General features: G+C 42.0%; 1 long non-coding RNA gene across 1 annotated transcript; it reads right to left on the bottom strand.

The window, feature by feature from the left end:
- Window positions 1-24,394: 24,394 nt before the first annotated feature.
- On the bottom strand, window positions 24,395-122,707 carry LOC308587174. Its single transcript, XR_014008262.1, has 4 exons — window positions 122,439-122,707; window positions 75,089-75,247; window positions 37,273-37,372; window positions 24,395-26,037 (listed from the first exon to the last, which is right to left on the bottom strand). It is a non-coding gene; the product is annotated as an uncharacterized lncRNA (long non-coding RNA).
- Window positions 122,708-129,970: the final 7,263 nt, after the last annotated feature.

The following is a 129,970-nucleotide window of genomic DNA, read 5'->3' as shown; positions in this document are numbered from 1 at the left end:
GACAGAGAGCAGTGGTGAGGTGTTGGAAGATGGAATTGTGTGTGCGTGTGGCGGGATTTGTGCCCTCTAAACTAGCCATCAGGTATCTGGATTGGTGGAGGATGGTGGCCAGTGCCAATTCCCAGATTCAATTGCCAGTCCAGTTGGCTTCTGTAAATGGAATGGGGGGGGGGATGTGGAATGTTGTTGTTTAGTCGTTTAGTCGTGTCTAACTCTTCGTGACCCCATGGACCAGAACACGCCAGGCACTCCAGTCTTCTACTGCCTCCCGCAGTTTGATCAAACTCATGCTGGTAGCTTCAAAAACACTGTCCAACCATCTTGTCCTCTGTCGTCTCCTTCTCCTTGTGCCCTCCATCTTTCCCAACATCAGGGTCTTTTCCAGGGAGTCTTCTCTTCTCATGAGGTGGCCAAAGTATTGGAGCCTCAGCTTCGGGATCTGTCCTTCCAGTGAGCACTCAGGGCTGATTTCCTTCAGAATGGAGGGGTTTGATCTTCTTGCAGTCCATGGGACTCTCAAGAGTCTCCTCCAGCACTAGAATTCAAAAGCATCAATTCTTTGGCAATCAGCCTTCTTTATGGTCCAGCTCTCACTTCCATGGATGTGGAATAGTGGGGCCTATTTCCATCTGAATAAACATGGACAGGATTGTGCTGTGCAGCCCACACCTTAAAATGTTAAGCGCAGATGCAACAAAATAGATTTGCAAATGTACATCGTGAGTACACCCTTCAGGGAGCTGCGATCAGCGTATTTTCCATGGAAAACCTAGATTTGCCACTGTGCAATGTGTGAATCATGGGATGGGACTCGATCTGTCAAAACAGGCACTTCTGTGCTCAAATAGAAAATCAAATGCCAACAAATCCAAGGTAAACAGTTGTAACGAACCAAAACTGAAATTAAAACCATACTCCAAAAAAGTAAAGCAAACAGGAAGGTGGATATTTTTTATATATTAAAAAAAAGTATTTGAAATGTTTATTCACCCCTATTGGCAACATTCTGAAACTGAACCATAAACTACACCGATACCCATGCGCTGCAACGCAATACTTTTCCACCCAGAAAGAAGAATGCAACAAAGAAATGTGCAATGATTTCAGGCTTTGAAATAATCCAGTGCAAATTAAGGCCTGTTGCAAGTGGTTTCAGGATAAAGACCACACAGGCAGGAAATGCTTTTTTTAAAAAAGGAACCTGGGCTAAATAAAAACAGAAACGTAAGAACAGGATATAGTTCGAGCTGGGCCAAAAAAAGAAAAAGGAAAAAGAAACTCTGTCTTTGCAGGTGTTCATCTGTTAGGCTGCTGGACGTCTTTGGGGGGAAGTGGGCATGCCAGATTAAACAACAGACGTTGCTGCCAACTGTATGTTTGCACAGCCTCATTTCAGCAGAAACTTATATAAGGTTTTGCCATCACAAGTGCAAAGCTGATAGTTTTAAGTCATGCATTTGTGCACAAAAGCTTGCTTGGACCAGTTCACATAGAGTAATTTCACTCTCTCCATTGGCATGTCTTTTATTTTAATTAACAAATAAGAATAATAATTTTAACCACAACAACAAACCGCTGCCAGTTGACTTGAACAGCAACAATATCCCACCAGTCTTGTTTTAAATGTACAAAACTAATTCAGGCAGTCCAAATAGGTGTCTCAACAAAACTGAGCAATGATAAGTCCTGCATTCATAGAAAGGGTAGTGAGATCTTGAAACCTCTAAGTGAGAGTGAACAAATATTTGCCCTTCCAACCTTACAGCGTGAGCTACTATCAGGGTTCCCAGAATCCATTTTTGTTGTCCCTCTGTTAGTTCTCACACCAAAGAAATATAATTTAAGAGTGCGCGAACATCCACAAATGCAAAGGATTTCTATCAAAGTTGGCATCTGCAGTAATCTCTGACCAGAGAGAAAACACTACAGGGCATTTCAGCACAACTTCTCCAACATTTATCTATCTAAACTAACCAATTCTTTCCCATAAAGCGCTATTAGTTTTGGCCCAGTTCTCCAATCTGTTAAGGTCATTCTGAACCCTGATTCTGTCTTTGGCAGCACTGGCTACCCCTCCCAGTTTGGTGTCATCTTTCAAACTGGATGAGCATCCAGACATTTGTGAGCACTCTGGGTTTGGTCAGTCAACCAGCTCCAAATCCACCTAACATGTTACCAGCTTCTCCACAAGAATACCATGCTTAAAATGTATATAGGAAGTGCAGTGTAAGTGATGGAAGTCAATCAATGAAATTTTATTATTATTTTCATATTGAGATACAGTGGTACCTCAGGTTACATACGCTTCAGGTTACATACGCTTCAGGTTACAGACTCCGCTAATCCAGAAATAGTGCTTCAGGTTAAGAACTTTGCTTCAGGATGAGAACAGAAATCGTGCTCTGGCAGCACGGCAGCAGCAGGAGGCCCCATTAGCTAAAGTGGTGCTTCAGGTTAAGAACAGTTTCAGGTTAAGTACGGACCTCTGGAACAAATTAAGTACTTAACCCGAGGTACCACTGTATTTGTAGAATAAATTTGGAAGAAATTCTTCCAACTTTTCTTCTTCTTCTTCTCTCTTTATTTTTTCTTCTTCTTTTTTCTTTTCTTTTGTTCCTTTTTTATGTATATGTGCTTATTTGAAGTGTATATGTGTGTATGTATTTGCAGTGTTTTGCTTATATTGTGTAACAATTATGTTAAATGAAATTTAAATAAATAAATAGCTTGCCCTCAAAATAAATAAATAAAGAATACCATGTCAAAAGAATACATTGTCAAAAACCTTACTGAAATCTAGTTGTTTGCTCGCCCTCCCACACACACACACACACACACACACACACACACACACACACACGGACACTGCAAGCAGCCTTGACACTCTTTGCTTGACATAGGACCAGTCTTGGGAAGTCAGCCAAAAGTTGCCAGTGCTCTTGACACAGAGTAGCACCGACAAAGGTGGGGAGGGGGGTTTACATAGCCCATTTACCTTCTGTACCCAAGATTAATTTCTCAATTATATGAGTGATGAGGTGCACTTTAGCCCCCCCTTTCCACTGCCCAAAATTACAGAATTCTATTACTAAATCAAATAGACCTTGCTTTTGCATGTGTGTGCTTAAGGGCAAAGGAAAACCGAGTCAGACTAATATTTGGGGTGCTGCGTTCATTTTATATGTTATTGCTTTAATAATAACTAGCTGTGGTGTCAGTTCAACAAAACATTCCCTCTTAAGGCCTGGCAGAAGCCCTGTTTGGGTGTTCAAGCAACAGCTGGGGGGCAAGTGTGTAAGGAGAGAAGTGTGTGTGTGTGTGTGTGTGTGTGTGTGTGTGTGTGTGTGTGTGTGCCAGCCCTCTCCCCAGCAGCTCCAGCCCACATGTGTCTCCCAAGCCATTCTGTGATGGGCAGAAAGCTCTGAAAGGAAGCTTTTAAGCCTGTGTGGATGGGCACGCTAAATTCTCTGCGCGTTCCTGTGGGGGTTAGAACATGGTTAGAAGTTCCCTACCTCCTCAGTGTAAGAAGCCCTGTGGTTTGGGATTGGGTCTTGGACACTGTGCCCCTTTCACACAAACACTTTGAACACTGGTATGGGACTTCTCTTATTTTACTGGTTACATTCTATATTGCTACCTCCAAAGGGTAGTTTCATCACACAATCCCGTACTGCACATTATACCATCTCATCTATTTAGACTCAGCACTATGCATCAGCACAGCATAAGATACTTTTCTTATGCGCAGGCTGCTTTGTGTTCAGACCACTGTTCCATTTTGTGTAGCTTCTAAAGTTCATAAAAAAGCCCTTTACACATGAGCTGCCCCCCCCCAAGGCTTAGTAAAGTTGTCCCTTACTGAAACTGGAATCTGTTTGCTGTTGCCTATCAAGGAATCCTGCACAATCACTTTCCATCATCTGTTCCAATGTCCTTCCCACCACCAGCGCGCCCACAAATGCACACACTTTGTATATAGTGCTTCATTATAAGTCTGATGCAACAGCTGTTTGTGACCATGTGACTGATATGGTTTTCCAACAGATGAACAAATGATAACCCATCTATGAGAATATCTGCTGACCTGCCCAGCTCGCCACCCTCACCCTCTCTCTCACCTCAGGGTTCTTTAGAAACCAAAGGACATGCTTTCCAGCTCAACACTAACTTGCCAAATGGGAAGGAGCCGGGCTGCTCCTATAGGCTAGGAAAATGTGGCACTGCCTAAGGGCAGAATTATGGAGGCAGAGGCGGATAAGGCTGGGCATTTCTGAATCATCAGGCATATTAGCTATGAATACACAGGGAAAGCAGGCTGATACTGGTCTGCCTTCACTGTAGTCATGTGGCCAGCAAAGGGATGCATGTCCCTGGTCTGGCTGATGAAGTTGGGCTGGCTCGCCCTTCCCTCTGTGAGGGTTTCAAACCTCCCCACGCCTCCACCCCAGCTGCCCAGTCCAGCAGGGAGCACAATACTTGCCCCACCCTGGACACCAGCAACCTGCCCTGCGCCACTCTATGTGTACACCCAGAACGTGCACCTAGAGTTAAATCAGGAATGATAGACTGGGCAAGAGATGTAGGACATAATATATTGTTTGAAGATTGTGGAAGAAAGGGGTTAAGTTCACTGCATGTACGATATTAAATGAAAATATTATGAAAATGATGTATAGATGGTACTTAACTCCTGTAAAATTAGCAAAGAGTTTGGATTTGATATCCCGCTTTATCACTCCCCTGAAGGAGTCTCAAAGCGGCTAACATTCTCCTTTCCCTTCCTCCCCCACAACAAACACTCTGTGAGGTGAGTGAGGCTGAGAGACTTCAGAGAAGTGTGACTAGCCTAAGGTCACCCAGCAGCTGCATGTGGAGGAACGGGGAAGTGAACCCAGTTCACCAGATTACGAGTCCACCACTCTTAACCACTACACCACACTGTTGGAAATGTAAAGAAAAAGAAGGTACCTTTTTTCATATGTGGTGGACCTGCCCCGAAAAGACTTCTGGGAGAAGATTTATAATGAGCTGAAAAAAATGTTGAAATATACATTTATTAAGAAACCAGAGGCCTTTCTTCTTGGAATAACAGGATTGGAATTGCCCAAGAAAGATGTTAAATTATTTTTGTATGCCACAACTGCTACTAGAATTTTATTAGCCAAGAATTGGAAAACACAAGAAGTACCAACAGTGGAATGTTTAAAGTTGAATTGTTTAGAAAGAAATATGATAAGAGATTAAGTTAATCTTTTAAGAATTTAGGTGTTGGAAAAATGATACACACTGAAATCCAACCAGGGGGATACGAGGAAGTCACTTTACAATGTTATGAAGTTTGATTCAACTATGGTGGAATTTTATGTTTGTTTATTTGTTTGTTTTGAAAAAAAAATTCTGTGGAAAATCAATAAAAAAATTTGGGGGGAAAAACAGAATGTGCACCTTAAGGCCCTGAAGAAGGCTGGCCTAAGAAATTGCAGACAGGTCCAGCCAGGTAGGGTCCAGGTGACTAGGCTATGAAAGCAACCAGTTGCTAGAACACTACAGTCCTTAGCTCTCTGCAATCCAGCATCTTGTTCTTACACCCTGATTGACCCCTGGGCCATTAGAGTAGATTTCCCCAACCAGCTTCTTTCCAGATGTTTTAGACTTCAACTCCCACCAGCTCTTTAGCTATGCTGGTGGAGCCGATGGGAGTTGTAGTTCAAAATATATGGAGATTAAGCAAGAGGTAGGGGAAACCAAGTGTAGATAATAGTGGGTTAAGATGGGCATGCAACCTCACCTGCTATGAGGCTGCTTCCTGTGGTCTTGGCTTCAATGGTCGTAAGATTTTTTACTTAACTCACTATCTGTAACATGGTGGATTAAAATATTTTACTACAGTGGTACCTCAGGTTACATACGCTTCAGCTTACATATGCTTCAGGTTACAGACTCCGCTAACCCAGAAATATTACCTTGGGTTAAGAACTTTGCTTCAGGATGAGAACAGAAATTGTGCTCCAGCGGCGCAGCGGCAGCAGGAGGTCCCCATTAGCTAAAGTGGTGCTTCAGGTTAAGTACAGTTTAAGGTTAAGAACGGACCTCCAGAACGAATTAAGTACTTAACCCAAGGTACCACTGTATATCCATAATTCTTTTTTAATTAAAACATTTAATACAATGGCCACAGAAAGAATAAAAGACATATATTTAAGATTATAATTTTATTTTACATCATCTTAGTTGACGGTCAATATAAGGAACTAGGTAGCAAATTTCTCCCTCCAATCTCACAAACATGTCTGTGGAGAGCCTATATGCATAACTTTTTGAAGTGTCAACTCTGTTTTGCATTATGTGGATCATTATGTCGTTATGACACTTGCCATGTTTGAAGTTCCTTGGGGCAGGGGAATAGGACTACAATTCCAATTATTTCCACTAATACCCCCCCCCCAGCTTGGCTGTGTTTGTGGGCTTCTGCAAGCGTCCACTTTCTCTTTCTCTCTTACAAATTTCCTCATGTGAAATATTACTCGGGCGATGTTTGCCAGCAGTCTCTGGCACTTGCGTCATGAGGGAATTCGCCTGCAGCAGGGCTCTCCCCACACAATGGAAGACCAATGTTCCAAGAAGTCAGCGCCTCTCATTATGAGCTTATCTGGGGTGAGTGAAGGCAGCTGCTGAATTTCACTGGCTACCCTCATTAGGCGTGTGAGAGGGTTTGTCTGCAGGAGGGAAATGGGGGAGGACCTGAGGGGAAAAGCTTTGCATAATTTCATGCTTCCTTTAAGGAAGCATAGACTTCGCAAGCAGGAAGGTAGGAACTGAAGGGCAGATAAAGCCAACCGCCCCTTCTTCACACACACCCGCCCCCCCAAAAAACCTGCAAAAGGAGGGAAGCAAAATACAGACAGCTGTAAGAAATACAGGGAAAAAAGAACCCTTTCTGGGGGAACAATGATATCAGTAGTGATGGTCAAAAGGGCTGGCTCAGTATTTTGAATCCTATACAGATGATGCGTGATGATGATCGCTGGTTATAACTAGGAAATGGTTCATTCGGAGCAGAACAGACTTGTTGGAATAGGTTTGTTATGTGAAATTGTTTATTGAAATGAGTTTTTGATTGTGGCGATGGTGAAGATTGAAAGAAATAAGCCTTTCAGTTTTCCCTCACTCACCACATCGTTTGTGTGTGTGTGAGAGAGATTGTGTATTCTGATTATTTCTGACAGAGCCATTAATCGATGAAAATTATAGGATTACAATCTCTGTAAGATTGTAGCCTTGGCGCATTGTTCACCACCACAAATTTCATCACTGCCCCCATCCATTGTTTGTTTCCATTGCATGAGGACTGCTATGTAGTCATAGCCACATCCTCATGCAAACAGCTCAAGTCACATATCTGATTAATTTGAAATTTACAACATGGAAAAGACACACTGTAAACCAAGGGGTACATATATATATTCTGTGCATATTCTTTTCCCAGGTATCAGAAATTACAACCTGGCTTTTTAAAAAACACAAACGTTATTCCAAGCTTGTATGTGTAATTCTTACAATAGGGGACTTTTTTGGGGGGGGGGGGGAAACAGACCAAAACAGAACTTGCTGACTTCTTCTTAAGTAAACATATCCCAATGGAGACACAAGACTGCTGATAGGCTTCATAGTTAAATCTCTGGTAATTTTAGACATATGTTTCTGTCTTTAATTGCATTCCTTATAAAATATATACTTTGTACAGTTATTACTAACAAGCAGGCAATTTCTAATTTATGGCCTGGAATCTATGCCTTTAATAGTATTTCATGCTGTGTTCAAGTAATTTATAAAGATACCCGGGTTGGTGTGTAAACTTAGATATTTAGAGATGAAAGTGTTGAAATAAAGCAAGCCCCCAGCCCCGCTTTGTTTTTTAGCAGTCATACTGTCTACAAATGTGCAGCGTATAAGCAGTTTTTGAGACACCCAGGCACCATTCTTGGGAGCTTGACTGCTTGCTATTTTTTGGAACAGGCAGTGAGGGAGGGTAAGTCTAGTGGAAATGTGTGAAAGATTGCTTCAAGGGCTGAGGTCTCTGGTTTCGTGATTTGAAATGCAACAACAGCAGTGCCAGATTGTATTATCGGGAGAGCTGATCCGGACATGGTAGCCACAGTTTCAGTGCAGTGCTGCAATCACTATGTGGGAGCTTTTGCCCATTTGGTGAAGTTGTAGAAGAAAGAGATCCAGGAACTTTAGTACATCTTTTCAACATAACCAGGTTCCAATGCTGTTTAAACTCTGGGTGAGCAACTCAGACCTTGTTGATTGGTTGCTCAACAGATGTTCCAAATGAATAAATAAATATGTGAATGAGCCATCATAGAAATGTGGGGAAAAATATCTTCATTAAGTATACTTTTAGCTTTTCTCAAGTTCCTCAGGCGTTCTGCCTAAGCACGAGTTTGTACATTGTAGGAAGAAAGTGACATGAGAAGTCACTTGAGAATGTCCCATGATTCTCCTTTCCTGTTTCTAGAAATTTCTTCTTCTGTTTCTTATTCCTCTCACCATTTCCCTCTCTCCTGCTCACCTCTCTATTGCTGCAATCCCCCTTGAATAATCATGGCTGGCCTTACGGTTTTAGCTCTCTCGTTGACAACAAATTCTGAAGAGGCAAAAGGCTTGGAAATGTGGGTACTGCAACTCATTAAAAGCTGAGTAATAACAGCTTGGGGGCCCAAAGTATCTCAAGGAACAGTTTCCCCCTCTTTTATTTATTTTCAATGTTCCATCTTTTGGGGGTAATCTGAGGTAAATAAATGGTTAAATCTCACCTGGGATGTGCCCAAGTACACTGTGTATGTGTATGGTTCCAGATTTAGTCCCAAGAATTCCCTTTCAAAGTACTTCAGGTAGCAAGACTGCCTGAAAACTTTTGTTTTGTGTTTTGTTGCATTACGAGGAAAACGGGCAAGGATTAGCAAAAAATCGAAGTGGAGGGGTCTGCTCAGATTCCAAAATGGAGGCCTTATTTGGACTAAAGTTGAGGTCCCTTCCAACTCAGCAAGACTGCTTACCATAATACTTGACAACACATTCACACTGCCTGTTGGTTACTCAGCTCTCACTGCCAGAAAAGTATTGTGTTTGGGCAGTGCTAATTCTCTGGAAAAAGAGGTTCTGGAACTCACAATGAACACCTCCCTTGTTCTCTTATAATGGCAATGGTGCCCACCTGAGAGGTGCCAGAACTGAGTTCCAGTGAATTCTGGGTGAAAAAAGCCCTGTGTTCAGGTAGCATCAAAACAGGCAACATAACGCCATGCAAAGCTCCAAAAAGCACTAACATTGGATCACAGCACTCCCTTATATACACAGGAAGTTTCCCTGCACGAACATTTGTGAAATGAATGGTTATTCTCTTGTGTAGTGTCCGCTTCAATGGAGTTCCTACATGAGGAGTTCCCACTGAACTGAACTGCTTGTTATATTCGTACCCATAGCACCCACCATAATCTGAAGTGGTATATTCCACCTAGTGGGTTTCATCATCTCATTCTAAGGTTTGCATAGAAAGCCAGGACTGGACCAAGCTAGAAGGGAGGTGCATCCTAGTATTGCAAACAGGTTCGCAATAAGAAGCTCTGCAAAGCACAATTGCCCAATGGTTGCAGTAGCCTCTTCTTCACATATGTGAGTACATATCTAAGTAGAACTGGCGAGTTAAGTTTCCCCCCCTTCCCCTTGTGTGTGCCCCCAATAAAAAAAGCAATAAAAAACAAAACACAGCTGCTTTTGCTGATCTATGATTCGGAAAGGACTACAAAATTGATTTATTGTGTATCAGTGCTTGAAGTGCTAATGTATAGGTATCAGCACCAATATTTGTCCCAGTAGGGTTATACTTTGCATCCCCTACTAATGCCAGTTGGGACCATTAATCACACATATGCAAAATTGGCATTAATTAGGCTAACAGAATAAACATTCTGGACGAACATTTGGGGAAAAAAGCTTTTTCTTCTTCAGAAAAGTAAACTAGTTCCCTACAGAGAGTGATAACCACTTAAGGGAGCAGAGTATTTTTTTTAAAAAAATACTCTGATGTGCTGAACATCTCATATTTATATAAATATTTCTTTTGAAAAAACAATTCCCACCTTTTAGCCTGCAACCTCTTGACATAGATAAAAGCAGAATAAGGCATTTTACAAGGTAGAAATAACCCCTCCCCCAGAGCGAAAAAACCCACAGAGCAGATAAAACAGGCATAGGCAAACTCGGCCCTCCAAATGTTTTGGGACTACAATTCCCATCATCCCTGACCACTGGTCCTGTTAGCTAGGGGTGATGGGAGTTGTAGTCCCAAAACATCTGAAGGGCCGAGTTTGCTTATGCCTGAGATAAAACCAAACAATTGTGTGGCAGGGGCGGGGGTCACATCTCAAAGGTCCATAATAATAAGATAATCTTTGCCTTCCTATGGATGTTTACTTTCATTTTTTCTTTGTCTCTCTCTCAGTGATCTCAATGGTGGACAAGATAACAACAACAAGCTTTTTATTTTTTATTTTTTGATAGCTGGGGGCTGCACCTGTGTGCTGCTGTTAAAAATGGCTTGACATTTCTCTCTCTCTCTCTCTCTCTCTCTCTCTCTCTCTCTCTCTCTCTCTCTCTCCCCCCCCCCCCCCCCCCAAGCAGAGTATTAACAAAGGCAAGGTTATTGGAGCAGAAAATATCCTTCTGTGGACAACTTTCCCCTCTTTTCTGTGATCTGCACAGCTTGAAACACATAGCTGAGGTCAGGGCTTTTAAGGTTAGTATAACGACCTCTCTGTTTTCTCCTGTTTTCCTTCTCATAAGGGTACGTAATGGGAGCGGGAAACTGTACTGAATGGGACCTTTGCACTGATAGCAGCAACAGCACCTGTTGGAAGCTGGGAATGTCAGTGCAGAAAGCCTTCCCTTCCTGTGGTGCAGAAACGGACACAATATATATCTTTGTTCTGGATAGCTTTTATTAGGGCAACAAATGGCCTTGTTATATATTACCCACTGATTTCTTCAGGGCATATTCTTCATGGTGCAGAATACTTTCCGGCTATCCCACATTAGTGCTTTGCAAACTTTGCCCCTTTCAACGGAAGAGCCCCATGTGTTACCGGCATAGAACCCTGGCATGTTGCAGAGGATTCTGGGAAATATCCCAGGATGCCAAGTCAGTTCACTTGCAAAACGGTAATATTGCCAGGACTCACATTTAACCCTAGCCCTCCCAACAACAGACCCATATTTCTACTGTGTTTGCCTGTCCTTACCCTTGTTTTTAACAACTGAGAGAGCAGGATCAGTGTCCCTTAATAACAGTATATTTTTAAGAGGATTTTTGACAGGCACAGCTTGTCAGATAAGAATAATAAATGAGAATCTGTATCTGTCAAATTCCCCCCTTATTTGCAACTCTGTTTACACAGGTGGCGCTGTAGGTTAAACCACAGAGCCTAGGACTTGCTGATCAGAAGGTCAGCGGTTCGAATCCCCACGATGGGGTGAGCTCCCATTGTTCGGTCCCTGCTCCTGCCAACCTACCAGTTCGAAAGCACATCAAAGTGCAAGTAGATAAATAGGTACCGCTCTGGCGGGAAGGTAAACGGCGTTTCTGTGCGCTGCTCTGGTTTGCCAGAAGTGGCTTAGTCATGCTGGCCACATGACCCGGAAGCTGTACGCCGGTTCCCTCGGCCAATAAAGCGAGATGAGCGCCGCAACCCCAGAGTCGGTCATGACTGGACCTAATGGTCAGGGGTCCATTTACCTTTACTGTTCTGTCTGTGTGTTGTTTTCTCCGTTTGGCTCTCTTTTATAATGCTGTTTTATAGTGATGTGGACATGCCATCATGACCAGGGAGAAGAGGTGGTGGAAGAGGACTGGAAGAAATTTAAAGACTACTTGCAGAAATACTGTAAAGTTAATGAATATTAAAGGGATGTTGGACTGAAAATAAGTGGTGTCAGTTAAAAGATTAATAAGAATATGTAAATATGGATGACAATGGTGGAAAATATATTATTATAGCTTAAGATGCTGAGTAAGGATGAATGATAGAGGGTAAGGACTTGCTGAACTAAATATCTGAACTGGAATACAAAAAGGGAAGTGTGAGGAGGTCAAGAAACTAGTGAATGAGATATAAGATATGGAAACACTAATCTTTCTTTATCTGTTCTCTTTTTTGGTTTTTCTTTTTCTTCTTTTTTTCCCTATTCTGTTAACTGTTTTTTTTATTGTGTATTTTTATGTGTTTGGTTTTGTATTTTGTAGTGTTTTTTGGTTTTTGTATTTTATGTCTAAATTTTTGAAGTTTTTGAATGTTTAATAAATATTATTTTTAAAAAAATATATAGTGATGTGGACATGCCACTGGTGCAGCAATTGGGAGCTCTCTGCACAGTGGTGATCAGCTTTCACCCCCCTCCTTTTTTCACACTAGCATGCCCAGACTTTTAAGGCCCACAACAAAAAAGGTTCCCTCTCGTATCTGAAATAAGTGTAGCTGCAGAGCTATATAATGCTGGAGCAGTGGAAGTAAGGAGAGGAATGCACTGCACAAAAGTCAACAACTAGCTTATATGATTCAGGACGGGCTGTGTGGAAGACACAGCGGTGCCCTCCAACACTTCCTTGCCCCTCCCTGCCCTGCAAGATCCAGTTCATTCTGAGAATCCTCCGGAAAAACAATCTCTCAAAGGACCTGTTGATGGCATTTTACCATTGCACTGTGGAGAGTGTATTAACTTATGGTCTCTGTGTGTGGTTTGGGAGCTGCAAGCCAGGGAAAAAACAATGCTGTCCAGGGTTGTAAAGACTGCAAAGAGAATAATTGGGTGCACTCTTCCCACCTTAGATCAAATCTATGCTTCCAGGTGCCATAAGAAAGCTGCAGAGATAGTGCAGGATAGTGCGCACCCCGGAAATGATCTCTTTCAGCTTCTGCCTTCTGGAAGAAGGTATAGGGTTATAAAGTCCAGGACTAGCCGCCTGAGAAACAGTTTCTACGCAAATGCAATTCTGGTTCTAAACGCAGCATAAGGAGTCTCTATAGTATACTGTATTTTAAAATGGGGTTTCAGAGTTTTTAGGGGTTTTTGAATGTTTTATGTAGTTTTTCAGTTTCATTGTTCTGTATGGAACAATGACAATAAAGATATCGTATATTGTATATATCCTATCGTATATCGTGAAGTGACCACCCTGCTCTTCCTATTGGCAGGACCAGCTGTGGTACTTGCTAGAAATGTAAAATTTATGGTGCTTGATTTGCATAGTTAGTAAGCAACAGAGCTGTCTTTCCCATTGGGTTTACGGGTGCATTGCACCAGGGCGCCGGCCTCTCAGGGGTGCCCCAGCGAGTGGTGTGGCTGCGCGGCTTTGCCGGCAGCCTCCCCTTTCCCTCCTGCACACCCGCCAGCTCCGTCAACCATATGGCTGACGGGCGTGCAACTTGCCTCCCAAGCCCCCGCAGCAGGAGAGTGATCCCTGCAGAGGCTTGGGAAAAGGTCGACAGCTCTGGGAAACAGGGGGTGGGGCGCCGGAGGGATCTTTGCACCATGGTGCTGGATATGCTTAAGATGGCCCTGGTAAGCAAATTGCATACTGCATTAATCAGTCCGCCCAAAATTACGTAAATTGTGATATAGTGACTTTAAGCTGGAATGGACCTAAATTTGTGTCTTGGAACTGACCCTGGAAGCACTGGTTCTGACATGTAGGCTACTTCTTCTACAGGAATAACCGTGATGCTTGGATAAAATATATTATGGCCGAAATCTTTCAGTGTGCCACACATCTTTGGCTATTTTGCCTCTGCTTCACAATGTTATTTAAATGCTTCTGGTTTAATTATCAAAATACACAAGAGGCAAAAGCTACTGACCTAGAATGTTGCCTTCCAGCTTCTGAGCCTGGCTGATCATGGAATGATGTAAAAAATGACATGAAAGACAAAGACATAATTGCTCATTGTGGATCTCTTGTTTTTCTCTCTCATGTTAACTCTAAAAGATGAAAAAGACAGTTGTTTATTTTTGGCATCGTTTCCCTTTAGCCAAAGAAAGAAAGAAAGAAAAAGGAAAAAATCTCACACAGTCTACCCCCCCCCCCCCGACCTCACATTTGTGGAAGTAAATTTCAATTAAATTCCTAGGGATTTTTTAAATGTCCTTGTAGAACAAAATGTAAAAATGACTTCTGCCTGAGAGCTAATTCAGAGCTTTCAGACAGTTAGCCCATTCTGTGTAAAATGTTCTGTAAGTGGGGAAGCCAATTAGCCAGACAGAAAGAGAGTTTATGTTAGCCCAGTTAGCCTAAGCTAAAGGCAAAAGCTGTAGGCATACTAGGCTAAATAAATTTACCTACTGGTAGAGTTTTAATTGTTAATTTATATTTAAAACAACAGCAATAGCCAACCCCCAAATGCCACCATATATTGTTTTTAGGAAAACAAAGCTGTAGCTTCCAAACACTGGATGTTTTGAAGGCAATCTTCTCATCTTCTTTCTTTTTAGCAAATGGTGGAGAAAAATCATTTTTTTTAAGTTTGGAAACAGCTGGTTTGCAAAGATTTGTGTATAGGCTTCCACCAGTATGGGAGAAGGAGAAGCCCTTTGGGCAAGGCTAGGAGTGGTCCGACTACCACAGCTGACATTCTCGGCTGATCCAGCTCTTTAGGGGAGCAGCTGCTAATTTCAGCTGCAAGTGCCACCAGCTGCAGTTTGACAGGATGCTGTCCCCGGCCTCATTTCATGTGGCCTTGCCTTTGGTGTTTCTGTTCCTTGTTCACGCATCTGCATGGCCGCTACGAGGCACAGAGTTGAGCACGACAGAAGAGGAACTCTTACGATTAAGCAACTGACCATGCAAATATCTCTGATAAATCTATGGAGCAGGACCTGCTCTGCTACAGGATTGTAGCCTATCATCTTTAGGGCAGATATACCAGAAAGAGGCAAACATCCTGGTATTTTGTGCATTGTCTAGTGTTTATCTTGAGTACTTAAAACAACACTTTGCATGTAAATTTGTATCAAATACAACATGTGCATGTTAAACCACTATGGTACCCTCCTGCAATATTCCTCAACTTAGAATCAATATATGCAGTTGGAGTGCAGGTCCAATCCTCAGCCAGCTTGGCCAATGGCCGGGTATGATGGAAGTTGTAGTCTGTGGCCCAAGTTTGAAGAATACTGCCCTACTGGACTACCGGGCAATTTCTGATATACTGACAGGGACAAGGCAGAAGCAATCACACCAAGCATGTTAGAGTCGACTCTTCATTAGCAAAAACAAGATCTGCACAGGCACCCAGAGCAGCTAGCTCTGCCTCTGAAGCTGCCCAACTTATCTTGCTTCAAGGGAGATAAGTAGCACATCTTACAAAGTCTGAATGGACAGTTGGACGTCTTGCTGTACATCCTTTTTAAAGAGTGTATTAAAAAGGCACTGCTCATCCCTCTACTCAGGTTGAGCTCATGTTGACATAAAGGCATAAAGAAGCCATTTCAGAGCTTGCCACGTGAAACCTGCCATTGCATGGTAAAGAAGTTGCTAGTAGCTTCTGGCCTTGTGGATGATTCCAGTGTTATCAGCTCATTCCATCACTAGATTTGTTATTTTAGGCAGCTGTTCAGAGCAGAAATGGTGGATTCAAGTTTGTATTCAAAAGTAACAGATAAATGCTTCTCCTGCAAGATGCCTCCAGGCAACCACAAACAGGTAAGAAAGGTGAAGTTGTGCTTCTGTTGTCTACTCTCAGCATCTGTTATTCTAGTTTACTGCTTCTGTACATGGACGCTCTGTTTTTCTTGTCTTAACAGCCACTGATAGATCTTTCCTCCATGAATTTGACTGATCCTGTATAAGCTAGTGGCCATCATCACATCTTTTGGCACTGAACCCCATAAATTGATGTTTGCATTCATAGGAATAAGCTCTAAGCCAGTGATTTCAGTGCTCAATATTTGTCCAAATGCCTTGCCTTCCTATTACTCAGTGTGTGTGTGTGTGTGTGTGTGTGTGTGTGTGTGTGAGAGAGAGAGAGAGAGAGAGAGAGCGCAAAGCCAAAACGTTCTGCCAGCTAGTTAAGAATCTGAGTTTGACTAGGCTCTGAATTCCCCTGATGCACACCTTTGCCTGCCAAACAGCTTCATCGTGTCAGCAATCGTTCTGCTGCAGCAGAAGGCAAGGCTCTGCTTTTTGTTAAGACGGGAGGAAACAGAATTTCTCACCCAGTAAAAGGAGCACAAGTTAAGCCTTTGCTACTTTCTGGTTGATCATCAGTGATCCTGAAAACCACCTGTTTAAAAGTGCCACTTTCGGCATTGCAAAACAGCAACTCTCCCAACAGAAGTGAAGATGTTCAAAGAAGCCCTGTGAAACTAGATAGGCCTAATGTAGTATGAGGATAGTTAGATTTCCTCAGGGGCAATTGCACACTGTGCCTTTGTGCACAAAGATTTATTGCCTGTGCGAGCTATCTTGACTTATCTCCCCTGACTGAGACCTATAGCACAATTATGGCAGCCAAAAGAGTTAGTGAGAAGTTGCCTATTTTCTAAATGTCATGTTTCACGTTTTTGTACATTCTTTGCTGACCCACCTGGAATCTTGACGCTGCATGGTTGCATCCTATATCCCTGCCCAATTGTGTGAAGCAATTGAGGACATTAAGAATACAGTGGTGTAATTAATCTCATAATTTAAGCAGGATTCACGAAGCACAGATCTGGAGATTTGTTTTAATATTGCTCATGCAAATCCAGAAAAACACTGAGTTGCAAGACGGGAAGAGAAAAGGATTGTGTACAGACCATCCTTTTATCGCGACTAATTCTCAGGGCCAGCCCAAATCTAGAGAAAAAGCTGGGGGGGGGGTTAAGCTCAGGATCCCTGAGCTAGAAAGTAGTCCTCTGTTGACCAGTCTGGCCGATCTGAGTCTTCATACACTCAGGCGGCTGGTCACAAGAATCAACATTATACACTCCATTCAGTTCTCTCTCCCCTCCACTTTTTTTGTGAATAATGAGGTGCCAGTACTTGATAAAAATGCTGTGAGTGCCAGAGCAGAATGATTACCTTGGACAGGGGGAAAAACAGGTGACAGTATCTTGTACCTTTGAAATAAATAAAAAATTGTCCAATAGCACCTTAGAGACCAACTAAGTTTGTTCTGGGTACAGTGGTACCTCGGGTTACAGACGCTTCAGGTTACATACGCTTCAGGTTACAGACTCCGCTAACCCAGAAATAGTACCTTGGGTTAAGAACTTTGCTTCAGGATGAGAACAGAAATTGTGTTCCAGTGGCGCAGCGGCAGCGGGAGGCCCCATTAGCTAAAGTGGTACCTCAGGTTAAGAACGGTTTCAGGTTAAGAACGAACATCCGGAATGAATTAAGTTTGTAACCAGAGGTACCACTGTATAAGCTTTCATGTGCATGCACACTTATTTCGACTGCGTCAGACCAACACAGCAATCTACCTGAGTCTTGTACCATTGAGTACCACCACACATAAGAAGTATTGCTCCTATTATTATTTTTTTGTCCGAAGGCAGCTCTGAGCACTGGGCCTGTACAGTTCACAACAGCTCCCTCTGCTAAGGGCTCATCTCAGACTACCAAGTTTCTGATTCAAGCTGTGGAATCCCTAATTCAAATCCCCAGGGACATGCCAGTCCTTAAACCAGGTTATGGCTACTGTATAAGGCATTACTCTTGATCTTCAGAAGACACCAATAAATGCTTCCTCATGTGGTGAAGGGTAACTAGCTCTTATGATAAAAAAATTCCTTCCAGTAGCACCTTAAAGACCAACTAAGTTAGTTCTTGGTATGAGCTTTCGTGTGCATGCACACTTCTTCAGATACACTGAAACAGAAGTTGCCAGATCCTTCTATATAGTGAGAAGGTGGGGAGGGGTATTACTCAGAAGGGTGGTGGGAATGGGAGATTGGCAGATAGCTGAGATGAGCCTGTTGACTGCAATAGGTCTTACAGGAAAAGGCAAGGGGTGAGAAGGTGAAAAATGGCTTAGTCATGTATAATGAGATAAGAATCCAATGTCTTTGGTCAGACCAGGTCTCTCCATGGTTTTAAGTTTGGTAATGAGTTGCAATTCAGCAGCTTCTCTTTCCAGTCTATTTCTGAAATTCCTTTGTAGTAAAACAGCTACTTTGAGATCTTGTATAGAATGTCCTGGGAGATTGAAGTGTTCTCCTACTGGTTTCTCTGTTTTGTGATTCTTGATGTCAGATTTATGTCCGTTTATTCTTTGGCGTAAGGTTTGGCCTGTTTGTCCAATATAGAGAGCTGAAGGACACTGTTGGCATTTGATGGCATACACAATGTTAGACGATGAGCAATTAAATAGTCCAGAGATGGTATGTGTGATGTTGTTGGGGCCAGTAATGGTGTTGTCTGGGTGTATGTGGCAGCAAAGTTGGCATCTGGGTTTATTGCAGGCTCTGGTGCCAGTGTCCGTGTTAAGTCTGGTTGTAGTATTATTGTGTGTTAGGAGTTGTTTAAGATTGGGTGGCTGTCTGTAGGCAATGAAAGGGCTAACTAGCTCTTATGACAATGTGAGAGCTGCCAGGGACCTAGCCTGGGTATCCAATCCATCCAGTTCTGACCAGAGCAGAAAATGCAAAGAAAGCAGTTCCATCAAACTAGGGGGCCTCTTTGCACCAATGGGCCAAAGAGAGAAGGCGGTGCTCCCTGACTTCTGTATTGGCTTTCAGGTAAGGTTTGCTCATCAGACTGAGCAACAAATGGATTTTGCTCTGGGTGCTCTATGCTGGACTCACCTCCACCTCCACAGGAGCCATTGCCAAGTCCAGCATGTGTCATGTGACCCTGCTCACTGTGTCGTTTGAGGCCTTTGAGATTATTTTTAAAAGCAAATTCCACAGGAGCAAGGATCTTGCTACGGTTCCTTATTTCATCACAAACGCATCAATTAGCACGGATTGTACTTGATAATTAAAATGATTTACACGTCAGATGGTGTCATTGACATTTGGGGCAACTACCTGTGCCATCTCATTGCAGTCAGAAATTAATACCAGTGGTGGCTTCTCCCCCCCCCCCCATTTACTGTCACAAGATGGAGATTCATGATTCAAACACATTTTCTTAGATCTTGAGGTTTCAGACTTTTTCCTATTTGGAGTGGCATATTACTTCAAGGTCATTCTCCCACCCCCACCCCCCAATTGACAAAGCTCTCTGTCAGTTTAGGCATTTCGTTCCTGGTGTGTTTCAGTTTGGAAGGAAAAAGGTAATACTGATATGAATATTTCTTTCTAGGCTTTATCAGCCTGGAAAACAACAACAAAAACAACTCTGAATGCTGGCATCTGAGGAGAAGAAGACTGGCTCCATCTCAGTTTTCCCCTCCCTCAGTAATGGACTCCTACAGAAAAATGTTCAAGCTTTATTATAAAAAAGAAATAGGAGGAAATGAATGGCTGCAGGCTTGTAATTTTGACAGGACTGTTATTGTCAGTGAAAGGCTCTCTCTCTCTCTCTCTCTCTCTCTCATGTGTGTGTGTGTTTCCTCCATTTAAACTCCAGGGTACATTTGCTGGGGGGGGTGTCAAAAATGTCCCCCAAGCTTGGTAAACAGCACAATCCTAACCCTGTTGACTCAAATTAAGTCCTGTTGAGTTCAAGGGGGTTTACTCCCAGGTTAAGTGGGCATAGGCTTTTAGCCTTTCAGTGCAATCCAAATCCAAGATCTGCTCGGATGAATGGAGAATGGGATAAGAGGTTCTTTGGATGAGCCTGGACTGAGCTGGCTGAAGTCCTTTATCCAAGCTCAGCCAGAGATATGCCACGGTAACTCCTCCATCCTGGCCCAGCCAGGGCTCATCTCCATAAGCCTGAAAAAGGAGCATTCCGGGGGGGGGGTGTGTATGTGACAAGGGTTTGGCAGGGGTGGGGCAGGATAATAATATATAATAACAATAATTTATTTATACCCTGCCCATCTAGCTGAGTTTCCCCAGCCACTCTGGGTGGCTCCCAATCGAGTGTTAAAAACAATACAGCATTAAATGTTAAAAACTTCCCTAAACAGGGCTACCTTCAGATGTCTTTTAAAAATAGGATAGCTGCTTATTTCCTTGACATCTGATGGGACGGGGTTCCACAGGGCGGGTGCCACTACCGAGAAGGCCCTCTGTCTGGTTCCCTGTAACCTCACTCCTTGCAAGGAGGGAACCGCCAGAAGGCCCTCAGCACTGAATTTCAGTGACCGGATAAGGAGGGATAGACCCCTATTCTAAATCCCTTTCAGTCATATGAGCTAGCAGAACTTACATAGACCCTAAGGATGTTGTAAGTCAAACTCGACGTTTTCCTTCTGCCAGGCTTGGGCCAGTTCAGCTAGCAGTACCCATACTCCTGAATGAGGTTTATGAAGGGGATAATTTACACAGTGCTACAGAACCAGTTCTGCCATTAGGCAAGCTGAGGCAGTTGCCTCAGCAGGCAGAAGCCCCCAAGACGACAGTCCTGTGGGCATCTCACATGCCCTGCCGCTTCTGCTGCTGGCCCAAAGTGGCACCACTATCGGTGCCTATCGGTGAATTGCATCCAAAATCATACAAGATTTGATTTGGGCAAGATCTCACCTGAAATTGGCACTGATGCCAATAGCGCTTCTCCACTAGCAGTGGAGGTGGCAGGGTGGGAAATGACAATGACAGTAGCAGGTATGGTGGGGGTGGCAGGGCTAGGCTAACTATGGTATTTTATTTTGCTGCAGCTGTAAGTGACCTTGGCTTCCAGTCCAAATTCTGGTTGGGGACAGATTCATCCCTACACCCTTACCTTATTTGAATTTGCTTAGTGACAAGAAGATATATAGAAGCGCCTGCTGATGAGCTGGGTCTGGTAAGTAGAATATTAGCATTGTAGATTCACTTCTAGACAACAAGAAGAATCTTTGTTCAAAGCTACTGAAGCCAGTTTGTACCTTACCTGTGATAGAACTTCAACTATTTGTGGATTCCTCACTCCACAATCCGCCACAACTTCCAGAGAGTATTGCTACCCTGAAACCTTTTTGAGCCCTCATCCACCTGAGAATGTGCATATATTGAGTTGTTTCCAGTCCACCCCCAGTAGGAAAATGTGACCACCAGCTGTTATGAACTTCAATGCAGGAAGGATTTTAGTATAATTTTTCAGATGTAAATGTTTAAGAATGGTTTGGACTTGCTGGAATACAGCAAAGGGGAATATGTAGAAAGCTTCCTATTTATACTTACTTTTTGCGAGTTCTGTGGGAATACTTCTGCACCTGGCTGAAGAACACCAGAGGCTATTCACCTCAGTGAGGGTGTTTAAATGTGACAATTTTTTATTTTGAGAAGTCTTTTACACACCATACTGACCAAAATTTCAGAGTAGAGAGAAATGAGTGAATTGTGTGTCAAGGCCCCCAAACCACCTGCGGGAGAATAAAAGACACAAGGACACAGAATTTCGCCTGGCAAACTGAGGTGGCCGGGGTCTTCCCCAGCGGGATGTGGGATGCCATCCTGCCCCGATGCTGAGGGGAGTGGCTAGGCAGCCAGGCCACAACCCGGCCCCACCAGGAAGTGGACCCAATTTTTTTGAAGGCCGTTTCAAGACTGTTGTCATTTTGAAAGTGGGATTCAACTGCCTCCTGGAAAATTCAGGTGGTGGATTAAAGTGGGTTTGGTTCCCTTGTACAACAAAGCTGCTCTTCTCAAACCCCAACTGGATTTTTGTGGTAAGGAAAATTATGGAATGTGTAGCATAACAATTGCTAGATGTGACTTTATATAACCTCTGCACAAGCAAATTGAAATGAACGCTCAGTAAGCAGTAGTTGTTGTACAACCTCCTCATAAACCTTGCAGATTGAGGTTGATTCCGCAATAGCCTGCACCATATTTCAAATATATTGGACTCCACAATATGTCTCTAGGAACGCACTTTCTAATACAGACAGATGCCGGATAAACGCTCAGTAAACAGGTCATCTGGAAGCGACCTAATTCCTTGAACTTTTTGCCTCTATTATGTCACTAGTACGGGGGGGGGGCAGAAATACTTGTACAATGTGTAACAATTGCAAACAGAACCATAGTAAGTGTACAATTAAAGACTTTGGTTCTGTATTTACTAATACTGCAAGAGGTGCTAGCTTGTTTCTGTGTCTTGAGACATACTCTGTCTCTACATTTTTCCAAATCCTATAACAATAGTTGTGGTTTGGGTTTCTATCTCTCTCTCTTTTACTCTTTTCTTTGAACATGCTACTTTGAAAAGAGATAGAGAAAATACCAATGCAAATTCATTTACCATATTGCACCAAAATCTGGTACGAATTATTTTTGAAATAGCTTCATGATTGAAAAATGTTTATCATCAATTATCCTTATTTATTTAAACACACACACACACTCTCTCCCAAACCATTAATCCTGTATCCAGAATTATGTGCACAAAGCGTACAGTTAATGAGTTCAATTTAAAAAATAATACATCAAGAATATTTTGCTGTACTCTGTCTAGAAAGTGTGACCTCAATTTTGAAATATCTGTGATGTATCTATGTGGCATGATATTCTCATAAATTCCTGTATCTCACTAAAAATGGTCTATAAAATAAAGTCGGGGTGGAATCCTAAGGCAAGGAGAAGGTAGACCCTTGGTAACATACGATGCACTGAGGATGGGTGAATTTGTCATTTTCTGTTTTTACCAATTTTCTACATTTCCATCATATACATTTTTGCAAAGCAAATTCCCCTAATTAAAAACACTCTTGTATATTATTTTCACTGATACATTCCTTTTGGTTTCTTCAGATTCAGTGTAATTTATTAACAGTGGCTGTAAGTGGCAAATAACAAGGATGAAACAGTGATACAAGCTGGAGATTTGATGCTGGAGTGGTTGCAATATATATATGAAAGAACACACACACACACACACACACACACACACAACCCACACTCTCCATCCTCAAATATTACTAGAATATGGGAGCAGCCAATGAAGTTGATTGGCAACAGGTTCGGGACTGAGTGTGAACTAAAGACCTACACTGGCTCCCAGTACGTTTCCGAGCACAATTCAAAATGTTGGTTCTGACCTTTAAACTCCTAAACGGCCCCGGTCCAGTATACCTGAAGTCTCGTCTCCACCCCCATCGTTCTGCCCGGACACTGAGGTCCAGCGCCGAGGGCCTTCTGGCAGTTCCCTCGCTGCGAGAAGCCAAGTTACAGGGAATCAGGCAGAGGGCCTTTTTGGTAGTGGCGCCCGCCCTGTGGAACGTCCTCCCACCAGATATTAAAGAGAAAAACAACTACCAGACTTTTAGAAGACATCTGAAGGCAGCCCTGTTTAGGGAAGCTTTTAATGTTTAATAGAGAGTTGTATTTTAATATTCTGTTGGAAGCCGCCCACAGTAGCTGGGGAAACCCAGCCAGATGGGCGGGGTATAAATAATAAATTATCATCATCATCATCATCATCATCATCATCATCATCATCATTAATGCTTCTTCACAAAGTGAACTTAGTAACTTATGGAATCCAAAGTTGTGGTGATATCTGAGCTGACTTTAAAAAAAGGATTGTGCAAATCCACAGTGGAAGATATGTTTATCAATGGTTAACTCATTATAGCTAAATGCCACCTGCATATTCAGAAGCATTGTCTTAAGGAAGTGATTCTGAGAATTGTTTTCATATATGCATGATATTGATTGAAGGAGGAGGTATAACCTCCAGAAGTTCTGGGATTTGTAGTTATTGTGTATGACAGCAGACTGTTCCTTTTTTGCTTACGTAGGCCACAGGGCAACTGGTAGTTGTGGCAGACTTCTCTTTGGGAGGGAAGGAGGGAACAAGCTACCAGCAACCAGATCTTCCTTTTGTTGGGAAGAGTTTGCATGTACGCATGTACAACTTCTCAACAGACATTGGTCTTCTGGCCAGTGTGCCTTTTCTCTTGCTTCTTTAATAATGCATATTTATTAAAACTTTTCAAACACTGTGAGAAAAGCAGCACAACTCCGAAATGAATTACTTGAAATAGTGATAATTTTAAATACTTAGACAACCAAATATTATAAAAGAACAGGCAACTAATATAACACTTTTCATCATAAAAGAAATTCGTTTTCATCTGGAGCTGTTGTTCTGATGCATTAACCAATTACTGCTAAATATCAATGATGCATTCATTAAAAATTCCACTTAAACAGCAGGATATTTGTCTTCTCAATACCTGACATTCTTCATTCCGGTAAGTATCAAAAATATTTGAAAAGAATGTAATACATAATGAAAATAATTCACAACACTTGAAAATGCAACAGAGTTAAGCAATTTATAATAACAGGCTCAAAAATCAAGTTGTTACAATTATTTGAACAGCACCTTCTGCAATGGATCGCTCTTTCCATCTGGAAAATATTACCTGAATTCTTTTAAAAATAAAAATACCTAGTGATGCTTTGTTTATGAGGAGGGAGTGGCTTACAATACTTTTGAAAAAGGGAGTGTTGGTGTCAATTGTATAGAACCTTACTGTCAGGAAACTACCCTTAAAACAAATTATGTACAAATAAAAATATCCATCTGATATAAAAAGAAAACACCCAGACACAAGCTTCTGAAGCATAACATATGCAAATTAAAACACAAAATCACAAGAATACTCTTGTTCTAGGACAAAATTAAAATGAGCTGTTGTCACAGTAGCACACGTGGATTGCGTTTCACCTCTAAGGTAGTTTAGGGATATGAGACAACCTCCTGGAAGAAAACAAAGACTCCTTCCTTCCTTCCGTTTTGATGTAACCTGCGCATGAATGTGTATCTAGGAGAGGACCAAAGCTTCATGGTAAAGCACAGATTTGAATGCAAAAGGGTTGAGGTTGAATCCCTGGCATTTTCAGGTAGGACCAGGAAACAAGCTATACTGGGCTACACATAGATGTACTAGTGTCTGTTTTCTTATAAAGCAGCATCCTATGTTTCTACTTTTTCTCAGGGGCTTAGGCAAGACCTCCATAGGAGGGATAAGCTCCTCCCTAATCCCTCCCATCATGTGTCCTGATTGGTCATTGTGATCCTACGTTAGGTCCAATCAGCACAATAAAGAAAGTTGTGTTCATTCGTTCACTGAATTTTCGTTTGTGCCCCTCTTCCACCACACATCTTAAAACATGGTACGTTCCCATGGGGTCCTGTTCCTCCTCCTTTTGTTTGACCTTCTTTTTCCGAGGTAAGGGCAGTAATGAGTTTTGCTGTGAGTGTTACTAGCCTTAATTACATTGAAGGTCCTTTAGGACAGCAAATCAGTGTTGTTGTTGTTGTTTTTAAAAAAATATTCGTGGTAAAACAAGGTCAAGAACCTCCAATCTAGGTAATAAACAGTAGATAAAAAGCAAAGACTTTTATTTGACGTAATCATGAAATTCAATGAAGTGACATCCTCGGAGGTCTTCCTGGCCCTACACGACACAGACAAGCGACCAATTTGAAATTATCTGAGCCTGTTGATTTAAGAAGCGTAGGTTTTCAGCCAAAGAGATCCACCTTGGGTGCTAGTTTCAAAGGCAATATTCCTCTTGACTGCGATTGTAAAAAGTGGGGCCACAGTTGCATTCATTGTTCAGTGAGCTTGTCCACATAGTTAAACCCACCGACAGCAATGAATGTTAATTGTGACCTTTTGTGTTTGCGAAACCCTGCAAGGGAAGCTGGGCTCCCTCATCTCTTCCCCTCCCCCACCGAGAAACCCAAATATCTTGTGCGCTGGTTTTGTGGCTGTCTTCAGCGAAAGGTCTGCACGTGTGAAGCAAAGAGGAGGATGGTTAGCTGGAGGGTACAATCAACGGTCGATGGTTTTCACTTTAATCCCAAACTCACCGACAGCGTTGAATGTTCACTGAAGCAACCACAAGAAGCAGAACTCCACAGACTTCACAGTATCCATCCGCAAATGTCTGAAAGTAGGGGAGGGGGGAAAGAGACATTTTAAGAAAACGCAATGATTCCAGTTCCATAGAAAACTCAGTTTTAATTTGGTGGTCCCGCAACACTTGACCATTGGCCCATCCCGTTAAATTGTTCCGTCAAACAATTCTCAGTAAATAATTCCTGTGAGCCATTTAATGTAATTTCAGGGACTGCGGGTACCGGAATAGTGGGCGACACAGCCCTCAAATCCTGGGAGGAAAGTCTAACATCAGATCAAAACGTCCTCCGTGGTTTATCTTTTCTTCAAAACAAAACAAAATCTGGGAAGGAAATTGTGCAGAATAGTATTAGTTTTAGTCCATTGTTCAGATCCAAAAATGCCTAGCATTTATATAGCACTTTGCTGTTCTAAGAGCATAACATACATGATCTAATAGACCCTTACAACAACCGTATAAGGCAGGTCATTATTATTTTTCCCAAGTTAGAGAACTGAGCTTGCCTCAGGCTACTGAATGAAGTCAGGATAGAGACAGAGATTTGGAGTGGGGGCATCCCTGTGCACAACTCAGTCTCTCAGCTTCCGCGTTCCCAACTGTGTTATCTCTCCCCCCTTCCCCATACTCCTATCCTGGAGTTTCAGGCAATTCATTGCATCGTTTGTGCTCCTAAACGTAACAATAATTCTTTAAATATCCCATATAAAATAGCACAATTTCAATGTTAAACATTAAATATATATCAATATTAATTTGACATACACATGGCCCCAACTGCCTCAGTTCAGACTTGTCCCTGATCACAAAAAAAACCCAACATAATAGAAAGCATAACATCTTTCAGCAAATCTCCAGGCTTGGTCTGAGGTGAGTTTCTAAGTGAAGGAATTCCATAATTGTGGGAAACATAATTGAATACTTTCTACCTTCTGGTCCCTGCTTCATACGTCCCTGTTTCCTCCATTGTGTTGCTATTCGGATTGTAAGCGCATTAAGGGTGTAAACCTGTCCTCTCATGTTGTTGTTGTTGTTAAGAACTATTTATATGGAGGGGACTGTCTTACTAATCATACTTGGTTGTTGTATGCAAGGATAGGGTGATGAAGATTAGCTTCTCAAGTAGTTTTCGATCACAATAGATCATGGGAGAAGAGGAGCAGCCCAATCTCACACCTGGTTATTTAAGTCCTGTTGAGTTTATTGGGACTTACTCCCAAGCAAGCACGCCTAGGTTTTGACCAAAGTTTCCTACAAATGTTGGGAAGTTTAAGCAAGAGCTGTTTTTAATGCCTCAGGGCATTATTTCAATTTTGGACTTTCTGAGTTAGTTCGCATTTATTTTTAATTTATAAAGTGATTTATGTGCTGTCCTTTGGGGCATAGCCCACCCAAGCCTACAACTTTATAAAAATAATGCAGTATAAAAACTAACAATGGTAGGGGTATTAACAGTTTTCTGAAAAACAAAGTCCAGTTAAAACAAATAACCACCAAATGTATAAGCTGAAGCCCAAATAGCTTCAACAATAACATTCTTAATAAAATAATGCATGCTACTACACACAAGAAGGTGATTCAAGCAGCAAAGGAACTGCTCCTAGTATGTCCTTCCCATACGGCTACATTGGATTATTGCTTTTAATTCTATTTCTAAGCCAAAACTTTAGTAGACATCTCGGCCTAACTAGAAGAATAAAACAACTGTAGACTGCTCGGCATTGACCAGGTTCAAATACTCAGCCATTAAGTCACTGGTGCCAGTGTTTCTCACCCTAACCTACATCACACGATTGTTATGAGAATCAAATGGGTTAGGGGGCTATTGTAAATTAACCACAAGTGTCATGTGAACAGTTCAGTCATCTGACTCCACTCATTGAGCTGGGGTGGTATGGTTGGTGTGGGAAATGCTGCTGAAAATTGCCTTCTTGTTGAAGCCATCTCCAGCCCTGCTGCAACGTATAGGATTGTTACCAGAGATAATTCGTTGCTGTTCTGAGTAGATTAAGACATACCTTTCCTCGTCAAAATAAAATTAAACCCTGCTGGTAGCTTTTCCTCTTTCTGGTTGCTTGAGACTTCTGAGTAGTTTCAGCTCAGCCAGACTTATTCAGTATTCACATCACTGCAAGTCTTTTGTGCCTTATAGCCTTTTGAACGCATCTGCATGTGTTCACCATTGTCCCAATAAAGAGAGCAGACTTCATAGTTTGGGACCAGTCATGTTTAACGTCTTCCAATTATTCCCTTCCTTTCTGTATTTATTGTTCAGTAGCTGTCTTCTTCCTGTGACTCTATTCCCCACCACCACCTAATTCTGTATCTTCCTTGGTATCAAACAGGCAAATGTGTCCCTTAGTTATGTTGGTTCCATTTCATTCAGTCTTCAAACAATAGAGCTGGCTACTTCACATTTCCATTTTGCCTCCCCAATAAAGTACTGGAAAGCTCAGTACTACCATTCATTCTCTTGTTATTTCTCACCTTGAGTGCAATTCGAAAATCCCTATTCTCTCCTAAACTTTCAGTTCTGTGGTCTGCCTTTCACATTATGCACTGGGTAACAATGACTTCTCCCCCTGCCTCTTCCATCATCTGGTTTCCATCTTCTTCTTTTTAAAGAAACCCTGTGGATTGGCCATGTGTGCCTTTGCTGGTCTGCACTACAAATGCCAGATTTATTTTATGTTCATTTCATATCTCCGGGCTTCTGAGAACATTCAGATTGGCTGAAACTTTTTTTTTGTTCTTTATTTAAGGTTAGTAGGTCATAAATAAACCAAAACACTTTTCCTTGCTCTGAGCAATATGGTCATAAGCGTACATGAAATATCACTTCTAAAAAAGAAGGAACCTAACATGACTTGACAGGAGTACACGAGGAAGTAGTTCATTGTGTTGCTTTAAAGGCCATGGGGATTTCGGCTGTGGAAGTTGTCTGTCTTAGGAATAGATAAAATATCTTGTCTGATGACCTGTACTTAATTTAAGTGGCTGCTTTTGCCAGCTCTTCCAGAGGGCGAATATGTGAAATAGAGCATCTCATCTTCCGTCTTCAATCCTTTGCATCGCCTTTGATGGCTTGACCTAAATTGAAAATATGGGTGCTGTGTTGCAGAGAACATTTGCTTTACTGCTAGGCCAAGCGACATCTTTTAAATGGTTAATTAAAATGAAACAATGTTGTTCATTCATTCATCTATCTATCTGGAGGCCAAGGAGAACTTAAGGCCATTAATTTACTCAAATATATGTTTTGTGTTTACTTTAATAAGCAGATCCTATGCATATTATATATAATGAAAACCTTTCTCCAACGAATTGGGGTGGGGGTGCTGTCAACCTTGAGTGTACTTTTCACTGTAGAACTGTCACAAAAGTAGACCTATAACATAATCCTTTATATGATACTGGCACTCTAACAGTAGTAAACATTATGTTTCCCGATTTCAGTCATTTCCCCCCTCCCCAAGTACATAAAAAGCACCTGAGGCATAATAAGTGCATCAATCAAATCCTGGATTCGGGGTCTTTCTTTTGTCCCAAGTGGTATGATATGTTGGGGTAAAAAAAATCCAACTGGCATAAAATATATCCAGAAAATCCCAATTGATTCTTGTGTTTTGGGTTCCCTTTATTTTGCCCCAGATGGTGAAATGTCTTAGGCAAAAGAATGTTCCACATGGCTTTTCAAACAAAAACTGATCTAGAGAAGTAAAATTAAGTGTCCTTCTTCTGAAACAACACATTGCTTTTTTGCGGGGGGGGGGGCATATTTGCCACCCCAATAGGTATTGGAATTTGCCTTGGGAGAGTAAAATTGTCTGCCAAACCATCTAGGTAGGTTTATTTGTTCCTGTAGAAGAAATCAAATAAAACAGGACACTGATGACACCATAATTTCCAGAAATCAGGAGAGATTTTTTCTGGCTCCTTTGCTTATCATGAAAAGTACCAGGTACATTAATGCATAGCACTGTTTACATAAAAATAATTGGCATGACTCAGGCAACGTTAAGCACTATCAAGCCTTGCTGATTTCAAGGGCAATGACATGCATGTAATTGAATCACTCAAGTTGAAATAAATTAGACGTAAAGGTGGTTAGCAATGGCTGCACTGGGCTTACCGTTTTGGAGAGCTCTAATAGTTTCTCTGGCTATAAAGAAATAATCATGAAGGATTTGCTCTATCAAGAGTTAATTGCGGTGATTGTTGACATTAATGACTTTCACAGTGAAGCTGATTCCCAGAGGACACTACCAATTAGCACTGTTATCTCTGACACTATTGGGTTTCCACATGCAGACTTTGCTTCGTAACTGAACATGATAGCTTCTGCAGAGAAGGAAACTATTTCATTATTACTTCTGTAAGTTTGGGATGTTTCACACCCCGTCTTTTTTCTTTGCTTTCTCACCTCTATGTATTCACTTGTAGAAAGATTAATAAGTTATGTTAACAGAGCGCTGGACCACACATTGTTCTTGCCATGGGAATGCTACCCAAAATAGGATAGCTGTGACAAGTTCTCCACTTCCTCGCTCTGCTGCCTGTTTATACGCAATTACTCACTTATGATGGTTACACCCCATGTGAAATCTCAGCACCACATTCCTGTTGGCTGCTAGAAGGGTGGAGAATATACTGGGTGATAGCTGTACTCCACACAGTAAAAACTTGCAAATGTAACTGTGAAAGGTTTAGACGGCATCCCTGGGGCAACAGTAATTTAAGCTTAGCTCTTAAGTTACAATTCCACAAAACCCAAACTTGGCTCAAGTGGCAAATTCAGAGCACATTACAGCTGCCCACGAGGTAATGTGAGTGTTGAGCTTCCTTCGTCGCATGGCTAGATGAATAGTTTTTGATCGACCGGATGATTGCATTTGTATTTCACCTTTCTTCCAAGGTGCTCAAGGTGGTGAACATGGTTCACCCGCTCCATTTAATTCTCATAGGAACCGTCTGAGGTAGGGCAGGCTGAGAGACAAAGTCTGGGCCAAGGTCACCCAGTGATCAGCCTGGAACTTTGCTGCTAATGGTGGCTAGACTAAAGCAGACCATCAAAGCTAATGACGTTCACTTGCTCAGCACGAAGCATTCAACACTAGTGTACAATTTAGTAGTTCCATTTCACTAAATGCCCATCCTTCACGAATTTGTCTACTCCTTCATAAAAGGCATCTCAGCTAGTGGCCATAATAACTTGTGGTAATGAATTCTGTATGTTAATTAAATGTTGTTTGAATAACTGCTTCATTTTGTCCGTGCTGAACTTTGTGCCAATCCATTACATTTGGTGACACTAACTACTACTATTAGAAAGGCAGGAGATTTTTCCTCCGTCCAAAATTCTGTCATACTCTAATATGACCATGAAATAAATCTCAGACCAGAGCTATGCTGGTGAAGAGGCTGGGTATTCAAAACAGGAGAATTATTTTTCAAAGCTGGGATCATCAGGCAGAGTAAGTAGGATTATCTTCATCCCAATTGTTTCCCATGCAAGTGAATGGCTGCCACATGGCTGAAATATGTTCTCCAACAGTTCGCATGGGAGCAAAAAAATAAAATCAGCAGAAAATTTCTAAGAACTATCACATCAAAAACTCATCCGTACCAACACCAGTCACCAACATGGTTAACAAACAGTTAACCAGTTAAGCTTATTACAGGTAGTGGGAAATGGGGAGGAAGCTTCCTTTAGAAAATGTAAGTCTTGCCTGAGATTAAGGGTCTCATGCTCTACGGACTGAACTAAAGAACTGGGCCAAAGCATACCTCAGAGGGGAGGATTCAGGGACACCCCACCCCGGCAAAGGAATTAATCAGATAATTTATCAGAATATTATTTTCCAAGAAATTTCAACTCAACCCTAAAATTAATTTCCATCCATATGTTTGCGGCAGTTATTCACAGTACTTAAACTGACTATTGGAAATGCAGTGCTTTCAGGTTTTAGAGTCGGTGGTTTGGTGGTTTCTTCCTACACTTTAATATAAATATGCTATTAAACTTAATACTTTTGTGGCTGAGGGAAAGCAATAACAAAGTATAACTTCATAAATGCAACTGCCCATGCTGTGCTTCAAACAGCCGATTTGCACAAGAAATAGCACCCAAAGCAACTGTCTGCTGCACATCAAAGATGGAAGTTAATTTGCAACCAGTAGAAGTATTGGGATTTGGTTCAAATGTAGCTTTCTGCCTGCTGATGACAAATTGGCATAGAATCAATTCTAATTTATAAAAGCTTTGCTAATATTTATTGCATTGGTTTTATATTATTCATTTCAAAGTGCTTGGTTTCTTAATTATTATTAATTTATTTGCAATTTCAGTTTGTGATTAAATTAGTGTTTTTAATTAGTAGGCAATGTTAGTCGATCTTCAAGGTTCCCTTTTCTGACATAAGGGGTCAAAGTTAAACTGACAAAAGCACTGAGGTTCAATCTTAAATATCGAGTCTGAAAGGTTATGACAAAGTTGAGGGTACAGATGGACAAATATGCCATTGTCAATTTCTCTCGTTTTCTCATTTTGCCAACCTCAAGTACAGTTCACTGCATTAGCTTGTGATTTTCTTTAAAGCCCTCATGAAAATCACCAGCATTTTAGTACACTTTTCTCCTAATATGTACACTTTTGCATGCTGTTTTGCCTGATATGCACAGTTTGGAAAACAATTTTCCCTGATATAATGCACTTTATATGTTATCTTCACTAACACATGTATTTTATCTATCACGTTCTCCTCTAATATAACATTTTTTCCAGCATTGCGTTGTTCAAGAACTGCACCACAAAATTCAGAAAGTGTAAATTTCAAACAAGCAGCTGCTCTTTGGTCGGCATATTGTTTCAGGAAATGAGAAGTGAACCAAATTTACTCCCCACCTAACTGAGGGACATCAAAGTTCCCATCAGGTTGCAATTAGTGGCAAATCGTGCCATTTATCATCTTGTCTGCATTACAAAATTCTATAGAGATGTCATACGTCTCAAACAATGGACACAGAAATGGCACTTTATGTAGCCAGTCTTGGGGGGGGGGGGAGTCCAGTTCAAAGAACAAGGTGTGGACAGGATAAGCAACTACAATGCTATGTATTACAAGAATAAACTAATTTCAATTATTCCTGGTTTGCTGCACAGTTTCAAAGGTGGTATGTGTTCTTGGTATCTGTGAAATTGGGGAAACAATCTCAAACGTGTGTGTGAACAGGAAGCCCGGCATCTAGCAGAAACTGAAAAAACAGTGTGTTGTGATGTTTGTCCAAAACTCCTTTAGTGATCCATTTATACTAGCCTCCTCTAAGCAGGTGTGTTCCAAATATAATTGGAAGTCAACTTCCATCTTTCCTGACGTTGGTGGTTGGGGCTGATGGGAGTTTCAGCTGCAGCACAAAGCACCACCAAGTTGGGGAAAGATGATTTATAGCAGACTGTGGAAATACACTGTATTCACAGCTCTCATAGAGATGGCTTTGTAAGGCGTGAGTAGTATCACAGACGGTGCTTCTTGGTGTTCAGCATTCATCATTTTGCAGTGCCTATGATTCAACTGTGCGATGCAGAGAAAGCACAGCGGCGTCGCATCTGAAGTTGCATCAATAGAGGCAAGTGGTGGTTTATCTAACAATGAAACCTTGTACCAAAATAAGAAACCACAAACCGATTGATATAACGAGCACTCACACTTTACATTGTGGGTGCCCTTTGCGGGATTGCACATGGTGCTACAGTTCCCAGGGAGCTTACTGGCAAACAGGGGCTGGCTTGCCTCTCAGTATTAATTTTTGGAGGTTCACGCCCAGCCTCAGCAATCAAGTTTCTTGCTGGGAGGTGGGGCCAGCCCCATTTATAAATAGGGGGTGGAGCCAACAATAGCCAGGCAGTTGACTCTGGAGATTCCTCCTCCCTACCTTACCTTTGTTTAATGTTTCTTGTTTGCAGGTTAACTTTTTCTTCCTGTTTAGCAGGCGCTGCTATGGTCTTTGACTGGTTGCTCTTGAAGGACCAGGAAGAAATTTCCCTGCATTGGCAGCTTTTGTCTTCCCCGTAGCAATTCGTCACAACTTTGTTGGTTATGGCCTTAGGTGGAATCCTTCAGTCTTTTCTTCCCTATGGGGGGGGGGCGTGAAGTGGAGACTCACCCCCCAGCGGCGGCGATTCCAGGGTCCCCTTCTTAAAGGGGTTTTATATATATATGGGTGTCACTGCCCATACACTGAAAGATCATCAGTGAACTACCTTGGCTGCCTGCTATACTTACATTTTGCAGAGCACTCCCATATCCCATTTACCCTGTTGAGCCCCAGCAGTCATTGCCAAGTCATGGAAAGAATATGCAATTACCAGTAAAGACAGCAGAGATCACCACCTATTTTAGTATTTGGAGAACTCAGGTTTAGGCTGATGGTAAAGTGTCTTTGTTTTTCAAACACAGATAACACTTGCCCTGATGTTAATGCAGTAGCTATTGATGGTCCTGATAGATAAGTGTACTTAATGCTGGGACTGCTCTTCAGTGTCAGGGGTATGCTGAACTGGTTTTCTAGTCATGCATACTAGTCAACCGATGTTGCATGGAATGTGATGCGAGTATGAGACACCTCTGTCCATCAATTGCTATGGATTTTGAAAACAAGACTGAATTGTTCAAAGTTCTTGTAGAGATTATCTCAAGGCGTATCTACAAAATAATCTTGATTAGCCAGCAATTTCCACCATCCATCATTTTGACATTAGTACTGTCACCCCATACAACCATGAAGAAATGCAATCAAGAATAATGTTCCTCATGTAAGATGCTGCTTTCACTGATAATTGCTTGAGAAAACAGATCAGGACTCTTGAATCTTACACTGAAGCCCTCACCATTTTATTCTTTTTGCAGATTTCTGTTAAGCTGTGGCTTTGGTCTGGCAAAGCACTTTACACACAGAGATGTTTGTGATATGAAACTTGGTGAGAAGATGACCAAGGCATTGATTCTCTTTCATGAATCCATAGTTTGAGACGCCACGTCTTCATTTGCAGGAAGCAGGACCTCACAGCATGGGACATGTAGTGAGTCTTCAGGATTTCAGACACACTCAGATTTTCAGTGTTGAAACTCATGGAGTTCAATACATATTTTTAGGTAGGATTGAAAGGTACTTTGCACTGATGTACAACAGTGTTGAATATATATCACTGAATGAAGAGAGGCAAGTGCTGCTTTTCACATGGTAAAAAAGGTAAAGGACCCCTGACCATTAGGTCCAGTCGTGGCCGACTCTGGGGTATTGGTGCTCATCTCGCTTTATTGGCCGAGGGAGCCGGCGTACAGCTTCCAGGTCATGTGGCCAGCATGACTAAGCCGCTTCTGGTGAACCAGAGCAGCACACGGAAACGCCGTTTACCTTCCCGCTGGAGCAGTACCTATTTATCTACTTGCACTTTGATGTGCTTTCGAACTGCTAGGTTGGCAGGAGCAGGGACTGAGCAACAGGAGCTCACCCCGTCGCAGGGATTCGAACCGCCTACCTTCTGATTGGCAAGTCCTAGGCTCTGTGGTTTAACCCACAGCGCCACCCGCGTCCCTTTTCATATGGTAGTTCCATCAAATACATTCAATCAATAAAAGAAATGTTGCAATAACATATCATGCACTGCCGTCTACTAGGCTATTCATGTATGGGCACAGCTGTCAACTTTTCTCTTTTCTTGCGAGGAATCCTATTTGTAATAAGGGAATTTCCCTTAAAAAGGGGGGAATGTTGACAGCTATGTGTATGGGGGTGAAGAAGTGGTTACTTGCAGCCCCTGTCAGCACAGGGGTTATAATTGGAGCAACGGGATGGAAACCACATTGGATTACTCTTTCACAGGTTTAGGATTACTGTGGATGTAAAACAGACTGTTCTGGAAAATGTCCGCGTCAGAAGAATGAATTGCAATGAAGACATCTGTGGTCATGTACATGTCAATGTCACTGATGAAATTTTGGTATGCAGTGCACTCATGCGAATACACCCTCAAAGCATAAAGCACCAAAAGAACATATGTTATTATTCTACATCTTATTACATCTGAAAGGCTGGTATTACATTGGAATAACTTCATTTATAAATTTTACATGTTTTTAGATGCTCCTAATGTCTTTATATTATTATCAAATGTATTGTTTTGCTAGTTTGTTGTTTGCCGCCCTGGGGCTCTTTTATATATATAGCATTTTTGCAGTTTCCATCACTGAAGCAGCCATTTTGGAAAAAGGCCACTGCTGCCCAGCAAGGCTGAAACTGGGTTGCTCCTAAATATTATTTTGATCAGTTTGGAAACCATGCATTTGAACTATTTTTGTTTGTTTAAAGGTAAAGGTAAAGGGAGCCCTGACCATTAGATCCAGTCGTGACCCAATTCTGGGGTTGTGGCGCTCATCTTGCTTTACTGGCCAAGGGAGCCGGCATGCAGCTTCCAGGTCATGTGGCCAGGATAACTAAGCCATTTCTGGCGAACTAGAGCAGCGCACGGAAACGCCATTTACCTTCCCGCCGGAGCGGTACCTATTTATCTACTTGCACTTTGACGTGTTTTTGAACTGCTAGGTTGGCAGGAGCAGGGACCGAGCAGCGGGAGCTCACCCCGTTGCGGGGATTCGAACTGCCGACCTTCTGATTGGCAAGTCCTAGGCTCTGTAGTTTAACCCACAGTGCCACCCGTGTCCCCTTTTCTTTGTTTCTTTGTTTCTATTACAATGTGTAAGACTCTACCAGTTGCTGGGAATCACAGGTGAGGAGGGTGATGTTGAGCTCATGTCCTGCTTCTGTACTTCCCATGGGCATCTGGTTGGCTTCCATGAGAACAAGATGCTGGACTCAAAGGTCCATTGGCCTGATCCAGCAGTGCTTTTCTTATGTTTATATTCTCGCACAAAAAACCCCAACAACATTAACATCTGCACTACTACAACTGGTTTCAAAATTTCCATTCACTCAGTTACACATCTCTTTTTCAAGAATGGTGTCTATTCTGTTCTACATATCAGATTGATTTGTTGTTGGTTGCTGCATTCAGTTTTCAAAAATGCCGATGAAAAATCCAGGTATCAGATATTGCCAAGGTTTTGACAAAGTGAATGGACATAGGCAAACGTAGGAATAGGTAGAAAAGTAAAAGAGAATGGAAAGTGTTTTGCAAGCCCTTTTGTTTTTCATTCAGCTGACATCACTCTACACCAACCTCACCTTTCGTGGCAGGTAGAGACGTACCTCAGATTTTCCTTATTTAATATTTGCCATTTTTCCTGGTTTCAACTTCATGCCGTCTTGAAGATTCTCTTGCACTGCACATTCATCATATTGCTGCAATCTGAGAAAATAAATGCAACTTGTTATATCAGCAACCAAAGGACCAAATAATTACACCTGCCATTTCCTAATTTGCAAACAGTGTAGGATTTTGCAGATGAAATCTTTTGTAAGAAATTTTGTTATCCGAATATAATATGTAATATTCTGCAGGGAAGACCATAGGTAGGAAGATGGTGCATTTCAATATGAAATACCACTGTATCTCACTGGGTGAATTCTATGTCCCCAGTACATTTCCGAGCACAATTCAAAGTGTTGGTGCTGACCTTTAAAGCCCTAAACGGCCTCAGTCCTGTATATCTGAAGGAACTTCTCCACCCCCATCGTCCAGTCTGGACACTGAGGTTCAGCTCCGAGGGCCTTCTGGCAGTTCCCCCTTGTGAGAAACAAAGCTACAGGGAAGAAGACCTTTTCGGTAGTGGCGTCCACCCTGGGGAATGCCTTCCCATCAGATGTCAAGGAGATAAACAACAATTTGACTTTTATAAGGCATCTGAAGGCAGCCCTGTACAGGGAAGTTTTGAATAGTTAATGTTTTATTGTGCTTTTAATATTTTATTGGGAGCTGTCCAGAACGGCTGGAACAACCCAGTCAGATGGGTGGCATATTATTATTATTATTATTAGTTGTTGTTGTTGTTGTTGTTGTTGCTGCTGTTAAGCAATAAATAAAATGTGTAGAAGAGCAGTGCAGTTTAGTCACATTAACTCTTTATGTTGTTACCACCATTAATTTTTTAAAAAAATTCTGAAGGAAGCTGGCAATTGTGCACCAGATGTGAAAGTGCTTGACATGAATATGCACTGATCAAGTAGGATCAGCAAATCAGTATGCATGTTCATCGTTTCCTACTGCCGGGGAGCCTATTATTGACCCAAAAGATTATTCTGGTGGCACTTGAAGTACGTTTACTTGCTCTGAAAATGGAGTGCACTGTTGAAATAAAGCTCTCCAACTAAGAATGCATGTGTGCACGGCAATCCTACAGAGATGGGGTGCTGGTGATCCATGCTAATTTCAGAACAAGCACATGCGTGGGGGCTACTGCTAACCAACCTGCCTGAGGAAGTGCAAAGATTGCAAACAGAACAAAATTATCCACAGAGTGCACTGGGTCTGGCTGATCTAATCTTGCATCCCGGAGGAATTTTCTCTAATGAGCAACTCCAAATGGGCAGTACAGTATATAAATAATGGTTATCCTCTTATCTCTTCTAGGTCACAAGCTCCAATGCATGCACAGAAGTTTATTGGTTGCAACATCTTTCACGTTAATTTCAGCAGAGTGTGCTACACAGACATGCCAGAGCACACATGCCTCTCTAGCTTATTTCATTAAACAATATATGTATTCTGCCTTTTATCGCAGGGTAGGATACGGAGCATAAATAATAAAACACACAATAGTAAAATAATAAAAAAATGTTTAAAAAGCAAACAGATGTGTCTAAAAACAACAGAGAATGGCCTTAATATTGACAATCCCACAATCTCTACATTGTGATCTGCCGCTTTATGTGCCAACAGGACACACATTCGGGTTTACAAAAAGTTAAAGCACCAACGTCAAACCAAAAAGTAATGGGATACTTAAAACATACTTTCTCCTCATTTCTGGACTGCAAGATCTCCACTGTTTTGCTAATGGAACAATCTCTTATTTCTAGAAGAGAGGTACCTAGTTTGGTTTTTATAAATCGTAATGCCTTCATCTGTTCTGTAAATCAACCACACAGGAGTGCAACTGCTTTCCTCATTATTATCCCTGAAGCAAATATTCTCATCCTGACTTCATGTTTAGGTTCGGATGATTTAACAAATATCTTGGCAATCCCATTTTCTAGACAGTGGGAACTGGAATCAGATTCTGGGAAAGAGTGAGTAGGCGAAGACACAGGAGCAACCTAGCAGAAATAATACTGTAGGAAACAGGATGGAAACGTGAAAATCAGCACACAACAAACTTAAGGCATCACACAGTGTCCTGTGTGCAGTTTCCCATGCACATTAATTTCCTTTTGTGAGGATTTTCTTTTTCTTTTTTCTTTTTTGGTTAACAGTTGTCCTGATTTGGCTTGGAAAGGCATTTGTTTCCTTTTTTTCATTGTGTGTGGGAGAGAATATACAGAGACCTCCTTTTTAAGTTGAGACGAGACTGCCGTACCTCAAATTTCCTGGATGAGTTTGCACAAGACTGTTAAATGGATTTCCAAAGTCTGCTTTCTCCTTCTGTACAGTCATGGCCAGGATAAACTTGGCCTTATTTAGTGCAATAAGAAATACAGGATGCAATTTCCCCTTTCCAATAGCAAAACAAAGCATTTGCAAATCAGTTTAGTGCGGACATTTCCCTGGGTTAAAAAAATCTGCTCAAGGGGCTGAGACTACATATTACTGATCATCTGTTCAGGAGGAGCTCTCTTCTCTCTCTTTCCTTCCCCCTGAACAGATGATTGGTAGTACAGAACACAGTCTAATCCAACTTCTTCATCAGGCTTTCTTTCCCACCCTCCACCCCCAAGGGAAATGCATGCACTCATCTTCCCATCAGATCAGAACAAAGCGTGTTCTCCTTCATGGACAGCACGTGTTGTGGTGGGGTCTGCTGAGCCACCCCTCTGTTACCAGGCAGGGTCTCTAAAGATGGCCTGGGGCAGTGATTGGTTCACTGGGTTGCTGGGGTAAAAGTTATGTTGCAATTTTGGTGGGAGGGGTAAAATGTTTAAGTACTCTGCACGCAGCCTGGAGCTTTCTCTTTGCTGCGTGCAACGGATCACCCGCCCACCCACCCTTGAGTAAGGGGTTGTTGCATTGACCTTGCTATGCCTGTCATGGGGTCGTCTGCTGTTGGGGCAGGGGCCTGGTAGGAATTTTGTCCATCTGGCTGATTGGCTGGGCTATTTGGTTTTTGCCTACTGCGTAGCAAATCATCACAACTTGTAAGGTTGCGGTTAGGCATTGGTTATAAATTGGTGGAGGAGGGGTTAGGATAGGCTGGGCCTGCCCCTCCATGGTTGCTGCAGAAAGGGAATTCCGTTAAAGGAATCCTGGGGCTTGCCATCTTTTCATCCAATCCCTGGAATGGGACTAGGGCCGGCAAGCCTTCGGGGAGCATGTGGATGAGAATTGAGGGTCTGTGACTCAGCTCCATTTCTCCCCGACTTGCTTTCCCCCGCACTGTCTTTCGGTGGTGCCTGGAAGTCAGTTCTGTCCCCAGGCGGGGGGACAGATAGTCTTAACCAATGCCTAAACAACCACTCACGGTTTTGTATTTAAATAAAGTTGTGGCCAAAATTATGCCAAAAACCTTAAACAAAAATTAAGTGTGCATTGTGAGTTATTTGGGGGGTGGCTTGGGGACCTTGACACGCAAATGGCAGCATCAAGGAAGTTCAGAATATGACTATTGCAATTCTATCATGCAAAAGAAACATATGGTGCAGATTTGAAGATGTGTGGAGAATTTTTGCTATTTCAGCTAAATCTGTTGACCTGTCAAATGTTCAGCAAATAGCTATTAAATGAGTTAATGTTTATATTCAGCTTGCATTCTTTTGATGAAGAAGTTTATGTTTGGGCAGAATTGGTTTTTGGCTGGAGACATTCTCAGGGCTGCGCCATTATTGTCTTCAATAAGCTGGAAGTGACCTCAGCACAGCAGCCTTTGAGAGATTCTGTTAAGGAAACTGCAAGCTGAACTCAACCCAATGCATGCAAAAGAAACAAACAACAACAAAAGGGCTATGCACCGCATCCCTAGAAACGGGACTGCTGTGAGGCAATTCAAGTTTGTTAGAGCACCCCAATGTTTCACGGGGAAAGAGGGTGACATGAGTGAGCATGTTAGTAGCTCTCATCCTAAATGTTTTCTAATTCAGAGAGTGAAAAGAGAGACACTAAGGAACCCTATAGCATTTTCTAATGACAGTGCTTTTTTCTGGAGGGACGCAGGGGTACGCATACCCCTAAAGAGTTTGCGAATCTAAGTTTGGCCTCATTGAGTGGCAGTATTTCGATATGAGTAGGAAAATGAGAGTAGCCCTAAACATTTATTTATTTATTTATTTATTTTAGAAGAAAAGCACTGGCACAGGATGTAATACTCCTCCTGCTTATGTTGACATGGGAAACCCTATTGCAGGACACATCCTGCACATCATGCCCAATTTCATCAACTGATGGCAGTGGGGCCAGCTTAGGATGCACAGAATCCCCACACCCAGAATGCCCCATTGCAGGGCTTTCTGTAGGAAGAGCAAATAAACTGTATTGTACTTTGGTGGTGGTGGACTTCCAAAAGATATGCAGCCTTATGCTTTTCAGTTCCCTCTTTAGCCTGCTGAAACCCTCGCTTTGTCAGGCTGTGCACAGGACTGCAACCACCCCACTCCCGTCCTCCCAATTCTGTGGTTCAGCAACTGCATTCAGCTCTTGTACTCTGTTGAATGTTCTAATCTGAGCTCTGAGCTGCCTCCACCCCCATCCATACCTTCTTCAATGGAAAGTGTGGAAAGTGGTCACTGGACCATGGATCTCTGTTGAAAATAGAGAGGTGTTATTTTTTTATGGAGACTCAAACGGCATGGCACAGCTAGATGTTAGTTAACATTTGTTTTAAATTCATCTTAGTGCTACAGCACCATGTAAACTCGCTTCTTGACTTTTTGCTGCCTTTTCCATTCATTTCCTCTGCAGACTTCTAAAACCTCAAGTCCATTGGCAAATCTATTCCCAAAACTAATTTCTGAATGAAAGACTGAGTTCCAGAGCTACTGCGAGTGAAGTGGTTCTGAGGTTTGTGCATGTCTGTGTGCACACCTGTTTGTAAACAGGTCCATCTTCAAAAGCCAGTGGAGAGCCAATACAGATTTAAAACTTTTAAAAAAGCTTCCCGGCTAGTGATTTGACCTGCAATCACCACCCACTGGTGTAGGGGAAAGAGCTGTGGCTCAGGGGTAGAGCACATGCTTTGCTATACAAAAAGTCCCAGGTATGGATGTCCCTACCAATTTCCCCAAATATATTATTCTTACATGATGATGGCTTGGCTTGGATGTCTGAATTAATGTTTTAGTTTGAACCCAAAGATATTTGACAATAATATTTGTATTTTTCTTTTTAAACTCTAATAAAACTACACGGTCAGAAAACACAGGCTTCTGATCATAACGGATAATTAAAGAGAAATGTAACGAAGAAACAGGAATCAGGTGCGCACATGTACACGTTTTGTGTGCAATTCCCCAGCCCAAACAGAACATAGGAATCTGCATTATGCGGAGCCAGGGCACTGTTCCAACATCTACCTGGGTGGCAGCAAATCTCCATGGTTGCTGGTTGCTCCATGGTCAGGCATGAGACATTCCCAGCCGTACCAGGAGATGCCTGGGATTGAGTCTGGGACCTTCTGTGCGCAAATCAGTTGCTCTACAACTGAGCTAGAGCCCTTCCCCAGCCAGAGCTGCGCATACATAGCCTTGATCAGACTGATGGACTTTAGGATGGGAAGATGGAGGCTGACTTAGTCTCCCTCCTGTCCCCTGCCAAACAACTGATTAGTGCTGTTGCTGAGTATCTGGCTGGAACAACCTGTATCCAGCCTTTGTCACTGTGCACGCATGGAGCTGAAACAGGGCCAGGGCGAGCAAGGCATTTCCCACAGCATGTTTCTTGCCCAAGGACTGGATATATAATACCTAATGAACCAGGAACTAAAAAGCACTGTCTGGAAAGTATTACAGTAAAAGCAGTGAGATACATCACATGGGTATGTCTAATGGGTTTCTGTTGAAAGTTAGCTCTTTCCATAACCCTGCTGATTTACTGCTATTCTCTGAGACTACACTGGAAGGTGAAAAAAGCCTATCTAAGCATTTCCAAGCACATGGGAAAATTACCGTAGGGTGGTTTTGGGTGGGTTTTTTTTAACCTAGGCAACTAATTAGCCCCGAAAGCTACTTAGCGCTGCTTTAGACAAAAGAAACATCCCCAGCATTTTCATTTATGTTTTGGAAAATGACCTGAGGGTGTATCAGAAAGCGCAAATGGCTTTCCTGATGTTGTCTTAGCATACTCCTTGTTTTGTTTTTGTTTTAATTTTAAAATGTGATATTTACCAGTAATAGGCTTTCTATACTGACTGGGTATCGTGGAAAAGGAAGGTTCTTCTTCTGATTCCTCCTAGTGGAATAATACCAACTAGCACTTCCTGAAGTCTTGAAGTTTCCAGATTAGGTAGACCAGGGGACGCTGCTGGACTCTTGGCTCTTATCATCCAGGACCATTGGCTACGCTGACTGGGGCTGATGGGAGTTGGAGTCCAGCAACACCTGGAGGTCCACAGCCAGGTTTACTACCTCTGGTGTAGTAGATGACATTGCACCTGTCCTTAAGTGATTGTGCTATGAAGACAAAGTGATTTTCTCCTTCTGTTAGTGGTTCTGCCTTTGTATTGCGACACTGTGGAATCTCTCCTCCCCATGAATGGGAATCCTGTCTCATCACCCTCCATTGCCTCATCAGTAGGGATGGGGGAGAAATTTGGTTCACCTGACATCAAGCCTATCAAATTCACATGCATATATAGTTGTCTCTGTCCATTAAAACAAATAGCCCTTGGCAGCACGGTAAAGCCTAATGGAGACTTGAGCCATAAGCTCTCACTGTTGCTAGTTAAGTGTGGGTCAGGGAAAGAATCAGCACTGGCAACCAGCTCTTATGGCTGGGAACACAAATGAACTCATGCTAAGCTGTGTCTGATCTCTGGAGATGCCTGGGCTTGACTTGGCATGGGCTCGGGGAGGGGCAAAAGTCTGTATTTCATGTCCTACCCATTCCAGCTGGAGACTCGGACATCAGCCCTCCTCTCCTCGCAATTATTTTCTTCTCCTGCCACTGCTCTTGCTGTCATAATATGGCTGCGGAGCTTCTCATTAGGCACTTTTAGCAATTACATTGACCCTGATTGGCTATGTGCAGCCAGTGATGTGATTGGACTGACTGTGTTTTTTTAGCATCAGACTGAATCCTTTATGGTTCTATGAGATTATCAGAACAGTATGTCTGGAAGCTATATGTATTCGGATATGCTATTTGGCAGAGTTCTGGTTATGAAATAATCTTTCTCTTGGCAAAGGAAAATGCCGGTGATCTTCTGCTGTACTGAAACACTTTGTTGAGGAGAATTATGGACCTTGATTGCCAACAGATGTAATCTTGTCAAACTAGGACAGGGAGAAAAATATGCCTCAAGGTGAAAAACCTGTCTGTAGAGAGATGTCAAAGCTGTCACCTGTCCATCCAAACCTTTCTTAGCACCTCTGTCTTTGAGAAATGAAGCAAGCTCCTTTCAACTGGGCATGTTGCCATTGCAACAGATGGTTACAAGTATAGGCAGCCAAGAGACCATGCTTGTGTTTGTAGCACAAACTGGAGAGGGGAACATCTTAATATGACAGCTAGTGAGAAAAAAGGAAGCATAGTGGATGGAAAGATTTTGAGTTCTGTTTAATTGGATTTTTTTAATTCTGAGGAAGTACATTTGCATTAGCACATAAGAAACCTGAGACAAACTTGGAAGGTATTTTTTGTCTTGCTCTTTAGGAAAGATGGGAGTAAATACGGAACAGAATCTAAATTGAGGCTGCAGTCCTGTGCCAACTTACCTGGGAGTAAGCACCATTGAGTGGCACTTATGTTTGAGTAGACATGGTTAGAATTGTGCTGCCATGCTTCAAATATTGCTCAGCAACTTTGGACAGGTCACATACCTATATTTTTAAAAAATCACTGTCCAGCCAGAGGAAAATGAACATTAAATAACAATTATCTTGAGGATGTAGACATCTGTACAGTGTAGTAAGTTTACCGTGATCACGAGAGGATGATGTTTTATTTGCAAAGAACCCTTTAGTCAAGTCTCACGCATGTTTACTGAGAAGTAAGCATTGCTTTACTCAGTGGCGTTTACTCTGTATGTTTCTTGACTTGAAATGGAACAATAACTCATTTTAGTGTGTGTGTGTGTGTGTGTGTGTGTGTGTGTGTGTGTGTATGAACTTTCCCTCAAAGAATTTTACTAGTCTTATCCGAACTCATTCTGGCTTCAAAATCCCTTTGTTCTTCACCCGAGTATGTATTTCCAAGTTTGCTTTTACGCCAGTTGGTGAGCTGGCCAAAATTCCTACTCAGCCCTGAAGCAACTGGTTAATTTTATCCTAAATCTGAGTGAGGGTGGAGTGGGCTTAAAGAATAGAGTCCCTTCAAGTTTTGCCTCTGCATGTGTGAATGCAGCAGCACACATCCATCTGCTAGCACCACGTACATTGCCTGCTTCTCCTGACCTGGGTGCAACATTGCTTTTGCCTTGAACCCTTATGGTCTGTTGGCAAATGAATTAACCATTGCAATGATACTGCTTATTTTAGAAAAACAAAACAAAACATGTACATGGCAAGTACAAAAGCTACTTTGGAAATAATTTGGTTTCCCCTTAATAGCCATCACATGATTCACTACCTAGGTAGGAACCCAGAGGTTATTCCAAAAGTCCCTTTCAATTATCATACTCATTTATTTATTTCATTTTGGGTGGTTGTTAAGTTGTATAGACAGTTTGATTCTGTAAGAGAAAGATAAACTTTAGCTGCTCTTCTGTCAAAACCTTGTTTACATATGATCAGGCACAAGGAACGAAAGGACATCGTCTCACAGATTCCTATAATTTAATTAATGAAGAGAAATGAACCTTTCTTAAGATATGGTTTCCTTCAAAGGCAATACAGACCCAACTATCAGACTGAAGAAATAGAAATAGGCAATGCACTCATTTCCTGTTTTGAAGTTGGGTTTAAAAATAAAAACTGAATTTTTGCTTTGGCCAGTCATTTTCATTCTATTTTGTACTCAAAACCTGCAGTGGTTGTAGGCACTGTGAACCACTTGCACAGTTGCCTTGAGCATTCATGTTGCATCAGATTTGTGTTGTCAAACTGCAATAGCATGCACGTGCTTGTGACCAAGCAAACCGAAGACATCTTCATTGCAACTTTTGAAGGGAAGGGTGTATTGTGGGGGGAGGCTGCTGCTGCTCAGTGGTACATCATCAGCTTTGCATTCAGAATGTCCCAGGTTCTACCCCACATCTTCAGGTAGCACTGGGAATGCACAGTCTGAAACCTGGATAGCAGCTTCCAATCAACGTAGATAATACCACCTGCCTCTTGCTCGGTCTAAGACAGCTCTCTGTCTTCCTATGTTTTAGTCCCTCAACCCAAATCTGAATATCCACAAGCCACAATAAAATCCAAATATCACAAGCTAGGCCAATTCCCCCCCCCCGGTCTCCCCAGTTTACAAACCACATTTTACTTTAATAGTGCTGAGGGTCAGCAGGTAGGTGATACAATCTGCTTCAGGAAACACTTGGCTGGGGAAAGCGAACAGATAAAAGTAGGATGTGTTTGAATAGTGCAGCAATACTTTTACAAGCATTGGCCCTTGTTATTTGGGGGTGGGGAGGGGCTTTGCTGCAGGCAGCAGAATGCCTTGGGCCAGCAATAATAGCACCCAAACACACATTCCAGTCAAAAGCCTGTTTCTCATTTTCTTGTTCTTGGAAGGGAGTATGTGAGAGTTAGCTGCACATGATGGATATTAGTCACTTGGCTGAAGGTATTATTGGGATGTGCTCACAGAAGATATCAGAGCCAGTAGGAAACTGCACGGATTAACACTTATCTGATCTTTCCATTGCTTCAAAGTTTCTGGGACATCTTGCTGTCAGACCCTACTTAGAAGCAATATGCTTCTGAATACCAAGGACCTTAAATATATACTTTTGAAAATGAGCATTGCTCTGAGCTCCACTTGCAGGTGTGATTCCCCCCCCCCCCCCGTTTGTCTTAGTTAGTGCCAAAAAAATTAGTGAATGTGACATTCACATGTGAATTTTGATTATGCCAGATGAATTTCACTGTGTCCAACACTAGATATGTTTCCCCACATTCGGGACATACACCAGTAATTTCTGATAATCCCATTTAAATGATGATGATTTATTAAATTTGTATACTGCTCTTCATCCACAGATCTCAGGGCGATCAGCAAAATAAAACTACAATATACATAGTAAAAGTAAGAACAACAAACCAATACCCCCCCACAACACATTTAAAATGACTGTCACTATTCACTGACATACCTCTGAGTTTTCAGGCATTCACAAAATTCGATACGAATATAGACATTCATGAACTGTCAATATTAGAATCATAGAACCACAAAATTGTTGCGTTAGAAAGGACCATGGGGGTCATCTAGTCTAGTGTTTCCCAACCTTGGATCTCCAGCTGTTTTTGGACTACAACTCCCATCATCCCTAGCAAGACCAGTGGTCACGGATTATGAGAATTGTAATCTGAAAACAACTGGAGACCAAAAGTTGGGAAACACCGAGTACAACCCCCTGCAATGCAGGAATCTCAACTTACTCATTGTAATGTATATGATGTTATCTTACCTGTGACATTCAAGACTGATTTACACAGCCTTTCAGTTATCTGGATAGAGGACAGAGAGGGTTGTGTGATTGTGTGTAGAAAACTAGCATATTGTACAAAGTTAATATTTACATTCCACTGACTTTTGCCTCTTGCCCCACCTGCCACTGGGAAACGGCCCTTGCAAAGTTACCCAGGAGGGAATGTGACCTTCAAGCTGGAAAAAATGCTCAGCTCCTGATCTACAGGAAGACTTAATCCCCTTTTCACATGGCGGTGATTCCTATGTGGACATTACATCATGTTTGAAGACACCCCATCAGTGTTTCTCAGTCTTAGACCCCCCTCCAGCTGTTGGACTACAACTCCCATCATCTCTGACCACTAGTCTTGCGAGTGAGGGATGATGGGAGTTGTAGTCCAAAGAGAGCTGGGGGCCCAAGTTTGAGAAAAACTGTGAGTGGAGAGATGCTTCTTAGTTATAATTACAGCGGGCAACCAACAGTGTATCTAGCAGAAGCACTTGCTTTTAAATAATACTCTCCCCATTTTCTTAATCTCATTATCCAATTTCTGAAAACGCAATTCAAGACAAAACCTCTTGTCTTGGGAGTTCAATAGGATCCTAAAGGCTTTACATTAGCTGCGTAATGCCTGGCCCCTTTCAGAGTTGCCTTGTCGTGGTGAATAGAAAAGCAGGCTGCCATTCAGCAGGCAGAAAGCGTTGCCTCATTGTGTAAATAATCATCATTCTGGCACACAGGAGAATGGCTGTCACAGAAGTCTAGTTAGGAACTCTCCCCCCCCATTCTGTTTGTTCACGGACCATTTTTATATCTTCTTCAGTTTGAAGTGGCATCTCCCAGGTGACGTGGATGAGAGCCAAGCTGAGTGACTAGCTCTCAGGAACATGCATGGTCCTCACTCATCCAGAGAAATCAGGGCACGGATGCTTGCCTGCACAAGTAAAGGTCTTGGCTGTGACATGTCACTTCAGGGGCCCCTGGTAAACAGCTTTCATTTCATTTTCTTACCTAGGAAAACCTGCATTTCTTTTTAAGATTTAAGTAACAAACAAACAAACCCCAGTTCAGAGAGGCGTCATAAAATCATAGAACTGTAGAGTTGAAAGGGACCCCGAGGTTTATTTAGTCCAACCCCTGCATTGCAGGCATCTAAACTAAAGCACCCATCCAACCTCTCACTTATCATCCTTCTCCTGCATACATACCCTCAGCAATTCCATTTGATCCATTTCCATGTTTCCGGATAGCCACTTCTGACCTCGGGAGGAGGTGGTGTTGTGGGCTTCACACCCCCAACATGCGCGCGGAGGCTGGCTCCCAGCCCCGCGCGATCAGGGGAATCCTCTGCCAATCGGCTGGCTTGCCGCATTTAAGGCAAGCGCAGCAGAGGAGCTTCCTCTTTGCCGCTGATCAGCTGGGGAATTTCCCACCCAACCACCCTTCAAGGTTTCTCCTTTGACTGTGCTATGGACTTCGGTTGGTCGCCGTTAAGGGGCCTGGTAGGAATTTTTACACTTGGCAAATTGGCAAGTTTTTGCCTACCTCGTAGCAAATCGTCACAACTTCCTTGGTTTGGCAGTTAGACATTGGATGGGGTATTGTTATGTAGATGAATGGGGGGGAGGAGCGCCATCACCTCCCCCAGTTACTGAAGGGTAGTCCGGTAAAGGATTCTGGGGGGCGTGGCCCCGTCCAAAGCCTTTGCAGGACAGGGCCCAAGGCACACCCCTGAGCGGTGACTCCAGGGGAGTGCCTAGTTGATGTGCATCAGCAGGGCTCTTCCTGCTGGTGCTAACCCTTCCCGACCTTCAGGCAGACAGACTGAAGCCGGATAGTCGATTAGCACCAATGCCTAAGCCAATACCTCTCATCACCTGTAACCAATAAAGTTGTGGCCAATTTTAGCCCATTAACCTAAATAATGGTGTCTTGTGTCTTTATTTCTACTGGTGGGAGGCAGGAACTCACCATGCAAATCCTCCTTCTCATACACACCTTCCTACAATTCCTTTGCACATTATTATCTGCCTTCAGCTGCTGGGTCAAAGACCCCTACTGGATCACAGCCTGATCTAAGGCAGGTAGCACTACTACCATACAAATAAGAGATTAAAAAAAATCAAATAAGAAATAGGTCCCCAAATGCATGTTTGGGTCACGAAAGGTTGAGGACTACTGTATTAGGTAAATTGCTACATCATTTGTTCAAGCAGCAGAGCTCATTAACAAGTAACATATCTAGCCTTGTTATGTGCTTGTCATTAACACCTCGAGCTTTTTATACACCTACAAACTTAGATAATCCATCATTCCATTTCCAAAGAGAACTTGCTTCCTGGGAGCATTTTAAAACAACAACAGAACACAGCCACAGTGGAGGTATTAACTGTGCTAAGCAATTGTAAAACGTTTAAGTAAAAAAGAGGCAGTCTTTGCACTGCCTCATAAGTACAGTACAGATCTATGCACAAATTGGTTTGTTGATTATTTGGCTTATTCCACAGATCTATATCAATCTGCATCAACATCAGCGTTGATGTTTTCAGTAACCGCCTTCAAGTATGTGAATTTTCTTCTGGACTGTGTATATTTTTGGAAAAAAACCTATTATTAAAGAAATACTTACTTCTCACAGTTTGGGATGCCTGCATGTTTATGTAGTTTAGAGATGACTATTTACCAAATGGTATTTTCTCACAGTGTAATAACTTGGTAAACCAATCTGCAATAACTGTAAAACAGAGAGGAGAATTACACCACACCCACCCAATTGATGCAAATTCTAGAGAGGCAGGAGTGGTGAAATTCTCCTCATAATAGATAGGCTTGGATGATATCAATTGGTTATGTGCACTCTCTCATAATCTACCTCTTGGTAAGTGGTGTATGTTTTCACCCTTCAAAATGAAGGTAAAATCCGCCTTCCCACAGTGTGTGTGTACAGTATTTCTAATGGTGGCTATTTTAAATGTTCCAGTAGATTCTCATGGGTACTGAAAAGTATCTTCAGTTGCATAAAATGCTTAATCCCAAGCATATTGGTCCCATTAGTTGCACTTTCCAGTATAAATATTGTAATGAAAATAGCTTTTCAACTGTGTGTATATTTAGGATGTTAATGCCACTCTCTGGGGTAATTCCTCTGTTTTCTTTGGGGCCCTGTTCTACAAAATTCTGGCTAGTACTAGTTATTACCTCTGTTATATGTGAGACACCTGAAATATTTTGTTTTAAACTTCTCATAAGTCTGCATAGACACTGATTATGTCTGCTAGAAGTCTAGATCTATGGAATATAAGATTTACTATGGCAATTTTACCGGTCAGGCAATTGTCAACAACTTTTGGTGTACAGACTGCCTTTTTTCATTTCTTCTTCTCTTGTTTACAAAAATTTCTAAAGCCTAATGTATATTGTATATTATCAATGTATATTGATAATGTCTTGGTCCTAATATACTTTTCCATCTTATTATTTCACAGTTATACCCTACACAACCATCCCAAGCTCAGGGATGGACAAATTAGGGATCACATTAGGGATGAATGACTCCGTTAATTTTGATTTCTCCAAGCTTTTCATTTCTGTATCAGTTTGCAGTTTATTTTTTAAAAAATTGCCATCACCCCTGATGTTGGCTCTGTTGGCTGAAGCTGTGAATATGCGACTATCCATCAGGATCAAAGTCCTCCAGATATGAGCTCTGTAGCCTGTTTCTCTTAACATTTACTCAGAAGTAAGTATAAGTCCACAAGTTTAGTTGAAATTAAGCCCAATCCTATGAGGTTACACTCAGACAAATTAGTACAAAGTTGTGGTCTCAGTCTTAAAAAAATCAGTGTGATTTATTTGGGCTTCTTTATCCCGAGGCTACTCTGTACACAACGGTGAACATAACATGCACTATTGCATGTCCTATGTTCAATAGGAATAGCTCTGTGTACTTCATGCTTTAAAATACATAAGTCAGAATGCATAAACCTTAGTGCTTGAGCAAGAAAAACTAGATTCATCATATACCATTAAACTAATTTCTATGATTTCTCCTATTTTACACAATTCTGCTGCTGTTAATATTTTCCGTAATGCATTCTGCAGGCCCCCCCCCCTCTCTCCTTTGAAAGAGGTTATGTGTGAGCATGGCAAAGACCAATGCCATGCCAATCACACTCTCCTCCAAGGAGCTCAAGGTAACACACAATGCTGGGCGGAAATGACTGGCAGAATCCGAGACCAGGGAGAAGAGTCGGTGGAAGAAGATTGGAAAAAGTTTAAAGACTATTTACAGAAATATTGTAAAATCAATGAATGTTAGAATGATGTTGGATAGAAATTAAGTGCTTTTTAGCTGTAATACTATAAGGGAATATGAAAAATGGATCACTAATAGGTAAAAATTTAATGTTACAATATTTTAAGATTAAAGACTAGGATAAATAAAGAGGGGAAGGATTTGCTGAACTAACAAATTGAATTGGAATACAAAAAAGCGAGGCGTGAGGAGGTCCGGGGAAACAAGCTAATGAAAAATAAGTAATGGAAAGATTGAGTTGTTTTTAATTGTTTTTTATTTTGTATTTTTCTTTCTTTTTTCTTTTTGTAATATCTTGAAAATTTTAATAAATATCTTCTAAAAAAAAAAAAACACACACACACAATGCTGTTCCTAATGCCATTCTCAACAGAGGCACCCACATTGTGGGGTCCCTTCCTTCACAGATCTAGCCTGCACCCGTCCTGATGGGTTTCTGGCATGAGTTTAAAATGTATCTGTTCTCTCAGGTCTTTGGTTTAAGTTGATGGTGGGGCTTGCAGCCTGCCCTTGCTAACCTTATCTAGGGCTGTATATGATGCAGACTTGGTTTGTTTTATTGCATACTGTACTGCATGATTTATGTTGGATTTTATTTTATTTTATTAATGATGTGAACCGCTTTAGGAGGCCTGCATAGTTCCAAAACGTGGCATACACCCATAAAGGCTGGCATTATTAGGAAACTGAATTCTCCAGGCAGTCTTGCATCCTGTAGCTTTTCAGTCCTGCAGAATTGTAGCAAGCTCTCACAGCCTTGATAAGGGGAAAATAGCTCTGGATGAACGCTTCAGAATTAACATTAGGATCCTTGATTTGTCATTTTGAGGCGGGAGGAATGTGGGGTGAAAGATTGGATAGTGTGTTATATTTTAAGCAATCCTTTTTTTTAAAATGACTCATATTAAAACAAATGTCAGGCTTTGAGTAAAATGTAGGTTGATCTTTTTCATGGGCGATATGGGATACCCAAGTTTAATCCCATTAGGCCCATAAAAAAAACCCTGACGGGGGAAAAAAGTCTGGCCTCGACGAGAAGCTCAATATTAGTTTACAACTTGAGTCCATCTAGAAATGTAACTGTTCAAGGGTAGGGGGGAACCGAACAAAGGAAGCATTTAAAGCCATCTTCTGTAGCATCATCATGGTTAGTCATGGAAAAACAGTTGAGCTATGCTCAGATTATTTTCATTTGTAAAATTTCTCTTCATGGACATATGGAAATAATAGCTAGTTGCTTTAATGGTGAGCTGTGTCTATAAATAAAAAGGGTTACAAATACAGTTTGTGGGTTTAAATGTATATAAATCAACTGCTGCCTTCACTCCTGCTTTTGACACGGATCTCTGTGTACATTCTGCTCTCGATTTTCAATAATGGGATCAGGCAATCTTCCATGAAAGCCGTGATTCTCAAAAAACCCACACAGATAGCCTTTTCTTTACTTTGATGGGAATATGCATGTTCCAAATGAGTTGACGATGGGGCACAGAGCATCTGAAATTACCAATACAATTAGGAAACAAAGGGCTTTGTGGAAAATGCTCATCAAGGAGGTGGGACAAGGTGGTTTTGGTTATGGAACAGAGAAATTATATTTATGTCCCAATTACTTATACTGTGCATGACAATGCTTGTGTTACCAGGCATATAGTCAAGAAACCCACAGGCGCTTGTAATTGGATCTCCCTATCTGCGGCATCCTGGAATTGTTCTGCAGATGTTAGATCAGATGAGAAAGTTCATTATGGTCCTGCACAAATATGTTCCTCAAGAGCTGCAGCTGCAGCCTTTGCTCTGTAAGGAATCTTCATAGGAATGTTTAAGATTTGCCTTGCTGGATCAGATCAAAGGACCATCTATTTCCAATGTTCTGCTTTCACCAGAGGCCAGGCAGATGCTTGCTGGTTGCTCTGCAGCATCTGGCGCTCACAGATATACGCTGCCTCACTCCACTTGGGGCTCTTATTTGCCTCTCATGATGTGTTCATATACTTATCTTCCTTGACTCTGTCTACTTGTATTTAAAACCTTCTAAATTGGTGGTCAGTCTCGCATCTTCTGGTACTGGGTTTCAAAAAGGTTAATGTGGTGTTGTGTGAGGAATTGCTTTGGTTTCTTAGCCCTGCGCAGTATAATGCTAACCTCGGCTTCACTGGAAGACCCTTTGTCTATAATGGTGAGAGAGGGGAGAAAATGTCTCTGTTGCCACACAATTTATAATTTTTTTTTATCTTGCTAACGTCTCTCTATCACTCATCTTTCCCCACTGAACTAGAAAGCCCCAGATGCCTTTTATCAGACAGAGACCCCCAAGGCCATGATCATTCCAGTTGACCTTATCTGTGCAAATTTTATTTGTGTTGAGAGAGGGCAACCAGAAAGGCATGCTATATTCCAAATGCGTTGAACCATAGATTTATATAATGGCACAATACTTGTGCATTTTCTAGCTTTCCTAATAATCTCCAGTGATCCTGTCAGGGCAAATAATATATATATATATTTCTGTGGTGTCATATCAGTATACATACCAGGGTGGTGTCCAATGTTAAAACACAAACAACCATTAAATAAAAATTAAAATACAGTTCTTCTTGTACACTGATTTTTGATATTGTAGTATTAAGACTATGCCTGGCTTTGATGGATCTCTGTAACCTTCCCTGTGACCTTAGCATATAAACAGCAGTATATAAATCTTAAGAATAAACAAACAAGCCTGGACCATTAAACCAAAACTAGGATCAGAAGAGCTGAAATTGAACCCAACCTTTGCTTAACCTTGAGGAAAAACTTGGAGCACACTACTGGATTGGCACCATTCCTTGAATGGTGGTAATACTAGCCTGATGAAGGAAAGCAAACACAGTAGAGTAGCCTCCAGCAACTATGAATCATGTCTTTCATTTGTGAAGAATCTTAGTGGATATTGCTCAGTGGCTCTATTTTATAGTAGTTTATTGGAGCAGTGCAGAAAGATTAATGTGGTGTAGTGGTTAAGAGTGTTAGACTCAGACCTGGGAGACCAGGGTTCAAATCACCAATCAGCCATAATGCTCACATGGTGATCTTGGGCCAGCCACCATCTCTCAGCCTAAAGTACTGCACAGGTTTCTGTGTGAGGATAAAATGGGGAGGGGAAACCCAGGGCCAGCCCAAGACAAAATGGGCCCCACTCCCTGCCAGGGAAGAAGGGGGGAGTGAAGACCAACAGGAGCAAGGGGAGAATAAAGATCTACATCGGGATCTGCTACCCCTATGGATTCTGCCGCCTGAGGAGCTTGCCTCTCCTAGTCTAATGGATGGGCTGGGCCTGGGGAAACCCATGTATGCCACCATGAGGTGTTTTTTTGAGGAAAGGAGGTATATAACTGTAATGAATCTATTGCAGAATAAGTTTTCAAAAACAAGGACACTCTTTATGAGATGCATGAAGTGGCCAGTCAGTTTCAAATAAACTGGAAGTGGAGAGATGGTTTAGCAAACTTGTGAAGGTAGGAGAGAGATAAAGGAACACCACATCCTGACAGCAAGGAGGTCATAGACAGATCATTCAGTGGATTAACCAGACCATTTGGAGGCACAGGCCTATATATTTTGACAGGGGATTTGTTTCAGTGATGTAATATCAAGCAGAAAAAGTGTATGCTTGTTGTGTCTGGGTGCCCCTTGCTCAGAGTGGATGTTAGCAGTGAGGAAAGTTATCCCAAATGCTGAGGTGACTAAGTCATTGTTCTCTTTTTTAGTATACTAGGCTGCAGCAAGTAACATCAATCAGTGATGCTTTACATTGCCCAATCTGATAGGCTGCATGACATTATAGCATCACCACACTCATACAGAATCCCTGATTGGCTGGGATCACATGGTGTGGAAAAATAAAGAATCCTTAAAACTGTATCCCAAAGAATGACAATTGGGGATTCTGAACATTCAGAAAAAATATGACCTGGAACAAAGGTTTCAGCTAATCAAGGACTTTTTTTTTCACCCTTGAGAGCCCACTCCCTGCCCCCTGCTCTGGAAATATTAGCAGGCGTTTAGTGCAATCTTGATCAGGCATGCTCAGTCATTGCAGAAGGGTAGCATGTTCAGTTTCTGCTCTTGATGATGATGATCTAATTTAGCTGACTTTATTTCCCAATTTTAATAAGACTTGTCTTTAATTACTGATAGCCGCTTCTGAAAATTTCAGCTTTGCTAGAACTCTTTGACTTTGAGCCCAAGTTGCACAAGGCACTAGAAATTTTTGAATGGCCTTTAGAAAGAAAGCTTTTTCAAAATCCACCAATAAAAATATGCAAAATACAGAGGGAAAATGTCATGGACAAGAACAGTAGCTGCCTGTGCAGAAATAATTTTTTTCCCTCCATTTCCAGGACATAATGGTTGTGTCCAGATGATCATATCTTGTCTTAATAAACTGAGATGCTGAACAAGCCTTTTGCCCATTTATGACATTTTATCCAAAATATGGTTACCAACTTTGGAGCAAGGGAGGGCCTTAAACCACATTTAGAACTTAGTTTGAACTTCTGCATCTAATTTCTGTCCTGACAACATCACTGGTGAGGTGTGTGCCCTGGTGGGATTGGAATATCTCTTCTTGGGTTTGGGACTGGTGGAGTGAGGTGAAGGGTCCTCCTGGACTAAATATAATTTAGGGGAGGAATTGTGAGATTCAGAAGACAGGGGCTACCTGAAGCATAGGGGCTGAATGCCTTCTTGGGGCATGGATAGCCCTAGTATATCACCTGTCTACAGTGGTAAAGAAACCTAGTCCTCTGAGTCTTTGGAGCTCTTCTCTGACAGGGCTGCGATTTGGGGACCTGGGTTCATACATGGCCTGGGCATGTTATGCATATATATATATGATGGACCCTCAGACTAGGCATATGTCTGTGAGAAGCTGCTGGTCATGTGATCAACCCACCCCTCTTTCATGATAGACTGTCCAAATGGGACTTAATCACACAGACAGCTCGGGGTAGACAATACTAAGCTAGATGGAATAATGGCCTGGTTACCAGTTGCAGTTTCTTATATTCCTGGTGTTGGATAATGAAGTCCTTAACACTGGATTTGAGTGGTGGTCAGCTGAGCATTATGGTTATTGACTCTGTGGCTTCTTACAGTTTCCTATACTCCTGCAATATCCTGCTTACAATATTCAAGAAAGCTGATGTAACTCCTTTCTTTCTCTCCCTCTCCCTCAAGAGTTCTAATTGATTTATGTTTTCTTCTGATTGCCCTTGGCTTTGAAGTGAGCCTTCCTGAACTCTTTTGATAGAAGATATGACGGCGTGTACTTCAACTTGCTGCAACTGTCTGCAAATGCTAGATCCTACTCTTACTAGAAGTAGTTTATCTAACTAAAACTCATGCAGATAGCTTTTGGTATTGTATTTGTGAATTTTGGGAAAAATTTGTATTCCCCCACCCACTCACCCACAACATGTGGGAGATTATCATAATAGGTGCATTAAAGTATAAAGTGAAACAAAAGAACAAGGAACTTGCTCACGCTTGTCAAACACAACGTCATTGTATACACCGATTTGATTGCTAGTAAAATCTTGATGCTGCTATAATTTTATTTTTGGTCACATGTATTTTAAAATATGTTTTTCCCCCCTGCCATTTTTGACTTAAAACATCTTCTATCATCAAAAAGAAACACGTAAAACATATAAGTACTTGTGATTGAATGCTCTTAGTGCAGCCATTTTAAAACTTGGTAGCAGAAAGTATTCTGAATCACAGAGCACACTTTTCTCCGTTGAAGAATGTTCATTATCATAATTTTGTTCACATCCAAAATGGTTCCAAACCTATTTACATTTCATTGCAACTAAGCCCCACTGAAACCATCTGAACAAGTTAGTCAAGCTAACCAATTTAAGTACCAATACTTTTAAAATAATAATAATAATAATAATAATAATAATAATAATAATAATAATAATAATAATAATCAGGTGCAACTAAATTCTGCTGCTTTGGGTTTCAAGTGTTAGGTTGTACATTTTTATCCATAGATAGATCAACTGACACTTTAGATTATTAATCTGTGGTGCTCATTTCCATCACTTGAGTTTATTAATCACTAGAGTTTATTTATTTACCATTTACCATTTAAAAGATTTATATACTGCCTCTCAGCAGAGCTGTGAGTAATGGGCATTCTTGTTTACTTTCTGAATAACTATTCACTTTAGTTATAATAGGAGGGTTTTTTAAAAATGTCCTTTCATTTTTATATCTTGCAACTTAACTTTTATAAGTTGTAACTACGATACCCTCACACTTCCTTTACTATCTCCAAATAGAACATACATTGTGGTTTTGTTAATTTGCAGATGTACTTACACTTACCTGGTCAAAGTTCTTAATCAAACTGCAACCCTGATAATATAAAATCTGTGTGGTTTAATAGCTAAATTGAACAACAAGAAAATGTAATCAAACATAAGGAAACTGATGTTCTAAGCAACTGCTACACTGTGTGGGGTATTCTGATACCTTGTTGTTTTTAGTTATCGTAATTGTTCTCCATACTTGCCTTCTTCAAACTTGAAACATCTGGACTATATTGGAGTAATCTACTCATGTGAGCAATGAAACATCAGAAGAGGTACTCTGGTAAAATTACAGTGATTACTTCCGTGAAGAGGATGTGCTAGAAACCGGAAACCCCTTTCCACAGAGGCACTTTCTGTGATCTTTTGTGAATATATTCTCTGATGTCACACTGCTCGCGTGAGGAGACGTCTGGCACAAGTTCTTATTTGTGTGTTTCTTCTGCACACATACACATTTCTATATGAACTCAGTGTGCATATGAATGCAAGAAAGAAAGTTCTCCTCCCCCCTCCCAAAAAAAAGCCATAATGGAATTTACTGTCACTGGATGTGGTGGTGATGGCTGACTTAGGTAACTTAATACAAAGAGATTTGGACAAATTCACCAAAGATAGATCTATCAATAGTGATGCTTACTACAGGGATCCTCTATATTCAGAGGCAGTTTCTATAGAGCATTAGCAGATGGGGACTTAATGCTCAGTTTGACGGGTCAGCCCTACCACTAGGAAGAGATGGCAACTCCAGGCAAATGCTGGGGGGCAGAAGGGGAAGTGGCCTGAGCAGAGGTTGTTATGTGCTGGAAAACTAGGGATGTCAGAGAGTTCCAGTGAAAATGAAAATTACTAATGTTGGCTTATTACTCCATGTCCAGATTTGAAATCAATTCAGTAAATACAATTGGTTGTTCACTGTTATTTCTGCTTTCAGTCTGCAAACGAAATTTAATTGATGATGTGGTCGTCCCCCGCCTTTGCGATGTTTCCCCTTTGCACTGAAATGAATGATGTAGAATATTGTCGTGCTAATTAAAATAATTAAAATTATGCCACAGCAGACTGCAAGACAAATAATGTAGGGTTTTGTTTTTTTCCAGAAGTCAAATTGCAGCAGAATGGAAACAGTGCAATGACCATGGGTCAGAATAGAAGTCAATACCTTCTTACTTCCCTATGAGAACAGAGCAGTGTATAACATATATCCCATGCAGCACCCCCAGTAGCGGAGCGCAATGGGTGCAGCCAGCCTAAGTGCCTTCCCTGAGGGGGGTGACATCGCCATTGGCGGTGCCCCCCAGGATCCTCCCCACAGCTGGCGCACTCCCCTGGGATGCACACTAACACCGACACACCACATGGCAGCTAGCCCCACCCCGCAGGCTGCTAGCCCCACCCCCGGGGGCCGCTCTGGGTGTTGGAGCAGCTAGCTCCACCTCTGAGCACCCCTAGCATCCTGCTTTTACATGCCACAAAGGGCACTTTCCCACTGCCAATGCTGCAGTGAGATCCATAACATTCCTATAGGCTTTAGTACATGAAATGTGGGGCATTGCTTTGTCCTTCGCTTCAGGAAGCAAAATGTATTTGACCATGTCTGTCTGCTTGTGACGATCCCAGAGCCATCCAGTTGACTACCTCAGAAAGTAGGACCCTGGGCTAGATCAAGGCTGTTCTTACATTTAAGGCTTGGCCACTCAGCCCATACAGAAGTGAGTGGGCTTCCAAACCCAAAAGGCTTGTGGTACACAAGGCCTGAGGCTAATATGCTTGATTCCCCCCGCGATCATCAGTTGGAACGTGTGTTGGAAAATTGTAACTGTATGAACAGCTCTCTCTGTGTTGTGTGGGTTGTCCTTTAAAAGCACCCACTGCAACTGGGGCTTGGACACTTGTGTACCAGAAATATCTAAAAAACACCAATGCACACAAAATAACTTTTACATGGAGGATGCTTTGCGTTTTCTTAAGGAGGTTTGTGGTGTCATGGAGAGAAATCCTTCCTCAAAACCCCCCGTTTGGCATCGCAATCCACCGCACACAAACAGTTTGCTGCATGGAGACAGTCGCCACAGGGAGCACTTTAAAGTGGCCTCCAGGTGGAGGTTGCTTTCATGAGCTCCGGCCCCTAAGCTGTACAACTCAGCGCAGAATAAAAGATCACAATGGGGGAGCCGCGTTGGTGTGTCAATCAAGAGAAAGACTTTCGGTGTGCTTTAGGGAGAAAATGAATCTTGTGGTTGAAATCCACACATCTGGATATCCTCAAATGAGACGTTTCCCCCACTAAAATATGTCCATAAATTTCAGGTTTCTCCTCCCTGGAAATTTTGCTTTTTCAGTTTGTGGTAGAATACACCACCTTTTGATGAATACAAGCAACATGGGACACTTCTACCATGTCACAGAGGATGCTACACTGTTGTGTTTAAACTTGAAAAATGCAGCTATTATTTAATATTATGGCTCCCGTTTAATATTTTAATTAATACACACGATGGTGGTGATATGTAATGGGATGCTTTCTTGCACTTGCTGCAATCATCCATTACAAGTCCTGCAAATAAAGTTGTGGCCTCTTCCTTCGACTCATTTATTTCATTTATTTCAGCAGGACTTTTCTTCTGAGTGTAGACGCGTGTAGGGCTGAGCTGTAAATCTCTTCCAGTGGCTGAGCAGTGATTACAAAACTGGTTAAAAGAGAAAAGTAATCTGTCCTCATTTAATTCTGTTTCTTTACGAAATCAGGGTGATTTTTGGTTACTATCTTTTATTTAACATTTTTGCCCATCAGTGTATGACGACACATTCCTTATATTAATTACGCTCTGCTTGAATTTTTGTCCCAGCCTTTTCAAAATCTGGAGGTAATGGTGGCTAACAAAATTATCAAAATTGAGGCAAGAGTTCGTACACTGAACATATTTTAAATAAATAAATAATTGATGCAACATATTGCGAAACCTTCTAAAGTGCAAGGAAAAGTCAGGCTATAACTCTCTCTGATTCTGTTTTCACAGATGAAATTAGCAAATAGTTATTATACCTCTAAAGTTACAAAAAATGGTTTGTAACAAAACCAGGGGGAAACCCAGTTGACTTCCTAATTTAGCACAGGAACCACAGCTGCTACTTATGCAGTAGGTTTTCCAGATGTCTGTCTGTTCTGTGGAATAGTGGTGTAATTTCAGGAAGGAAGGGATACAATTATGCTATCAGATGATGTTGTCAAACACTCCACATTTCACTGCACTGATGTAGACTGAGTCTGTACTGCAAGTCTTTAGATAATGCATTATATACCGAGTCATAGTCTGCCTGCCTTCATTAACATTGTGTATCTTATTTTAAAAGCAAGGGCATATTCTCAAATCATTCCCATATCTGAACACACACACACACAAATGCTAATGTTCTGTTTTGGAGTCTTCTCTCACTGCATGTTCAAGGGCGGAACCAGATGTAGCTGCCAATGAAAAGTCAGCCCATGTTCACCTCCTCTCTCCCATTAGGCAAGCTTACTCGCGTTGTTCCTCTACGCCTGACAATGATGCAGTTATGAGGTCTAGAAATGAAAAATGTGAATGGAGACCACACCCCACCACACCCATGAGGCAAGGTAAGGTGACCGCCTCAGGTGGCAGGATTCACAGGGGCAGCAGATATGGCCTCCAGGGATTGTTTTTGTTATGGTGGCAGCGACAGCTGTGGTGTGCTCCTTGAAGGCCAGATCTGCTGCCTCCTCAGCATCCCTCCCAATGCCATCTCTATAGCAGCTTCTTGGTGAATCGGAGAAGCTGCTGGTCCCCTCCCCCTTGTTCCCAATGCAGATATTAATTCTCCCCTGGTTCCTGATGTAGATCTTCACTCACCCCCTCCTCCCTCACCCTAGCACAGAGGAGAAGCGCCATTTTATGGTCTGCCTCAGGTGGCAAAACACCGGCTCTGGATAAGAACATAAGAAAGAGCCTTGCTGCATCACACAAAAAGGCCCACCATGTTCTCACCTACCTGGTGGATGAATCTGTTTCTAACCCATCAGACTTTCATCACACCTTTTTTAATAATTCTGTTCCACTTCAGCATTAATTAATGCTTAAACAAAATTCCTCTCAAGATATGATGTATTTCAACGCTTATTTCCCTCCTCAAAAATATGTATTTGAACTGTTACTTTTCACCTGAAATACGTATTTGAATGTGGGCATCAATACATTTAGACCACTAAGAACTGTGCCACAGCATCTGGAGATGTGTGAAATTTGGTGTCTATCTAAATTCCAATCCGCATCGGAATTCCATAAGGGAATTCAGAAAGATCAAATTTCTCAAGTATCTGAAGTTGCAGGAAACCTAGCCAGATGGGCAGGGTATTATTATTAATAATAATAATAATAATATTTTTTTCATGGAGAAGAGCTCAGGTTCAATCTCAAGCATTTCTAGGTTTGTTGGTGTGTGTTTTAAGTGTCAAGTGGCAGTGAACAGCAAAGGCCACAGTCTGAGACCACAACACTGAGTTAGCTAGGCAAAGGGTCTTGGAACAAAAATAACTTTACTAGGGATGAGAAGAACTCAAATAGAACTTGTGCTTTTGGCAGCAACCCAAAGTTCAGCAGTGAGACCCCTCCAGCCAAGGTTTGTTTCCAAAGTTAGTTTCCTGTCTTTCTGTTCTCATAAGTATGCAGGGGCGCGGACTTATAAAAAATATTGGGGGGGCCCGGGAAAGCTCATGAATAATAAATAAGCTCATTAATATGCAGATAAAGTGGCGCCGCCTCCTCGTGAGCAAATAGGGGAGAGCGTGCTGCGCCTATTAATCAGCTCCGAAGGAAATTGGGTGGAGCTTTTGCTCGGGAGGGAGGGCAGGAGGCATGCAGCCCGACCCTGTGCATTTTGGGCTGGGGGAGGGGCGGCGGTGGCGCTCTGCTGGAGGGGCGCCCAAGATTATTGGGGGGCAGAGCCCCCCCAAACGAATTTTTGAGGGGGCTCGGGCCCCCTCAGGCCCCATGGAGTCGGCGCCTATGTAAGTATGCTTCGCTTTCATATCCCTGAGACTCAAGGGAGCATCCATGCCTCTCCTACAGTGTAATGTGAGAAAGCAATGGAGGGTACTTCTTTTTTATGTTTTTGAGTCACAGTCCTGTGTTTGAAAATATGCACAGTTAATCTTCCACACAGCAGCTGTTTCTATAGGATAATGCAACAACGCATGGTATGTAGCACAGATAGGAATGTTTCCCCCACCCCCAAGAAAATCCTTAAGGTCAAACTTTTTAAGTTGATGAAAACCAACAAATTGAGGTCAAAAACTGCCTTTCTGAGCCTCATTTAATTGCCACAGAGTACTGGAGCATACAGGAAAAGCTTATGCAACAGGCAGAGATTTTAGCAATGCAGAAATCCAACAGACTGAATGGAGATTGTAATGGCAGATCGAGCCCTGGCTGTCCTTTCTGTTGTCAGACTATATATTATTTTAGTAGAGAAATAGGCCATGGTTGAATGATTTGATTAACTCCTACTCAAATCCCCCACATACATATCTGCACTATTTAACAATGGCTTCTTCTTAGACTCCCAACGCATCCGAACCATTTTAGTGATCGTGGCTGTAATGCAGAGTGTTGTGTTTGTTTTTTCAAAGCCCATGATGTTCAAAATCAAGAGGGCAAGTGCTGCTAAAAGTGCTTTCAAGAACTTGGTCTATCTTTGGATCTGATCGCCTTTCCATATTTATTAGATTAAACCCTAGCCTGCCCTTGCCAATTAACGACAGTATAATTAAATTCTGCGGAGAATGAAAAGTGCAAATAATTTTGGCAGCTGAGGTTTTATTCAAACATTTGATCTGTGATGAGTTTGATGCCTATAATGCCATTGCCCAGGTCTTCCACTAGAGCTAACTTCACACATTAGTCATCTGAAGTGGGCATCATTCAAGAACCAGGGAGCAGGAATCCACTCGCAGCACCAGACACACAACCCAACCCTGCTAGCTAGCTCTGACTTTCCCCAGTTGCTGAGTGGAGAGAATGCTGTTGTATCCATGCCCCACTTCCGGGCTTCCCAAAAAGCATTTCGTTGGACCTTGGGTGGGTTTGCATTTAAAAAGCTATTCTTATGCTCTTATGTTGACATCCATCTGTACACAAAAAAAGCATGTTCATGACCTGAATACATTTTTGGATATGTTACAGCAAACGCATGAAATGTGGTGAAAGTGATTGATTGCCAGCAGTCTTGTGTTTTCAAAAAGTGAGAAAATGCATTTCAAGCATTTCAACGTGAATGTCACCATTCGCCAAATTGTATATGGTCACGGAGCCTCGTTCAGTGCTGCTCAAATTGGGGTCCCCAGCTGTTCTTGGACTACAACTCTCATCATCCCTAGCTAGCAGGGATCATGGGAGCTGTAATTCAACAACAGCTGGGGACCCCAGTTTGAGAAACACTGGCCCAGTTCCTCCAGCTACAGAAGTAGTTCATCAAGTATGACAAATCGAGGCTACCATTAAAAGGTAGAAAATCATCAGCAGTTTAGTTATTGCTGTATTATTATTATTATTATTATTATTATTATTATTATTATTATTATTATTATCAGCACGCGGTGCCATTTTAATGCTCTGCATTAGGCTCCAAAATGTCTTATGCCAAAGGAGGAGAACCTAAAGCCCTTCAGTATTCTATGCCTGGCTGCTGAGATGCTCCCAAGTCCACACCCCCTTCCCAGACCACACCCATCACCAGCCCTGCTCTGCATCCCCCTTGAGTGCTTTTGCCTGGCTATAATGCATCCTCTTGCTTGCCTAGGTGGAAGATGAAGAGATGTACAGAGAAATGGGGAGAAAAGGCTAGATGTGGCATATCAGAACTGATAGGTACATATATCAATAGCTGCATAGGTTTCCCACAAATTACAGCACCTATTTAAATATGCTACGACTGTTTTCAATTGTTTGACTCATGGGTAACATATTTCTAATAGATGAAAGGATAGCAAGTCACGGATTGCATTAGTCCATTGTAAATAAAACCAAAAGTAACCTGGGATTTTGAACTAGGAAAAAACTACATTTTGTAATAGAAAAGCACATATTCCACAGCTGAGATTACAAAACTGTATATTTACTTAATTTGCACATTTCAGTTTGAAATTGTATTTACAGTCTGGAAGGCATCCTTCAACACTCAGAAAATTGGAGATCAAATGCTTTGTAGAAACAGAGGGACAAGGTGGTGGCTGGGCTAGTGGACATCCCATTCATATGTTCTAAATGTTCCTAAATGTGCACACATTTTTGGATTTTTCAGCCATGAGATGGCTTTCCATTTTATTATATACACATGCAGTGGTCCACGTAGCTATCAGAATTATACTTCTTTATTCAGCTCTCTGATCACTGCTTACAGATTTCTACATTCTTCAAATAATATCTTATGTTAGCCTATGGCAATTTTCTGTTCTATCTGCAGGTTTCATCCATTTTGCTTCTAAACACTGGAAGATGCAATCCTAAAAACAGTGGGTTTTGCTTCTGAGCAAATATGTTTAGAATCATGGTTGCAATTCTACATCCACTTACCTTGAAGTAAATCCCACTGTACTCAATGAGACTTCCATGCAGACTCGTATAAGATTCCACTCTGAGCCTACTAGAGCTAAAATCCTGGAGTATGGATGCAGAAAGAGACACATAGCTCATATGCAACTACTGTCTATATTGTGTAAGGCATAGTAATATCTAAGCCTGAATATCCAACTTTTTTCAAGGAGGTGATTGATTGAGAAATCTAAGTATTCTAAAAATATTTTTACCCCTTCCACCGAAATACAATCTGCCTACAATTCTCTTTCTCAGCCACTGCTACTTTATCATCTGCTGTACATGTCCCGTTTTCTTTTCAGCTAAAAAGAATAATCCAATAATGTGGCATTAAAAAAGGTGAAATGGTTTACTGAAAAATGACACAAACCCAAAAGTCATATAACCTGGTGCGGGGGAACTAGTGATCAAAACAAATGAATCACGCAATGTAAGAAATCTTATTTTTAAGGTTTTCAAGTAGCACAAAGTCCACTCAGAGGTCAGTCCCATAGAGTTAAAAAGGACTTAGTCCCATGTAAGTGGCTACAGGATTGCAGTTTCAGATTATCATTTAGTAGTCTCTGAAGTGAGCATTATGGAGATGATAGTTTATACTTTAGATACACAATGCTCTTTGAAGATTATGTTCTTCTTTCTCAGTTCAAATTATTGCTGTCACTTCTACACAGACTTGCACATATTTAGGATAGTGTTCCAGCAGAAAAACAAGGGATTCCATCCCATAATATCTGCTGATGCTTATAAAGTTCATGCACAGCAAGTGAGTCAACTGAACTATTTTTTTTAATAACAGTAGAAATACTTACTGTAATTTTTTATTATTATTATTTAGCATACTTAATGGATGAAGGGATATTTTACAGTTTTAAGATGGAAGTTTCAAATGAATTCCATTTTAGGATTTGATGTAATTTTCTATTAACCTGGCTAATCCTCAAAAATTCAAACAACTAGTCTTTGTAATGTTGGTTAAATCTTTTGGAAAATTTGTGTCCTCTCTCCCCCCCCCCCATACACACGCAACTAAGAAACAACAGCACAATCAATATAAAGTTAAGCCCTCTTTAGTTCCATTGATTTCAATGGGAAACAAGTGCTCAAATTCCATTGATTGAAATCAATAGGACTTCAGCTGCATAACTCTGACCATATCATGCCCCAGGTGTGCAATAATTCTACATACTTTGATTCTAAAGCTTTGTAAGCTGCTGGCTGCCTGCTGGCTTACCAAACAATTCACACTCTTTTGATTGTGTTGCACAAAGTCGCTGCTCTCCTAGTAATGTGAACTTCCTTCTGTTCACATCTGGAAATCTTTGATCCATTAACAAAGCTAAACAAAAGAGCTTTGCCGCTGCAGCCGTGAATAAATGCTGAAGGACTGGTGACAATCACACCCCAAGTATGATTCATTACAGTCTTAGGACACTAATAAAAGCATTCTTAATGCACATTAAAAATGAACTGCTGATAATAAAAAAATAGCATTTGAGACCGGTGGGTTGAATCCACTGAAGTCACTGCATAAGTGGAATAAGTTCCACTTAGGCAATGAAACTTCTGCCATGTTTGCATTCTCCATACCCACCTCCACAGACCCTATAACTTAGTATATAGAGTACATACTTTGCATTTAGAAGGGTTGATGTTCAATTCCTGACATCTTGTAAGACAGGCATAGGCAAACTCGGCCCTCCAGATGTTTTGGGACTACAATTCACATCATCCCCGACCACTGGTCCTGTTAGCTAGGGATCATGCGAGTTGTAGTCCCAAAACGTCTGGAGGGTTGAGTTTGCCTATGCCTGTTGTAAGACCTATCCAAGTAGTTGCCCCCCCCCCATGAAATTAAAATTCAGTGAGGGAGACTGAGGGAATGCTGTCCACATTGTCATTGCTGTGCTCACTGCCATCCACATCTTCAGCACAGAGAAGAAGAAGAAGAAGAGTTTGGATTTGATATCCCGCCTTTCACTCCCCTTCAGGAGTCTCAAAGCGGCTAACAATCTCCTTTCCCTTCCTCCCCCACAACAAACACTCTGTGAGGTGAGTGGGGCTGAGAGACTTCAAAGAAGTGTGACTGGCCCAAGGTCACCCAGCAGCTGCATGTGGAGGAGCGGAGACGCGAACCCGGTTACCCAGATTACGTGACTACCGCTCTTAACCACTACACCACACTGGCTCTCAGAGCCTGTGGTACTTGCATGGGGTAGTTGTTGTTGTTTAGTCATTTAGTCCTGTCTGACTCTTTGTGACCCCATGGACCAGAGCACGCCAGCCACTCCTTTCTTCCACTGCCTCCCGCAGTTTGGTCAAACTCATGCTGGTAGCTTCGAGAATACTGTCCAACCATCTCACCCTCTGTCGTCCCCTTCTCCTTGTGCCCTCCATCTTTCCCAACATCAGGGTCTTTTCCAGGGAGCCTTCTTTTTTCATGAGGTGGCCAAAGTATTGGAGCTTCAGCTTCAGGATCTGTCCTTCCAGTGAGCTCTCAGGGCTGATTTTCTTAAGAATGGATAGGTTTGATCTTCTTGTGCATGGGGTAAGCCCTGCACAATAGAACAGGGGGTCTAAATCAAGTGAGGATCAGGGGGTCTGACTCAAGTGAGGAGCTTGTGTAAGTGCTGTAGGCTCCCTACTGCACCTGTTTGTTATCCCATGCACATAGTGTGCCGGGGATGAGCATACTGACATGATGGGAGAAGCAGCTGCCAATGCATTCCCACCCTCCCTAATCACAAGGGAAACTTGGAGAAGCATCAATGTCATGCTTTCCAGTAGCCCAAGGGAGCAATCTCCCACACTCCATGTGGTGTTCTGTGGGTTCTCAAGAGCCAATCTGGGGTGGTGTTCTGTGGGTTCTCAAGAGCCAATCTGGGGAAACACAGAGTGGGCAAGAGAGGAGAGGGGAAAGTCACATTGCAGAAGCAGGACCACCTGCACTGGCTCCCACTAGCACACCTCCTTAGTAGAACCTGGTCCTAATGTGCATGGGAGTCCAGAGATGGGCATGGTGACATGATGGAACAAGAGAACACACAGTGGACCCGCACTCTCCCTAATCACAAAGGAAACTAGTGCCTGAACTAATCTAGTTTAAAAAAGTGGTGCTAGTGATCCATAGAGCCACCGACAGTCAGTCAGAGAAGACAATACTGACCTGGTATAAGGCCTCTTCCCATGCTCCACTTCTTTGCTTTCAACCTATAGCCCCCTTTGTTATGGGACTTCTCATTAACCGTCCTGGGCTCCTTTGAGAGGAATTATAGAATTATATGCACAACCTGAGTTGGCTGTTCCATTGAGGCTGAGGTGGGAGGGGGGAAAGTCACTATGAACTGAGTGTGTGGGGTGGGGTGAATATGTAATACGCAAACACTGTTCCTCAGTGGAGGACAGTATGAGTTAGAGTATGTATAGTATGAATGAATAAGGGGAAATCACAGGCTATTTATGAATTTATTCCCCACCTTTCTACAATGGTACACGAGATGAAATAGGATGAAAAGTACTAGCTAAAAGCAAGACGAAATGAAATCTAAAAACAAAATTGAGCCGACAAGCAAAATCAACGGCAGTTAAAAATAGACATGTGGCAGTTTTAAAAGCAGATCACACAACAGGCGATTGGGAGCCATGGGAATGTGATACCCTAAACTTACGAGACATCTTAGACCACAGTGCTGTGAAGCGATAGACACTAACAGTGCCATCGAATCTACAATGGCTTCCAGGTAAGCTCCATGGAACTTCCTGGCTCTTACTTCTAAGTAAAGTTATGCAGGATTAGCTGTGCAAGTCATAGCTTTATCAAATCACTGAATGAACACATGAGGAGATATTCAACAAAATAATTGTACTAGTGCAAAGATTAGCACTATGGCAGCAGGACTTTCGCCCAGCCCACCTACATCTTGCGCTGCCTGCCCCAATCTGCAGCAGAAGGCAGGGGGAACCCCCAGAATCAATGGAAGAAGCAAGTGGGAGGTGGAATGGAGAAGACCGGTTCATTGAACAAGGAGAAGTCCTTGCACTGATGGAACCAGGGACTACCTTGAATACAACTCAGGATGTAATAAAGGCTGTTCCGTAATGCAACACAAAATTAACTTTGAATTGAATTCGTAGCCTCCATTTTTGGATTATCTAGATAAATTGTCTCCCTCTGCGCTGGGTTCTCTGCCTTGCAGAAAGGCAGTCATATGACATGCAGGATCAAATCTTTGATGTTTTCTTTCTGGCAGTGCAAAATGGAAATGTGGATACAATTTAGCCTTTCTTGATGTTGGGGAGCACCATTTGCACATGTGCAAGACAGAAAGAAGACAGAGCCAATCGGAGAATGACAAGAGCAGTCACTAACCCACCCTTTGCAAATAGCATTTGATGAAGGCTGAAACTGGGGAGAGAGCAGAGGTGCTGAACATGACCAAGTATTTCAGAGTGCTACCTATGTAAGTAACTAGTAGGCCTCTTGACATTAACCTATCTTCCTAGAACTTCCATCTGTCTTCAGCCTACCCATGGAGCTTATAGATGTAAGCTCTTTCCAAACAAGATTTCCATATAAAATATCTAAGTCCATTTGAGATATAGCCTGCACAATATGAAGTTGCCAGATTGGGAATAAAAGAGTCAGCAACCTATCACTTTTCCACAGGCCCACTCAGAACATCTGTCTGGCTTTCCTCATACATCACTGTTGCCATCATCTTCATGATATGTTAAGATCAGCAAGAAGAAGCTCTCCTGGTAGTTCCACTGCCCTCAGAAGGGTGGTGGAGAGGGAAATTCTCTGTGGCAGCACCTAAGTAGTGAGATTTCCTTCCCACAGAGTTGTGTTTGGCATATCCACTCCACTATACAGCTTTTGGTGAATGCTGAAGATTCCTTTGTCACTTGAGATGTGTGTTTTGAAGAACCACCCTATTCTTGTGGCTACAATTTGTTTTAAATATTCTAAATTGTCCTTTAAATTGTGGTGAATGGCAGGTAAGAAACCAAATAAATCATATTCATCTGCACATCAAGGAATAATAAGCCACATGAATCATTGTTCCTCAGTTTCCCTGTTCCAAATTGGGTGCATTTCTGAGCCTCTCTTAAGAGGAATTGGATATGCTTCCTGAAACGCTTTCAAAAGTCTTCTGAGATTTGTGTGTGCGTGTGTGTGTGTGTGGCGGGGGGCATAATTGAAGAGGCAAGCAATATCATGAAAGACAGCAACCACACACACACACACACACACACACATCACGCAAGAGCAATGCTGTAATCCTGGCTCCTAGGCAACCCACCACTAGCAAATCTGGGTTGACGGATTTGTTTTGACTGCAGAACCACATGGACAAATGGAACAGACAGATGGTATGATGCACATTCATGATGCATACCCTTGTATCACAGTCTAGTCCATAGTGTGTGTGTTAAAAACAAAAAACAAAACCCAGCCATAAATGGAGCCAGAGCTTAAATCTCAGCAGTCTGAAGGGGCCTTAATTCTACCTTAATCAGGGTGTGGGGGCTCTCTTTTTACTTGAAAGAATTCATAGAAGAAGGATCTGTGGAAAAATGCCGACTCCCCTCGCCTCCTCTAGTAGTTCTCTTTTGTAAAGGTGGAGTGTAGAGCTTTTAACAAACTCACCACCAAATAATATATATGAGACGGCTGAAGAAGGCCAATGTTAGCATTCACACCCAGCCTGGATTATGTGTAGACATGGCAAGAAGTGAGGGGGGGGGATATAAACAGCAACAAAACTTTTACTAGAGATATTCAGCTCAGTCCTTGCTTAAGCAACGGACAAGGCACAAATACTGTGGCTGTTTTGTCTCTCCTCACTGCAGGGGAAAGAAAACCCACCCCCTCTTCTTTCCAAACTTCTTTTATCTGGAAGCCTGGTTGACTAAACAGAGAGAAAGCAATTGCTTGTCAGCGAATGTGGTAAGCATTGTTCAACATAAAAGCAGCTATTTATCCTCTAGTGTAGAAACAGCCGGCATACGAAGGGGGCAAACAAATCACCAACTCCCCCCCCCCCCGCTTGAACGAATATGTTTTTTTCTCTTTGTTTCACTTTCCCTGCTTTGTAAAACATTCCTCACGATCTGCTAAAACGTACAAGCACGGAACGGTTAGCGAGACATTGCATCGTGTTCCGCTACCATGCTGAATAGCTAGCTGCTCATTTTGGACAAGGACGATGTGGTGTTATGGCTAAGGGTGGGGGCTGTGAGACAGAACCCCCGCCATCCCATTGGTTCAAATCTCCCCTTGGCCATGAATGCACTAGGAGGGGGCCTCAGGAAAGTCTTTATCTAGCCTTAGGTCATTTACAACATGGGAATACTAGCTGCTGCAAAATCAGGTTAGCCAACACGAGGCATGTCCATGAATCTGCCTCATCCTCTGAATGCTGCATCAGTGGATGGGAGGCAGATGCGCATATTCAAGACCCAACCCTGAAATCTCTCTGTGTGTGTTGCCATGTGCACTAAGTCTGCAACTTTACCTGTGTTGAGCACAGGGGTTGAGACCGTAGGGGTTGTTTTTTTTAATTCATGTTTGCTTGAATGTGAATAGAGTACCTCACACATTGTTGAACTCTGCTTTATCAGGGTTGCTCTGCACAGAGGACTATATTCATTTCCTAACTCGATATGGGAACAGTCAGGGACTGAACATGTGGGGTGCCACACATACAGGTATCCCCCCCCCCTTTATTCAGGCTTTTTTGACCCTTAATTTGAAGACCTCTTTTGGTTGGGCAGGAGCTGTCAAGCTAGGTTTTTAGGTTTTTACTAGGTTTTTAGGTTTTCACTAGGTTTTTACTAGGTTGTTTTTAATTGCTTTCAACGTAAGTCCCTTTGGGTCACTTTGTGAGAAAAGGGACTAATAAATATTGATATTGATAACGCACATACATACTATACTATGCTGTTCCATTCTGTTTTGATTGAAATGGTTTTACTGGTTATTGTCTGCCGGTTGTTTTTATACTACAATGATACATTAAGAGTATTTATAGATTATATATACCGGGAGATTATGATGAAAGGTGGCTCAGAAATCATATAAACAAGCAAATAAATAACGATAATTGCATGGGGGGGGGACCCTGGGAGGAGCGCAGCAGAGGCAAAGAGCTTTTGGGGTGGGACAAGCTTTGCCCTACGTGTCAGGAATCTGATACAGAAATAGCAGTATATTTCCCATTAATGCTGCAACCCTGAATATACAGTGGTACCTCTGGTTACAAACTTAATTCATTCCAGAGGTCCGTTCTTAACCTGAAACCATTCTTAACCTGAAGTACCACTTTAGCTAATAGGGCCGGCGGCGGCATGATTTCTGTTCTTATCCTGAGGTAAAGTTCTTAACCCTAGGTACTACTTCCGGGTTAGTGAAGTCTGTAACTCAAAGTGTTTGTAACCTGAGGTACCACTGTATTCCCCTTGGAGAAGTCCTGTTGATCTTGATGGAGTTTACTTTAAAGTACGCAGACTTGGGATTTCGGCTTTATATAATTTCCAGTTTATGAGGCAGTTACAATTTGTATGTAAAAAAAATGTTTTTCCTTCAAGTAACCTCAGTGGTTCCCCCCTCCCCAAAAAAGGTAAGGCAGATGTTAGTTAACCACCACAGAGACACCCCATAGTGCTACCTAGAAATGCTAAGAGTTGTGCATGGGCACTTTGTATGTAAGCAGCCTGTCACATGCCATTGAAAAGCAGCCCAGTGAACTTTAAGATGGTGACAGCACTGGGAGCCAAGCCTTTGCTTCTCATTGCTTCTTGCTGTAGTAGTACTTGGATGGAGTGGGGTGGGGGAATAGTATAGGGTTGCAATCTGTGGCCATACATGGGGAGCAGTGTAGCCAGAGGAACAGCTAAGATGAGAAGAAAACAAACCAGGCAGGTCAAAAGATCCTGAAGTTTTTTTAGATAGGCACAAATTGTTTGTTCTTTTCAGTAGTTTTCCGTTCCTGAGCTAGCTGTCCGAGGAAGCCTAAATCTTTAATTTGCCTGCCTCTAACAGCTGCTTCTGATGACACCACAAAAAGATAAATTATAGCTTTCAGGCCTTCATTTCATTCCTTTCACCTATAATTCTTGAGTTCCAGACTGCCTGTCTGACCACTCAGTGAGGCTTTTTGAAACGAGTAGATCCCTTCCTCCCTTTTGATGAAGTAGGATGGGATGGAGAGGAAACTTCCTAAATATGCTTTGTATATATGCAGAAAAAGTAGGTAGTCTCAGAGACTTTCAATCACACAAAGCACAACCTGCTGGGAATATAAAATGGCACAAAGCAGCCTTCTCAATGATAAAGCTATCACCACCCCTGATTGTTGACCATGCTGGCTGTGGGCTAATAGGACCTGTAGCTCAAAACATCTGAAGTGCAACAGGTTGGAGAAGGATGGCTCCTTATTAGAATAAGCAATGTACCAAAGATACATAGTTCTTGTACCAGGCTATCCTCAGCTGCTCAGTGGTGTAGTGCTCATGCTGTTCCTAGGTTTTGAGATGGCTGAAGGGAGGTTAGATGAAATATGTGTTACTAGAGACTGCAAACACATTGAAGGACATGGTTAGCCTGTTTGTTTTCAATCTCTTTTGCTAATGCAACATTTATTGCTTTTTATTGTGAGGCTTTTAAACTTTGTTTTGGTGGCTTTTATTCTAAGTTCCTTTGAGGGTGTTTAAAAACAAACAGCTACTCCTGTATGCCCAAACAAACGGATCTCTGCAGCACCAAGAACTAGAAATGCCATTGTAAAAACAAAATCCTGAAATTGCAATATCAAATTCAGCATTAAAAAATCAAGCATGGTGTCTTTAGTGATGAATATTCCTCACCACACGTGCATTTGGATACAGTTCACAGAAACAACTTACTTGTGCCTTTTTCTAAGAATGTAATGGCAGAAGAGGCCATTGCATTGCATCTTGAAGGACTGATAACATGCCTCATCGGCTCCTTGTGAGCAGACACAGAAGATGCTGGACCAACTGCCTTGAGCCAACTTTGTCACTCGTCTGCCTCTTCCAATTCATCTGGGAAAAGAAAGAAAACATAATTAATACACATCTCTCTGTGTATTAACAGAAGCAGTGTGGATAAAGGAACATCATGAAATAGTTATTTGTTATTTTTATGCTCTACCCTTTATTTTGGAGCACAGGGTGGCTTCACATAATTTATTGTCAAAACAGCCATATACAGTAAGGCATAAATATAAATTACTCCACTATAATAAAATACAGCAGAGCAGCAGTATAGTTAACTAAGGGACTACACCCACAGCACAAAATAATTAAGAACCAAACAACAGTGCAAACAAAAAAGTCTTCAGATTGCATTTAAATATATTGACAGTGGGGGCAAACTGAATAGTGTGGTAAACAAGATAGGTTTGTGTAAATGTAGTTTGATGTAGTGTGTTTGTGTGTGAGAGGGCGGGGAGAGAGATGAGGAAGATGCGGAAGACGAGGATGAAGAGGATGAAGAGGATGATGATGCTCTGCATGTGACAGACTTAACCGTTCAGGGGTCCCTTTTAAAGAAACTTCATTCCCACCCCCACCCCCCAAAAAACAACTTTTTACAGGCACTCCTGCAGGTCCTGCAACTAAGCCACATTTTGTTTGTTCTGAATTCTGAACATTCTATCACATTCAAGTTGAGAGAACTCCTGGTGGGGCCATTCAGAACAGAGCAGGCTTGATTCCCAAGACGTTTGGTAGTTATATATTTTGTGCAGCACTATGTTTTGTACATCACCTTAAGATATGTACATGGAAATTAATTCATTAATCACCATTTCACCATAGCAAGGAAGACTGCTAGTAGATGAAGGAGAAAGTCATTGTAGGGATGCCCAACCCCAGCTTAATTCTTGGGACATCTTACAGCAAGAATAGCCAGCGTGGTGCCCTCCAGATGTGGCAGGCTGCAACCTCCATCAGCTGCTGCCATTGTTAAGGACAGGAGCTGAATTTCACAACATCTGGAGGACACCACAGGAGTGCTTGCTTGAACATGCAACCTCTGTATCTGTCTCTTTCCTATGTATTTATTTAGTCTGGATGATTTATATTCTGCTGTATGAACAAACCACAGGGCGATTTACAACAAAGTCAAATTAGATAAAAAGAATCTATAAACTCCATAAATAACACAGCCCTTAAGATACAAAACACAACTCACTAAAGGAGCACTTTACTAAAAACCAACAGCAGCAATGAATTCATTTATCTAAACAAGTCTCTTCTCCTCCAAGTGCTTGCCCAAAAAGATACATCTTATCCAGCCACACAAAACTACAAAGTGATAGGACCAGATGCACCTCAGCAGGGAGAAAGTTCTACATGTGAGGAGCCTCTACTGAAAAGGCTGTTCCCCCTGGTTCCAACACTACATTCTTTGTCCTGTAAAGGGACTACCCAGTGGGCCTGAACTTAAGAGCACATGCAAGCTGATTTGAAAGAAGGTATCTTTGCAGATATTTGGGTCCTGGACCATTTAAACATCAGAGCAAGTAACTTGAATTGGACAATTGCAACCAGTATATGTGTATGAGCTCGTCTTCAAGAGCAGCCCCACATACAGCACATTGCAGTAGTCCAGCTTGAAGGTCACAAGAGGATGAGTACCAAAATAGCCAGCCTATCCTTTAGAAATGCCCAAAGGTTGGCACAGGCACTTCCAGCCTCCAAGGCCACTTGGGCCTCGAGTGATAACAGTGGTTCCAGGAATACCTCTGAACTGCACACCTGCTCCTTCAAGGAGAGAGGAACCCCATCAAGAGCTTGTAATATTTGTTTATTTGTTTATTTAAACTACAAAAAAATTATATACTGCTTGATTGTAAAAGAACCTCAAAGTGGTTAACCAAAAAAACAAAAACAAACCCACAGTAAAACAATAACATTTCCACTAAAAAGGAAAAAAAACAACAACCCACAGCTGTAATTTAAAACATTAAGAAGGTTAAAAATGTAGTAAGATAGTCTGCTTGATATCAATAGGTAGGAAGGTCCAAAGTGTTGGTGATCATCACACCAAATGATCGAGTTCTTACAGATGCATTGCAGGTACTATGTGACATGTGTAAAAGTGCCAGTTCCACCAACTGTAGCAGTCTAGTTGGCACATTTGGGGTAAGCTGACCCAAGTTGTTAAAGGCTTTGTATACTAGCAGTAACACAGTGAGGTCAGCCCAGCAATATAAAGGACTGTTCTCTGTAGAGAGGGCTCCATGGCCACTCTAACAAAGAACAAGCTTTGCCCACCTAATTCCAATGGTTTCCTCAAGTGTACCTTTTCTTTATCTCATGTCTGTGAATAATTCCCACTCCTTCCTATGGGGAAAAATATAAGCATTTGGGGAGCCTGTAGTAAAAACAACCCAAAACCTAGCCTTCACAGGGGGTGCAATGGGAGTGGAGTGATACTGCCTACACCTCCAGAGGAATTTATAGCACAGAAACCTGCTTTTTCTCCTTTTCCTTGCATCAGATGTCACAATGATGACTATTTTCCTAGTTGTATGCTATAGCACAATAGCAGATTGAACATTGAATGAATTGTGATGCAAATTATGATGCAAATAATCTGTCACGCCACAGTCATATTTCACCGTATTATTTTACGTCTATCTTTTATTTTAATAACTGCAAAAACAGGTTGTTGGTTTTTTTAAAAAAATCAAAATAAAACTTGGCTTGTCAGGCACACTATATCTACTTACTTACTTACTATTGTAACCTACTCCCCTTTCTTTGAAGTGGTTTTTTTTCTTTTCTTTTAAGCATTGCTGTTGCTTCTTGGAAGTATGTTAAGCCATGATTTACCATGATACGTAAACCCAGTGTGTACACATATCAGGGTTGAGTTGTTTACTCTTGTAATGGGTCGGTGTGTCTGGCTGTTAACCAGAAGGTTGGTGGTTCGAGCCTACCTAGGGAGCTGCAGATAGCTTTGGAGTTGAACACCTCTCTCAGCATTGTGGCCAGTAGGAGGACTTTGTAAGCTCTTGCATTCATTTTCCCTTAAAGTCAGCTCATTGTTGCTGGGAGAATAAGCTTCCAAGCTCCACCCAGCCACATGGGAAGAAGAGAAGGGAGTGAAAATTTTGTGAGCCTGGGTGTCACTGGAGCTCTTTCCTGCTTGTGTATTTCTTGCTTAAACATAGGTCAGCATGATGTGCAGCTGCGGCCAATGCCTCTGCCAAAGAGATTGGCCCATTATGAAATCCACTGGTATGCTCTCATAGAAAAAACAGGTGCCTGCAGGAACACACTGGCAAAACAGCATCTAGCAGGATTGAGTATTCTGTGTCCTCCTGCCCATCAGCTGACATCACCAAGCAAACAGGTGGCTGTGGTTTGGGGGGAAATGACCTTAACTTCAACCACCCCTGGAAAGCCAAGATTGACCATAGCACTGGATGTTCCTTATCCCTGATATAAAACCTAGTTTGTAACACCCGCCTGTACTGTACATGGGTTGTGAGCTTTGCGTGTTTTGATGGGTTGCAAGTTGTATAGGCTAGCATTATGCCAACATTTCCAAATCTCCATCTGAGTGACAGGAAAGCAGAAGGATCTGTGACCTGGAGAGATGAGGACGTATGAAACCCCTGCAACATTTTATACATTACATTTTGAAATGTATGTTTATTTAAGCTACTCAGTAACACAACTTAAAACTGTGAATATAACCAACCTGCAACATTTTACACATTATATTTTCACATTATATTTTCACTTTTATGCTTAAGATGTTCAGAAGTCCAACTAAAAACTGTGAATGTTATAACGCTGTTTCAACGGATTGTTCTCGTGGTTAATTTTAGCTGTACTGGAGCCACATGTTGAAAAAAATTAAATAGAAGTTTTCCTGCTTATCCCACCCTTTAAGTCTGCAATTAAAATGCCTCAGTACGTATAATAACATGTACACTGGGTCTTACTTCAGAGTGGACACTTCTAGAATTGCACTAAAATAAATACTACTTGACATTAGAACATCAGGAGCAAAATATTCCATGTTATAATCTATATAGAGATTCAAAGAACTTCCAGATGTCAATCAAATTTGCAAATACTTAACAAAAGGGCCTCCTTTCAAAACCAAAGCTAGTAGTAGTATGCTCAACACACTTACACAATTGACTTTTTAAAAAGTAACTGTTCATATCAAACATTATTCAATACGCCATTTTTACCAGGTTTATTTCGTTGGATCAAGATATGATCCAAGATATGAACTTGGGCTTCACAATGTTAATGCATGACCTTAATTAGCTGACAAGATTATACATACATACATCTATGTGAACACTGCCTATAAACCAGTGTTTGTGTGTGTGTGCATGTGATTTTCTTAATCTGCAACAAAATCTGAGTTTGTGATATGACTTGTATACAAAACCTACAGTTCTAAAATCACATTAGTTTCAATGGAACACTTCCCTGTGTGTTTTGAACCACGGCCTTAATCTGCAGCACGGTAACATAGCATGGAAGCCCAGTGGAACTTTTTCTGGGTAGCACTCCAGCTTCTTTCTGAATTTCCATATTCCATATATATTTATATATATATAATGGTTACAGTCATCAAGGCCGCAATGCCTTCCATTTACACTGTGTAAGGAAGATTTTGGGCATCACATGACAGGACAGAGGCTGAAACAAAGATGTGTTCTTCCAAGCCCAGATTCCCAGCATGTTCGCACTTCTATCTCAGCGATGTCTACACTTGCTTGGTCATGTACATGGGGGGGGGGGGAGGCAGGATCCCGCAGGACATCCTTTACAGGGAGCTGGCCTCAGGCACCAGGCTTGTTGGCAGACCAACTCTGTGTTAAAAAGATGTCTGTAAATGTGACATGAAGGCTGAAAACATTAACCCTTCTATGTAGGAATCCTTTGCATACGACCGCAGTGCCTGCAGACAGACAGCCAGGTAGTGTATCCACAGCAATGACCAGAGGAGAAATGTCTACTGGGAGGAGCATAGAAAGAAGAAATACCATGGTGCATCTGCACCAGCCAAACCAGACTCCTTCATCTGCCCCAGCTGCAATAAAACATGTCTCTCCCGTTTTGGTCTCTACAGCCCCAGCAAGTGCTATAAGTGAAACAGTTTTGACTTTACCCCTGATGGTGCACTCTTCCATTGTCTCTCAAGACAGATGGATGCCAACAACAGTCTTCAAAACTGAGCAACTAAAAACTCTTGTCATGAAAGGTGCATTTAAATTTCTGATATGAAGCAACTCGGCAAATGTAATCTTACAATAAAAAAACAACAGTTGCTATGACTCATGATGAGGAAGACATACAATAAATACAAATATTTTGAGATTTATGAACACCCCAGTCCCAAGAAATTTTGTGGACCTGAGTTGAAACTTTGAATTCTTATATTTTGTTCAAGCAGAATTACCCAGATTTCACTGTTGTTGTTAATATAAGAAAAACAGATACAGATTTATATTACGGAAAGGAAAATGAGAAAATTAACAAAAGGGAGAAAAATATTTATACGTTAGAAACTAGTTCTTGCAAAACATTGCAAATAAAGTCATTTCCCCCATACCAAATGCATTATGCTGTCCATAGTGAAATAAATAAATAGTTAAATTTGATAAAATAGCAATATTTCAAAATTTGATGTGCCGTTTTGAAAATGGAGGGTCAGCCATCTTTCTTTCAACTAGTTGTGATACACGTCTTGGTGGCAGTAAGTAGATTAACAGTCAGTAGGTCAAAAGCTTTTAAAAAGAACTTGCAGGTTAGTCTCACTGACAAAATCCTTTAAATAGACGACTCCTGTAACTAGCTATGGAAAACTTGTGGCTGCCCAAATGTTGTAGGACTGCAACTCCCCCTACCCTAACAACTGGCCATGCTGATTGGAGCAGCAACAACATCTGAGTAGAAAAACACCTGGAGGCCCCTGATTACTGTCTCACAAAGCATATAGTCTAGGAACTATATGCCAAAAACAACAACAACTTCACTAAGCTAAAATGGGCATCTAAGTAGAAATAGTGGTGAAAAGAAGAACTGGTTATCTATGGGCAAGGGCTATGGCTAGGGGGACTGGGAAGGAAGGAGATGTGGTAAACCTCTAGGGCTTTTCAGCCAGATATTTATGAAATTTATGGCCATCCTCAGATTTGCCTTATTTGTATAACAAGTACCAGTCTTCATCTTTCGATATTCCTTTACGGAAAATCTGTAGTATCATACAGAAAGTGTTTTATGACATTGACATCTTCATTCTCTTTTTCCCCCAGTCCCCATTGCCTCATCTCTGTTCTCTGTGATCTTCCTTTCCAGCCCTGCTTTGCCATCTTAACTGCAGAAACCACCACAAATTCTAAGAGCCTAACAATGCAATCTTAAGCATGTCTACTTAGAAGTAAATCTCACCGAGATCAATGAGATTTAGCTAAGATAGTGTGTACAGGATTGCTGCCTCCACCTCTGCTTTGTAAAGGAATCAACTGAGTTCTGGAAATATATGCAAAATTATTTTATCTGCATAATTCATATATTGAGTTTCCTTGTTGCATGCTTGAAAAATATTTATTTGGCGAAGATCATGAACAGCCTGAAGTAAAAGGTTAGAGTGTGCTCTATAAAACTCTATTCAGTCTTTCTTCATGGAAGCTATCATGCCTGTAAAGTGTCCCTCTTTGCAGCTATTTTGTTGAGCTTAGTATATACAATTCTCATCTTCCTAAGAATGCTTTCCCCTGCATTTTGCCTCTGAAGCCTTGGACATCTTGCCAGCTCTGTATTCTTCTTGCTGGTGTTTTACACATGAAGTCTATTTTCCTCGAGCAAATGGGATCTTTGTGCCTTTGTCTCCTTCGCTAGCTTTCAGGCATGTTTTGGCAGAAGCTTTGACTGTCGAGGCACTGGAAAGGCAGGGAGGAGGAGGGACCGAGCAGTCATTTGTCAGCTTTTCCCGCATCTGTAATTTTTTGTCCACTCAGCACTATTAGAGGGGCTTAGAAAAGGGGAACTCTCATAGCTGGAGAGAGTCAAAAGCTTTTAAAAAGAACTGCCAGACAGTAATAGTCAAAGTGGGGAGGGGAGTGGGCTGGATTTAGGAGAAAATCCACTAAACGAACTGCAAGCTATAGGATAAGTATTCACACAGTTCTTTGAATTCAGACAAATGCGTGCTATATCTGCAGACTGCAGTAGACAAAGTTGCTGTAACCTTTTTTTACAAATATTGTTCGGAATCTTAAGATTCCCATATCTTCTCCACAGAAAGGACGGCTCTTCAGGGCATTAGAGCAAAGATGCCTTTTTCTTTTTACTCAAATTATCTTCACTTACCATCCAGGAATCTTTAGGAAAGCATGGGTGACTTTAGAATGGTCACATGAAAGCAAAGAATGCCCAGAACACTGTTCCTTCCTTTCTACATGGGGATCTATTCCAATATTTTATGAACTAGTAATGCTGATCTTTTACAATTTCTGTAGGTTGTTCAGTTCTGAGCTCCTGCTGTGAGCCGTTAATTAATCAGTCTGGCAAACTGAGGAAGTATCCAACTATGTAAGAAATTATTGCTCCAGTGACTAATAAGGAGGGTAGGAGTTGCGGTGATATATTTTTTTGGCAAGAAATAATGAGGCTTTACATTGTTTGCACTAAAACACATTGTTATCTCAATCTCTGGTTTAGCAGAAACATGAAAGGGCTCATCAATATTTCCCTTGAAAAGTCTAGACAGGAGTTAAAAGAGCTACTTCTCTAGCCTGAAAGGATCCTGTTCCCAATAATTAATAACAGGAAGCAAGTAAACAAGGTTTTAGTGACAAATGAAATGACAACAGTAACATGTGTCGAGTAATGTTAGATCCCAGTTGAGCAGCGCAGCTTAGTGTTAAGTGTATAGGAGCAGATTATGCTGTAGACATATTAAAATTCTGCCCAAGCCTAATGGAGGTAGGCGATAGCAGAAGACTTTGGGTTCAATGATAAAGATAATGCATGTTAATTACAGCATGAGATTCTTGACCTTTCAAAACTCTTAAACTGTTATAATCCAAGCACACTTCCTCCTTTGTAATTATTTAAAATACTGTGTCTTGCAAGGGAGTCTTTCATGTTTATTCAAAAGCAACCAGAAGGCATTCCTGACATTTCCTGGAACAAAAAATGTATATGTTGGAAGATAAGGAACAACAGGAACACACACACACACACACACACACACACACACACATATATAGTTATTAAAATCAAACTACAAAAACCTATGGAGAGGGCCGCTTGCACAACTCTTGTTTGTGTTCTGACCTTTTAAATCCGACAGATGTATACAGATGACTGGGCATCCAATGACACAGTGCATAGCGGTGCTTGAGGAATTATATCTCTGTGAGCAGACCTGATCCATACCACCGGAACTAATGTGCAGCTTGGAATGCAATTGGACAGTTTAGATGTACCCGAAATGCATTAAGATTAATATTTTAGCACAAAGTTAGTTTAGAATAGAATGCACATAAAATAGTTACTTAAATATGATTTTGATTTTTTAAAAAACAGATTAATGTGGGGAAAGGAATGAATGGGCACATGAATGAATACATGTGAAATATTGCACGGACCTGGGATAGCTCAGTCAGTAGAGCGTGGGTTCGAGCCCCAGGTTGGGCAAAAGATTCCTGCCTTGCAGGGGGTTGGACTAGATGACCCTCATGGTCCCTTCCAACCCTGCAATTCTATGATTCTATAGACTGACTCATCCAGTCCTAGCATATGGTGACTTTTCACTCAACCTCCAGGGTCTGTCTAGTGACCCTCATCACTCTGGTGCCTTAATACCAAGTCACAAGTATCAGATTCTGCATTAAATCTGTTCTTGTACTGAATTACCGCAAAGCAGGCTATAGGTGGGGCTGCATGTTTGTGGGTTCCTCATTTGTGAAATGCTCTTCTTGGGGAAACTTGCCTGGTGCCTTCATTGCATAGCCTATCGGCAGGCAAAAACATTCTATTCACGCAGGCTACTGGCTAATTAAACAGCCTATGGCCTTTTAAACTAGGTTGTGGGAGTATTATTTCATTTGATATTATGTTATGCATTTTTGTGTTTTTATACTGTAAACCACCTTGTGATCCTCATATGAAATGTGGTGCATTCATTAAATGAATGAATGAAGGTTTTTTTTTAAAAAAAGCAGATTTAGCAACAAAGTTTTCATTTTTCGGATATTTTGTCAATCTTTTGTTCCTTTTAAAAGCGAAAGGGAACAATGGAATCAATATGTTTCTGTTCTTTTAACTATCTGTCAAAGACGTTTGTCCATAGTCAATGGGCTTCTCCAAAACGTCTGTCTTGACATCCCGCTCCCAGGTTCAAGACGGCGGAAAATTACCTTTCTTTACTCTCTCTTCTGCAGGTTTAAACAGTCTAGAAAAGGTCCCCCCCCTTCTCCTGCTTCCAAGGGGGGTTCAGTAGTTTTAAATGATGAAAATTTAGTCCTTTACAAGCGACTTTCTGAACTCTAGCTTGCCGTGTCTTTGCTTCAATCTATCTACAAAAGCGGAAGGCGGACTTCCTGTTTAGACCTTCCCGCTTTTGGTGCCTAATTAAGAAATTTCACAGTCCAATTTTTCGTTCTACTCATGGGCAGTTGTTTGAAATCCAATTGTCCACAGGAAAAAGTCAGCGCTCTTCAGCAACAGCAATGCGGCTTCACTCCATGAAAGAAGCAGTCGATTCATAGCACCGCGCCACTCACCCCACGTCGCTCCGGATCCCCAAAACCGGGTTTCCCCGCGAGTGGAGGGGGCGCAAAGGTGCCAGCCGAATCCCACATCCACAGGCTTCTCCCACCTGTGGTTTTTGATGGGTCTCCGCCTCGCCGTGGCGGTTCAGACCCTGTTTTCCACGGAGCAGATTCCTCCCGATCGGAGGAAATCCGCCATTGCCAGAGGCACCAACCCGGAAGTCCCATGAATGAATGAAGTTTGAAAGCTCCCACATTTTTTAAAAAACAAACAAATCCTGCACCATAAAACTTGCATGCAAAGATGATAGTGTAGAACCCTGCTAACTGATATGATTTTAATTTTCTCTATAGAAGTGTTTTTTATTATTTGGAGGAGAACAGAGCATTCAATAATTTCACCCGTCTGCAGTCTTTAGTAGTACAGACCAGAAACCGTTTTACCCCACACACTAGTTTTTGTTAGAATTAATTTTAAGTACAAGTGACCAGGCAGGTGATTCACAACGGTTTCCTTCCACTGCCTGCTCAGAAATTGTGGTGTCTGCATTTTACCTTGGTGGAGGGGGGGAGAAGGAAAATGAGCTCGAAGTGCACTCTTCTGATCTAAATGACACAAAGATAAATATGGAGGAACAATGTTTATTTCATTGCTGAAGAGTTCCCTCAGTAGAGTTCCCTTGGCTTGCGATAAGTGAGCTCAGAACTGGGGCCCTAACTATTTTCTTTCCTGCTTGCAGAAAGGCTGGTATTTATGGAAATTGAAAGTCAAATGTATGAAGGCAAGCCACGGGGGGGGAAAAAATAGTTTGATATTAGTTGGTTGCATAGGGCTTGGCTTACTGAATTATGGCTCCATCTGCTCCCATGCCTCCTATACAAATTACACTGTGTGCCACACACGGCATGTTGTTTTGGCAGTGACCTTGAAAAACAGAACAGCAGGGATGAGGTTTTTCTGTTGATTCTCAAGTGTACAAAGTTGTAAATACGTAGATCTTTACAGGCTTGGACATTTAATATATAGTTGCTAAATTATATGTCTGTTCTCCCACCTCTCTATACAAGAAACAGATAAGAGTTAACTCTGAGAGGACAGGTAAAAATATACCTACGGTACATTCCTACTCAACCTCTCCCCCCCCCAAAAAAAAACTCTTTTGTACATGGGAGATTAACAGCTACACTGTACATGGGTATTGAGATGAATGCTAAGTAAGAACCTCTCTGTAAGGCGGGCTGGAATGAACTTGACTGATTTGAAAATATATATACCTGAGTATAGCATGAAATTGTATGTCTGTGCAGGGGGAGGTGCTAATATAATCTACCCTAATTTAAGCAAATAACAAAAAGTGCTAAGTTAAAGTTTTTGCTGCAAAATACAGGCAATTGGGGGGGTTGTCCTAGTTGCTTTTTGAATGTTTCACTAATAACTTATGAAAAATGATATCTTGTTAAGCAATTTGCTCCACTGCAATCAACCATGTAACGTCTCCAATCCATTCAATGGGGCCATCTGCCTTTGGCTGACACTGAAAAACCCTTGCGGGTGCTCGCGATTTGCATTTGGGAGAGCAATAGTTGAACCACTTTCTCCCATTTTGTTGTCTGATCACATGCAACATTTAGAGACTCTGCACCTGAGGGGGTCCCGAAACAAAATGATGGGCCCCTAGTGGACCATTGTGAGATTAGCCGGCTGAAGTGGCTACATATCAAGCATCACCAGGTAGGTGGTGTTAAACCCCTTTTCATTCCATACCACGCTCCAGAATGACAGGAGCTTGTAAGAAATGAAAGAGGTGGTAGAAGTCGACTTCAGTATCACTCCCCAAGTGTGGAGCACCAACACAAACAAGGATTTCCAACAGCAAGTTTGAACTTATCTCCCTTTGCATGGATTGCCGTTGCCAATAAGAGCTTTCTGGCAGCAGCCCACGCGCAGGCTGAGCACCTGTTCAAACCCTCCCAACCTGTGACATGCAAGGCAATGGAATAACTGATGGATGCAACATTAAAGACTTCAAGAACACTGTTGAATTGGAAGTTGGAGCACTGTGAATGATTACATGTATTTATTAAGAATTCAAGGAGGATAACGATGCTAGTCTCGTGCTGCCAAAGAAACAATGAGTTCTATAGTAACGTAGAGCCAAACAAATGGATTGCAGCACGTGCTCTTGTACAGTACACAACACCCCACAACACGAGTTTGATAAAGCAGAATGTTGTTGACACAGCATGCCTCTGCACGATCACTACTTTGATCGTGCAGTTCAAGCACACGCCAGAACTTTGTGCAGTTAAAAGTAAACTTGAGAGCTCTGTTGCCTTCAAAACTCATCATCATCATAACCATCCCACAAACAAATCAGAACAAATGAACAACAAAGAGCAAATACAATCTAACTTTTGTGTAAGCTTTCTGCAAGGAAATCAGGAAGAATGCTCAATAAACAACACCTCAGGAGGGGTCCCAAAGCTCACACCACAATAAATTTGTTGGGCATTGAGGTGTCGCTGGCTTGCCCATGAAGTGGGGTGAAGCAGCCATCTTGGGTGGCAGAAGCCCCCAAACTGTTGCCCCCATGAGTGCCCCACCCACCCACTTCCAATTTTCATCAAGATCTCACGAAAATCTTCTGAAATCTTGCCAGAACTGACCACCGCCACTTAATACCACCAGCAAAGGATGCTTTGGAGGGGGGTGGCAGAGCAGGGTTGCACTTTCTGATTTTCCTCAAGAAGCGAAATGGGATGCACCACCCCTCCCTAGGACTTCACTATTGCTGGATCAGTTCTATTGCTTGCATTTCACAGCTCCAAATACAGGATAGACCCAAATAAATGTAGAGCTTGCTCATAGAGAGTGCTTAGTTTGAAAGCATTTAATAGGGCCCTGCTTACTTTTTCCACCTTTTCTTATAATAGGAGCAAGAGAACACAAAGGAGGTCTTTGATTTTACTATTATGGCAGCTACCCTTTGGAACTCACTGCCAATGGAAGTTTGATTGGCTCTCCTACTTCACTGCCAGAAAAAAAAAATGTTTATTCTATCTGGCATCCACTGGCTCCTTCTTGAAATTATCTGCATAGCTTTCTGCTTTCTATTGTGGTTTTAATGTTCTAATTTAACCCTCTTTTAAAAAAAAAGTATGTCACTATGAGTGATTGCCTAATCTTAAAAATGCAACTCAGACATTCTATAAATAGACAGACAAATACTACACGTAACATTCTCTCATATGCAAGGGAAGCCAGAGTTTCTCTCATCTCTCTTCAGGAATGTTACTTTAGCCGCATGCAACCCCATAAATTGTAAGCACATCCATCCCCTCCCCAAAGAATCCCAGGAACTACATGCTATAGTTCCTAGCACCCTTAATGAACAACAGTTCCCAGGTTGGTTTGGGATGTGCTTTAAATGCATGGCATGTACACAGCCTCTTTGTGGAAGTCACATTTCCGTTGACATAACCTAGAGGGAAGCAACCTGAACCAACTGTCACCAAGGGGATGAATTTTCAGCTACCTGTGACCAGTCACAGCTAGTGTGGTGGGGCAGAACTATGGAGAAAGCGTCCGTGCTGGGAGAGCATGCTGTATTCCTTACACAATTTAGAACTCTCAGCAACCACGGGGAGCCTACAAGAGGAAAGCAGGCTCGCCTCTGAAGAAATTACACCTTGAATTCATGCGAGCGGTGGTGGGGGAAGGAGTCATGGAGCCAAATGATGGGAATGCAAACCATGCGCCTACCTTCCCCCTGATGCAGTTCTAATGTCTTGGGGAGTGGGGGTGTGTGGGAAGAAGATAGATTTAAACAAAAAGGATTTGTGTGCTTAGTCTTTGATGCCAGTAAAATCAAATCAAGTACTCCTAGAGTTCAAAAGGCTTAGTGATTAGTGAATGCTTTTTAAACTACAACTACTACCGCCACTAACTGTTGTTGTTGCTGATGCAATTTTAATTTATCATCACCAAACTGTACTTGCACTCTTCTATCGGTTTTGCTTTATGCAAATGCTTCAAGGGCTGTGATTTCAGGAATGCAAAGGGGTGATTTCTTTTCTTTCTTTTTTAACTCCGCTTTTGTTATGGCCAAGGGCCAATGTAAATAAATTTTACTACATTTGTTCTGCAGCTGCATGAGGCTTAAATCACTGCTCAGCCACAAATGGAAGCTGGACTCAGATGAGGTAGGGTCTTTTTATTCTTTTCTTTTGCTCCTGACAGTGAGGTGTCCCTGCCACCTCCCCGCTATGGTTACCACACGTATGTGTCAAGGTTGCTGGAATGGCGCAGCATGTCTTTCCTGGTTGCGCTCCTCCTTCGCCTCCACGAATACACAGGAGGAGGAGAAGGAAAACTCAAGGCACACAGACCCACTGCTGGGCAACAAGCTTTCCTAACAGCTCAGGAGAGGAAGGTCAATCACCCCTCCCCAAAGAGGCTCTCCAAAAAAGCTAGCTGCTGACCATAGCTATCTGAAAACCAAGGGGATAATTCAAACTCAAGATCTACCAGCATGAGAAAGTTAGGATCTAGTAGATCTCTGGTTCAATCAGGACTATGCTAGTGTAAGTTCCCTGTTCAGCTAGAGATATGCTGTAAGGCTAGTGTTAAGTCCCCCAAAAGGGGCATGAGAGGGGCATGACTGAGCAGGAGGGAACTTACGCTGTGTTCTAACTCCATTCAGCTCACTCATGTAACCTGGCAACCTGGCAGAACTTGCACTGCCAACAAAAGTGGTGCAAGTCAAACACTATTTTAAAATTCTAGTCTTCTTTCTGCCTGGTTTGGGCTGGTTCAGCCAGCAATAGGCTTGCTCTGGAACAGGGTCTGGATCTGGTGTGCTTTGCACTAGCTTAACTTAAACTGCTTGAAAATCATGCTGTTTCCTATAGTTAGGGTTGCTGCTTAAGAGAATTTGTTCTGGATTATATAGCTCCTCCTGGTTTTCTTAGCAGGGAGGGCAAGGAACTACACAGAGGAACGAAACCTCATTCAGCTGCCACACTGGAAGTTCTGCTCTGCTCCAGTGTTGCTTGACCTGCTGCCCACATGTTCTGTAGCTTACTTCCACAGCCATGAAGGCAAATGTCTTGTTTGCATAGGACAGCCACTACAGGGGTGCATGCCCCCTTTAAATGCCTCCACCAGCAAACTGTTCTCTTGTGGAAAAGTATTCTTGCACACTGCATGACTTGCACCACACCCAGGTAAAAATCAGGTGCTAGCACTCATACCTTGATAGAAGTGCTGTGGGTGCAAGCATACTATAGCTGCCAGGGTAAGAGGTGACAGTACTCTGTACCATTGATTACCACCACACACAAAAAGCACTCATGCTTCTCTTTCCCAGGATTGGTGGTGATGGTGTGGCAAAGATCACCTGCTGCATGTTGGGAGGTGATGCAACAACAGGCCATAAAAACTGTCATATGGTATGATGTCAGACCCTCCAAGCGTCCCTATTTTCCAAGGACAGTCTCGGATTTAAAGAAGCCATCCTAGTTTCTGATTTGATTCCAGATTGTCCTGCTTTTCCTTAGGACATCCCTATTTTCACTGGAGAAATTCTTGAGGGTATGGAGTTATGCAAACCCCAAGCCAAGGAGATAAGTAACTGTTCAACCTTTAGAAGACATCTGAAGGCAGCCCTGTATAGGGAAGTTTTTTTAAGGTTTAATGTTTTATTATGTTTTTATATATGTTGGAAGCTGCCCAGAGTGGCTGGGGAAGCCCAGTCAGATGGGCAGAATATAATAATAATAATGATGATGATGATGATGATGATGATGATGGAATGGGACATCCCTATTTTCATTGCAGAAATATTGGAGGGTTCATGAAAGATGGTTTCCATTACTATAAAATGTAAACTTACCCTAAAATATAAAATATATTTTTATATACACAGATACACTATAAAAGTAATAAATATTATGTTTACCACAAGTAAAACAACAATTCCTCATACCGGTGTAACAGAAACAGCAAAACTGATAAACAAGCTCAAGACTACAAGGAAGATGTTGATTCTTCCTTGTATGTATGCATGCCTTAATAATATATCTGCACAAGATGCATTATAAGGTTGTGCCAGGGCGGGGTATTAAATCTACTTTTAGGGTCAGATGTAAACAACCTCCTGAGTCCCTCACCTCCAGTGACAAACTAGGTGCTGGGTATAATGTGGAAGACTGAGAATCTAAATCAGAAAAAAAGGTTCCAGAAGAATGGGGAAATGGAATTAAACGTATCCATAAACCTCTCAGACTAAAGGACAGGTGAGCAGAGAGGGTCTAATGAGGAAATGCATTGCCCTTGCCTGCAAGTAATTTAATAACTGCTAACCTCTATCTTTAAAGACTTGGTGAGCGTTTATTGACCCATCTGGGATCTATGAATAGAGGTCAGTGAAGGAGGACCAGAAGTTTTGTCAGCATCATTGCTGTGTCTTCCTTATACATTCTTGTACAAGTAGTCAATTCTTTTATAAAGAGTATACAGTCGTGCTCAGGCGAACTGAGCGGACGAGACCAGTAGTGGGTCCAACGACTGAGAAGGCAGTTTCTGCATGTGCTGTGGAGGGAAGTGAGGGGCAGATGGGGCTCCTCAACCTGGGAAGGTAGCCCATCTAGGAGAAGGAAAACTCTGATCCTAAAGCTCCACTGCCTTGTGGAATATCTTCAGGAGAAGAAAGGATTAAAGAGTAAACCCTACACAAATCCAGAGTGGAGTCCCTAAGATGGTTGGCTGGTGCTTTCTACACCTCCTTCCAGCAACACCTGTAGTTGGTGCCACACTTATTGCCCTGCTTTCCTTTGAACTGCAAGACTGAGACGAGGACCTTGTTGTCTGGGCAGCCCAAAACCTCCATACACAATGCCTAGGCTTGCGCCCCAGGCAGGTCACCTCAGTTTGACTTCTCCCTTGGACAGACAGATGCCAACAACAAACATTGCATTACTGAAGGAGGCAGAATTGGCTCCAGGTCTTGATAACTAAGAAGACGCAGGTGGCGCTGTGGTCTAACCACAGAGCCTAGGGCTTGCTGATCAGAAGGTCGGTGGTTCAAAGCCCTGCGATGGGGTGAGCTCCCATTGCTCGGTCCCTGCTCCTGCCAACCTAGCAGTTCGAAAGCACATCAAAGTGCTAGTAGATAAATAAGTACCGCTCCGGTGGGAAGGTAAACGGCGTTTCCGTGCGCTGCTCTGGTTCACCAGAAGCGGCTTAGTCATGCTGGCCACATGACCCGGAAGCTGTACACCGGCTCCCTCGGCCAGTAAAGCGAGATGAGCGCTGCAACCCCAGAGTCATCCGCGACTGGACCTAATGGTCAGGGGTCCCTTTACCTTTACCTTGTTAACTAAAAGTGAGGGTGCTGGATTATTTACCAAATTTATGTGATCCATTTCACAGAACTGCACTTCTCAAATCTCCTTAGGAAAAGAGAATGGCTATGAAACGAGTTTCAAGGATGGAACAATAAGTAACAAATTTCTTGTGGTTTCGCTTTTCACCCCTCCTGCGAACAAACAAATACCACCACCCCAAATCTGGTCTGAACAGTTCAGCCCAGTACTATTTGGAAAAGTGTGTTCCTGTCCCCATATATAAGGTTTTAACTCATCCAAGGCCCAAATCATAGCAAGGCATTCCATTTGTGCCACTGAAAGTACTTATTTCCCCACACTGATAACTTCCTAGTAAAGTACACTATGGGGTGCTTTACTCCTTCTCTATCTTACAGTAGGGAATCTAGCGTGCGCCTCCAGGCTATGCTGTCTTGCTGTCCTTCCCTCAGCTCATTCTGCTCTCTCAGCATCTAATGGCTCTTTTATTATCTTCTTATTGCAATACAGTGGTACCTAGGGTTAAGAACTTAATTTGTTCTGGAGGTCCATTCTTAACCTGAAACTGTTCTTAACCTGTAGCACCACTTAAGGTAATGGGGCCTCCCACTGCCACCATACCACCGCTGCACAATTTCTGTTCTCATCCTGAAGCAAAGTTCTTAACCCAAGGTACTATTTCTGGGTTACCGGAGTCTGTAACCTGAAGCGTCTGTAACCTGAGGTACCACTGTACCTGTCTCAGTCCTTTAACAATGAGGCCTTCCCACAAGAAGTCCTAAGCTATGTTGTGTCCAATAAGCTCTACCTTAGGCACGTCTAACTCCCAGCGACTGCGATCTACTCCCAGTATTAAAAAAACTGGCAGTGATCTACCCATTGTCATTGCCAAGAGTTGTCAAGCTTTTTTGGGGGGAGCAGTGACCAAAGTTATTGAGCTTGTCTACTCAAGTGTTACTACCATTCAAGTGTTCTTTACTGTGCTTGCAAGAAAATATGTCTCTCTTCTAACAGTCTCTACAGCTTCAGCAGGTGCTGTAACATCCCAACAGTTTGACTTCATCCCCCAAAAGTGCACTCCTCCATTGCCTCCTGAGAAAGAAGCCTGGATAGTTGGATAGTTGGTTAGACTGTGGTGCTGATAACACCAAGCTTGCAGGTTCGATTCCCATATGGGGCAGCTGCTTATTCCTGCCTTGCAGGGGGTTGAACTAGAGTATCCTTGGGGTCCCTTCCAACTATACATTTCTATGATTCTGTGAGTCTAGCCCACCCACTGCAACCACCCGTAAAAGGCCATTTTGTTGAAATAAATAGACTAGAACATTGGCTATGATAACAGAAGAAAAGCAAAAAAAAATTTCACTGAAAAATTCTGTTGAAATCTAGCAGTTTTTAGTCTTTGTTAAAAGAGCTCAGGGCAATTGATAATTAACGTGTGTGTGTGTGTGTGTGTGTGTGTGTGTGTGAATTGTCTTTCTGTCCATTTGTTCTCTACACATTCGGACGCCTCTTGAGATATCATTGTCAAATGTGGTGTAAGTGTTCCTGGGGTGGGAGTCTTGGTTCATAGTTGGGTGCCAGGTGCCATTTTCAATCGTGATGACAGGCCCAAATGTGAATTTGGCATGACTTCTCTCAATTTTTGGTGAGATGGGCCCAAACTCACAAATTACAATTTTTGTTTAAAAAACATTTTTTGTTGTTCTATAAATAATAATAAAAATACCAGGCAGCACCTGGCACTCCTTACTACTAAAGTTATATTGCACTCCCTACTACTAAAGTTATATTGTGGCACAAGGTGTAAAATGTACATAAAGGTAGCATAGTAAACAGAAACTGTATGCCCCTCTCCATGAAATTTCCATTATTATCCTCAAAGATTGAGTAATTAAACCAAGCAAATTGTGTTTGTGTTAAATTGGTTTAATGGATGGTGACATTTATGCAGCAATAAAGGAACACATTAAAATGGCCTTTATTGTTAATAGATTTCTTAGATGTGTTTTTGCAGCTTGAAAATGAGTCATTCATAAACTGAGCATCTTGCACACTTGTCCAGGACAGTGAGCACAAAGGCATTTATGCGTTAATAAACAGAGCAGCCAAATACTGTGTTATGTAAAATACCTCCTGACAGTAAAACTTCCAACAACGCTTTGATGCTGGGAAATCTCAGGCTATTATTTATCTCCAAAGCTGGAAATCAATTTGCTTCTAAAAATTATCTTCAAAGACAATTTGATCACCAATATACACTGGATATTTGCTAAATTTTCATATTTTATATTAGCCATTGGTGTCTAGACATCTGATAATTTATTTTTATGTATGATTTCAATTTTCCAGATTTTACAATTGATGTTTGGCTTTTTTTAAAAAAAATGTATATCATTTAGCCATCTTTGTTGAGGAACAGATTCAAATTCTAATTGCTGCAGAATAGGATACATAAACTTGTCTATGCTACTTTGTGAGTTATTCTCTGACCTGCAACATGTGATCCTTTTAACTGGGAATGGTTAGGAACTGAGCATGGGTGCTCTGAGGGCAGAGTCCAAAATAACATGTTCACAAATGTAGGATTAGATGTGGACATCTTAGCTGAAAATATGCATTGTTTTATGCATTTTGAGCTGAGAACTGCATCGCAAAATTTAGAAAACTGCATAAACCAAAAGGTAAGTACATCCTAATCCATGTATTAGTTCAGCAAGTGTGAACTGGGCCAATTTGCTTCTGCGTAAGCTGAACAAATTCCTTGAACATTCTCATTCATACCACGGTATGAAAAGAAATGTGAGAATCAGACCTAACACTGTGTGGTAGATCACCATAACTCACTTTGCTAACAGATAGGCTGAAGCTGAGAAACAGTGACCTTACCCAGAATTCTCAGTCCCAAACTACATGTTGCCACCAATAGCACCTTCTCTCACACAGCAAATAGCTGCTCTGAGAATAAATTGCTTTTGTCAGGATCGCAGCATGAGGAAAAGGTTAACACCGCTCCTCATGTGTCATCATCCATATCAACCTTCTCCCCAATAATTAAAACAAATAAAGGCTCAAATATATGTCTTAAATGTAATCACATAATTTATATAACACACATCTTGGCCCACCAACTGAAGCCACACTTTCCATGCAATAGACCACATTGCCTCTTAGCTTCAGTTGCTGTTTCTCTGAGCGTCCATTTGATCTTGCCAACAGATAGATCCTCCAAAACAGTCTTTGCCAACATGGTAGTATGTGACATAGCTATGCTCACTGGAGCTGAAGGGAGTTCTAGTCCTAGGCATCTTGAGGGCACCAGTTTGGCAAAGGCTGCTCCAATGTTCTTGTCTTTCTTCGGGTGGAGAACACAGACATGAACCAAGAAGGTCACTTGGACATCACTTGGGCCATCACAAAGGGGAACTGCACATCAGTGCTTTTCAAGTGTTTTTCTATAAGCAGGCAGAAATGTGGTAGGGATTGTGCGGACTTAGTATAACAGTTAATAAGATCTCTAATAATATTTACAGTGACATTGTTATGATGAGAAGTCAAAGGTGGGAAGAAGTATATTCTTTCAGTTTCCGAAAAGGCCATTTAAGTCTATGAATTTGCAGAATATCCTATTTAGATTTAAGATGCCTGCACAACCAAAGGAGATCAGCTGGAAGGAATGATGCCAAAATTTTGAACGCTTTTTGAACACTTCAGCAATTCAGTCTTTCTGGATTCCTACATGAAATTACCTGAACCACATTTCTTGGATTCATGTGAAGATCGGGACTTGGAGATCTCGGTTATGCTGCAATACAGTTATATCAAAATGCCAATTTTCAATAGGTATTTTTTAGAGAAAATACACATATGATGTGTTTTAAAATACAAACCGTAATTAAATACACATTTTGGGAGGAATTTTTAAATTGCAGATTTAATTCTGGAGATGGAAGAAAACTGAATTATGGGTTAAAAAAAAATATTAAAAATGACCCAGGCCCTTTCAACTTCTTGGCTTCTAATCAGTAGCGCCCCCCCCCCTTTTTTTAAAAAAGCAGGCTCTATTTTAAATGGGGGGGGGTTTAGCTTCATAGTTTGGAAGTGACTCTTTAATCTTTGCAAGACATGCTACAAATACAAGAAAATACCATGCCAATTTTTATAAAGGTTGAAATGTATTATTATTTTCATCACCATAAACAGAAGTTCAAATCTACTACTGCATTCAGTAAGCTGATTTTCAAGGCATAAAAAACTGTTCTCCAAAACACACTGAGAAATCTTAATGGTGAAGATTGAATGATATTACCATGACACTAAAGAATTCAGTGACTACTTCTTCTACATTTTGTATTAAACTTCCTGGAAACAGATGTGCTATTCATACATTTCATTCAGTCTTATCCAGATGTTGTGCTCATTAAAAAAAAATGCACAGGAGGAGAGAGAGAAAATTGCTTTCATTGTCTCACTTGCTTACTTCTAAAGAAATGTTAAAATATCTTAGTGCTATCCAGTTTGAGTAACGAATACAGAACATATTCCACTGTCACTTATCTTCATTTGGTTTAGCCCATGTAATTGCTGCTCCTAGTTCCAACATGCACATAAATCATAAACACATCATCCAAAATTGCAATAAGTGCATCCTTCTGAGTTCAATGTCCCTCTCTGGTCATTATGATCTAATTGCATGGGCACATAAAACATAAATCAAACTGGAGGCTAAGTGATTGTTTTACCACACATATTTTGAGGAAGCAGAAACAAAGGGAGAACAATGGATTTGCTTGTGCCGGACAACAAAATGGAAGAATCACAACAACATTTTTTTGACGGGCAGCGGCTTCCAAAGAGGAAGGAAAAGTTATGGGAATAAATTTTAAAAATTTCAATTTTTTAACCTCTCTTCTTTTAAAATATGGCCACAAATTGCCACAAAAACCTGATCTGTTGAGCTCACATTTACTGACTATGGCAAACACAAACGTTCCGAGGAAGGGTTAGGTTCCCCAAGACAATGTGTAGTCTCCGTGGACAAGGAATAAGTGTCAGACTTCATAATTACATGGATAGTCTTAATGAGCTACTGATTTGCATTTATTAATTACTGTATTACAGAGTCAGGAAAAACAGAAGGTGATCTCTAAATATTAGAGCATGTTAACACTGGGAAGGGAAGATCATTTCAGCAAGTTTCCTTATATTTTATGTTGTTCGCCGGGAAGCATTTTTCTGCTAGAAATTGTAGTCTGCGGATGTGTTAGTCAAATAATAAAACAAACCCTGTAGTCTCTATAAAGGCCACTCTGAGAGATACACTGAAAGGAAAAGAGATGATACAAAACCCAATCAAGCACTGAAATATTAGGTTCAGTGGTCTCGGGGAATGTGGCTTGGCCCAGATCCCCCAGGGGAAGATCTTTAGCATGCCTGAGTAAACCCCTGTCCTGCCCCAGCAGGGCTGATGGTGCAGTCCCCCACCACTTCTGGGTGTTGTGGTCTGGCCTTGCGTCCCCTGACATAAGGCAAGAGCATGAGGATGGGGAAGGGGAAGCCTTTCCCAGGCTGGATCGGGTGCGGAGGGCACCCAGCCTGCATGCCTGATAAGATGTAAGAAGCAAAATTTAATAAAAAAAACCACATATGTATACAGTCATACCTCATGTTACGGACGCTTCAGGTTACATGTTTTCGGGTTGCGGACCACGGGAAACCTGGAAGTACTGGAACGGGTTACTTCTGGGTTTCGCTGCTCATGCATGCACAGAAGTGCCAAATCGTGCCAGCGCCTGCACAGACGTGGTTGCAGACGTGCCTCTGTCACGGATTACGTCCAGAACCCGAGGTTCCACTATGTGTGTGTAGATGACGTCCTGGTCTGCACTAAAGGCCCCACATTTCTGTTACTAAAAACCATCATTCAAGTATCTTCACAACTGGCCTAAATAACGTGCAAAAGTGTGTATTTTTTTCAAATTGCCACGTCAAGTTTAAAATGTGCTTTGGATTATGTATTGGGCACAAGGAGAAGAAACGTCTTTCAGTATTGTTATTTGTAAATTTCCAAAGCTCAGGACAGCTGAAAGAAATGCACGGTGGAATTGTGTGTATGGTAACTTAGAAGTCGTATCACTATGTTCAGTGGAGCTTACTCCCAAGTAAGATTTGTACAGGACTGCAGCCTTCTACTTCTGTGTATGTTTACTTGGAAGTAAAGCCTGCTGTTAGAAAATTACTTTTAGTCTTCTGCACACCCTTCGAAGAGCTGCCAGTGTTGGAGAAGATTTAGAAAGGGAGAATATAGTTGTTGCGTGTTGAGTTCCACAGTGCCACCCCCCAAATAATTACACACTTCACACATCAATTTTGTTTAAGGTTTTTGGCATAATTTTGGCCACAACTTTATTCAAAATACAAAAATTTGTGAGTGGTTGCTTAGGCATTGGTTATGACTATCTGTCCTGGCCCTCAAGGACAGAGCTGGCCCTTCCGGACTCCACCGGAAGCCAGCGTGGGAAACAAGTATTGGATAGAAGGGAGGCCGGGAAACAGGCCCTCACTTCTGACCCTCATGTTCCGGTGGGGCTTGCACGGCCCAAGTCCGGCTCCACGGACAAGGACAAAAGAATGGCAAGCCCCTGGATTCCTTTAACGGAATTCCCTTTCCGCATCATTTGGAGGGGTAGGCACTTACCCCTCCAAGCACCAATTAACCAATGCCTAACCGCCAACCTTACAAGTTGTGACGATTTGCTACGCAGTAGGCAAAAACCAAATGGCACCAGCCAATCAGCCAGATGGCAAAATTCCTACTGTGCCCCCGCACCAAGGCGAACGACACCATGACAGGCATAGCAAGGTCAAGCGATCAGCTTAAATAAAAAACCCCCCTATTAAAGGGAGGGAGGGCGGGTGATCCGATGCAAAACGGCCAAGAGGACGTCCCTACGTCTGGCCCTTCTATTTAAAGCTTCTGACTCCTCCTCCAAATTGGTAACAATCATATTCCCCCAGCAACCCGATTAACCCTAAAGGCCAGGGTTGCAGATTAATTTGCCTAGTCATGGCTGGGCGGCCTGTTCCCCAACCGCAACACGTGCTCTCTGTTAGGGAGAACACGCTTTATCACTCTGATTTGTAAAAATGCTTTGTAAATGTCATATAAGCCTTAAATTGGAATATACATTGAGTAGTAAACTTGTAAGCATTTCAAAACTAGGAATGGAAATGTTCTCCCTGCTGCAGTCTTCCACCTTAAATAGAATTAAAATACATAAAATGTGTATTATTGTCTATAATAAAATTGTCATTGGGTTATACGGTGTGGCATGCTGCAGAGTAAGATGCACAAAACACATTGGCCTAAATATGTATAAATACTCCAGTAAGCATGATGCACCAACCGTGTTCTAAGCACTGTTCAAATAATAAAATCTGCAACTCAAAATCTGATAGGCAGGGACCAAAAGAAAAGAATGTTAACAAAATGCAAACACAGGAGCAAATCCACCTTTGTTGGGAAACTGATGGACCTTGCTGGATATTGTCATGATGCCCCGCAACTCTTGGACTCCTGGAAAGGTTGGAAAGCACTTCCCTTGCAGTCCCTAATATAATTAGGAGTTGGGACCAAGTGGAAATTTTCCTTACCCCTATCAGAAATAGAGCAAATAATGTGTAGCTATGTTCTTTTTCATATTCAGTAGATCTTGCAGTTAAACTTACTTTTGACCCTAAAATGAAGCTCCAATTCAGCAGCACTGGGATGGAACACGGAGTGATTGAAAAATATGTTTGGACAGCTGGTACAGTCAGCAGCTTTCTTGAAGAAACAGTTTTCAGTCAAGAAAGTCTTCGTTCAAAAATGTGTCTGTGTAATGGAGCAGGAGTGGGGAGAGCTCCATTATCTTCGTAATGTTGGATAGCATTCTTCAGGAGTTGCATGGCATGAAATAAAACATAGAACAGGCTGATTTATGGGAGTTTTTAAAAAGAAAGACTTTAGGGTATAAGGAGCTTCCTTTTTTGTTAAATCAGTCAGTGGGTACCCTTGCACAGTACTGCAAATCCTGACCATTTCTTTTGTGTCTGTGGGTTGATCTTACAACGCCTACTCCCTTCCTTTCATAACTGTACGCAAGCTATCCTTTGCCAATAGAATGTTGGTGTTGGGCACACAAATTCAGCTCCTGCAAGCTTCAGCTTTCATAATCTCACCTTTCTATTGTTTTTTTAGCCCATCTGGCAGTGGCTATGAAGATGGGTTTGAAACTGTGTGGGCAATGGCTGCTGAAACTGCGGAAGCCCAGCTAAACAGCACGAACATCAGGGCTGGCTTGCCTTGCATAACTTCTTACTCATCGTTGCACATATTGATGCCGAGCATAATTTTTTTGGAATGAATTTGAACAGTTCTACTTATCTTTCTTATAGCCCACTGGTTTGGGGTACCATTGAAGGGCAGCAAAAGGTCAACTACTGGCTGAGCAAAGTGAGACCTTAGGTTTTACTCCTGGCTTGTCATTCTTCTTGTGAATCTTTTGTTTGTTTGTAATACAGCAAGCACGTTGCTTTAAGTCCATCCCAAGATACCAGAATTAGTCTTGGTGCACAAGCTGAGAACACAATGCTACATTCAAGTGCAAATACAAGCTTGGCTTCCCACTGACGACAGCCGATTTCAGTGGGGAAAAGAGAATGAAAAATGTAATACAATGCGTGATTATCTTTCTTGAGGACTGAGAGCAAAACTACTCGTGATTTTAAAAATAAATTGCCTCTTTGTTTTTAATGTGCAGCTTTTTCAAAGTGCAAATAACATCAGCTGGGAATGCTGATCATTACTGGGATCACAGCAGGCATGGAGGTGTGGTTAACCCTTCCCTTCTCTGTGGTAGTTCCTGTGGGAGATTAGCTGCCAACCCTAACAAATGCATATTCTTGCTAGCTAGCATGAAAAGGAGCTAACACCGCAGAGCTGTATTGCTTACTCAGACCATAGAAATACAATTGGTAGAGTGGGCTCTGCCTGATGTCATTTCCTCTCCTCTCCTGGAGAGGAAGGAACATATAGTACTTCCTGTCATCATCCCCCCTTTGACCAGCATTGGATACAGACATGCCTCTGCTTGTTCCAGCTTTAGGCACATGAAGCTGGTTATACTTTAAATATAAGTATTTTGCTAGCATAGTTTTTACTGGTACTTGAACCAATGCATGAGTATAAAGTAAGTAAATCTTATTTTAAACTTACTTTACAAGTTGTTGCCCGTTTCTTTGTTAAGCAAGGTAAGAAGTGGGATACAAACTTATTTCATAACGGGGCTTACTCAAAACAAGATTTTACAGCCCAATTCCCATGCTTTTAATTTTGCTGCCAATAATGGATTGTGAAACTGTTCAACCCAGACACGTAGGCACCTGGAGGGTTAAATTGCAACTGAGATATCCTTTCCTACTCATTAAAACCCATCCCACAATTCCATCCACTGAAGCTTGTAGTATTTCCTTTGGGGGAAGGCAATCTCCATTTGGTGCCGAGGAAATTTCCGTCCAACATGTATGCTAGCCCACAATTTAAAGTTTGAAAACTTTCAATAACAACATCCGTTTTCAAAGAAGGTAGGGGGAAATGCAAAGTGTGTTGTAAATTTCATGCTGGCTTTGGAGACTGAGATATTAGGCTCAAAGCTGGCACTCATGTTTAGAAGATAGCTCTACACTTCATGGACAAACCTAAGTTTGACTTCCCCAACTGTCCTCAAGAGAGCCAGCAGCAAGCAAGTTCTCTCAAACACTGAGGCTATTATATTTTAATCACCAAGGGAAATGAAATATGTTGTTTCTGTGTCAGGAGCCAACATGTACTGAGATGTCACTAAATCTAAATCTTCATTGCTGCTTGTTGGACTATGGTTCTTTAAAAGAGGAAGAAAAAACAACCCTCACTTGCTGCTAGTTGTCTGCATCTTTGCCTGCAGCAGCATGTGAGGGGGTGGGATGGGGGTGGAGCAGCAGCTGTGCTTTTTGGGATGGAGATGGGGCAGGGCGAGGTGGTAGCAAGGTTGGGGAAGCTAGTGTTGGCATTGTCCTTGCAGGAGTTTTTCATAAAGCACCAGTGAATTTGATTTCCCGTGACGTTTCCTTTCCTTTCTTGCACAACTCTAACCTGAGCCTCTAAATTTTGAGGAGGAGGCATTATCCTTGTCTGATCTCTAAAAGGAGAGGTGTTGGACCCCATGCCTCTCCAATGACAGAACCTTTTGACTCGATGTGAAAATGGATGAATATATTATTATTATTATTATTATTATTATTATTATTATTATTATTATATTTATTAAATTTGTATACTGCCCTTCATCTGTAGATCTCAGGATAGTTTATTTTCTACCAACAGTAATATGGGGCTTTGGAATCGCCTGGTCACAGTATCCCCTATTCTAGTGAGATCTATTGTATTTATAGTCATTATTTCTAATTTTACATCTATGCATATAAATTAGCGCATGCAAATGTGCTCTCCTTTGCCCCCCCCCCCTTTTTGGCAATGTGCAATGGCCACTTTAAACCTGGGATCTTTCTCATGGGAAGCACTGTGCTCTATCACTGAGTGACTTTGGAGCCTCCCGTGTCAATTGCTCGCTACTAGTAGTGAGGAAAGGCACTGGAAGCTTCTATTAGGCTACCAACAACGCAGAGAATAATATTTCTGCTTTTGTTCTTTCTTAAGAAGTATTTGGAGGAGCTTGTGCAGGGGCATTCTAACTCACAGTAATGGGTAAGAGAAATGTTGGTAGATGTCTTATGTCTGTGTGTGTGTGTGTGTGTGTGTGTGCATAGGCCTCTCCCTCCCTCAGCACAGTTTGTGAATTGCTTGGCTAGAATCACATCAGAAGCAGGTCCTCAATGCAAGCCAATATATCACCAACCACTAACAATGATTAAATATGTTTGAAACTGTGTCTTGGTTTATATTTTCAGCAGTTGTTTTGGCAGAGTTACTGTACAGTAGAGTTACTGGCTAATCAGTAAATAATCAATTGGGCAAGTTCGTGTCGTTTTAATTTCCCAGTTGGATGAATAATCATTTTTTGCTTCTAAAAGCTATAGATTTTTGCAGGCAAGAGTTCTTTAACTTTACAATTCAGCTGGATTTTTGGAAGATGTTTGCCGGGTATTCCACTGTTGATGTCAGAAGAGCATCGGAACTGAACAATATTCATCTTCTGAATTCAGTCAATGGGGTTAATTAAAAGTAAGGCACGCCCTATACTACAAAACTGGAAATATCACAGTGATGTGAAGGTCAGCCTAAGCAGAACCCTGCACTGAAGCAATATTTATCCACGTGGCCAAATTATGGCCATGCAATCATCCCCTCCAAATTCTTAAAAGCAAAAGCAAAGAACTGATGCCCATCAAATATCTGATGGTCGTTCTCATAGTTCACAATGTCTGGTGGGTGGTCTCTCTCCTGTTTACAGAGAACTATTTGAAGGGCTGCCCTCTGCTTCAAGGCAAACACCATTTCAAGGGTTGCCCAGCCAAAGTCCAGTTTGAAGAGAAAGAACCCTAAGACGAGATGGCAGCTGGGGCCTTGAAGTTGCCCATCAGAACAGCAAGTGCCTCCACAGCAGATGGAGCTCAATTCGATCAGTTTTCCTGTGGTTCTGAGATGTACTATATCCCTATTAAAATTAGATCAATTGTTTCTAAATTTGCAGCTAACATATATAACATTTTATGTAAAACTGTGCCTTCTTCTCTCCCTCCCCCCTTTTTTGTGATGATGCATTTCCTATAACACCCATAATATGATACAATACCTATTCTTCCACTCCAGATATGAAGATAGATTCAGGTAGGTAGCCGTGTTGGTTTGATGCAGTTGAAATAAAAATGAAATAAAAAAATTGTCTAGTAGCACCTTATAGACCAACTAAGTTTGTTCTGGTATAAGCTTTCGTGTGCATGCACACTTCTTCAGATACACTAAAGCAGAAGTCACCAGACCCTTATATATAGTGGGAGGGTGGGGTGGGGTATTTCTCAGAAGGGTATGAAGCATAGTTCAGCTCACACAGAATGCAACACCAATAGGAATAGGTATGTTCATCAAGATAATCATAGACCAAGCACATTCATAGAAATGAGGCAGAATAAGAGTGAATTTCCTAGCAATATTTTCACCTTGGTGTACAATAACTTTTTTTCTTACAGTGGAACTGACTTTCCAGGTGCTTGTGGCAGACATCCCCCAATCAAGCAAGGAAGATTTATCTAAGGGTAAGCAACCTCCTACTGTGCATCTGGATACACAGCCCCTTTTTTCTATTGCAATGTTCATCTGAGCTCTAATGAACTCACTAGTTGTGTTGTTCGAAGCAAAGAGGAAATTTTCATTCAAGGCCACCAGGTGTTACACGTCACTGTTTTCCTATAATTACAGCTGGATCAGGACCAAGATGGTAAAGGACATTCCCCCAAGCTTCAGTCATTCTTAGCTATTTACCTGTGGAAGAATTTTGGCAAAAATCAATTCACTGTAGTAATCTGCCTCCTTTGATAACTGTAGGGCATGAGTTCATGAGAGGGTATTCTGAATAGGGAAGTCCCTAAATCAGACACAGTTATACTGTATTGCTTTTGAAAAAGAAAGTAGGGGGAAATCACAGGAAAACATCACTAGATATCCATGACTGCCTCAATCCCTCTCCCACTCTGAACAGCAAAGAGCCTCTATTACCATCCACCACTGGTGAGGAAAATACAGTGGTGCCTCGCAAGACGAAATTAATCCGTTCCGCGAGTCTCTTCGTCTAGCGGTTTTTTCGTCTTGCGAAGCAACCCTATTAGCGGCTTAGCGGATTAGCGCTATTAGCAGCTTAGCAGCTATTAAAGGCTTAGCGGCTTAGCGGCTTAGAAAAAGGGGGGGAAAGCGAAAAAAAATTGCAACACTCGCAAGACGTTTTCGTCTTGCGAAGCAAGCCCATAGGGAAATTTGTTTTGCGAAGCAGCTCAAAAACGGAAAACCCTTTCGTCTAGCGGGTTTTCCGTCTTGCGAGGCATTCGTCTTGTGGGGCACCACTGTAATAGAAGTTCAAACAGGAATCAAATAGAGGACTTCTGTTGCAAGACTAAAGTCAGCCAGGATAAGGTATTCTGTAGTGGGGCAACAACAGAGATATCATCGCTCCACAATTTTTTGTTCTGCACTCACTAGGATAGAAGATTTCTTTAAACAAGCAAAACATCAAATTATTCTGTTGTTTTCCAGGATATGGCATCATCATCATCATCATTTATACCCTGCACATCTGGCTGGGCTTTCCCAGCCACTCTAGAGGCCCGGATCTGCTGCTTTTTAGAACTGTCCCAAACCTCTTGCTCTGATGCAACTGCTTCACCTCGACCCTGATTCTGACAGATTTGACTATGGCAACAGAGCGTTTCCTGGACTATCCTAATGCATGCTACTAGTGAATGGTTGCAGGTCTGATTGTTTACCCATGGAAAATAGCCCTCATGAACAGTGATCCCCCGACACAGAGAAAGACAAAGGTTCTGCAGGGTTGAATTGATTGCAGACAAACCCACACAAACCCACACAGCAGCCTCAGTTGTTATTGTCAGGATAGGGTTGTTGTTGTTTTTTACCTTATTCTACAGATTGCAATATACTGGGCCTTGGTTAACCTGGAGCAGAGAGAATAATGGCTCTTATGTGTGTTACAGAAATACCACAATATCTGGCCACAAGGTGCAGCCAAGTCGGGGTTGGCGGGAACTGTTGCTGCTATGTTAGTTTGGTTTTTGTTAATTTAATAGGATTGTGGGAATGGAAACCTTAAGCAAACAAATTTGGACATGCACTAAAAGACACACTTTGAGGAGGTCATGTTTGTGAAACAGGGTCTGTGCTGTGTTAAATAGCCTGTACTTTGCAAAATGCATGTGTAACAGGCACATACTAATTAGTTGTTGGGGGGAGTGTTGCACCTGGGGTAGGGAAGCATGACAAGGTGAAAGGTCAGCGTTAGGCATGAAGGCACTGACTAAACAGACTTTACACTCAGTTAAAAGTCCAGACAACCCCTGCAGTGTCACCTTATAGCTCTGAGGGTGTTTTCTTTTCAAAGCATAAGTAATCCATAAACAGAAATGAAATCACTAGTAGTTTAGCAATCCTTTTTAAAAAATAAAAATCTGATTTCCCTCACCTTTACTTGCTCCTTAAGGATCAAAGCATTTAATCCTTATTCTTTTAATGCCAGAAGATGTCTCTCCCCCCCCCCCCATTATTATGCTCTGGCTTCACCTTTCTGGAACATGGTTACATTTCGATTTCAGATCGGTCAACACATTTTGGAAAACACACATCGCAGTGGCGTGGGAGGAAAGGACGTCAGGCAACTGAGTAATTTTATTCAAGAGCAATTTGCAAACTTTGCTTTTAGCATTCTCTTGGGAAATGCATCTTTGGGGAGGGGAGGGAATAGAAAACTGCCTTTATAGAATCGCCAACATTTTTCTGGCAAGGCTCCTCTGCCTTCAGCTGCTAGGGGGCAAGTACAAATATAGCAGGTTGCTTTTCTACTGGAAGAGAGACACAGTAAAAGGAAAACTGCTAAATTTCTCCCTTTTCATGCAGTAATTAAAGGAAACATGAGGCCACCAGGGGAGGGGGTGGCAGTGTTAATCCACCTGGAATGCATCTGGCTCCTCTTGGTTGATTGTGTGTAAGTGAGAGACAGACAGACAGACAGACAAGGAGAGACTTACAGTGCTATGGCGAAGACACTAAGGACAGCACAGGAGCATCACAGCATCAGGGTCATAGAAGGTCCAACTCCAGTCACTCAGCCTCTCATCTGGGGCAGAGCTGCTGAGCATGACTCCTCCCACTCTGCCTTCAGCCAGTAAAAAGACCCTGAATCCTGGGAAAGGGGAGAACTGCTGCTCAGACAGCAGCAGCACCATCAGGGAATGACTTTGGAGCAGAAGTCCAGAGTTCAGCTGAGCAGAGAGAGCAGGGGACCCGCAAATGCAGCAGCAGCACAGGCTTACCACGTTTTGAAGTAAGTGAAGCAATGCACGTTGCTATCTAAAGAGAGGATGAACTCAGGCCATTAAGTCCAGAAGCTCAAACTACCTGGCTGAATAACTACTAGATGCTGTAGAAGTAGCCACCCCATGTCATTGTATTGTGCTGTTTGTTACAAGCCACTGTGGGGATTATTTTGGATCAAAATACACAAGCATGTCAAATAGTCACAGAAAACAATTATCTAATGCCAACGGTCCTAATTACAGCATTATACAAGATGGCGGAAATACTATGAAATACGTCTCTGAACTCTGGATTGGGCAATGGCTGCAATCAGCTGTACATAATTTCTCCATGCTGGCTAAGTTATAATGAGCTCCAGAAACCCATGGGGTGCTTCCCATACCCCATCGTCAATGGTACAGTCCCACTGCGGAAGGACGTGTGGATCCAGAATTGGCCTCCACAGTCACTTACGGACTGTGTTAAAACCATGTTTATGGAAGACAATCTTACTCGGCTATGAGTGATAGCCAAAGAAGAGGAGGAGGAGGAGGAGGAGGAGGAGGAGGAGGAGGAAGAAGAAGAAGAAGACGAAGTCGTCTATTTGCATGTCTGGGGCCAACACTGTGAGACTGCGCCAAAGCACTTCTCAAGATTGGCTTTATGAGCCCAAATCAAATTTGAGGCAGTCCCATTGCCCCCCACCCTATCTCAAAGGAACAGCTCAAATGTTAATACATTCGGGTCCCTTGTCGCTAAAATTAAGCTGGCCAAAGTAAGCCCCATCCCTACTTATTTTGCAAGGAAACAATACCCTTTCTCTCCCATTCTCCAGCTTATGCATGGTTTGTGGCTAAGGTTTCACACAGGTCAAAGCACATCATAACTTGCCTGTTTTCCCACCTCAACCATGCTAGAATGTGAAAGGAGAAAGAGGCATTTCACTTTCTTAATGCACTTTTGTACAGCTCTGAAGCCAACAAGAAGGCAATGGGAAATGCCCAGTGGAACTTAACGCAACCTGCTTAGCAGGAAGCTTTTCTTGTCCTATCCAGGGTGTCGGGATTAGGGAGAAATTTGATTAAGTTAACATTTAAAGGCAAACCTACCTGATTCACACTTTCTGCAGTAATATGCGAACCAGAACACAATCAACTTTCAACATGTTCACTTCTCTGAATTTTGCAATGCAGCCCAGTAATGCATTCAAAAATGCATATGCAGGGCTGGAGTGTGCATTAAAATGCATATATTAGTGTAAATAACATAGAGAAGTGCACTGTATTAGAGGTGATTGCTTTGCAAAAATGTCTTTAGGCAAAACTGCATACCAAGGATGTGAAGAAATTCACACTAAAATGCTGATGAATTTTCATGTCTTTTTTTTGAAAAAAAAATGCAAACTGATACGGAAATGAGAACTCGCCTTAATATTGGGAAAATGAGAAACAGAGAAACCTAAATTAACAGATTCGCTCATGCATAGAAGGGTGCCATTGTGTTTTCACCAAAGTGGGGGTGGGGGAATAGCAAAAACCTAAAATGTTTTCTTCTTTCTCTTTCTCTTTTTTTGTTTCAGTCCCACATATGTGAGTCAGAAAGCAATTTTCTGTCCCTACAAAATGGTAGGCACAGACGCGCAATGTTATTTAAGACTTCAACCTCTGCTCATCCACTAAACTTCTGTTATGAATCCAGATGTTTTCTGTTATCTGGTCCTTGTCAAAAGCCAACTGAAAACATACCAAAATATGCTTCTAGCCACACCTGTGCAACTGGGCTCCCCCCTCCCCCCCCCACTCTTCTACCCCAGCAGCTATTTAATCTATTCGTTTCACAAGTTACATATATCACTTGATTGTAATAAAAGCACAAAGTGGATTGCATTAATAATACAATCCTAGGCATGTGTAATGCTCACTGTGTTCAACAGGGCTTACTCCCTAGTAAGTCTGTTTAGGACTGCAGCCTAAGGTCCAAAAAAAGGTTAAAACTATATCTCTATTCAGGCATTCCAATAACTTGTTGATTGCTGATCTGTATGTGGAGTAAGGGCCAGTATGTTGCAAGAGCTTAGAAGGATACAGGGCCTGATCTGCAGTCAGAGGCACATGGTGCTACTGCAGGATCCCTGTTAGTGCTGGGCTAGTCAATCTGTGTCAGGGTACTGGTATCACTGCAATAGTGTCCCCAAATGAAGGTGGGTTTTCACTGAAAAAAGTGGGTTGCATTGGCAAAGTTTTGAATTTCACAGAACTCTTCTTTAGGTGGAATAACAAGCTTTCCATTCTGTCTAATAAAGAAAACTGTCAAATACCCTAAACCAGCTCATTCTGTTTTAAACCATCAGACCTTCAGGACCAACTCCTAGGAAAGACCAGGTGCTTTCTTACTTCACCATTCACTGTGAATCAATGCAGTTTTATCCCAAAGCATTTTCAAGATCTCTGTTTTGCTCCCTTTGTTTACAAGGGTTAATTCTGCAACTCTTACATAGACAAATTCAATTGAAAGTCTCAGGGAACATGGTATATGTGCTCTGATTATGAATTCTGCCCTGCATGTTAGAATCACTCCCCCCCCCCTTTTTTTGTCCTTTACTGTGGTTACAGTTGTGGGGGTTCATGGGCAAGCAGAAGAATTAGGAGATCCCAAAATACGCTTTCAGTGTCTGAGTTTCCATGCACAAATTCTTGCATTACTTGGCAGGTAAGCAGTATATATACAGTGCATAATTCTACCCAATTGGTACATGCCGTTTTATTGGTGAATGAAAGTTGACAGTATACCCAGCTTAATTTTGCTCATTATTTTTCCCATTTGAGTAATGCTTTTAGGCGTGTAGCATTCCAAGGCAGTTTCTAAAATATGAAACAATTGTCTCAATAAAGATTTATATGGTACAGCCAAAGAACACTATTTCGTAACCGCAGTTTAAAGAAAAGCCATACAGACGTATCCGTCAGATCAAGCATCATAAAAAGTTTGGGTGAAAAGAAATGTATTCACTTCAAACTAAAAGGGTAACAGAAACGGAAGCCAGGTGAACTTTGAAGGAGGAGCAAGTTCTGTTATGGCAGGGTGCCATAAGAAAAAGGACTATATTTTGTGTCATCCCCACCTCATCACAGCAACCCACAGAAGGGTCTCTTACTCATGGTCAGGCTGGTATGGAAAGAGATTGGCCTTGTGGCATCTCGGTCATGAGTCTTGTAGGATTTTTAAAGTTCAAACCAGCATTCCAAATTAGGCCAAGAAACAGACTGGGAGCCAGTGGAGCTCTTTGAAAATGGGTAACATGTGTTCCACTTGCCTATCTGCCATATTTTGTATTAACTGTGCAGAGACCTACCTAGGGTCCCTTGCACCCTCGGCAAGGAGCTGTATTGCCCCCTTCCCCCCCCAAAAAAAATCACTTTACCCCACAATAGCCACATTAGAAATTACTACATTTTATGTGACCCAAGTACTCAAAGAGTCTAAAGTGAGGGTAAGGCGAGGAAGATGGAAGGGGAAAAAATCACATGCCTTTGTGCTGCAGTGCGAGGACAATAAGTTTCTCCTCCTTTTGATCTTTCTGTAACACCGTCGCTACAAACATATATGTCCATGCGCTCCATAGTCTCCAATGGTCTACCTTCATACTGCCTTGCCATTTCTCCTACAGCTCAGCTCCCAGCTCCTGTCTAAACTCACAACCTTACACAGATAACTAGAGGCAAATTTCTGGGGTGATTATTTCAGTGTGGGGGAGGCCTGCACACCTGGCAGGGTCCAGTATCACCAATCCCTAGGTGTGCCTCTGTAACAGTGGGTTGTCACCCGCTAAGTTATATTCACAGTAGACCTACTGAAATTAATTGGCCCATGTTAGTCATGCCCATTAATTTCAATGGGTACATTCTGAGTAGAACCAGCATTGGATAGAACTCAAGCATAGCTCCACCAATTTTTATTTTAAAAGTATTACAATAGTCCAAAATGGGCATTGCTTTCCTAGGTACTAGTTCTCCTGCATATCTGCAAATTCAGTGTATGCATAGATAGTAAAAAGAAATGGGAAAGGGAACAGCATTAACAGCCTATCAAACCTCAAATATGCAAGAAGTATACAGTGATGAACTATACCAGTTGGTAAAGAAAATGTATCTCCTACATGAAAGTGCACAAAGAGAACCTTTCAGTGCAGCAAAAACATCTTGGCCCATTGCCTGACTGTAACTACTTGGCTATTGCACAACCTGTTATTGGTCAAACTAGGCTACCTAATGATATTCACATAACAAACTTAAAACAAGTGTGAACTACGGTTTGGGGGGCTTTTTTGGACTGCACAATCAACTTTTGCAATCCCTGGCCATCAAACGTGACATTTGTTCAAGAGGAGAAATATGTTTTCAGAAGGGCTAGGCAAATTAATGGAAGGTCTATTCCTCAAATAAAGAATGTTGTTGCTGCTGTTGTTTCTATATCACCTTTCATCTGAGGATTACAGGGTGGTTTACAATACAGAAACAGAAAAATACATAAAATAGTAACAAACGAAACAATAATGTCCCCCACCCCCAGTTTAAAAGACCATAGATTGTTTAATTAGCCAAAGCCACGAGAGGAGAGGAATGTTTTTGCCTGGTGCCTAAAGATATGTAACAAAGGTGCCAGGCGAGCCTCCCTGGGGAGAGCATCCCACAAATGGGAGCCACCACAGAAAAGGCCTGTTCTCATCTTGCTGCCCTCTGGAACTCTTATGGAGAAGGCACACAAAGAAGGGCCTCAGATGATGATCTCAGGGTCTGGGTTGGTTCATACAGGGAGCGGCAGTCCTTCAATTAATAAGGTATTACTGTCCTGAGCCGTTTAAGGCTTTATAGGACAAAACCAGAACTTTTAATTGGGCCTGGAAACTAATTGGCAGCCAATGCAATTGGGCCAGGATTGGTGTTATATGCTCAAACCACCTTACCCAGGTGAGCAACCTGGCGACCAAAGCAGTTTCTGTGCCAAAACCAAGCCTAGAGCATCAGTTTCCTCCAAGAGCACCTGGATCTGGTCCACAATCCAATATTACCATCTACTGAAAGACAGAAATACTGCTTATGCTATTAAATCTCTGAAAGCCTTCAGATTGGGCCACTATGGGTCACTTAAGTTGATTCGTGATTTTCAAACTTTCTACCTTTCCACATTGACTCCTCTCTCATCTCTTGAGAAGCCATATCTTCCATACAGCAACAATGAATTCCAGAGTGCAGACTCAAGTCATGTGGGGCACTTCCCAAAGTTAGTGGGCCTCACCGTAGCCCAACACAAACACAATGCACAACCTAGACTTTGCACAACCCCAAACTTTCCTCTGGCAACGGACTGCAGGGAAGGTAATGGTGAGGACGCTCGTTTTTGGAGAAACCCATGCATCATTACTAATCTGAGGAATCCCTGAGAAGCTTCCAAGGAACCCCATGGCTTTCCTAGAAAATGGACTGAAAACCACTGGGCTAGATGTCTTAGAATCTTTAATAACTCTTATACATCTCCATGGGATGGAAAGCCACAGCCAGTTGTGGTTTTTCAGCACACGTACATACCGTGAAATGTACACACATGCAGCTTTGATTACTGTTGATGATGGTATGACCAGAGAATCAGAGGAATTTTCTGATTCAGACATTTGATGATCAGCTTGTTTAACTCAAGCAATGCTCCTTTTAGATACAACGACTAAAGTAAAATTTCAGCTTGTGGTGAGATATCGTAATTTTCTTGAAGCAAGCGAGAACTCTAGGAGTCCTATACTGTGATTTCAACTACATTCTGAGACTGTTTCAGTTCCTCCTGAAGCAAACAACATACCTTCATGACGAGCTTATAAAATTAAAAAAGGGAACTATTAAAATGCATGGCATGATCCAGCAACATTTACAGCACACACTCCTGATGGTTATGTTCAGAATACAGACAAATATCTCCCATTCAGATAATTGGGGCTTAACCTCCACTGGATTGTACTTGCAGCGTTAGTTCATGGTTATTTTTAAACATTGGTAATGATACTGCCATTTTAATAATTCCAGCTCTTTTTCTCAATTTTTAGATGGCAGTGTTGTGGTGAAAACTATTTTAAAGTATTACGATTTGCATCTTCTAGTTATTTGTCACATCTAGAACATGCCTGTAGATTATTGCACAGCACAGCAAGAAAGTACTGCATACATTTCAGTGTATGCAGTTATAGATTACATATCACAGCCACTTTTCTCCAGCCACGCTCACCCTACAGTTAACAATGACAAGGAATCAAGCATGCTATAATTTGCTCCCTCCCTCCCTTATAATGCCTGTGGGTTTTTTTTTCCTCTCTCTCATATCCAGTGAGAATAAGCAGTGTTTGCCTGCGTGCAGGATGACACTAAGGATGCCTGAAGAACCCAATTGTTGTGAATTCTGATACCAACTGATTCACAACCTCCCAGAACCCAAGTTACCCAAGGCTTTTCACACTTTCCAAATGTTCTAACACAGGTGTTGGTGCAAAATAAAACTATCGAAATGTTTTTGAAGTGTGGGTTTTCAAAGAAAGTACATTAAGCAATTTGTGATTTGGAAGGAAATGCATTTAGAAACACACCTTTTGAGGGAAAGCAAATATGTTAAAGTTTTGTGAATTTTCAAGCACGTTTTGTTTTAAATGCACCGAATGTGAATGAATGCATAGCAGACACCCTAGATAACCATGCCTTCTTGGGCACCACCTCATTCTAGAAAAAGGACTCCACCTACATCCTCCACACACAGACACATAAAAACAGTTAACATAGCAATTCTAGTCCAACCCATATACATCAAATATTCCTAATTATTTCAGCTCTGGCTAGCAAGGATACAAGACAAAGGCGAGATTGATGTAGTATGTCTCACAATGGCTCTACTGATTTCTCCACTGGCCCTTCCTCTGCACATGGTCAATTAGAATTGAAAATCCTGTGCTGATTTCATTCTCTGGAATTTTTAAGCAGGTCAGGAAGAAAGATGTTATTGAAAGGAAAACTCTCATCTAAATAAGAAAAGAGCACGTGGCCATCTGGTTCAGTTCTAGCGTACAGAAAAGTCGTTGAAACTCAGACTCTCTCTCTCTCCACCCCCCCCCCACCCGTCTCTCTTTCTGTGCAACAGTATGCCAAGGAATCAAAGAGGAGTATGTTTACATTTAGGTTCCCTTAACATATTTTTATCTCCAAAAATGCTCTGTGCAGCTCGTTTCCTTTCTATAGATGCATATGTTCGCTTACTCATGTCCCGTGCTTAGCAGAACTGTAGGCTCAGTCGCAAGGAACAGGCTTGATAAAGGTAGGGGCAATCCAAGCAGTCCTTTTAACATTCTAAGAATGTCTCTGATATAATTTTTTTCCTCAAGGCTCTAAGGGTGGCTTCACGTACTAAGCCTTTCCTACATGGAAAGGGCTACTGCACTGGAAACAGAATGAAATCTGGGTGTAGACCATAACACATTTGACATTAAGTAGGCACCCTGGAAAGCCACAACTCACGCTATGCTAAACTTTCATTTCTGACATGGGGAAGTTTATACCCCATTAAATGAGGTACAAACATTTCTGGGTTCCTGACAGATGTATTGACCCATTTCTTTTTCCTTTCTGCTATCCTGCCTCCCCTTCTGCATTACCAGATGCTTTACAAAATGCATAATGTAGATTTCTACCTTTGCACTTGCGTGCTGTCCATGTGTCAATTTATTTTTGGATGAACGAAACCAGGTTACCTCCTGATCCACAGTCCAGCTATTTACAATATTTGGAATTCTATGCCTCCTCTGCTGCCACTGCCCTTTTCTGACTGCATGGGCACAATAACATAAATCTGGCAGTTCGCTAATTGGGGCGGGGGTTATTTGTATGTGGACGAAGTTAAAAAAAACAACCTGCTGGAAATACAAGAGTAGTGATGGACAAAAGTGGATGGAAATTAAACAGAACAATGTGTATTGTCTAAGTCTAAGTGTATACTTAATGTGCAAATTATTTTGGAAATGTGCCCAAGCCATTTGTGTAAGTGTGCAGGCATTTGTAAGCATTTTGAAATTTATCCCCAATTACTACTGTTCCTTTTCTTTTACCAAATGCAGCCAGACAGGCTGCAAGCTACAGGGGAAGACTAGCTAAGGAGGAGCTTTTCTCCTTGGTGACTTTACCATTAAGGTGATTTACACACAATTTTTTTTGAAAAAATTCAGAGGGTATAGGGTTAGTAAGCACCTTCCCTACCCCACACCCCATCAACTTATCCCAGCCACACAATATTCCGTCTGTAAATTTCATAGCTACAAATTAACTACACACAACTAAGCATCACACGACACTGGACAGCATGTTTATGAATCAAAGTTTCGTAGCATTTTTCCACCGAAATTTGGGGTGCTGAGATCAGACCATATCCTAAAGGCTTGACAAATTATCTCCTCCACCTCACTTTGGCATAGCACACCACAAATGTGAATGGTTCCAAAACCTAAAGATCTGCAGGTGGCTGGCCACAGACCATTACCACTAGTCAAGGCACAGGGAGCAAGTTCGCTACAGACACATCAGCTACAGTCCCACTGAAACAGCAGCTGTAACACTGAAGCACTGCAATAAGAAGTGCTTCTTTAATGATCTGCATCCCCCTTGCTGGCTCCTACCACCAGGCAGAACACCAAGTGGAAGCATTGTTCAAATTCTAATTATTTCCAATAACCTTGATTTCTACTCCAGCTTGTTACAAAAGCCGATCTGTTAAAAAAGGTGTTATTGCTAGGTTCATTCAGAGGTGACGGTTATAGGGAAAGGGTGCGGTGCTGAGTGTATTTCTTGCATCGATTTACAGATGTTGGTGGCAACGCTGGAAGCAGTGGGGGGTTAAAGAAGGCATGCAGCAATGACCTTTGTTTCCTGCACATGCAACCCTGTCCTTTTTGGAAGGCTCAGAATGGCTCCTGTCCTTGGGTTCTCCTTCTGGCACTTCTGGCATCTATTCTTTGCATGCAGTCACCTAAATGATGTACCCTGTTCGCTACAGTCTGGAAGCGAAGATGGAGACGAAGACATTCCGGTAGTGGAAGTAGGAGGTCCTGCTTCAGCAATGGTTGCCTAATTAGCAGCATGTGAGAATACCCAACACGTAATTTGAGAAGATGTGGGTAAGGGCTGATGCAAACTTCATGCAGTAATTAGAGCAGTCAATGCCTTGAATATATAAATCAGGACATGTATTTAAAGTAGTGCTGGATGCATGGTATTGAGTCATGCTGAATTTGCTATTCCCAGTATAGGTCTACTGCTTGTTCCTGTGCAAAGGCAAATCTTAGAATTTATGGTCCTGTTTCTATGAACACTGGTTTCGTCCATAGAAGAAACGAGCTTGCTGCATAATGTCTGAATGGGTTCTTCTAGCCAAGGAATAGGAGAGGCTGATCAGTAGAGGGAAACTCAACTGCAGGTATGTATGTGTAAGTGCGCGAACATGTGTGTGCACACCTAGATAGATAGGGCACAGGTGTACAATGCTGGATTCTTCAGCAGACTGTGAATATACATTTTCACAGTTATTTTGGAAATACAGAAGAACCAGATTTCTGAATCAGGTGCCACAATGTCACACCATAAATTTAAAGAACCATTCTGGGCTAGTGGTAATAACAAACGAACTCTCGAAATTATCCACTCTGTCTGTGGACAGAGAAATGGTGGGTGGGTGGGTGTTTTCACCAAATTGCTTATGGGAGAGGAGAAATTATTCAACAATTAACATATAGGAATATAGGAAGGTGCTTTCTACCAAATCAGACCATTGGTCCATGAAGTTCCTTATTGTCTGACTGGCAACAACTTGCGAGGGTTTCAGATGGGGAAATTCCCAACCTTATCAGGACCTGCCGGAGACTGAAGCTGGGATTTTCTACATGCAAATCATACGCTCCACCACTGAGTTACAGCTCTTCCCCTTGCTTGGGGAGACCATTTGCACTGGCGATAGCACGGCTTCCTTCTTTTCTTCCTAAGGTTCTTTTTGTTGTTGCTGCTGCTGCCGTCTTGTTGCAACACAGGTGCAAAAACTGTGTCGGCAACCCAGCCACCATTTTTGCATCCTCCACAATGCCCTAGACCAAGCGCCATTCCAGGACATGGTGTGTGTGTGTGTGGAAAATGACGACTGCCACACACAAACACAAAATGAATAAGAGAGAATATCTTGATTTTTGATACGCCTTCAGAATGAACTTACACAACTGTGCAACAAACTATTTATCAGATGTAGCTACTGTTCAGAAGATTATACCAAGTATCAGTATCGTAATGAATCCCACTTAAAAGTGGGCGAACTGTACAGCAAGGGTGTTTGATCCTGGATAAATTTAATTCAGTTGCAGGTTCCCATTTCGAAAGGCTAGAGCAGCAGTCCTGTAACTAAAAGGTTTATGTTTAAAACTCTTTGTACTAATGAATGTATATTGACTCAGAAGTGGGGATGAAGCTGTACATTGTGTATGTTTCTGACTGTGATTCTTCTTCTTTTTTTCTTCCCTTTTTATATATTTCTTTTGTTTTACAAAGCCACAAAGGCTGTGATTTGAAACACAAGTGGATTTTTGAGCCCTCTCCCTTTCCACCATTACTCCGCTGAAATCAACTGAAATCCAGCTGTTTTCACCCCAATGAAGAAACTGTATGAGTGCCCATATAATTTCCACTGAGGAAGTTAAAACAGCGAACAGTTTTCAACCTTTCTCTTCACACTTTGAAGGAGACCAGTACTGTACATTTTTTTTGAATAAATCACAAGATCACTTACCGCCATTGAAGGCTGTTATTGCCCATTGTGGTGAAGTTCTGGTCATTTACAGGTAAGATTTGAAGTAACACACTGGGATTATGAAATCTCTTTAAGTAAGTATTGAATATATATTAACATCTGTTGGTGCATTAAATAAGTAGACATCGGGGATAAATGCATCTTTGGAGATGCTGTAACCTCTCTAGTTATTTGAAGTAATTAAAAAAACTGCTTTAAGAGGTAAGTAAACTGAATAAATGACAGTGATAATGAAAATAGAGCACATTAAGAACACTAGAATGAATGTGTTTTCATGAACAACCTTTCAATTTCTTACCCACTCACGTTGGAAAAAACCCTATTGAGCTTAATGGGACTTAATTTTAAGTACTTCAATACACACTTACAAGGAAGTAAGTCCATTTGAACTCTAGGTATACATTTATAGTATAGTGCTGTTACATACTGAGAACTTAGACTGCTGGAATTCCACTACCCTATCAGAACTAAGTATGGAGTTTTAAATGTTGTTTTGTTGTATGGATGGTATTTTCATACACATGCAATAGTCTGCATTACAGTGCAGATGGACAACATTATAGGTCTCCTCTTTAAATAGAAATTTTAAGGAAATGTTTTGTTACACTATATCAGTTAACATGTTACTCAAGTTACTTTGCCATATGTGTGCAGACAATGTTTCCATTGAAATTATTTAGAGAATGCCATTACTCCCGCCCCCTGCCCAACACACATACTTTCTCTCATAAAAATGCCTTCAGTGGGTCAGGGGAACTTTTAGAAAGAAAGTTACTAGTTGAATGCACCACTGAAAACAAAAACAAATGAATAGAAAATCAATTTACTCATTGGAGTAAACCTAAAGCACTTCACAAAATTACAGGTGTATCTTTTTTTAAAAAAAACCAACAACAACACTTTATTTGCATTCCTCCCTCACTGCATAGGTTTCACTCTCAATAACAGTGTTTGCTATAAATGTATTATAATGGCCATATCCATTTCTATATTGCATGGCTGGGCACAGAATACTGGTTGGTATGTGAAACTAGCTTTGAATGAGAGATGTGTGACCTTCCCACCCTTTCACCTAAGAGATTTCACTAATATTATTTTAGAACAACGTCAACGTTCTCTTTAACTGGCCAGATTTCAGGCAAAAGTTGCTGTTGTTTTCAAACATCATTAGTGAAATTTATCAGGTGAAGAGGCAACAAGGTCACGACACATCCCTATTCAAAGCCAGTTTCATTGCTTTTGCACCAGGTTTCCATAACCTGGCACATTTTAGGCTGGTAAAAGCAGTTCTACACCAACCAGTACCCTGCACTAAGCTATGCCATAAAAGAATCAACCCGCACGTATATGGCCATTATAATGCATTCATAACAAACACTTACCATGCAAAAGCCGCAGGAAATATTTTCCTAATCTTTATCAACATTTTGTTAACTTCCTGCAAAACTCATACCTATCCATCACCTGTTCAGGATCATCCAAAACCGCTTTGAATTTGGTTTCAGGCAAAATTTCCTAGTGACTCGACTCTAAATATTTCTTGTCTTTAAGGCTACAGTCCTGTACATACTTACCTGGGAGTAAGCCATTGAACTGCACATCATCAGACTTACTTCCAAGTAAACAAATGTAGAATTGCACAGTTACTCATCTCCTTTTAACTATTTCACAGGCCACATCGAAATTTTAAGTGCAGCTCTGAAGGCATAAGCACCTCAGTGTTTCACCCCAAAGTCCAACTTTATGAAAGTGTTGTTTCTCAAAACAATGCAATAGCTGCCTGACAAGGGGGATAACAGCAAAGTAAATGGCTTGATGCTTCTTACAAATAGGTTATTGAATTACCTTGGCATTTTTATGTATGTTCATCTAAACACGGTAATCTTTTTTTTTTAAGGGAGGGGAAGAAGCACCATGCAAGACACGTGTGCAATGCCTTTCTATACACTCCACACTTTCTAAAAATAATACCTGTGGGAACTGCCACATAACTGTCATAGTATATGAAATGCACAGCACATGAATGCTAAAGTAAACTGTGAGCCTGACAAAACTGCAATGAGAGGCAGATAGTGGTGCTTGCAAATGCATTGCGAGGGACAGAGAGAAAATACGTGTCAAAACGGGTCCTCGCCTGGCTAGAGAAAGGGGATATTGTTTGCTTGGGTCTTGCCACGGTGTGAGGAGCAAGACTCCCACCCTTCTTCTGCATGCAGTTGAAGAATAAGCCTGGCGTGCATTGCGTGCAGGCTCCTTGATTGGAGAATGGGGAAAGGGGGGGGGACCTGGCTGGAATCCAGACAGGCTGGAGTAAAGCGCTCTGTTGATCATTATGTCTGGCCTTCAGGTGTCTCAGCTCACAGTGGGCGGTGGTTGGGGGAGGTGTAGATAACAGTACGGCAGACAAAGAAGAGGAAAAAATAAAGACTGTTGCTTTGTGTGTGTGTTTAAAAAAGGTTATGAGATATTTTCACGCCGAGTCCTCCTTTTAGAAAATGCATTCCTTGGGTTCCTTTCCCAACAAACCACAGCAAGCGTAGCCTCTGCCCGCGAAGATTTATTTCCAACTGTAATTAGGAACGTCTGGAGTCTCACTAAACCATTTTCTTATTTTAATTGAAATTCATATTTCAAGGGGCGTTGTTTTGTTTCGCTGTGGGTGAACCTAGAAACAGTTTGCGTGTCTCTCTGTGTGTTAGGTTTTGCTCTGCACTTTCTTACAGACCCTGCTTAGCTGGGTCTGAATCAGATTTCTATTGTCCTGCTCGCCCTCCCCTCCTCCCCTCCCCTCCGTCCCAAACCGCTCCCCTGTGAAGCTAGTTTCAGAATGCAACTTTCTCATAAAGGGTCGCATTTTTCCACTCTTTAGTGCCTGGTGAGAATTCTTTATGCGAGCATAAGCTGTAAATCAAAGTGCCTCGCTATACTCCGAGACTCTTGAATTCATTTCCCCCCCTTCTCGGGAGGAGGGGAGAAAAAGGGGGCAAAGAAGGAGAAGAAGAAGGAGTAGAAACTACACCCCCTTATGCTTTGTCTGTTGCTCCTGCTTGAGAACTCGTAAATCTCACGCAGCAAAAGCAACTTGAATCTCTCGTGGTGTGGGTGTGGGTGTGAAAAGCACCAGGGAAAGGCTCCTTATTATGAATGTCTTCTGATCGCCTTGTCTTCTCTTCCCTCTGATCTTGTGCTATGAAGAGAGTCCCACACCCCTTTCCTTTTCCTTTTCTTCTTCTTCTTCTTCCTTCTTCTTCTCCCAAGCCCGTTGGGAATTCAAGCAAATTCAAAATCAAAGGCGAGAGAATTCCAATGCGTGTCTATGTGTGTTGGGGTTTCTTTTTTGGGGGGTGGGGGGGAAGCAGCCTCTCTGCCCTAGGTGCAATTAAATTACCCTAGGCGGGCAAATAAATAAATAAATCGCTGGAAAGAGATTTATTTATATGTCAAGAAAGAAAGAAAGAAAGAAAGAAAGAAAGAAAGAAAGAAAGACATTCTACTCGAAAGAGGGGGGGTGAGAGTGGAGTGGGAGGGTCTCTTGCCCCACAGAACCTTGTCCAGAAGAACCTGCGAGGCGTTTTGTCCCCGAAGTGTCTCCGGGCGGCCTCATTATCATAACTGTCAGATGCCTGCAAAGTGTGGCGCGTCCTCCCCTCGCCAGCTGACTTGGCAAAGTTTGTCCCTCGCTTCCCCGACGCCCCACCCGGAGCGCCGCACCTCACTCAAGACCCCCCGAGAAAGGAAGACGCGGAAAATCAATAAGGAGCCGAGCGTCCTCGTCGTCCGTCCCCCCCTCAGAGCCTCTTTCCTCGTCGCCGCCGTTCCCCCCCACCCAGCCAGCCAGCCACCCCACCTTCCCCCTCCTCGTTTTCCCTCACGAACAAAGCAGGACACTGTCTGTGATAAGCAGCGGCGTGGCTTCGCAGACTTTTGCCCTGAGGGAATAACTCTGCACATTATATATATATATATATATATAATGAAGTTGAGGGCTTTCTCGGAAAATCGGCAGGCCACCCTCTCCCCCCCCCCACCCCCGCAAAGTCTTCTCCTCAGGAATGCCCCCACCTGCGCGCCAAAGGAGGCTCCGCCGAGAGTGAGGGGAAGCGTTTTTTGACACATGCCCGGGACCGAACCCGCCACTCGGAGAAGAAAGAAGGGGATGGGGGGTGCGACGAGGGACGGGACTCACCGTTTCCCGCTGAAGCGAAGTCCCTCTGGCGTCGTCCGCGAGCTGGACGCGGCGTGAGAAGCATACCAAAGATGCAGAATTCCCAGGGGTTGGTTGCGCTGGGGGGCCGGGGCAGGGGCTGTGTCGGGCCGGGCCGAAGAAGAAGAAGAAACGGAAAGGAGGGCGGTGGTGGGAAAGTCTCCCTTGTCCAGCAGCTGCCGCCGCCGCCGCTGCGAACTGGGCGCTCCCCTTTGGCGCGCGCAGAGACATCCCACCGCCGGCGCGAGCTCGCCGACCTGAATTGAAGAACTAAATAGCGCCCGTGTGAAGAGACAGGGTGATGGTGATTGTTGGAGGTGGGCGGGCGGGCAGGCGGGGTGGGTTGGGGAGGGGAGGGGGGGTCTAAGCATCGTCACGTGAGGCGCGACGCGCTCCCCCATTGGCGGCGAAAGCATAACTTGGGCACCCCTTCGCCTTTCTCCGACGCGTCGCTCGGCGAGAGTTGGGAGTGCGCGCGCCGAGGGAGAGCTCGTCTGTCTTGTCTGTCTGGGTCCTCCTCCTCCTCCTCGCCGCCGCCGCCGCCGCCACAGTCCGTGTGGAAGAATGACTGTAGGGTTTCCGAAAGGGACGGGATTAGTAGAGGCGCGAGGCGGCGAGCGTGAAGTCATTCTCCGGCTGAGGCGGGAGGGTGGGTGGGGATTGGGAGGCGGCAGGCCACCGCCCCTACACGCACACGGGGACACACATACACATACACCACGCGTGTGTGTATATTGTGTGGTGAGGAAAGCGAGCCCCGTCGAGGCGCGTTCGTAGCGCGCGCTTTCCACACGGGGCTTCGTTTGGGGTCTGAGGGGAAGTGCTTGAAGAAGAAAGAAAGAAAGAAAGAAAGAAAGAAAGAAAGAAAGAAAGAAAGAAAGAAAGAAAGAAAGAAAGAAAGAAAGAAGCTTCCGTTCAGGGTTCACTTAAGGATTGGGGGGTTTTGGTCGACACACCATGAACAAGGGCTTCGCTTCACGCTGAGGAATTTCTCCCTCAGAAGAGCGTCTGCGCGTTTCATAGCCTGTTGAACAAAAGGAATGCGCTTCCGCACTGTTCATATTTTCTCACTCCCTTTCAAAATAAAAATAAAAATCGTATCGTAGTGTAACTACGAATCGCTCAAACGTGTTTTTCCCCCTCCCAATGAATGGAAAGTACGTCCAACTTTGGACTCCACTTTCTTTTAGGAAAGCTAGCAAATGTGCTCTCGACCTTTTTAACCAACTCAGTCTTTTGTCTTCCCTCTTTCCTCACACATGACCTGTTATCTTCCACATTTTCGCCCATATCTGCCTGGAATTTCACTTTGTCGCCTGTCTCTTTGTAGCACATCCGTTTCTGGCCACTGCAATCATAGAAACTATTATTTCCTTACCCTGAAAGAATTCCTTATACGTTTTGTATTGGCTGACAAGAAACAAGAAGAGTCTCACTGAACTGCCTATGTATTTATCAACCATGAAATATTTTTTCCCAATATTCCTTTACACTTGGATAATAAACCACGAATTGATACTAGTTTTGACATGTGCTTCACATTTTCAATACACCAAAAGGTAGCACTGATTAATTTTGTCATTCATTTGAAACTGTTTTCTCTCATATTTACACATTCTTTTCAAAGGTGTTCACAGAACTCAAAAGGGATTCATTTCTGGGGCTCCCTTTATCATTGAGTTTTCATTATGTCAGAGAAACAGCCTTGGTTTTACATTAACGTGACATCCAGGAGACATAAATCCATCACATTAATTATGTTTTTGTATTAGCTACTGGCCAAAAACATTAGCCCCTTTTACTGGGTCACAGACGAAAGAGTATGTGTCATCTGACTACCTATGTAAAATTCAACCTCACCATTATTCTGTGTAGCACAAAAGTCTCATGGTTGGACAAACACAAATTCAATCCGCAAGAGGTTTGTAAAACATAATAATGGCATGATTGCAATAACGAAGCATTTATTAAGATGCTAATTGGGGCTGCAAATGGTATTCAGCTCCAGTTCAAAATCTGCCTGTCTCAATTTCTTATGCTGGCATTGACCGTAACTTGAAATAGCACATAGTCAAGTGTGGCCGCCTCAGATTAACTCTCGCCATAAATGCCAATAACTGGAAGCATTGAAGAGAGAGAGAGAGAGAGAGAGAGAGAGAGAGAGAAGGGATATGCTGCTGGAGGTGTCTCTTAAGTGAGGCACTTTGTTTATGAGGTGAGAGGTTGGGGTGGAAAGACTAGCAAGTGTAAAAGGAGCAGCTGTGGGGGCTGGGAAAGCAGAATAGGATGGCCACAGAAATCTGCCTTACACCAAGTCAGGCCATTAGTTCATCCAATTCAGTATTGCCTAGACTGGCAGGCAGCTCTCCCAGTCCTACTTGGGGGTTGAATACATGCAAAGCAAGGGCTCTAGCACTGAGCAGCTGTCCTTCTCCATCTGCCAAAGCACCCACTTAATGCCCCCAATACAGTCAGTAGACTGAATTCCTCAGGGAAAGGGAAATGTCCTGAATTTAAGCCAGACCCAGGCGGAGAGCTAGTATTCTGTAGGTGCAGTAGCTGGACAGCAGGGAAGTCCTTGGTTCAGCTCTCGCCAACAGCTGAAATTGGGAGTTAGAATGTACAAGCTAAATAACTTAAACAATGGAGAAATGCTTTAGGATCCACACATGAGATTCATTTAGATTTAAATCTGAGATTGATTCAGCAAAATATATATATGATATTTTGAGTATGTTGGACTCAACAATGTCTTCTGTGGAGGTGACAGCTGAGACAGCTCAGTTGGTAGAACATGAGACACTTATAGAATCATAGAATCATAGAGTTGGAATAGACCACAAGGGCCATCGAGTCCAACCCCCTGCCAAGCAGGAAACACCATCAGAGCACTCCTGACATATGGTTGTCAAGCCTCTGCTTAAAGACCTCCAAAGAAGGAGACTCCAACACACTCCTTGGCAGCAAATTCCACTGTTGAACAGCTCTTACTGTCAGGAAGTTCTTCCTAATGTTTAGGTGGAATCTTCTTTCTTGTAGTTTGGATCCATTGCTCCGTGTCCGCTTCTCTGGAGCAGCAGAAAACAACCTTTCTCCCTCCTCTATGTGACATCCTTTTATATATTTGAACATGGCTATCATATCACCCCTTAACCTCCTCTTCTCCAGGCTAAACATGCCCAGCTCCCTTAGCCGTTCCTCATAAGGCATTGTTTCCAGGCCTTTGACCATTTTGGTTGCCCTCCTCTGGACACGTTCCAGTTTGTCAGTGTCCTTCTTGAACTGTGGTGCCCAGAACTGGACACAGTACTCCAGGTGAGGTCTGACCAGAGCAGAATTTCAAGATCATGGGTTTGAGCCCCACGTTGGGCAAAAGATTCCTGCATTGCTGGAGGTTGGACTAGATGACCCTTGGGGTCCCTTCCAACTCTATGATTCTATTCTATGATTCTCTACAATAAGGTGTTGTTTAACTCAGATATATGCTGGAGGTGAAATGCCTCCTTGACACTTGTCCTTATGATAATCTGCTCTTTGGTCTGAAGTTGTTGTCTGTATTAATATTGTCTTGGCAAATTCCTATATTCATGGACAGTCATGTACTTTTAAATGGCACGCCTGTAGTATGGGGACAGGGCAACAAAAATGGATTTTTATTAGAAACTTATACTTGAAGCCTGGGAGGATAAATTCTCATCATCTATTATGCAATGGTCTGAAGGCATCATTGCCCTTGCCACATTTGAATATACATACTTTATATAAGCATCAGCATCATTTCGATAGCTGCGTGGACATTAGGAAGGCATATCTGTATGTCTAAATTAAGAAGGATGTTTCTTGTATTGTTACTGTGAACTGATGGCTTTGTTTTGTTTTGTTCTGTTGTTGTTGTGTGTTTGTTTTCCATACTTTTGGGTTCCCCCCTTTTCCCTTTAATAATTTTGCAATAATAAATAAAAACCCAACCAGTAACATGCATTAGGTGGCCTTAGGCTGTTGTTTCCCTTGCACACAAATACACACATCTGCAGCATGGGGTTAATAACTCTGACCTACTTTACAAGGTTGCTGGAAGGTTTACTGGGATAATGTACTGAAGCAATCTAAACACTCTGAATCACTATGTATTATTTATATTATTATTAAGAACCATAGAATGATAAAATTCCTCAGAAATGTGCGTTTTTGTCCAATGTGCAGATACTATACCACCTGCACATGAGCAGCTAGAAACATTATATGTGCTTACATTGTGTATTTGGGGCCTCCCAGATGCCCTTAGAGGTATAGGTCACTTTTAGCTTTTGAGACTCCTAGCCATAATAATAATATTTTTTAAAAAATAGCAACACAGAAAAGCAAAATAAGGCATGCAAAAAAGTGAATGGTTTATTTATACAATCAGCTGATCGGAGAGGACATGCTCGTCAAGGCGTAATCTTGTGCCATCAGACCCGATATATCTTTCTTATTACTTGTTGTCATCTTAAAGGGTACTGGTTGTTTGAATTTTGTTCTGATCTTTACATTCTTAACCTTGAAAAATGTACAGTTAATGGGTTTTCTTGCAGTTTTCAGTTTCTTTTCCATTCATTGTATGGAATAAAACATGTGTTGTTGTTTTACATTTGAAACTCTGTGGACTACTGATAAATAGCAAACTTGAATATTGGAAGTTGATTGGAATTAATTTTAAAATGAAATGATTTTATAATGTTTTGCCATTTTACTGTTGTTAGCCGCTCTGAGCCCGGCTTCGGCTGGGGAGGGCGGGATATAAATAAAATTTATTTTTATTGTTATTATTATTCGCTCTAAAGGTCCAGTTGTAAACAATAGGAAGTGGCTATGTGGTTCTGTACAATGCAGTAGATTATATTATTGGAGGCGAGTTTTTACACATATACACACACCTTCTGTCTCTATGCTCCTCCTAGACAAGCAAAAGGAGTCATCAGAATTCTAGGAAACATTCCAGCTGAGTAAAAAAACCTCAAGGAAGGTGTGAAGCAAGCCAATGAGGGATATTGCCCAGGGAGAGTTCTGACAGTCAGATAGAGAGGTGGAGGGTGGGTGGGTGTAAATTTGGTCCTTGGACCTGAAGTCCACCACCACTCTGGTGAAAATGGATTCAAAGTGCTGGTGTTGTCCTATAAAACCTTACATGGCTCAGAACCTCAACACGTTAAGGATCGCCTCTCCCCATACAAACCGACCCGGACTCTGCACTTGTCATCTGAGGACCTTCTTGATGTCCCCCATCCTGGAGAGATTAGATGGGCCTTTTCTATGGTGGCTCCCCAGTTGTAGAATGCTCTCCCCAGAGGGGCTTGCCTGGCACCATCATTACATGCGTTTAGGCACCAATTCCTCTTTACCCAGGTCTATGGCTATTAGGTAATTTATGACCTGTGAAAGTGTCAGGGAGAAGACTGTTATTATGATGACTATTTTATTATTAGGCTGTCTGCCAGTATACTTTTTATTATGTTTTTATCATTGATGTTCTGTAATGTGTTTTAAATGGGATCTTCTGATAAAGGTTGGTATAATCATCATCATCATCATCATGATGGATTCCACCAATCCCATATTAACATTCATTACCAGTGTCCCAAGGCAATGGTGGCATGAAATGTAACAATGTGATCAGGGTTATTTGTGAGGCAGGAATTTTCATGTTGCCAAGGTTGATATGGGACCAGCCCATGGAGGTGAGGTTTTCCAATAGCCACTCACTGCCTCAGGCATATATGAACCGTGCTTGTGACTGTTTTAGTGATATTCGCTTAAAACATGCTCTTAAAAAGAAAAGAAAAATCCTCCCTATCATGACTTGCTAAGACTGATTGTACTGGTTTTGACAGTTTCCCTCCCTCCTTGATGTTTACCTCTGAAAGTATTTATAGACTTTATCCTCTGTGCTCTTGTCATCACTTCAGCTGGGCATAGTTTTCCAGGTATAATTGCACAAGAGGCACGTTGCAGAGCTTTTATGTTCTTAGCTTGTGACCTAATGCCTCTGCAGCTAATTGCTTAGTTCACTATGCCTTTGCATTGATAGTTGGTCTGATATATATATATATAGAGAGAGAGAGAGAGATTTACATGGAGAAGTTATGTTCTTATTCAAAATATGTAAAGAAAACATTAAAAACTGTCAACCTGGTACTACCCAGTTCTCACTCCTTATAACCCCTTAATCCTGTACTTCTTGTCCAGTTTCTTTAATCAACCTCAACAAATAATTTTTAAAGAGAGGGTAGCAAACATAAAAATCCTCCTCCTACAGGCCCATTTCTGAATGAAAGCTACGCGACTGATGGATTCGAGGGGCAATAAAGGGGAAGCCAGATTAATGACTGCTGTAATTCATAGCAAACTTTTCATCCATTTCCTCTCTCAGAATGCCTGCTTGTCTCAAGGACTTAGCTGGAAGTATGCCTTTATTAACAGTAGATGTATAATGTGATTTCTGATTGATTAGCAGTAATATTGCTAGTCCGTGTGTGACACCATGGTAGGTGTTATGTCCTGGATAAAATAACATTGGGCAGGTATCACCAGCTCGGACACAACGGCAGCATTTATTGCGGGGCTTATTTCCTTTGGCTATTTTAGTCTTCCAGAAACAGGGGTGAATAATGGCATTCCACATTTCTGTGCCTTCAGCAGGAGTACCAGGAGAAGGAGGATGGGATGGAGGAAAGCAAGTGAAGATCCCGGGTGGGTCATCTGCAGAAGCCATGCAAGACTGGCCAGCCTGTGTAAGAGAAGCAGGAGACAAACAAAGGCAGCCATCTGCTTCCAACTCATGGAACACTTCATGGTCGGCCATTTTGTTGCTTCCCTTCCTCATGTTCACAGTTTTCCCATGTGTGTTCCCCTCTTCTCTTTCACTCTCTACCCCACCCGCCTAACAATCTTTCCACGTGGATCCATTTCTGCCATGGTTTTAATTTTTTAAGTAAAGGATTTGTTATATAACGTATTTGTCATTGTGAAGTCACTTTGAACACTGGGATCAAAAGGTGGGATACATTTCGAATCAATAAATATAATGCATTCACACATGCACATTGGTGGTTTTTAGGCATTTGGGAGGAAAGGCTGCTGTTGCTTTTTCCTAGAAGACTGGGATTCTTTAAAAAGAAAAGATTAAATAAAGTATGCTATTTAAAATTTAATAGCAAATCTCTCCCACCAATTTCGCAAACATTGAGAGCCTACATTGACCATTAATGTTTTAAGATTATATAAAATGACACTACAAACTCAACGTTATGTTTTTGTTTGGTTGGTTGGTTGTTTATTGCAGAGACTGAAGACTAGGATTCTGATACTACTTCATGTTACGACGACTTACATGTAGGAATGGGAGAAATTCAGTAGTTCCACATTAAACTGCAAACTCCAGGGGGGCATCAGGTTGGTGAATTTTTACTTTCATAGAATCATAGAGTTTGCTTTGGGCTGCTCCATTCTTCAGCTTGCAGCTCCAAAGCCCAAGC

The sequence above is a fragment of the Podarcis bocagei genome, assembly GCF_964188305.1.
Source record: "Podarcis bocagei genome assembly, chromosome: 5".
NCBI lineage: Eukaryota > Metazoa > Chordata > Lepidosauria > Squamata > Lacertidae > Podarcis > Podarcis bocagei.
The sequence above is the reverse complement of the archived record's forward strand: the minus strand, read 5'-3'. Positions and strand labels throughout refer to the sequence as shown.